The 115,490-nt window shown below is 38.2% G+C and overlaps 4 protein-coding genes, 1 non-coding gene and 3 pseudogenes across 5 annotated transcripts; 3 read left to right on the forward strand and 5 right to left on the reverse strand.

Moving 5' to 3' along the window:
- Positions 1-298: 298 nt before the first annotated feature.
- LOC114685285 lies at positions 299-1,538 on the reverse strand (annotated as a pseudogene).
- A 10,165-nt stretch (positions 1,539-11,703) lies between these two features.
- On the reverse strand, positions 11,704-12,648 carry LOC114685280 (olfactory receptor 478-like). The gene has a single exon (XM_028859862.1). The coding sequence runs from the start codon at positions 12,646-12,648 to the stop codon at positions 11,704-11,706; it is 945 nt and encodes a 314-aa protein (XP_028715695.1).
- Positions 12,649-30,477: 17,829 nt separating this feature from the next.
- On the forward strand, positions 30,478-31,462 carry LOC114685276 (annotated as a pseudogene).
- Positions 31,463-43,064: 11,602 nt separating this feature from the next.
- On the forward strand, positions 43,065-45,743 carry LOC114685277 (annotated as a pseudogene).
- Positions 45,744-46,717: 974 nt separating this feature from the next.
- On the reverse strand, positions 46,718-47,650 carry LOC114685283 (olfactory receptor 477). Its single transcript, XM_028859866.1, has one exon. It carries the CDS (start codon positions 47,648-47,650, stop codon positions 46,718-46,720), a length of 933 nt encoding a protein of 310 aa, XP_028715699.1.
- A 5,143-nt stretch (positions 47,651-52,793) lies between these two features.
- LOC114685278 (olfactory receptor 473) lies at positions 52,794-69,488 on the reverse strand. Its single transcript, XM_028859860.1, has 2 exons — positions 69,396-69,488; positions 52,794-53,744 (listed from the first exon to the last, which is right to left on the reverse strand). The coding sequence occupies exons 1-2, from the start codon at positions 69,486-69,488 to the stop codon at positions 52,794-52,796; spliced, it is 1,044 nt and encodes a 347-aa protein (XP_028715693.1).
- A 10,796-nt stretch (positions 69,489-80,284) lies between these two features.
- Positions 80,285-97,417, reverse strand: LOC114685279 (olfactory receptor 473-like). Its single transcript, XM_028859861.1, has 2 exons — positions 97,283-97,417; positions 80,285-81,235 (listed from the first exon to the last, which is right to left on the reverse strand). The coding sequence occupies exons 1-2, from the start codon at positions 97,415-97,417 to the stop codon at positions 80,285-80,287; spliced, it is 1,086 nt and encodes a 361-aa protein (XP_028715694.1).
- LOC114685287 lies at positions 87,728-87,834 on the forward strand. The gene has a single exon (XR_003733451.1). It is a non-coding gene; the product is annotated as a U6 spliceosomal RNA (small nuclear RNA).
- Positions 97,418-115,490: the final 18,073 nt, after the last annotated feature.

Genomic DNA, 115,490 nt, shown 5'->3' on the forward strand with positions numbered 1-115,490 from the left:
GAGGCAGAGACAGAAGGACTCACTGGTCAACCAGCCTAGCCTACTTGGCAAGTTCTAGGCCACTGAGATACACCATTTGAAAAATTCAAGGTAGATGATGTCTTGAGAAATGACAGTTGAGATGGTCCTCCGGCCTTGAGATATATGTAAACCCATATGCACATACACGGCACACATATGTGCTTTTGTATACATAAACACAACACACACACAAGTGAGGCTAATAGACATTATATATTTATAATATATGTCTCCCAAATAGTTGTTTAGTAATTTTTGGATTCATATTGAATTTTATTCAAAATGAGGAATGTGTTCTTGCCATCAATTTCCTCATGGCCTCTTTAACTCCTTGTTCCTCAGACTGAAGATCAAGGGATTCAACATGGGGATCACCACTGTGTAGAACACAGACACCACTTTAATTTGGTTGGGTGAATGGCTTGACTCTGGTATGACATAAACAAATGTAACTGTCCCATAAAACAAAGTGACTGCAGTGAGGTGGGAGGTGCAGGTGGAGAAGGCCTTGCGCCTGCCGTCAGTAGAGCACATTTTGAGGATAGAGTGAAGGATGTAGAGGTATGAAACAATGATGATGAACAGGGTGATGACTATGATGGAGCCTGCTGAGATGGCAGGAGACATTTCAGCAATGTAAACATGAGTACAAGAAAGCTCCACCAGTGGTGGGAGGTCACAGAAGAAATGGTTGACTTTATTTGGTCCACAGAAAGTCAGGCTCAATAAACAGCTGGTGCATGATGAAGAATTCACACATCCACCCACATAGGAAATAACCAATAAGATGAAGCAGACCCTGGGAGACATGAGAGTGGAGTAGAGCAGGGGTGAGCAGATGGCCACATAGCGATCATAGGCCATGGCAGCCAGCAGGAAGCACTCAGCAGTTCCAAAGACCACATCAGAGCCAAGCTGGACTATGCAGCCAGCCACAGGGATGGTGATTCTCTCTCTCAGGAAACTCACAGTCATCAGTCATGACAGGTGTGACTGAGCTGGAGTACCCAATGTCCACAAAGGCCAAGTGGCTGAGGAAGAGGTACATGGGGGTGTGAAGCTGAGGGCTTCTTCTTCTTCTTCTTCTTCTTCTTCTTCTTCTTCTTCTTCTTCTTCTTCTTCTTCTTCTTCTTCTTCTTCTTCTTCTTCTATTTCTCCTCCTCCTCCTCCTCCTCCTCCTCCTCCTCCTCTCTTCCTCCTCCTCCTTCTTCTTTTCGAGACAGGTTTTCTCTGTGTAGCTTTGTGCCTTTCCTGGAACTCACTTGGTAGTCCAGGCTGGTCTTGAACTCACAGAGATTCGCCTGCCTCTGTCTCCCGAGTGCTGGGATTAAAGGCGTGCACCACCAACGCCCGGCATGAGGGCTTCTTCTGATCAACAGGATTATGCTGGCATTGCCCAGTACAGTGGTGAGGTAGACCCCAAGGAACAATACAAAGAAGATTGAACAAAGGGCGGGGTTCTCAGTTAGCCCCAAAATAATGAACTCTGTTACCATTGTGTGGTTTCCAGTTTCCATCTTTTGTGAGCTGATTCCTACTGAAATAAAAACCAGTGGCTATCAGAATACATTAAATGGCCTCATGATTGGTACACTCCACTCCACATTTAGCCCATTAAAAATAAATGTGGATCTCAGTTTGGTCTCATGCTTATTCTTCCCCAAGTGTTCTGAAATCAATGCATGGTGTCAGAATACTAATCACCGTTTATCTTAAGGCCACAGATACAAACTGAATAGTGACTCAGATCAGAACACAGGATTCATACACCGATCAAGTCAGGAGTCTGAATGAATGCATAGAACACTGATGTTCTGAGATCCCAAATAGTTCAGTGAATGCATAGAACACTGATGTTCTGAGACCCCAAATAGTTGAAATGATGGCCTATGTTGGTGTTTACAGTATCTAATTCAACTCTATTTCTCAGTCCCTTAGGGTCCACCCTTCCCAGTCTTTTTGTAATTATTTGCACTGTGGACAGTGAATGCCAATCTGTTGTGAAAGTTAATGTGTAACATGTGTGTGATTTCAAAATTAAATTAGAATACTCATGGACAACTCTCTCTTCTTTCCACGATGGCACATTTCACATATTACATCTACAATATAGTGGCACATCTTCCAAGTCTGGCTTCAAATGTGAGAATAGGGAATGTATGGTAGGTACATGCAGTGGAAGTGAGACAGAGCTATTCTGTGTTAGCTCACAATAAGTTCCCAAGGCTAATTTATTGGGACAGCTTAACATCATCTTGTTAATATGATTATAGATTATTATAAATAGAAGTTTCACATAGAGATTAATCCTGAGAAAGTATGACAAACAATATTATCTAAGGTCATTATTTGTACTGTTAGAACTGTGCAGAATGAACAAAGGAATGTATTCTGTAATGTTACGTTATGGTTTCTTATGAACTGTTAGCAGAGTATTAGATGCTTATGTTAGCCACATGGGGGCATGAGATAGTTTCATATGAAAGGGATGTGAAGTGAATGAGGAGTTTAATTAGGAGATTCAAGAGACCAATAAAATGATCACAGACTATTATTATAGGAAATTCTGTTAACAGGAAATATCCTAATCTATTTCCTGTGAATTCTTGAATTGCCAATTTAGGTAATAAAAATATGAAGTATAGTCAATATCTATAATCATGAGTAACTGTAAATTAAATCTCTAAGGTGATCAGTGCATAGTCCACTTTGGATTTTAAATTAGCACAGTCATTTTGGAAAAACAGTATGAGATTCCCATTGCACTAATGGTAGAATTTGCATATGACGCAATAACTATACTTCTGGGTATGTGTCCACAGAAATTGTTATGCTGGAGCAGGATATGTGATATTATATCTGTGCCTCTATGTTTCTCTTAACAGTACCCAATGTAGCCAAGATATGGAAGTAATTTAAGTATCCATTCATTAATGAATGCACTTCTATGAGTCTAATCCCTACCATTTGGATTCAAGCAGTGCAGTGTTAGCTAAAAGTACAAACAATAAAATGGCTCCTAATGACTTATTGCTATATCTGGATCAGCACATCACTCACCCTCATCAGAGAAGCTTCTTCTTGCAGTAAATGGCAATTAGCACAGATATCACCTATGGGACAATATACAGAGAATAAGACTTCAGAGTTCTCAGCTCTAAATGGGACATCTATATCACGCTTCTTACTCAAGGTACACGGAGCTATGCAGAAGAGGGCACAGAAAGATTATAAGAGCCAGAGGCAGTGGATGACTTCAAGGAAGCAATGTTTTTTAGATTCAAGGGGTCAGATGCACTTATGAACTTACAGCGATTGTGACAGCACTCCTAAGACCTTAAGAGCTAAAGCCAGACAAAAACCCCACCATGGAGGAGGGTAGGTGGGTGCAAAGTTCCACCACTAGCTGAGCAGCTATTGGAATTTGATTACTTCTGGGAGAAGGGAAGTCAGGTTTCTTCAATGGAGTGACACCTGGTATATTGATCACACTCCAAGACAGGCATCACACCCAGGAAAAAATGGCCAACACAAACTGGAGTGGATTGGTTTAAGAAAAAGAATAAAGAGAGAGGGAGGAAGCAGAGTCAGAGAGGCAGACACACACAGGGGGACAGAGAAAGACAGAAAGAGAGGCAGACACACACAGAGAGACAGAGAGAGAGGGAGAGAGGGGGGAGAGAGAGACAGAAAGACAGACACACACCAGAGAGACAGAGTAGACACACACACACACACACACACACACACAAGCATACATACACACACACACGCACACAGACAGAGACAGAGACAGAGAGAGACAGGGAGACAAAGAGAGACAGAGAGAGAGAGGATAATTGGTTGAGTAGGGAGGTGGGAATCTGGGAAAAGTTGGAGGCAAAGTGAATATGATAAAAATACATTGTGCAAAATTCTCAAAGAATAAATAAAACATTATCTATTAAAAGAAGTAGAGGTGATGTTCTGGCTTGAAATTGACCAGTTCAGAAGAAGCCTTGAGGCCTCCACTTGGGACATTTATATATCAATATAAAAGAAAGATTGAATGTTACCTGCTGGTCAAATATTACCAGAACAACCTCCAGGAATCATTTTCCTATAGCAGGGCTTTCTTATGTAGGACTTGGGACCATTTGTGATGTAAGTACCATAAGTACCTCACCACTAGACACACTCATCTTCATTAGTATATACCATTTGAAAATCCAGTGGGAGAAAATCCAATGAGACTAGAAAATAGGGTGTGTCTGTGTTTTCATATACAATGTGCTGTCTGCGATATTCCATAAAATCCCAAGGGCTTCATTCTCTTCATTATTAACAGACAGTATTACAACTGCAAAGATCCAATTGGTTGTGTAACTTGATTTGGATAATTGTAATTAGCATGGGCTAGGCTGTGGTCATTGATGACATCTCAGAGAAGTAGGTGCTTGGAACTACTGTCCTGAGCATCACTGTGTGGTTTGTAGTTATGCCTTCAAGTGCTCCAGGTAGAGCGGTGATATTTGTCTCTCTGTGAAAGTGATCTGTGTTTTAATGCAGTATTAACATTTTCATATGTGTGCTATCACTCCAAACACCGGGCCCCTCATTAGACAGCAATGCAGTTATCAAAGACACTTCTTTCCAAAGCTAGCATTATGTCTAAGCTAATGCTCCCTTTTAGAGGAACCAAAAGTTCCTTCCTTGTTCCCAAGTTCCATGTGATGTTCAATATGTGATGTTATTTTTGCATTGTTCTGAACAATTTTAATTACAAATGTTTTTGAGATAATTCCATAAATATGTTAATTTCCTTCATGCTTTAAAGTAATTCATATAAAGTTTCTTAACAGCTCTTTATTCAGCGCTACTATTCTCAATGCTTTATTGTATCACTCTTTCTTTTAAATATAGACCAAGAAATAGCATAAATTCTAAATAAATATCTCTTTAAGCAAAGCCAACATTATTTGATATAAAAATATATAAGTTATTAGACACAAATTCTTTTTATCTGATCCCCTAATTTTTTACTTTCTATAGTTAGTATACAAAGTAATGGGTTTCATTATGCATTTTCACACATATGCATCATGAATCATTATATGTTGCTCAGTTCATCCTCCACCTCTGCTGTCCTCCCCCACATCCCTTTGTCTTTTTCTTTTGTGGTTTCTCATCTCCCAATAATCCCTTCCTCTGCTTTCATGTCATATGCATTCCAAGACCACCTTTCCTCTCTCTCTCTCTTTTCCTTCCTTCCTTCCTTCCTTCCTTCCTTCCTTCCTTCCTTCCTTCCTTCCTTCCTTCCTTCCTTCCTTCCTCCCTCCCTCCCTCCCTCCCTCCCTCCCTCCCTCCCTCCTTTCCTCCTTCTTTCTTTCTTCTTTCTTTCTTTCTTTCTTTCTTTCTTTCTTTCTTTCTTTCTTTCTTTCTTTCTTTCTTTTTTCTTTCTACCATTCATTCATTTATGTATTCAGTATTTCTCTTCTGGGTGCCCTTCATAATTCTGGACTTTATTTTGACAGTAGAGATGGGAAAGAAAACACAGTGACATCTGAAGGAACTCAGGAAATCAGCAAAGAGTAAATACATAACATTTCTTTTTGAGTATATAAAGGGCTTGAGTCATTTAAGATGCTCATATAACCAGTGTTCATTTTATGTATGCTGAAATAGAGTAACATCTGGGCTGAGACTTCCCACTGATAAAGTTTTGTTTTGACACACAAGCATAAATTGATTGATTTCAAACAGATCACAGAAGGCAGTCAAATCTAGCAAAATCTTAACACTGTGAGTCTTAGAATTCTCAAACAATACAATTGGCACACCTCTGTCCATGTTCTTTCTATAAGATGATTTTCATTTTTTCAATTTTCCTCAGAATGGAGAGTTTGGTAAAGCTCACTAGTATATGAAAAAAATGAATGAGATTAATTTCTTTCTTTTTTAAACATATTTTTATTGGTCCTTTGGGAATTTCACATCACGTACCCCAATCCTACTCATTTCCCAGTCCCTCCATATCTGCCCCTCACCCTTATAGCATCCACCAGAAGAAAATTTTAAAATATGAATTAAAAAAACAAAATAAAAACAAACAAACCAGTTTGCTCCACATCTTTCCCACATCTCTACCACCTCTGCATTCATCTTAGTGCCATTGGGCACTGCAGTGTGTCATGTAGTATACCCTTTTGTCCACTCAGCTGTACTTGAAATGTCATTGCAATGAGCTTGGTGGTCTGGTTCAAGCCTCTGGCTTCTGGTACACTATCAATACTGGACCCTCATGGATACTCCTCTCAGATATCCTGCTGTCAGGAGATCCTTTGGCTATGGTTCCTCAGGACCAGTTCTTCACACATGCTGGCAGGGCATAGATGGGGTAGATGTGTGGGCCAACTCAGAACCCTGGATATGGGTCTGGGTGATAGCTGATTTGGTCAGTTTGGGCCACTGGGACTAACCCTCTCAGGTGAGGAGTGGAGCCAGATCTCCTATGCCCATGCCTGGGACCAGTTCTAACACATCTGTGGTGAGGGGTGGCACCAGCTCCCTGAAGAGGGTGGGCCAGCTCTTCTGCTGCAGTGGCCAGTAAAGGCCAGCGGCAGCTTCCCCAAGGCCAGCAAAAGGCAGTTCTGGCTCAGCACAGCCTTGAAATTTAACTCCCCTGGTTCCTATGGACCCTGTGGTAACATGAGCCTTGGAGATCAACACAGACCCCAGCTATATTGACAGGACCTCGGACCTAGACATGGCCCTCGGCAGCATCTCAGGCCTGGATGTCACTGTAACAGGCTTTCTTGAGACTTAGTATTAGTTATGAATTCTGGCCTTATCTTATGCTTTCCCACTAGCTCTTATAACTTAAATTAACTTGTTTCTCTTCATCTATATTTTGCCTCAGTGCTTTTTACCTTTTCTTTCTTTCTTTCTTTCTTTCTTTCTTTCTTTCTTTCTTTCTTTCTTCTTTCTTTCTTTCTTTCTTTCTTTCTTTCTTTCTATTACTTTCCTACTGTCTTCATGTCTGGCTGGCTGACGGCTGCCTAGCTGCTGGCCCTGGGCATCTCGCTTTCTTTCTCCCTTATTCTCTTCTCTCTCTTGAGCCTAGATTTCTCCTCCCACTTATTATCTCTCCCTGCCAGCCCTGCCTATCCTTCTGCTGTCTAGCTATTGGCCATTCAGCTTCTTTAGACCAATCAGATGCCTTAGGTAGGCAAGGTGAAACAAATGTAACTCATCTTACATAATTAAACAAATACAGCACAAACAAATGTAACTCATCTTTACATAATTAAACAAATACAGCACAAACAAATGTAACACATCTTTACATAAATATTCCACAACATATCACCATAGCTTCATTGGCAGTGTAGACCATCCAGATAATATGGCCCTGGCAGGAGCATGCCCTTAGACACCAGCATGGCCATGGGTGGTGACCCAGACTCAGACCCCAGGTATTCATGTGACCTTTGGTGACAACATGGGCCATGGATGGCAACAGAGACCTGGACTGCAGTTAGCACCACATACCCAGACATGGCCCTCAGCAGCAGCCTGGCTCTGATGTCAGCAAGACTCCAGGTAGCAGCAGAGCCACTCAGATGAGTGTGGCACAGCTGCAGCATGGCTCTTGGACACTAACATGGCCTAAGGTGGCAGGCCAGACCCCAGGCATCTGCTAGCCTTTGGTGGTAATAGAGTAATGGACATCAACACAGAACCTGGCTGCAGTAGGGCCATGGACCCAGACATGATCCTCAGCTGCAGCGTGGGCGCCAGAAGTCACCATAGCACTGAGGCCTCTCAGATTGGTAAGGCCCCTGCAGTGGCACAGCTCTTGGACACCAACATGGCCAGAGGTGGCAGCCCAGACTCCAGGCACCTATGTGGTCTTTGGTGGGAACATGGACCACAAATGTTAGCATAGACCCCAGCTGGGGTAGGAGCACATGCCCAGCATGGCCCTTAGCAGCAGAGTGACAAGGAAATCCTCATAGAGAAAGTGTTATTTTAAGTCAAAAACTGAGAGAAATCTGTTGGTGTGGAAAGTGGATAGGAAATGGAACTTCATTTTGATAATTTTAAGAAATAACGTGTGTGTATTGGAAAGACATTATTGTACTGTTAAGCAAGCATTTACTTAACTATAATTATGGAAACAATATCCAACCATAACTACACTTCAATTTCAGGCAGTGTAAAAGGTGTTCCCTCTTAGTCAGTGCATATCACAGCCATCCTATATTACCTGAACACCAACTGTGTGATTATTTCTATAACACCTTGAAGGATGATCATGCAGATTTAATGGGGGTGTAAGTTACTACAGCCAATTTGGAAAAAGGTACGGAGGTTTCTCAAATAAAAAAAAGAATTACTATAAGATTTACCATTTCTACTCTTGAGTATATATTCCCACCAAAATTGAAGTTGCTATTTTGAAGAGATATCTGTGTTTCCATGTTCATTTCAATGTTGCATCCAACAGCCATGATGGTAGAACAATCTAAGTATCCACCAGGGAGACAACAAAGATTGTGTGAAAACTTTCAGAAGTCCCATTCATGCTCTTGTAAATCATATCATTTTCTTCTCTTTACGTATGGATAATAATCCATTGTATTCACCTGCCACATTATCTTCTGTTGTCTCACTGATGGACACTTAGGTTGGCTATTATGAACAATGCTGAAATTAACATGGGAACACAGATATCTCTTTAAAATAGCAACTTCAACATGTCAGCTTGTGATACCAAAGCTCCAACATGCCATCATAATTTGGCTGTGCTGTCACACCACTCTACCATGACATTGTAGTGCTCTAATGGGATACCACAATGGCACATTTTGTCTTCATAGCTTTTTTCTTCAAAAAGATTGATTTTATTGTTATTTATATGTATGTTTCTGTGCCTATGTACATGTCTGCTGGTGCATACAGAAGCCAGAAGACAGATTTGCTATCCCAGATCTGGAGTTACACGTAGTTGTGAGATGCACAACATTGGTGCTAGGAGCAGAACTACAGTCCTTTGCAAGAGTTGTAGGCAAGCTTAGCTGCTAAACCATCTCTCTAGTCCCATCTTCACAATTATGCATGTGATACCATGTGATATGATAATGACAATAGAATCTTGCCTTACAACATCACAGCTCCACTGTGACATCATAATGTTACATTGTGACATTAAAATGATCAATTTAACATAACAGCTATCAATAGTGATATATTGTGGCCTCGTAAGTCCATTGTGAAATGAAATGCTCCACTCTGCATCACAATGTTCCACTGTGCGATTGTAATGCTCCATGAGACACCACAATCCTTTACTGTGCTGTGACAATGTCCTATTTTCACATCAAAGTTGTGCCGCTACAAAGATGGACTGCGGTTTTGCACCCCCTCACCATTTCATTGTTATACCACCCTATGATAATGCTGTAAGAGATACTACAATTTTCATTGTGCTATGAAAATATTCTATTTTTATGTAACAAGTCTCAATTATGACATCTCTGTGTACACTATGGCTTCTCACGTATGTTATGGCATCTCCTTGCTCCATAAGTGGCTAAGAAACAGCTAAAAACAATTCAACATCATTAGCAACATCAGGGAAATGAAGATTTAATCCACTTTGAAAGTCCATCTTATCTTGGTCTACTGGGTTACTATCTAGAAGAGAAATGAAAACAAATACTGGGTAGAATATGGAGAAAGGGGAACCATTATTCACTGTTTGTGGGAGGGCAACTGGTGTAGCCATTACAGAAATCAGCTCGGAGCTTTCTCAAAAAGCTAAAACCAGAACTTCCATACTACCTAACAATAACAACTCCTAGCACATACCCCAAGGACTCTGTGTCCTATGACAGAGATCCATACACATCTATGTTTATTGCTATTTTATTCACTATACCTAGGAAATAGAATAGACCCAGATATCCATCAATAGATGAATGGATATGAAAATCACACACACACACACACAATGGAATTTTATAGGGTGAAATGTGATCAAAATACATTGCTATAAAAAGGATTTAAGTTAAAAATAGTAAAAAGTTTGCAGAAAATAAAAGAAGTTGGAAAATACATTGAGTTAGATAAACCAGAATAGAACACAAAGAATATGTTTTTGATATTGGCTCTGGGAATGACTTTTTTTCTGCTTTGACACCAAAAACTCAAATAACAAATCAAATATAAACATTAAACTAAAAATCTTTTACACATTAAAGAAAACAACACAGAAAAAGGAAAGGCGGTGTAAAGATTTGGAGAAAATATTTGGTAACTGATATATGATTACACTTAACATCTGAATAGGTAAGGAAATAACAGAATTCAGTAGCAAGAAAAGAAATAATTTGATTTGAAATCTGCAGAGAACTGAATCGACAGTTCTCTATGGAAGACATACAAATGGCAATGAGAGTTCAGAAAATGTTAATCAGTGTCCACAGTCATGAGGAACAGTGAAGCCAATCACAAGCTATTGTTAAAGCCTACAGTGGAATTCCTAAGGGGAAGGGGCTGTGAACACTTTGAGGCTCCCTGGGACTCATTATCATCTGCCTCCCCCTGCCCCACTTGCCTGGAAACTCTTCCTCACTCCCAGGAGCTGCTTCAGACTGCAGCACTCAGTGAGAACATGCTCTTGTTGTTCACTTTCTCATACTTTCTTTTCCTGTCCAAAGAGGCGTTGGAAAAGGGAGCAGGAATTTGATCAATGGTGCTGTTTTGTACTTCTTTTATAAGTGTGAAAGTGGACATTGATTTTGACACACCAAAGAAGTGACAAATGACAACAAGTGTTGGTGAGAGAAGGCAGGGAAAACAAAGCCCCTGTACACTGTTCTGTACACACAATAGGTACTGTCATTATGTGAACTGTACGGAAGTTTTAAAAAGCAAAAGTAGAACATTCAAGTGTCCTAGAAATGTGACATAGCAATTCCTTTTATGGGTATACATCCAAATGAAATTAAGTTAGCCACTCATGAGGTTATCTCATTTACCACATCAGCTTTATTCAAGACAGTTAAAATGTAGAAGCAACGTAAGTAACTGTAAGTGATAAATGTATAAAGAAATTAGAGCATAAACACACACACACACACACACACACACACACAAGCTTATTCAGTCTCAATAGAATTTCTTTTTACCTGCAGCAATATGGATGTAATTTGAGTTGCTTGTGCTATTGAAAATAATCCATATGCAGAAAGAAAAACCATTTCAGAGTCTCAGTTACATGTGAAATTTTTTAAAGTTCAAACTCACAGAAAGATCACACTGTTGGTCATCAGGCAGGAGATGTAGACAATGGGATACACAGGCCAAAGAGGACAAAGCTGTAACTATATAAAATGAATGTTTGGCTACCTATTGAACAGCAAAAGATAATCATATTTTATTGTATGCCATAAATTTGCTTGAAGAGTAGGTTGCAAATATTTCTAACACAAAAAGAAGTGAGATGATGGATGTGTTAATTTCTGTGACTTGATATTTCTTAAGGGGAAGAGAAAAGCACACTGCAGGCAGAGTTACTCCATGTGAAGCAGTCTTGAGGCAGTGAAGAATGTTGGCATATTTAAGGCTTCAAAGGAAAAAAAGATTTAATCCTAGAGTTTGTGTGTATTATTACATCCCAAAGAATAACAGATGTCTCTAAGAAAATATTTTCCTGCTTATCTGTCTCTTCACAGCACCCTTAATCTCGTTATTCCTGAGGCTGTAGATGAGGGGGTTCAACATGGGGATCACCACCATGTAGAACACAGACACCACCTTGTTTTGATCTGTGGAGTAGCTGGACTTGGGCATCACATAGATGAATGTGATGGTGCCATAGAACAGAGTGACTGCAGTGAGGTGGGAGGTGCAGGTGGAGAAGGCCTTGTGGCGGCCCTCAGTGGAGCGCATCTTCAGGATGGTGATGAGGATGTAGATGTAGGAAATAGCTATGACAAACACTGTCACCACAATGATGGAGCCAGCTGTGAATGAGGGAACAACTGCAGAGACACTGACATCAGAACAGGACAGTTCTACCAATGGAGCAAAATCACAGAAAAAGTGATTGACTCCATTGGATCCACAGAAGACTAGTGAATAGAAACATGCAGTAAAAGACCAAGTGTTAAGAAAACCACCTATGTAAGCAACTAGGAGCAACTGGACACAGACTTTTGTGGACATTTTGGTTGAATAAAGCAGTGGGTTGCAGATTGCCATGAAGCGATCATACGCCATGGCAGCCAGAATGAAGCACTCAGATGATCCAAAGAAGACAACTGAACCAAGCTGGATGGCACATCCAAAGTAGGAGATGGTATTTCTCTCCACCAGGAAGTTGACAAGCATGTTGGGTGTGACAGAAGATGAGTAGCCTATGTCAGCAAAAGCCAAGTGGCTCAGAAAAAAGTACATGGGGTGATGGAGCTGGGAAGAGACTCTGATGAGGAGGATGGTGCTGAGGTTCCCAGACAAGGTCACCAGGTAGATGCACAGGATGATGATGAAGAGGACAACTTTAAGGACTGGGTCATCTGTTAAGCCCAATAAAATGAACTCTGTCACTGCCGTGTGGTTCCCATCTTCTAGGAAAGCCATGGGACAGTGTAGCTGCTGCCAGATCCAGGCTGTGATGGAGACATTACAGGAAGGGATATATAAATAAATCATTCTCATTAGTTCATAAATGGAAGTTTTATAAACAAATACATTATTAAAACTGAAACTTATAATTTCATTTTGTACTAAGAATTGTGTCCCAATGTTTATATGTTTATGTGTAATGAATCTCTATAGTTTAAAAACTTTAGCTGAAACAATAGGAAACATGCTTCAAGCACTGTGGTTTTTTTTTTTTATAAATATGCTTTTAAATAATGCAAGGATTAAAATATGAAGTTTTTGAGCATATCTAACTATCTTGGTATAGCAAAAATGTGTGTGTCTAGGATGGGACACTGGAGCCTGACTAGCAGCTAACATTTATGCCATGCTTACTAGAGGATGGACACAGAATTACCATTTTACATCTGAGTCTATTCAAATATCCATGAAATTATTTAAGTACTTTTGTTATTACCAATTTATTGATGAGGAAGCTAAGTGGGAAAATGTCCAGTAACTTACCTAAGATTGTCTATGTAGTAATGAAATCAGAATATGAATCTCCAGGGTGAATTTAGTTTATTCTTTTTGTTGTAACTATTCCTCATGTGAAATTAATTAGTAGTTAGAATGGAGTTGGATATCTTGTAAACAGAAAGAAAATAGATTAAATTTTCAGTTCTAATGGCCAATGTATAAAAAGGTCCCTAGTTATTTGCATAGTTTCCCAATGTCTGTCAAAATATTTAAGAAAATCAACAAAACTCTACAATCTTATCGAAAGGACAATGAAGAAACAGAAAGAAATTTGAAATTAAGTCTTTTTGTAAAGTTACCATTCTAAATAATAACAATTAAGTTATTATTTTACTTGCCCATTTGAAATATCAATCTAATCATTATGCAAAATTATAGGAATATTTAGAACAGTACTGTTGATGTTGTTTATCTGCATAAAATCTTTTCCTAACATAACAATATTCTCTAATTGCAGCATGTTGACTTAATATGAGTTTCAGCATAGTGTGCTAGTGAATACATTTTGGTACTACACAATTAAAAAGTGGACTAAGGTTCATGTAGCTGGGGGCCAGGTTGACTCACCTCCCAAGATTTTTGCCTTTATATCTTAGTCATTATCCAAAGTGTCTAGTGTTTACAATGTAGGGGGATTCAATAATACACAAAGTAGGTCTTTCCAGAAGATATTTTGGTATAGGGATCTCAAATCATTTCAAAGACTAAAATTTTTTTTAACATTATGTTTGAGTGCTAAGTTTAGATGTGGTTAAACCTGTGTAGAATTCTGGAAGTATAGTCATATAAATGAGGACTATTGGTAAACTGAATTATGCCTATTTAAATAATAATTTAATTCTAGTTAATTTCAAGAAAACTTAATTTAACTCAGTCAAAGATGCTGATTGCTTGATTATGTCTACTCTATTTCTAAATGACAGTTTGTGGACACAAATTTGAAGAGTACATATACATATTGTCAAACAGCAAAGCGAAATTCATAAACCAGATTTATTCACAAAAGCCTAAATCTTACCTCAAAAAAATGAGAATCAGTTCAGATTGCAGACAGAAACCCGAAGTTAATGATTATACATGTCTAAGCTGTCTTTTATTGTTGTTTTCATTAGAAGACCTCTCTGATGAGTTTAGAGAATCAAATGTGACTTGGAACACACCAGGGATTATTATCACATTCTCTAGTGACTATTGACTAGTTTGTTTCACACAAATGCAAATAATCTTCAAGGATCCCATCAATTCTCATTCTTTTTTTTTTTTTTTTTTTTTTTTTTTTTTTTTTTGGTTTTTCGAGACAGGGTTTCTCTGTGTAGCTTTGCGCCTTTCCTGGAGCTCACTTGGTAGCCCAGGCTGGCCTCGAACTCACAGAGATCCGCCTGGCTCTGCCTCCCGAGTGCTGGGATTAAAGGCGTGCGCCACCACCGCCCGGCTCAATTCTCATTCTTATTTTTGTATAAGTACAAGTGCACTTTCGTTTGTTAATTATAAGAATATAATAATTATCTGGCACACTAATAGTTTTATGTGTATATTAGTATTTCAGATTAATGAGTACTCAGCTGCATATACAAAAGGATAACATTGGCTTTCTTTCATTTGCTATTTTTAACTTTTAAAAATAATTATTTTTATTATTTTTTGAGAATTTTATATAATATATTTTGATCATATTCACCCCAACTCCTCCCATATCAACACCTTCTTCCTTTTTTATTTTATTAAGAAATTTTCTATTCTTTTTACATACCAACCACATATCCCCCCACTTCCCTCTTCCCACCCCCCAGCTTTACTCCCAACCCATTTCCCATTCCTACCTCCTCCGAGTCAAGGTCTCCCATGGGGAGTCAGCAGAGCCTGGTACATTCAGATGAGGCAGGTAAAAGCCCCTCCCCACTGCACCAAGGCTGCACAAGGCAACACCCTCCTCCTATATGCCCATTTTAAAAAAATCCTTCAAGCCAATTTATGTTTCCCATAAAATTATGCTTGTGTGGGAATCTATCTGTGTATAGATTCTTAAAGAAAATTGGCTCTCCTCTCAGCAGCTAACAATTTCCAATAGACTTTAGCAAGAGGCAGGAATCCACATCAGTCTTCCCTGTCCATACTGGGATTTTGTCTGGCTTGAGCTTGCACAGTCACTGTGAATTTACATGTACAGTACAGAAACTGAACTATTACTGTCACCAGGATTTAAATACCCCAGGAATGACCTGAAGTTCCAACGTTGCTTCTGTTCTCCCCACTCCAGTTTTTAGGCCCAGATCTTTAAAACTGACCACACCTATCATCATTGGCCATTACTTAGGAAGCTGACTGACTGCTTAGGTATTTGCCAGGGACAAGCCCACTTGATCTTGGTCCCTACATTCCTTTAAACTGTATACACTTCACTCCATTTCTTCATTGTAATCACTGTCTTAATTGATTTTCCTATGTTTGGGATGCCTTTGTACATGACAGTTAATTAATAAATCACTTTAAATTTACTCATTTTATTTCCACCAACTAATTCCAGGTAATTGATTGTCTCACATAAGGAACACAAACAATGGTCCGGCAACCTATTGACTACAAATTTTGTTGCTCTTTGCATAATTGTTAATGTATCTTATTTTACATTTTAATATCATAGTCACCTAGAAATCAATCCATTCCTTTTTGATTTTCCAGTTAAATGAAATGTAAGTTTTTTGTTTTTTTTTTTCCCCCCCGGAGACAGGGTTTCTCTGTGTAGCTTTGGTGCCTATCCTGGATCTTACTCTGTAGACCAGGCTGGCCTCGAACTCACAGAGATCCACCTGTTTCTGCCTCCTGAGTGCTGGGATTAAAGGGAATGTAAGTTTTTAAGGTTCTTCCTTCTAGTTTCTGAATTTCATTGCTATCCATTATAATGTCTCTCTTTTCTTCTCTAATTTTATTAAGTTGAATTTTCTTACCCTATTTTGGTTACTTTGATAAAAATCTATTTTGTTTATCTTTTTGAAGAACTAATTCTTTGTTTCATTAGTTCTTTTTATTGCTTTTTAATTTCCATTTCATTAATTCCTCACTTGATCTCAATTATCTTTCATATACCAATTTTGGTTTGGCTTGTTCTTGTTTTACCAAGGCTTTAATATGCACCATCAAATTATTTGAGATAATGCTGTTATTTTTTTCTTATTTTATAAAGGAGAAAATGAAGAAATATTCCCAAATTCTTTTTATGGAGCCAATATTATCCTGATAACCAACTCAAGTAAAGACCTAACAAAAAGAGAAAATTATGGACCAGTATCTCTGATGAACACAGATACAAAAATTCTCAAAAAAAAAACCCACTTGCAAATCAAACTTAAGAACATATTAAATAGATTATCCACCTTGGTCAATTGGATAATCATTGACATGTAGGGATGTTTCAACATATGTAAATCAATAAATGTAGCCTTTTGCATAAATAAGCTAAAGGATAGAAACCACACATTAGATATAGAATAAACCTTTGATAAACTCCAACTTCTTTTCTCATTCTGTAGACTGCCATTTTGTCTTATTGACTGTGTCCTTTGCTTTACAAAAGCTTCTCAGTTTCAGGAGGTCCCATTTATTAATTATTGCTCTCAGTGTCTGTGCTACTGGTGTTATATTTAGGAAGTGGTCTCCTGTGCCAATGCGTTCAAGACTACTTCTTACTTTCTCTTCTATCAAGTTCAGTGTAACTGGATTTATGTTGAGGACTTTGATCCACTTGGACTTGGGGGGAGGAGGTGGGATCTATGGGTGGTATGTAGAGTGAGTAGAAAATTCTTAATAAAGAAAAATGGAAAAATAAAATAAAATGTAAAAAAAAGCCTCCAACTTCTTTTCATAATAAAAGTACCAGAGTGTTGTTCAAATCTTAGATGGTCTTATAATTAAAAAACCCAGAGCCAGATATCAGGGTGAAAGCTGAAAGATGAGAGAAGCAGAACAGCCAGCCACTAGCTCTTATCCCTATGAAATCCTCAGTCAAGAATGAGTTCCTGTTTCCTCACGCCTTATATATCTTTCACTGCCTAGGTGTCATTTCCTGGGATTAAAGGCATGTGTGCTTCCCAGTACTGGGCTTAAAGGTGTGTGCCACCACTGCTTGGCTCTATTTCCAGTGTGATCTTGAACTCACAGAGATTCAGACTGATCTCTGCCTCCCAAATGATAGGATTAAGGGTGTGTCCACCACTCTCTGGCCTCTGTCTAATCGGTGGCTGGCTCTATCCTCTGATCTTCAGGCAAGCTTTATTAGGGTATACAATATACAATATATCACTACATAATAAGAGAAGGTTATAACTAATCCCCCTTTAAAATAATAAAAGAAGGTTATAACTAATATAAGAAAAACTATATACAATAAGTACAACAAGTATATACAACATATAGTCAAGAATTACATTAACAATGTCTAGTCTGTTAACATTTGACAAATTCAGAGAAAATACTCCATTATCTATCCTATTTTTGTGAGTCCCAAGTGTTGTACCTAATTCTTGTTTATCCTAACCAACCAAAAATATCTTTTGATGTCTTTCAAACTTATACACTTTACACTTCTTTAGTGACTTTCTTTTCTGAATTTTAACAAGGAAAACAAAAACTATAGCTATCTAATCTTCAACTCCATCAGAGACCTGAGAAAGAAATAATATTGCATAAGTAAGCAGGAAGTGCAAACAAGCGACTTCCAAAAAAATGTGAGAAATGACAGAAACAGCTGGCTGCCTAGACAGTTACCCAAGATTTCTATGTAACGTTCAGGCATCTGTCTTTGGCCTACAGGCTAGGCATATCTGATGCACTCATCTGTGAAGCAGGATTTTCTAAAGGGCCTTTCTACCTTGTCTTGGCATGGTTCAGCAGTCCTTTCTTTTGTGTCCTGCTTGTCCATTTTGCACAGCTTATGGTCAGCAGTTGAGGTAAGGGCACTTTATTGCCCAGTGGCTAACTTGCCACAATGAAAATAAACTCTGTATGGAGTTTCTTCAATGCCCATCATCTTCTCTGAAGTATATTGGTGCTTCCAGAAGCGGACACGTCTCTTAGTCATAAAAAAGAATCTATGTTATTAAAACATCTTAAATACCATATTCTGTAGATCTCTGAAATGTTTGAAGATGTATATCTAAAATATATCTCTGTTTGACCTTGAAAACATACCTAATATGACTACAAGTTCGATTGTAATAGGTGACTAAATACTAACTTGCATTATTTATATCTTAATGAGTTGGTAATAATAACTTTCAAGGACTTTTAATTTGCATTACATTGTTAAATGAACTGTATAGGTACAATACCTTGAACAAGATTAGAAATATATGTGCAGTATTTTCTAACAAAATCAATTTCAAATTTGTGTCAATATAAATAATTTGTATTCAATATACAAAAATCCAACCCCATGTAAACTATTTAAAACTAGTAGTTGCCTTTTAAAAGTAGATTCAATAATCTACTTTTTAACCTTATCTTATCCATATCCCCCCTTTTCTCTTTTCAGAGTAGATTCAATAATCTATCCTTTATCCATCATTTCTATATCTTTTTTTCTTTTCAGAGTAGATTCAATAATCTACCTTTTGTCTTATCATATCTATATCCTCTTTTTTTTCTTTTCAGAGTAGATTCAGTAATCTACCTTTTATCTTATATCCATATCCTCTTTTTTCTTTTTCTTTTCTTTTTTTAAAACAAGAACCTAGAATCTAATCCCCTTTGTTTAGCTTTTCTCCTTATCATTATCAACTAACAACTTGTAAACAACCTTCCTAAACAATGACAACTATCCATAACCCATTGAATAACCAGGAACCACCCACCTCACCTATTGGGAATGTGGGCATCATGTTCTTAAAATTACTTCCTACTGTCTTGGGGTGAAGGCATATTTAGGAAATTCTGAAAAGAAAATTTGTGGGTTAATTTTCAAGTCCTGGGAGAGTTAGCTATATCATTTGTCCGGTATCTGTATAATGGGAAAGTGCAGGGTTTGTCTCAAGTTCTTGCTCAAGCAGTCTATGAATCTGGATCATCTTAGCCATCTCAAAATCGTTCTCATCAGTTTGTAGTCCAAAACCGATATTGGGGTGGAGTTTGTCAGCTTAGTGTTATTATCATTGTCCTGATGGAATCATCGTTGTGGGGTCCCATCATCTTTTTGGAGAGTTCTATGTTGCTGTTAGGCATTGCCATGTTTCACTACAGAAAAATCTTTTTCATGGGACATTTTTTTTGGATGATTTGTCCTTTTTCTTCAGATGTCTCATTTGTCCAGTGTTCTTCAGATTCCTTAGATTTCATTCTCCTGAAAGACAAAAACAAAACCCTTCCCTAACCCTAACTTTTGGGGGTTTTGGCAAGTTTTATCTGACCAAATGAAAAACATTAGTTAATTGTATAAGTTAATTTAAATTGAATGGTCTTGCTGGTTGATGAACTATCACCTCTTCTAATTAAGAGGTCTCTCTTGTTCAAATTGAACCTTTATCAATTTTGATGGTATTCATAGCTCGTCTTCTCTTGTAGAAACAAAAGCAAAACCTCACACCCAACATAATACATATCCTGGTTTCCATTCTGAGGTCAGCACATCTTTAAAGTATGTAGGCTGATTTAATTCTGTAGTTTTTTTCTATTATCCAATGTATCCCTGTAGCTGTTGTTCCTTTCTCATTATCATTGAGAAAATTCAAAGTTAATAAAACATTATGTAATATATTTCTGGGGATTTTTTTTACCTCTTTCTGTTTATTTAGCATAACCTTTGGAGTTTGATTTGATCTTTCTATGACTGCTTGGCCTATAGGATTGTGTGGTATACCTGTAACATGCTTTATATTGTAATAAGCAAAAAAAACTGTTTCATTTTACCAGAGACGTATGCTGGAGCATTGTCAGTTTTAATTTGTACAGGTATACCCATAATGGCCATAACTTCTAGCAAATGTGTGATTACAGAATCAGCCTTTTTGTAACTCAGAGCAGTTGTCCATTGATATCCTGAATAAGTATCAATGATGTGGTGTACATATTTCAGTTTTCAAAATTCTATAAGATATAACACATTCATCTACCAGATTTCATTCCTCTGAGTACCTTTTGGGTTATATCCTCCTGGTAGTGGAGTTTGAATATATAAAGAATAAGTAGGACATTTACTTATAACTTCTTTGACTTGTTGCCAGGTTATGGGAAAATCCTTTTTTAAACCCTTACTATTGACATGTTTTTTAAATGAAATTCTGAGGCCTCCAGCACATTTCCTATCAATAGTTTACCAATCTCATCATTACCTTGTGCTAGAGGGCCTGGCAGACAAGTATGGGATTGGATGTGAGTTCTATATAAGTGATGATTCCTATTCCTGATTATTTATTGTAACTGAATAAATAACAAAGTTAATTTTGACTAATCAGGGATAAATTCAGCAGTTTCAATATGTAAGACCACTCTTTTGCCATATTAAGTCAGTAACTGTTTTGAGAGGTTCAAAAAAAGATCCATTAATACCATCAGAATGGCAGATAACACCAGAGAATCTAAGGTTACAGGGAACACATCTCAACAAAATAAAGACAATACACTGTGAGCCTACAACTAACATCATGTTAAATAGAGAAAACTCAAATCATTTACACTAAAACCAGGCACAAGACAAGAATGTCCATTCTCTCCTCTTCTGGTTAATATAGTACCTCAAGTCTTATCCAGAGTAAAACAATTGAAAAAGAAAAAGGAGATACAAATAGGGAGGAAAAAAATCTAACTATCCCTCTTTGATGTGATTCTATGTATTAAAGGCCCTAATGACTCCACTAGAAATTCCTATAACTGATAAACAAATTTGGGAAAGTAGCAGTGTGCAAAATTAACATTAACACACAAAATCAGTATCCTTCTTTATACAAATAGGTAAACATAGCTTTCTTTATAAAAATAAAAGGATTTAAGGGAAAAATTATCATTTACAATGGCCTCAAAAATCCCCTGAAATAAATCTAGCTAAAGGAATAAATATAAACAAAATGTTGATTCCATTTTATAAATGAATATCATGAAACTTTAAGAGAGCAACAAAACTGTAAGACTCACTCAATATTGCTGGTTTTTAAACTTAAGTAGTTATCAATTTGCCTCTTAGGATTCCTTTTATTGTATTCCATAGATTTTGTTAGATTTTGGTTTTATTTCAATTCAGTTCTAGAAAATTCTAAATTTCCTTCTTGATTTCTTCAGTCACATAATGATCATTCAAAAATGTGTTGTTAAACCTCCATGACTTAATGCACGTTCTGTGGTTGATTTCTAGCTGTATTCGGTTATGGACAGACAGAATACAAGAAGTTATTTCAAGTTTCCTACACTTGAATAATTTGATTTGTGTCCTATTGATTGTATTATAGAGAAAATTCAATGGGCTGCTGAAAAGAATGTGTATTATACAGTGTCTGGAGGGAAAGTTCTGTAGATGCCTGTTAGGTTCTTTTGATCTAAAGTCAAATTAAAGCATTAAATCAAATGCTTCTCTACTTAAATTTTGTTGGGATAATCTGTCTGTTAGTAAGAATGGAATATTGAAGTCATCCACTATTATTCTGTTAAGGTTAATTTGTGTCCAAATATCCAGTACTGTTTGTTTTGTGAAATTGGATGCACTGACATAAAATGTATATCTGTTAAGAGTGGTACTGTCTTCTGGTAGATTCTTTACAGCAAAGTATACCATTTCTGTGTAGAAACAGGCTATAGAATGGAAAAAACTTTACCAGCTGTACATTTGACAGAGGCTTAGTAACTAGAATATACAATGATCACTGAACATCAAGAATATAGACAACACAATTAAAAAATAGGGCATGGAACTAAATAGAGAGTTCTCAAAAGATGAAATACAAATAAATGATAAATAATTTTAATAGTATACAACATTCTTAGCCATTGGGAAATAAAAACCAAAATTACTTTGAGATTTCATCTTACCATAGTTACAATGGCAAAGATTGAAATAAATGACCACAAATGTTGCCATGGATATAAGGAAAGGGGAACACTTACTCATTGCTGATGGGAATGCAAACTGGTTCAGCCACTATTGAAATCAGTGTGGAGGTTCCTCACAAAGCTAGAAATAGATCTATCACATGATCTAGCTATATCTTCACCCCTACGCATATGCTCAGAAGACTCTATGTCCTATCCCAGAGATACTTGTTCATCTAGTTTAATGCTACTTTATTTACAATCTTTAGAAAGTGAAAACAGCCTAGATGTCCATCAAATAATGAGAAAATGATGGAAATGAGGTACACTTTCAAAATGAAATATTATTAATCTGTTAAAAGTGAAATTATTCACAAGTAAATACATAGAACAGAGTGGATGCTAGATTTTAATCTTTAGATGTGTTTTTCAATTGGAATACCTGATAAAGGCTAAGGTGAAGAAATTAGTGAAGGGAATGGGGACATTCAAGGGTGGTATAAATACAAGAAAAGTGAAAGCAAAAGTCACTACACAGATATAAATAATAAAGATAGAGTAAAATGTAATGAAATGGAAATTAAAACAATATAAAGAATGATTAAATAAAATAGTTGATTCTTAAAAACATAAAAAAACATGGACAAAACCTTAGCCAATCTAACTAAAAATAAGAATGAAATTAGAGATAAAACGAGATACATAACATGAAGGATATCCAGATAATAATTAGGGAATAATTTGAAAACTTAATATCGTATTAGATTAAAAACTCTAGATGCTATATTACCTACTGAATTAAGCCAATATGAACAATTTGGAAATATATCTATGAAGAACAATGAAACAGCATTAATAAAAAGATCTGAGGACATGGCTCAGATGGGGAGCACACTTGTTCTGCAAAGCATAAGTATCCAAGTTTGAGTCTGTAACGCCCACATGTAATGTTAGGCAAGGATGTGCATGTCTGTAACCCTAGCATTGGGGCATAGAGACAGACAGATTCTGAAATCTTCCAGTTCAGTTACAGACTTTGCTTCAAAGCAATCAATGTACACATCAGTAGAAGAAAAATCCCATGTCATCTTCAGTCTTCCATTTATGCACACACACACACACACACACACACACACACACACACACACACACACCACTCAAATGAAAAAACCAAGGTCCGTATTGATTCAAACATGAATCCTATTAGACCATTGAAAAAATAACTGACACCAGTGCTCCTCAAACTTCCAAATGTACTCTGCCAAATTCACTTTGAGAAGTCAATGTTATATTCATAACAAAATTAGAAAAAGACACAAACAGAAAGAAACTAACAGAATCTCCCTGATGAAGGTGGACAAAACATCAATCAATAAAATCCTTACAAATCCAATTCAACTACATGTTGTGGAGTATTAAAGATGTGTTACATTTGTTTATACTGTGGAATATTTTTTTGATGATGCAAAGATGTGTTGCATTCTTTTATGCTGCATTTGTTTAACTCTGTGAAGCTGTGTTACTTTGCCTGTCTAAAACACCTGATTGGTCTAATAAAGAGCTGAACAGCCATTACGTAGGCAGGGGAAAGAATAGGTGGGGCTGGCAGGCAAAAAGAATAAATAGGAGGAGAAATTTAGGGAGAAATGATCAAGGAGCAAGAAAAGGAGGACAGCAGAGGCCAGCCACCCAGCTGCACAGCAACTCACAGAGTAAGAAGTAAAGAAAGGTATATAGAATAGAGAAAGATAAAAGCCCAGAGGCAAAAGATAGATAGGACCATTTCAGTTAAGAAAATCTGGGCAGAAATATGCCAAGCTAAAGCCAGGCATTCATAAGAAAGAGTAAGCCTTCGTGTGATTTATTTGGGAGCTGGGTGGTGGGCCACCAAAAAGGAATAAAGTAAAAAAATAAAAACCAACTACAACTACATATAAGAAAGATCATTCACAATGACCAAGTGAACCAATTTGAGATATACATGGATGGTTTGACAGGCAAATCAATAACCAACACATCACATGAATGGACTCATGGACAAAAGAAATCACATAAATGTACTACTAGCTGAAGAAAAGGCCTGACAAACTTCAGTTTCACTTCCTTATAAAAGTCTTAAAGTAACTAGGGATCAAAGGAATATATACCAATACAATAAAGGTTGCATAGGACAAAGCCATAGCCAACATTATACTAAGTGGGGAAAGACTCAAAATATTTCCACTGAAATCAGAAATTAGAAGAGGTTTACTCCAGTATTATTCAGGCTGTCTTTGAAGCCTTAGCTTGTACAGTTGCACAGGATAAAGAAATAGAATAAAGACAGAAGAGGAAGAAGTAAACACATCACTATTTGCAGACAATGTGATCAGATATGACAGACAGCAAAAACAGAACCAGAAAACTTTTAGAACTTGTAAGCACCTTTTTCCAGGAGCAGCACACAAAATTAACATATAAAAGTACATTTTATTCTTTTGAATGTATTAATATTTTTAAATTTTATTGTGGCCCTCATAATTCCTTATAGAAACATTAGAAATATGGATACAGAGAGAGACAAAAGGAAGGCAGGAGACTAGGAGAAGGGAGAATAGAGGAAGCGGAGAGACTAGCAGGAAGGAGAAAGGGGAAATAAAAGGAGGGAATGGCATAGGGTGGATCTTGTCAAAATGTATGATAAGCTTGAAAAACTATACCTCTATGAAACTCATTGCTATGTCTAATGAATATACAATAAAAGGGAAAAATCTTGTAAGAGTCCTAAATTATTGTTATGTACACCTGAGCATCAACCACTGTGTCTGTTAGCAGTGATGTTTTGGTGCCCAGTGGAGGCCACCTCAAGTACTCTTTCCTAATAGATTGCCTCCTTTTGCTGTGGGCTTCCTTCTGAAGGACTGCACTTTCTGTCTCTGTTATTATATATCATGCAAACTGGAGTTTCTTGGATGAAGTGTGATTTGTTCTGAACCAAAAAAAGCAAAAGCAAAAAAAAAAAAGACAATGATTAAACACTTGTGACAGTTTATAGCTTCTTAGCAAGTATCAAAGAAACTGTCTAGATAGAAAAGGGGATTTTCAAAAAGAAGAAATATAGAGACTAGCAAGGGAAATGGAGAATTTAAGACAGAGCATCAATTGGCTCACCAACAGTATTAATACCATAACAGAAGATATTGGGGATCACAAAGTAAAGACTGTGAAGATGCTGAGGGGAAAGCATGTGAGACAGGTAAAGGGGAGCTCTGCTGGGCACTAAGGATAGAGTGCCGTGACTGGAGACTAGGGTGGGCTTTCTCTTCAGCAAAGTCACTCCCATGAGAAACAATCACAGTGATCACACTGTATGGTGTTTCTTTATGCATGATCCTTTTGCTTCCCCAGGCAATTACTTCTCATGGCACCTCAGTCCATGTCCTGTGAATAGGATGGAAGAGACTTGGCAAATTTTCAGAATTTTAAAGTTAGAGCAAATGGTATCATGTAAGAAGCAAACTATGCCCGTGGGAATTACATACATTTCAAGCTACACTTTCACTAGATTAAATTTAAATTACTTCTATTGTTATTCAGAAGAACCACAGAAATATAACTGAAAACTCCCCATGGTGTTGAAGATGAAAAGCAATTTTTTATGGGCATCACATCGTATGATGCTGAGTACAACTCTGCTTGCATCTAGAAGCAAGAATCTCAAGATGATGGTTCCCTGTGGCCTCAGGACTCTCATTAAAAAGTTCATTGTAGTGAGCTCCATCAACAACAAATGAACACAGAACTGCCCTTTATGGAGTCTAAATTCATAAGGGATTCATTGCCTGCATCTGAAAGGGGATGTACTTGAAACTTACTCCGAGTTATGATATATAAAACTACAAGACCTGCTAAAAGTCGCACCGATGTTGTGAGACTAAATTTTCCTTGCAGCTTACTTACTTCATTATTTTTAAAGAATGGAAAGTGAGTCTTCTTTGTTACAAGGTGGCATTTTTAGAGCAGTTTTGCTCTTAAAGAATATTGTTCTAATGATCAAGTGCTTGTGGGGGTTTATAATCTGTTAGGAAGTACCAAAGAAATTATATGCACAGACAAGCTGGAAGTTAACAATACTACTAATTCTTTATTTTTGGTAGAGCAGAAAACCATGTGTAGAAAGTTTTGATGATGTGAAATAAACAGGAGTATAAATATCAAAGCAAAAGAAAGAGGTATGTATAAAGGGGATTAGGTCTGGGTAAAAGAAAGATGTTAATAGATCCAGTATTACAGGTATCTTTTTCCTCAGTGGCTGTCAGAGTCATTGGTAAGAATGGAAATAACATTAAATAGTTATATCCCCAGTCAGCTACACCTGGATAACATGAGGATATCAGAAGCTACCACTGACATATACAAGAACCATCGTAACCAGATCAATTAATCAAAACTATCAACTAAAGTCACTGAGAAACATTTTCAAGCTACATATAACCTGGTATGGATTAGAAAGTTTCCTAAAACTTGTGTGTGGAGTGTGTGTAAGGGCAGTGGGGGTGTAGCACTTTGATAATCTCTTCTAGCAATTCTAAAATGCCTGAAGGAAGATCATTTATAGCTTGAGTGAGAATTGATACTACAGCAAATACAGAAATCTCTCAAATAAGAAATAATGATAGCATCTTTCTCCTGGATGCTCAGTTACACAGTTGGAATTTTAAGAGTCATCTGATTGCTTTTATTGTCACACATTCATTAATTTAATTAAGCAAGCATTTACAAAGCACCTCTCCTCATGACTTCATATTCACGACATGATTTTTAAAATCCGTTAAGAGGGCAGCAAACTATTTCAGTGCACACTTAAATACAGGCAAATGGATCAAATAATGTAATTGAGGAGGAATTAAAAAGTGAACTGAATTAGCACATGTGGAGGACTTCCATATTTTTCTATAGAAATTAAAAAAACAGTACTCAAAAACCGCATTCACTCAATTTAGGCTGAAAGTTGGGGCACATGAAAGTTAACACAAACCTCTGTCTTTTGAGGAATCATTCTTGGGGAAAAGTTCTCATCACCATAAAAGTTATATTAATCCAAAAGTGGAAAACAAAAAAGACTACCAGCCAGGACGACTTACTAAGGCTTCTAAAAGTAAGTGGTATTCGAATTGTCTTGTCAAAAAAGTTGTTTTTGTTTGTTTTGTTTTTGCAAAAAGGGGCAAAGCAGACATGCATTTTAATTCAGAAAAAAAGTGTGTAAAGCAGAAGAGTCAAGAAAGAATGCGCTGCGTTTTAGAAATAGTGCATGTTACTCTTATGTGGCTGACAACAAATGAAGATGGATTGGTGAGACCTCAAACTCATGCTAGAGCATGTGTATTTGGGGAGAAGGCTTTGTAGGCAGCGAGGCAAGTAAATCATTCTCCGTTTTCTCAATACCTTTCTATAATGTGCCATCCAGATAGACATACCAACTGTATCACCTTTGACAAATCAAACACCCCTCTGAACTGTAGTTTCCTCATCACAAACAAGGTAAATGTAGTAGCTATTCTTAGAGCACTTTTTAAGACATATGAGGTATTAACTAAAACATTAGGAATTGGAAGTTATTAGCACCACCTCTCTTGTAAGCAATGAGGATCAAAAAAGCAACTATAATGAAGACACAGAATGGGCACAAATATAACACTTAAAAAGCTATAAATACGTACACCACAGGAGTGGGAAGAGGAGGCCCCTGTATTCATTCTGTGTGATAGACACTGGGGAATAGCAGACCAGAGGGGTTCACATAGAGACCAAAATGTCAGCAGAGTTCTGAGCCCTGTAATTATTTAAGGCACTTACCAGGATGAAAGGTGTGAAAGAAAAAACCTTTTGTTCATTACTTGAAAGGATTGTGACACTAAAGATGTACAAGAAGAAGTTACAATATGATTGTTTGTTTTTGAAACAGTGTTTTGTTTAGTCCAGCCAAAGCTGCCCTTGAACTTCTGATTGGCCTGTCTCCTCCCAAATGCTAGGATTACAAGCATGTGCACCCAAAACCCAGCAAACAGCATTTTTATAAGCACTCAAACAGGGGCATCATATAGAGTAAACTGTAGCTCAATCAGCAAGAACAGAAAAAAAAATTTTCCTTTAGAAGTAAATTAACCAGGAAACCTTCAGAGAAAGAGTCTATGTGGGATGAACTTGAAGGCCACCTCTAACAGTCTGAGTAAAAGCTGCATACGTAGACCTGTTGCTCTGTGTATTGACTGTTCCCAACGCCACTGATGTTCTCTTCACTAGTTCTCACATGTTCCATGCAGTTTGCCATTCTACTCTGCATCTTAGAATGTCACCTCCTCAGAGAGGGCTTCCCTGATAGATTAAATAGCCGCATGCACTGCCATATCACAGAACTCCACAATGTATTTCTTATTCAATTTTAAGCGTCTGGAACATCATGGGCATTTAATTAATATATGTTGAGTGAATTAATGACCTTTATAGATACATAAACATTCTGCACCTAAATCTAAATGCCAACCCCACCACAGATTTGTGAGGATTCTATGAGATAGTACTATCTGACCCCAACACATTTGTGACATATTGTAAGTATGAAATTTGTGCCCATTTTCTGGCTTGGATGCTATTATTTTCTGCACCATAAATACACAATGCAAATAGGAAATAGCAACTCTTCAAATAAGAATATAGTTTTGTCTCTCATCATTTTAATTTAATCTTTGTGAATCTTACTGAATAATTTCTAGCTAGCATCTTTCTCTGTTTCTCTTCTATGTCTTCATTTTCTACCTAACTTTCTTATAGTTTTTGCCCTTCACCTTTAATAGTAGCTGGCAACAAATGAATAGTAGCTGAGGTTAAAAAGAAAAATTCTGTATAAAATCTTCCTGGTAATTTCCTGTCATGTTTTCTTCATAGATTACACCCCAAAGGAACAGACAAGACAGAAATATGACTGTGAGAGATTGGTGTGAGAAACTTCAGTTGGATCTTTTCATGCCTGCACTGCAAAGAGAAATGTTTAACCTCACCAGCTAGAAAAGGTGCTGGGGGTTCTGCAAAAAATCCAAAATCTCATCAGACCACTGTGATAAAAATTTGCAAATCTGGAATGAGACTGTGTCTTTCAGATCACGTTAACTCCAAGGGAGTTCATTGCATCATCTATGCAGTGGACAGAGCTTTGGCTCCAAATGATTTCATTGTATCATGTTTGCATTGGACAAGAGCTTTGATGAGGCCTTAACTTCTTTAGGAATTTAAAAATTATGCTATGCTTAAAAGTACTAATATAAATTTTATTATTTATGTGGATATTGCTATTTCTCTATCTTCAATTACTATACTAAGATAGGAATGTGGAAGTTATACATGCTAAATGTATTTATTCATCTGATCTGGTCACAGATATAAAAATCATTCCTGGAATCACTGGGTGGAGGAGAATACAAATAGTAACAGGACCAGGACCACACTGAAAAAAGTGTAAGTTTCTTCAGAATTTCTCACTGGTCTCTGCAGAATTTTGAAAAATCATGTCAATTTGAAAGCAAGTTATTCAGTTACTGTGTGCATTTCATTACTAGGTTAGTAAATAATGTGGAGGGCCAGGGCATCATCTGATGAAGAACATATTTGGAAACTGTGGCATATCAACATCAAGCAACTGAGACATTTATATTCTCTGTTTTCTTCAGTGTAGATCCCAAATGAAGAAAAATGTTAAGGAATGCTTTGTGAGTAGATTTCAAGAAGACATTTAGAGCGACTCTTTGAGTTTCATGCAGATTCTGATACTAGAGTCCTTTCAAACCTCAACTATTAGGCTCCTAGCTTGACTTCAGGGAGGTCCACATTTGTGCATACATATATACATACATTCATTTCCTTTTTAAAATTTTTTTGTGCATGTGCTTATATGTGGTGTGGTGTAGCGTGTGTGTGTGTGTGTGTGTGTGTGTGTGTGTGTGTGTGTGTGTGTACATATGTCATGCTACATGTCTGATGGTCATTTTTCTCCTTCCAACATGTGGGTACTTGAGACTGACTCATGTCATCAAACTTAGCTACAAGTACCTTTATCTGATGATTTATTTCACTGTCCTCACTTCCCTTTGTACAGGTTCTTCCATTAAATTGTTTCATACTAACTCTGGTAGTCTTGATTAAGTAACAGATGGCATCAGTGCAGAAGCTCCTCACAATCATCTCAGCGTCTTGATCTCAAGCACATATTCACCTCTGGAGAAAAAAAAAATCATTGCCACCTGGAGAATGGGCAATCACACCACAGTGACCATGTTCCTTCTATGGGGATTTTCTAGCTTCCCAGAACTGCAGAATCTGCTCTTTGTTGTGATTCTCCTCTCCCATGTGACCATCCTCCTAGCAAATGCATCCATCATGGTGGCCATCAAGCTCAACCACAACCTTCACACCCCCATGTACTTTCTCCTTTTTGCCCTGTCCTTTTCAGAAACCTGCACCACTATGGTGATCCTACCGCGAATGTTAGTGGATTTGTTATCAAAGAACAAGACCATTTCTCTCCCTGAGTGTGCCACACAGATGTTTTTCTTCTTTGGACTGGCTGCCAACAATTGTTTCATCATGGCTGCCATGTCCTATGACCGTTACACTGCCATCCACAGCCCACTGCACTATCATATCCTTATGACCTCAAAGTCTGTGTTCAGCTTGTGATGGCTACTTGTGTGGTTGGGTTCCTCTGTTCTTTCGGCATCACCTTCACCATATTCAGCTTGTCTTTCTGTGATTCCAATAATATCCAGCACTTTTTCTGTGACATTTCACCCTTGGTCCATCTTGCTTGTGACTACACTGTTCATCATGCAATGATTATCTTTATGCTCTCTACATTTGTTCTGGTGGGCAGCTTTGTTTTAATCATGATTTCCTATGTCTTCATAGTATCCCTAGTTGTAAGAATGCCTTCTGCACAGGGGAGGTATAAGGCCTTCTCAACGTGCTCCTCCCACCTCACAGTTGTGTCTATGCACTATGGCTTTGCTTGCTTTGTCTACTTGATACCCAAGAACAGTGACTCTTTCCGTGAGGACATGCTGATGGCTGTCACATATACAGTACTGACTCCTCTGCTCAACCCCATTGTTTATAGCTTAAGAAACAAAGAAATGCAGACAGCCCTGAGGAAGGTACTACATAGTGCCAACAAAATTTTGCCTTGCCTGCCAAGTAAAAAGGCCCTGAACACTTAAGAACAACTATTGAGCAGTGACAGCAAAAGTGAGAATTTGGATATTTCCACAAAAAGACCATTATTTGGTGTACAAAGCAATTAAAGTATTATCTAACTGCCTAAAGTGTCCTGGTCTCACCACTTTCCTATAGCAAATAGATCATGGTTTTAAAACATGTATACATTTAATAGACATATCAGAATGCTTTGGAACACTATTATCATGACTGTAGTTGCTTTGGTGGAAAAGAATTATTATATATATTTTTGTTTTTTTTTGATATATTTTTTTAAATTTTATTTTACAATACCATTCAGTTCTACATATCAGCCACGGGTTCCCCTATTCTCCCCCTTCCCACCCCCTCCCCTTACCCCCAGCCTACCCCCATTCCCACCTCCTCCAGGCAAATTCTCCCCTGAGGACTGCGATCAACCTGGTAGACTCAGTCTAGGCAGGTCCAGTCCCTTCCTCCCAGACTGAGCCAAGCATCCCTGCATAAGCTCCAGGTTTCAAACAGCCAATTCATGCAATGAGCACAGGACTTGGTCTCACTGCCTAGTTGCCAAGAGTTATTATATTAATGAGAAAAAAGAAAAGAAAAGAATCTAGTCCCCATGACTTATTATGTGCCATTTTTTCATATGACATGGATGGCGGTCTATATTACAGATTGGTTATGCAGTCCAAATGGATTTATAAAATTGACAGATGTCTTTTTCCAGCTCAAACATAGAGCAGAGAATCATCTTTAGCTGATTTGTGCACACAGCACATTCCATACTTGTGTTAATGCAGATATGTATGTTACCTTTACAAGTTTGCATGTTTCCAGGACAAAAGGACCAGACACAATGAAGATAATGCAAATATCCCAGGTGATACAGCCTAACAGAATGCCTTTATTGCTGTTTCCTAAAAAATCTGCTTCCAGGACAACTTCAAAGTGGTTAGCTAAGGTGGCCTAGCCTCACACACTACTCCAGCCAGGACTTCAGATAAGCCCTACACTTTGTCATCACAACAAATGAAACAGCTGCCTCTCCCAGGTCTTGACCATTATTCAAATTTTCTCAGGGTCCTTTAGAGATGACTTTGCACCCTAGAAAGCAGGAAATAATTTTAACAATATGATGCCCACATTCCCAAGAGGTGGGGTCAGTGGTTTTTTTGTCATTTGGTGGGTTATGGATGTTTGTTGTCATTTAAAGGGATTAGTTGCAAGTTGTTATTGGTCATGGTCAGGGAGAAACTAAACAATAGAGGTTGGATTAAGGGATTTCTTTCATTCTTCCTTCCTTTCTTTTTCCTTCCTCTATCCTTCTTTCTCTCTTATATAGTGAAAATAAAAGGGGGGATATAGAAATGATAGGATATAAGAGTAAATTACTGAATCTACTTTTAAACTAAAAAGCAACTACTAGTCTCAAATATTTTACATTGGTATGGATTTTTTATAATGATACAAATTTAAGGTTATTTTTGTTAGAACATACTGTATAGATGTTTCTACTCTTGTTTAAGGTATTGTACCTATGTAGTTCATTTCAAAATTTAATGTAAAGTTCTTGTCCTTGAAAGATACTATTACAAACTGTTTTGGATAATTAAGAAATGCAGGTTAGTAGTTAGTCACCTTTAACAATCAAACCTATAGTCATGTTAGGTATGTTTTCAAGGTTAAACAAAGATATATTTTAGATAGATTAGCGATCTTCAAACACTTCAGAGATCTACAGAATATGGCATTAAAATGTTTTAATAACATAAGTTTTTTTCCTGAGAGTGAGATGTATCTGCTCCTGGCAGCACCAATCTACTTCAAAGAAGATGATGGGCATGAAAAACTTTCATATGGAATTTGCTTCAAATGTGACAAAGCCAGCTACTGGGGAAGCAAATTCCCTTGCCATGGTTGCTGACAGTATGCTGTCCAAATGAGACAAGCAGGACACAAAGGAAGTCACCTGATGATTTTTTTTTTTCCGAGACAGGGTTTCTCTGTGTAGCTTTGCGCCTTTCCTGGAGCTCACTTGGTAGCCCAGGCTGGCCTTGAACTCACAGAGATCCACCTGGCTCTGCCTCCTAAGTGCTGGGATTAAAGGTGTGTGCCACCACCGCCCGGTGTACCTGATGAATTTTGCCAAGACAAAGTAGGCCAGTCCTTCAAAATACTTTCTTCACAGAAAAGTCTGTCAGATGTTCTAGGTCTAAGGGCTAATCTCCAAACTATGTAAAGAACATAAGAAACCAGACATCAACAAACTAAAAAATCCAATTAAAAATGAGGTACAGATTTAAACAGAGAATTTACAATAGAGCAATATCAAACAGTCAAGAAGCACTTAAAGAAATGTTCAATATCCTTAGTTGTTAGGGAAATGCAAATCGAAATGACTCTGAGATTCCATCATACACCTTTCCGAATGGCCAAGATTAAAAACACAAGGGACAGCTCATGCTGGAGAGGATGTGGAGCAAGGGGAACACTCCTCCATTGCTGGTGGGAGTGAAAACTTGTACAATCACTTTGATAATCTATATGACTGTTTCTCAAAAAATTAGAAATCGATCTGCCTCAAGATTCATTGATAGCACTCTTGGGCATATACCCAAAGGATTCTCCATCACACCACAAGAACACTTGCTAACCTATGTTTGTAGCAGCTTTATTCATAATAGCCACACACTGAAACAACCTAGATATCGTTCAACTGAAACATGGAAAAAAATGTGGTACATTTACACAATGGAGTGTCATGAAATTTGCAGGCAAATGGATGTAACTTGAAAAAACATCATTCTGAGTGAGGTAACCCAGACTCAGAAAAACAAAATGTTATGTACTAACATATAAGTGAATATTAGCTGTAAAGTAAGGCATAACCATGTTACAATTCACAGACCCAGAGAATAGGAGTAATAAACAGGGTTCAAGGTCGGGGGGATGCATGAATCATCTTGAGAAAGGGAAATAGAATAGATACCATGGGTGGATGGCTAGGGTGGGATCAGGTTGGAGGAAGATGGAGGGAAAGATTATTTGGAGAGACAGCTGGAATTGGGGGGCACTTTGGGCATGAGCTAGAAACCCAGAGCAATGGAAACTCCTAGGAATCTAAAAGGGTAACTCTAGCCAAGATTCCTAGCAATGGGAGATACTGAGCCTGAACTGGCCATCTCCTGTAATTAGGAAAGACTTCCAGTGGAGGGACTGGGACACCAACTCAGTCACTAAACCTTCAGCCTACAATTTGTCCTGCCTATAAGGTAAAGGTGGCACAAAACTTGGGGGAGTGGCCAGCCAATGACTGGTCTGCCTTGAGACCCACACCACAAGAGGGAGCCCACCCTGGCACTGCCCAGAGGTCCAGGACCCAGAGACTGGATAGTCTAGAGATCTAGGATAGAACCAAATAAGACTGACAAAAAAAAGTCAATGAAATGATTCCTAATGATATTCTGCTATACCCATAGATTTGTGCATACTGACTGTGGAGGGCTGTTGGTGAAGTTCTCAGGTTGGTGAGAAATATGCTAGTTAGACAACCTAGCATAGTAATCAAACATGGAATGTTTGTATATTTTACCTCATATAAATTTGCATTAAAATGCAGACTATAAAGCAGATAGAAATAATGAATTGTTGTTATTAATTTGTAAACAGAAATAATAATAGGGAAATTTACTGATATCTACAATTTCCGTCGTGAACACATACCTAAAAGATTATATATATATAAAATTTGGTTTTATCTTAGGTCTCTTGTCTATTTAGTCTTTGGTTCTTGATCACGCAAGTAGTATTGGGTATGGGTTCCATCTTGCAGAGTGGGCCTTAAGTAAAATCAGACATTGGTTACTCCCATAAGCTTCGTGCTAACATTTCCCTAAGATATTTTGCAGGCAGGACAGCATTATAGACCAAAGGGTTTGTGACTGGGTTGGTGATTACACTTCTCTTTTGGTAGCCTGCAGAGCTTCCCATACCAAAGACATTAGGATGTAGGGGTGAAGGTTCTATGTAGGTACCAGCTCAACCTCTCTGTGTTCAATGAATTGCATGTTATTTTCTGCAAAGATCCTTGCTATCAGTTTGTGGAGAGTAACCTATTGTCTTGGCAACACCTGGGTTGTTTGGGGATTTCCATGAGACTCCTTTGTCCAACAACTCAATTGGATGTAACCCAGTCCCAGTACTGACAAGAGATTGCCAGTTGGGACTCAGTCTCACCTATTATTTAGAGACTTCATTAGGATCACCTCATGATATTTTAGGAAGATTCCACTGCATTAGATTTCCATACCATCCCTAAAATGAGACACTTCCATCTGTCTCTTCTGCTGTATTCTCTCCCTCAACTGTAGCTTAAGAGTTTTTCTGCCTTGCCCACAGTCAGGACAAATCTTTGTCACCCGCCAGTCCCACAGCCGCTCAAACCCAACCAAGTAAACACAGACACTTATATTGCTTTCAAACTGTATGGCCGTGGCAGGCTTCTTGCTAACTGTTCCTTTATCTTAAATTAACCATTTCCTTTTATCTTAAATTAACCATTTCCATAAATCTATTCCTTAAAGTAATCCATTTCTACAAATCTATACCTCGCCACGTGGCTGGTGGCTTATCAGCGTCTTCACATGCTGCTGGTCATGGCGGTGGCTGCAGCATCTCTGGTCATTGCGGCGGCTGCAGCGTCTCCTTCTGCCTTTCTGTCCTTTTATTTCTCCTCTCTGTTAGTCCCGCCTATCTTTCCTGCCTAGCCACGGCCGATCAGGTTTTATTTATTGACCAATCAGAACAACTTGACATACAGACCATCCCCCAGCACAGCCAAGTGCAGACCATCTCAAACACCTGCACTCAGGCCCATGGTCCTAATCATCCTCTATACGGACCTGCTGGGTAACGCCACAAAGAACCCAAGAAGGGCTCCCACAGGACATACAAATCATCCCACAGCACTCAACCCCCTTTCCCCTCCCACTCCCCACCTGATCCTCCATTCTAGTATCCCTTTGCCAAAGTTCACCCATAAAATCTATTATATTTTCCCCTCCTAGGGAGATCTATGTGTCCCACTAGTCCCTTCCTCTATACCTAATCTCTCTGGGTCTACAGTTTGTAGCTTGGCATTTACTTAATGGCGCACAAGTGCGCGCGCGCGTGTGTGTGTGTGTGTGTGTGTGTGTGTGTGTGTGTGTGTATACATACCCTATTTATCCTTCTGTGTCTGGGTTATCTCATTAAGGATGACTTTCTCTAGTTCCATCCACTTGCCTGAAAACTTCATGGTGTCTTTTTTTAAAAAAAATTTTAACAGCTGAGTAATACTCCACTGTATATTACCACATTTTCTTTATCCATTCTTCTGATGAGGGATTTCTAGGCTTTTTACAATTTCTGACTATTATGAATAGAGCAGTGTCTAGTTAGGATTTCTATTGCTGTGAAGAGACACCATGACCATGGCAACTCATAACAATTTCAGAGCTTTAGTCCATTATCACCATGGTGGGACATGGAGGTGTGCAGACAGACATGGTACTGCAAAAGGAGATAAGAATTCTACACAGGCAACAGGAACTGAACTGCCATATTAGGCATGACTTGAATATATGTGAGACTTCAAAGCCCACCTCCACAGTGACACACTTCCTCCAACAAGGCCACACTTCCTCCAACAAGGCCACACCTCCTAAGAGGGCCATTCTTTATGGGCCAAGCATTCAAACACAGGAGTCTATAGGACCATAACCTATTCAAACCATCATAAGCAGTGATCAACTTGCTTGAGCAAATGTCCTTGTGGTAGGCTGCTGGGGATGTATTTCTGTATGTTGTGAATGTGTTGCTCTGATTGATTGATAAATAAAATGCTGATTGGCCGGTAGCCAAGCAGGAAGTATAGTATAAGTGGTATAAAGAGAGAGGAGAATTCTGGGAAGTGGAAGGCTGTCAGGAGATGCTGCCAGTCACTGCCACCATGAGAAACAAGATGTAAAGTACTGGTAAGCACAAGCCACATGGCAACTTATAGATTAATAGGAATGGGTTGATTTAAGATATAAGAACTCGATAGCAAGAAGCCTGCCATGGCCATACAGTTTATATGTAATATAAGTCTCTGTGTGTTTACTTGTGTCTGAGTGGCTGCAGGGGCTGGGTGGACACAGGAAAACTTCAACTACAGTAGGATGAAGTGAAGTGTCCTTTGGTGCTTTGGGTATATGCCTAAGAGTGCTACTGATGCATCTTGTGGTAAATCTATTCCCATCTTTTTGAGGAATCACCACATTGATTTTCATAGTGGTTGTACAAGTTTCCACTCCTACCAGCAGTAAATGAGAATCTCCCTTGCTCCACATTCTCCCAAGTATGAGCTGTCACCTGTGTTATTGACAGGTGTAAGATGGAATCTTAAAGTAGTTTTGATTTGCATTCTCTGATGGCTAAGGATGTTGAACATTTCTTTACGTGTTTCTCAGCCATTTGAGATTGCTCTACTGAGAATTCTGCTTAGATCTCACCCCATTTTAAAATTCAATAATTTTTTTTAATATCTAGTTTCTTAAGTTCTTTATATATTTTGGATACTAGTTCTCTACTAAATGTAGAGTTGGTAAAAACTTTCCTTATTCTGTTGGCTGCCTATTTGCTCAAATTATGGTGTTTTTTTTTACCATGATTTTTAGTTTCATGAGGTTCCGGTTACTAATTGTTGATATAAGTGCCCATGTTATTGATGTTCTGTTCAGAAACTCTTCTGTGTCAATGAGTTTGATGATATTCCTTGCTCTCTCTTCTATCAGGTTCAGTGTATCTGGTTTTATGTTGAGGTCTTTGATACACTTGCACTTGAGTTTTGTATAGGGTGATAAGTATGGATCTGTTAATATTCTTCCACATATAGACATCCAGTACAATCAAGGGGAACATAAAAGGGCTTTGTGGCATGATTAGATTTTCATAGATGTTCACTTGTGGAGTCAACACTCCATACACCTGTAGAGAGGCTAAATATTCATTTCAGCTTTTAAACATCAACTATCATTAGTAATCACACACAAGAGTGAACAGGGAAGTCAGTGCATCTCTTATTTCTTCTGAGTATTATTATCAGTGGATATGGTATAATTGTTTAAATGCAGTAAGACATGGAGTAGTGCATTGTGTACCGCCATGCAGGAAAATCTAAGAAGTAAATATACTAACACTCTCAGTGTAATTGTTGCAGTGTGGCATAATACTCATTATTATGCTTTAAAAATGTCAAAATAATTCATTACAAAAATTGTGAATCAATATGTTAATAGTTGGTGACAGTGGATTTTCTGTTTCAGAAAGATCTGTTACAAGAGTTGCTTCATGAGAGAGCAGTCATGTCAACCATTTTCTCCATGTGTATTTTCTCTTTCCCAAATTTCTTCTAGGTGAATTCTCAGGTTATAGCCTTACTTGATGAGAACTTTTTCTGGACATCTACATAGGACCTAAGACTCTTGAGCCTTGGTGGGTTTTCAGAAATATAAAGACTGGTACTAAATAAGAAGTAAAATGCCACTTGAAGACTCACCCATTTTCAAACATGCTTCAACAAGTTGAATTTCAATCATTTTCCTTTTTGTAGATTGACAAGAACAAAGTAAAAAAATGAAATTAAAAAATATCTGTGGACATCAGAAAGAGTTCTAGGTCTACAGGGGATTGTTCTCCTGATGGGGACATAAAGCTCTAAGTGATGCAAGGGGTAATGGTCTCAGGTGGCCTTGTGGATCTCCTTAGGGGTGCACCAAACTTAGCTCTACCCATAGGATCTGGAAAGTCATTGCCCTGTTGTCTTAAGAGAACTCAACTTCAGGTAGAAGTGAACTCACCACAGGCATGCACAGGGGAAACTGTCTTAAATTTTTTCCTTAAATAACATTGCGGAAAGGACTGAAGAAAATTGCATGACGTGTAAGCTCTACATACAGCTCCCCTACTTATTTTAAAATGATTAGATGTTATCCTTTTTTGGTATGAGGTGGGAATTTAATTTTCATTTCTATCTGCCATGAATATTTATTTTTAACATCTACTTATGGTGATATTTTAATTGTACAGAAATGTGATTTTATTTGTATGTTAATAAATAAAGTTGCCTGGGGGTCAGAGCTAATAGCAAGTCATAGCAGAAGCTGGGCGGTGGTGGTGCACGCCTTTAATTCCAGCACTTGGGAGGCAGAGCTAGGCAGATCTCTGTGTGTTCAAGGATACAGCCAGCATGGAGACACATGCCTTTAATCTCTGTACCAATCATAGAAGACCCGGAGGTCTGTATAGATGGGCAGTGATGATGAGGTCATGTGGTTGGGTTTACAACCAATGAGAAGGTAGAATATAAAGTCAATAAAAAGGACAAACACACAGGAAGTAGGTCTCTTGGCTGAAGAGAACAGCAGCAGCAGTGAAGGGTAAGGTTTTTAGCTCTTAGCTCTGACCTCTTGGGCTTTCATCTCTGCATTGGCTCTGTGTTTCTTATTTAACAAGACAGTTAAATCTACATCTACTAACTACCAAATCCTTGTGAAGGTTAATAGGAAGAATATGATAAGGATAATAAGGGTACCACTGGGCTGGAAATGTGTGATATATTTTCAAATACATATAAAATATATGATGTATAAAATTCATATGTATATATGTGTATTTGAAAATATATTTCTATATATTTATAAATAAAATGGTTCTTGTATTTCCACTGTTTCACCTGTGGTTAAAATTCACTATACACCACTGGCAGCTGTCTTCTTCCTGTGTTTCTCATTATTTATCATTTTGCTACTCATTCCTTGGACCATTTGATATCATCACTATGTGATTATAATTTATAAGCTCAACAAGCATTCTTATAGTGGAATTAAGGGAAAATCTGTACATGAAACCTGGAAATCCAACTCTAGATAAAAAATGTGAAACAAAATCCATGGAACCCCCCCCCCCCCCCCCCCCGGAGCTGAGGATGGAGCCCAGCGCTCTGCCACTGAGCTAAATCCCCAACCCCTCTTTGTTTGTTTTGTTTTGTTTTGTTTGGGTTTCTTTGTGTAGTTTTGGTGCTTGTCCTGGATCTTACTCTGTAGACCAGGCTGGCCTTGAACTCACAGAGATACGCCTGGCTCTGCCTCCTCAGTGCTGGGATTAAAGGCATGTGCCACCACTGCCTGGTGGATATCTCTCTCTCTCTCTCTCTCTCTCTCTCTCTCTCTCTCTCTCTCTCTCTCTCTCTCTCTCTCTCATATTTTCTACCACCTGCAACTCAATAAAACCTAGCCTCAATTTTTCTGGACAGTTAAAATATCAGTAACTGCTGTGCATCTGAGTTGAAGTCAAATTAGGTTTGAAGAAAGGTAAGTACACTTTCCCAAAGATTGGTAACAAATAGCCAATATATTTTACCACTGAAAGTCACCCAACAATTACTAGGAATTAGTTGTACCTGCCAGGTAAGTTCTGCAGTACATTCTGGTGGGCAACACACTCTTCACCTGACCAAGATTTTAAATGCCTCTAGAAAGTTCAGTGGTTAACAGCACCCTTGAGTTTTCAAATGGTGAAGGACAAAGTAACTTCAAATCAAGAATAAGGATAAAATCCCTGTAGATATCCTTGCTGATTCAAAGAAATATGTCAAACTAACTTCTTCAGGTCTCATTGCAAGAGTGGGGTCTGGAAAAACTGGGGTCTATCTAGGGTTTCAGAGGATGAAAATAAATTGTTTCCCTTTCAAATGCAGAATTGGAATGGCGCAGACTGTGTGAAAAACATCTCTCAGATTTAAAGAATGATTTTTAATTTTTTTTTGTGTGTATCTGTGCACTTGAGTACAGGTGCTGGTGGAGGCCAGAAGGAGTCAGATCTCCTGGAGCTGGAGCTACCGGTAGTTGTGAGTCACCTGACCTGGGTGCTGGGTTCACTCCAGTCCTTTACAAAAGCAGTAAGTGCTCTTATCTTCCAAGTCACCTCTCCATCACCAATCCTCTCAGCTTTCTGAATGCTTTCCTCAGCTCACTAGACCACTCCCATTCTTGGGAGTTCTTTTTTGTGTTCTTTCCCTAGTATTTATTAATCTACTTACATTAAGGTGACTGAAAAGGGAACTGCTGTGTAGGAGAATATTTTTTAGACACATTTTAAAATTCACATGTATAGTATTAGAAAAAAATTAAAGTCAGAGCTGCATGAATATGAGGTTTTTATTCTTAGACAAAGTATTTCTTTTCTATTCTGGCTATATATTTCTGATGATACCTCTCCCCTGAGCATAGGAACCTGTGCTATCCAAACCCATATCTGCAGCTCAGCCTCACAAGCACTGTTTCCCTGACACTCGGGGCTTTCCAACTCTTTCTCTGACCTCCATATCTTCCATAGAAGATATGACTTTTTCCTTCATTTCTCCTTCTTCTGGCAATTTCAGAGTATTTTAGCTTGCTGGTCCTGTTGACCTCAGGGAGGAGTTACAAAATGATAAACTCCTCTTCTGCCCTGAAACTTGTAGGAACTGACCATGTACAATGTCATAATAAAATCATGTGTCAATGCAGAAAAATTCATTCACTCAATCACAGTGGTTAGTAGGCTTCTTGAATAGACAATATTTGAATTGTATTGGAAGAAAAGGCTGTGGTTTAAGAGCCAAAAATGAATGAGGAGAGGGGAGAGTAGTGCAAGTCAGAGCAGCAATGTATTAAAGAGCGAGGACAGAACATGACAGGCTTGGTGGACATCAGGATGGTCCCCCATAGAGGGAAGGTTGTTGTGAGAAGATTATGGGGACTGGTAGAACTTGAGTGTTACTCTATGGCATTTGTATTTACAGGGACAGCTTCTCCGTTCAGAGGCACATCATCTGTGTGTGAATACCAGATCCATCTTTAACAAACTATACTACCTTCCAAATTTAAGCTATTGTACTCTTACCTCAAGCGTGAGCACAATACTATTATTCTCAGATGGCATTCAAGAAGGCATAACCCAATTACACCAAGTACATGATATTCTTTGAATATGAGCAGCTCTTTCCCATGATGAGGATCTTTACTGTTTTTTTTTTTTTTTTTTAAATATCTGACATACCTTCCCCCAGACCTTTAAAAGACGAGCAGCTAACCATATTCCATCACAACACTGAAAGGAATTCCTGATTCCACAGTAGAAGGTAGTATATTCTTCTATCACTTTGTGTTATTTAAATGGATTGTATCTTTCTCTATCATAGGCAGGGCAACTCATCTAAATGTCATTCCATGGCATCTTTCTCACCAAACACAGGTCTGACAAGTCATACATATTAAACCATTGGTAGAATCAATGCACCGAGTTTTGATAGTTTTGGATGTACCCTGTGCCTTGGTTTCAATTTCTGTGATATAGGAATTGAAATATCACATACAATTGTTGGGGAAGTTGAATGAGGAAATTCTGTCTGGCATACAGTCTGACTACCTCATTTCTAGGGATAAGAAAATTCTGGTTATTGGGGTGCCTCATTTATATTTTATTTCTGGAATTTCAAGATATAACAAAGATGCTATTTAGTTAAAATAATTTCCTTTTATACTATTTCTTTCCTTTTTTCTTTCATAAAGTTGCCCAAGATGACCATGAATTCTCAGGCTGAAGAAATTCCCCTGCCTCAGATTTCTGAGTAATGGGGATTACAGTTACATGTCAGTATGTTCCACTTAAAGGTGTATTGTCATTTGTGATCTTTAAACTTTGTGGATTTTTTCAGAAGACCACCCAGTGAACCCCTTTCTTTTCCTAACCCCATGTTCCACAACCATGTCTTCACATTGCCTTTCTTTTCTCCCCTAAAAATTGCCTGTAATTAAACCCCATGTTGTATTCTAGTTACTTTTATATAGTCACTTCATATAGTGTGACTATTTCAATAACTAATGAGAACAGGGGAAAATGGCCTGAAGAACATGAGTTAATTCTTACCACATCTACATTTTAAAGCAACCTTCTTCACAAGAACTATATATAGTCATAAATATATATTGGAAGCTTTCTTTAAAACTCAAAAAATGGACCAGGACTTCATGATCATATTACAAATATGCCACCAGAAAGAAACTAATGCTTTATAACCCATTAATATACCTGTTTCAGAGATAGTTATCCAAAGCCTCCCAGCCTCATTTTATTGCTATAGAGAAGAATCTTGTGTTTATTTCAACATGGTAAGTTTATTTACCAGATCTACTCATTGGTACAGCTTCATCCACACAGCTGCTGTGTTCTTGCAGCACAGGGAATACAAGGTGATTTTGAGAGAATGTCTGTAAGTCTGCAGATAATTTTCCTGCTGTGCCTGCACGGCACTGCATGGCAATTGGGCCCGAAACCTGGTGAGGGAAGTTGGGATGAACACAGCACACACCAGTCAAGTTGCAAGCATCAGGGCTCGCTTTATTCTTTCTTCCCTATCTTATATATCCTTTCAGGAGGAAACAAACAAAATTGTTTATCAAGCGCCCAGGGTCAAGGAACGGTCAGCATGCCCCAGGAAGCCACAGCTGCCAAACCACAAGATATACCAAACAGCAAAACATCCGCAGAACAGCCTGACCTCAGCGCACTCAGAACAGGGGAGGTGGGGGCAATCTTAGAGGGGTCAGAGCCATTCTGATCCCAACATTTTCCTACACCTCATTTGATTGTACAGTCAATACTGCAAAGCCCTATGTTTGGACCAATATGGACTAGATCATACACACACATTTTACAGATGTTACTGTTGCACTTGGTGGGTGAGAAAAGAACATGAGCACCCTTTAAGGACTTTCTTCTCTTGTGAAGTTTTCTCTGACAAGGAGAAAAAAGGCAAGGTGAGGTAGAGTAGAGGGGACTGTGAAAATGTTTAAAATTATACATAATTTACAAATTCATCATTTAGAATCTCTCTTCCTGTTATATTTGCTTCTGACATTGAATTCAGCCACAGGTATTTATGTCACCCGTTACAGGCTCTCTCATTAGTACCTTTTTGACCACTGAACAGGGACCCTTGTTTGAAGGCCATCTGATATCAGAGCACTTTGGCATTCACCTCAGTCTTGATCTAAAGCACATATTAACCTCTGGGGCAAAATGCTACCACCAGGAGGTTGGGCAATCACACCACAGTGACCACATTCCTTCTGTGGGGATTTTCCAGCTTCCCAGAACTGCAGAATCTACTCTTCATTGTGATTCTCCTCTCCCATGTGACCATCCTCCTAGCAAATGCATCCATCATGGTGGCCATCAAGCTCAAGCACAACCTTCACACTCCCATGTACTTTTTCCTCTTTGCTCTGTCCTTTTAAGAAACTTGCGTCGGGCGGTGGTGGTGCACGCCTTTAATCCCAGCACTCGGGAGGCAGAGGCAGGCGGATCTCTGTGAGTTCAAGGCCAGCCTGGACTACCAAGTGAGTTCCAGGAAAAGGCGCAAAGCTACACAGAGAAACCCTGCTTCGAAAAACAAAACAAAACAAAACAATAAAAAAAAAAAGAAAAGAAAAGAAACCTGCACCACTATGGTGATCCTACCACGAATGTTAGTGGACTTGCTATCAGAGAGCAAGGCTATATCTCTCCCTGAGTGTGCCACACAGATGTTTTTCTTCTTTGGATTGGCTGCCAACAACTGTTTCATCTTGTCTGCCATGTCTTATGACCATTACACTGCCATCCACAATTCCCTGCCTTATCCCATTTTTATGACTAGAAAGATCTGCCTTCAGCTCATCATGGCCTCTGCTGTGCTTGGCTTCTCAGTTTCTCTGTGCATTGTCATCATAATATTCAACTTGTCCTTTTGTAACTCCAAAGTCATTCAGCACTTTTTTTGTGACATTGCACCTGTGCCTGCCCTTGCCTGTAACTGCACTTTTCTTCAGAAAATGATTCTCCTTGCATCCACCATCTTTGTGTTGGTGGGCCGCTTTATTTTGATCATGGTTTCTTATGTCTTCATCGTGACAGTAGTTGTAAAGATGCCCTCTGCCAAGGGAAGGTATAAGACCTTTTCAACTTGCTCCTCCCATTTCACTGTGGTGTTCATAGATTATGGGTTTGCTTGCTTTGTCTATCTGAGGCCCAAGAATGGTGACACATTCAGGGATGACACACTGCTAGCAGTGACATACACCGTTCTGACGCCTCTGCTCAACCCCATCATTTACAGTCTAAGGAACAAAGACATGTAGACAGCTCTGAGGGAAATACTGGGTCATGTAATTAAGGGCTTCCCTCAAATGGTAAATAAAAGAGCTCAGAACATCTGAAAAGTCAATATGACTTTGTTAAATAAATGTGGAAAGGTGGAGTACTTTCAACAAAAATCACGACAGTGCATAAAACAATTGAAGTGTTGTTCAGTTGCATGATGGGTTTTATTCTCATACTTTTCTCACTACAAAACTAGTAATTAACCCTGAAAACGAACATATAAGTAACATTACACAGACTGAGCAATTTTGATTTATATATGTAGGAATATTTATGTATGTAAAAGCAATTTATTTTTTAAAAAAGAGGCTATGCACTTGAAAGAGAACAAGGAAGAGTATATGGAAGGGTTCAGAGGAAGGATGGGGTAGGGGAAATGACATAATTATATTATAATTGCAAAATAAAAGAAACAATTAAAAACTAGATGGGATTTTAAAATATCAGGATACTACTGTATATTTAAATGTACATATATAGAGAGACAGCATATAGTAGGCATAACAAAACTTGTTTCAAAAAATCGTTTCATAACATTTGCCTTTGTACAAGAAAAAAATGTTATAATGAACAGTAAAAAATAGAGAAAGAGAAAGAGACAGAGACAGAGACAGAAAGAAGGGAAGTAGGAATAAAGTTACAATGGAAACAACATAGCACACCCACATGTTTAGAGTTGACCTGGAGAAATGACCACGATGAAGAAAAATAGCAAAGAATTTTAAAAATAGGGGAAGCAGGTTGTAAATTTTAAAAAATATAAAAAACTGATGAGAGGGGCTTAAAATGCCAAGCATTAATTATTGTTTGCTACATAAAGTAGACAACTAATCATATCTTGATATATGCAGAGTTCCATAACAGTAATAATTATTGCTGTATTATTATAACTTGACAGATTTCAAGGTGTCTCCTTACTATAGAAGTGTAGAAAGGTGAGAGTTGTTGCAAAGGATTTCAATTTACACAACCAGTTGATCAGCAGATGGTAGGCACTCATAGAGGCATGCACAAGTCAAATCCTTACATTCTATGGATATACTCTGATGGTGGCCTTTCTCAGGGCCTCCTTTACATCTCTGTTCCTCAGACTGTAGATGAGGGGGTTAAGCATGGGGATCACCACTGTGTAGAACACAGACACTATTTTGTTTTGTTCATTAGAGTAATTGGACTTGGGCATCACATAAATGAAGGTGATGGTCCCATAGTAGAGAGTGACTGCAGTGAGGTGGGATGTGCAGGTGGAGAAGGCCTTTTGGCGGCCGTCAGTGGAGCGCATCTTCAGGATGGTGATGAGGATGTAGGTGTAGGAAATAGCTATGACAAACACTGTGATCACAATAATAGATCCAGCAGAGATAGAGGGGATAATTCCAATAATGGAAACATCTGAGCAAGACAGTTTCAACACAGCAGGGAAGTCACAGAAAAAGTGATCTATCTGATTTGATCCACAGAAGGACAAACTCAACAGACAACTAGTAAACATCCATGAATTCACACATCCCCCTATGTAGGAAACCCCAACTAAGAGGAAACAGATCCTGGGGGACATATGTGTGGCGTAGAGCAGGGGTGAGCAGATGGCCACATAGCGGTCATAAGCCATGACAGCTAAGAGGAAGCACTCAGCTGTCCCAAATGTCACTGCAATGCAGAATTGGGCTTCGCAGGCAGCCACAGAGAGTACCGTTCCATATCCAAGGAATCCTGTAAGCATTATAGGTGTGATAGTCGTGGAAAACCCAATGTCCACAAAAGCCAGATGGCTAAGGAACAGATACATGGGAGTTTGGAGCTGGGGGCAGATTCTTATTAAAGTGATAATGCTGAAATTGCCTACTAAAGTAACAGCATATATTCCTAGAAATATCATAAAGAGGATGACACGTAGTGTGGAATTCTCTGTTAACCCCAAAAGAATGAATTCTGTCACGGTGGTGTGGTTTTGAGTCTCCATCTCCAGTGTGAAATGTCCCTGTTGAAGGAAATAAGAAATTCATTTCCTTAGGTTTTTTTTTTAAATACTTACTATAATTTTCTTCTACTATTCCACAGATTCAATAGTAATCCCTTCCTTTAACCAAGTTATAAATATCTGTGGTTTGCAGAATTGAGGATTTTGTTCCTACCTCTTTGAATAAAATGGGACTAGTTAAGCCTCACCCTGCTATTTCAGTTTTCTTCTTCTTTTTATGTAATACTTATACAAAGTATCCTCAAACCTTGACTTCAGAGATCCTTCCCTCAAGGTCGAGGTCTATAATTTCAATGATTTCTTGAGAGTTTCCTCATGTACCAATCAATTAGAAATCCTATAAACACTTCAAAGTTTGTCATTCCACACTCTTCTTCAACCCCTCCACCAATATTTTTATATGTATTTATTTTCATGCATATGATTATTGTGCTTGCATGCATGTTGGTACACTAGATGCTTGCCTTGTGCCCATGGAGATCAGAAGAGGGAACTGGATTTCCTGGAAATAGAGTTATGGACAGTTGTGAGCCATCATGTGGGTGCTGGGCATTAAATTAAATTCAGGTCCACTGCAAGAACAGCTGGTGCTCTTAACCCATCTCTCCAAGCCCCCCACCCTGGTCAGCTCATTCATTCACAATCTCATGTCTGCAACTTGTCAGACCTCCCAGCCATCTTCCTCATATTGCACTCCATCTAGTTAAATCCTATTGCTTTTGTCTATAATTTATTTCCATTTTTTCTTTCTTCAGCTCTTTTTTCCATCCTCTATGTACCCACTTGCCTTAAGATTCTGGTCATTTTTATTCTGCATTCTGTCTGCTTATTTACCTTCACATTCATTTCTTCTTGCACTTTATAGTAATACAACATAATGACTTCTTTCTAATAAAAAGCAGATAATGCCAAAATCTAATTCTTCTGATGCTTTTTTTTTCAGATTTTCATGGTGATCTATAAGCTCATTGGCACAACACTCAGTATCCTATCTGACCTCTCCCTGCATTTCACTGTTTCTCAGTATCTTCTCATGCAGTTCTCACACTAATGCAGATGCCTGTCATTATCCTAGGTGTTTAGCCTCAGCCTTCAAGATTATTTCCTTTACAAAGCCTTCTAGGTCTCATAAGGATGGATCTGATTCACTTTATTTGGAGACATATGCTTCTACAGATGTCTGAAATTCCACTGTATACATTGCACCATGGTTTATGATTTGCTTACCTTTCTTTCTCCTTAATTAAAACATATTACCATTAATAACTTTTCCCTTTGTCTTAAAAATACCCAGTGTTTAGGCAGAAAATATGCTAAAATTTTTGGATGAGTATATATATATATATATATATATATATATATATATATATATGTGTGTGTGTGTGTGTGTGTGTGTGTGTGTGTGTGTGTATAAGGGAGAGAGAGAGAGAGAGAGAAAGAGAGAGAGAGAGAGAGAGAGAGAGAGAGAGAGAGAGAGAGAGAGAGGGAGAGAGAGAGATCTTTTTCAGACAAGGTCTTACTATGCATAGACTAGCCCTAGCTCATCTCAAACTTGTGATAATATGATAATCCTGCTTCAACATGAGATTACAGGCATGCATTCTGCCTTGTTTACATATATTTAAATAATCCCATGCTTAGTTATTTTTTTAAGGCAGCAATTTCAAAACAGTGTATTTTGTGCTTCATGGTAAGTTCACCATTAAGATTTACAATAGTGAAAATACTAAGCAAATTGTTCCCTATTGCTCATTGATGGGTTGTGTTGATAGTTGCATTTTGACTGAAGGTGTTAATATTTTTCATCTCTCCAAGCATGGTATAATATTCTCATAAGCATAATCATCTCCTTACAATATTATCATTTCTGAAGGAGTTAAACAATTATAAGATATAATGCCTTCAGTATTAAATGTCCTCTAAATGTATTAATTCTTTTAAGTTTTTTCAATTTCCTCAGAGTAAATAAACATATAATCCATCTGTTGGTGCATCTAATCACCTGACTTGGTGAATGGGGAGGTTCAGTGAATCAACAGCCAAGGACCTACAACTTATTCACGATTGTCCCCTGTCTCTTCTTTACTGGGTCTTCCTGTTTAAGTTACCAATATAACAGGTAGATTATTTCCTTTGATGTTAGCCCTATCATTAGGTGTTTTTCTTTTAACCTTATCAATTGTTCACCCTATGTTTAATGGTACGAATCTTCAACTTTCTGTATAAAACCATTGAGATGTTTGAAGCTGTCACACCTCTGTTGCTTTCCATTTTCTAAAAGAAAGCACCCACAGTTCCTTTTTCTATCATACCTGCAGCATGGTTTCCAGCTCCATGGAAGTCTTCTTCAGACTGAACATACTCAGGGCTGAAGAACAGACCAAGCACCCAGCCTTCCTGCTCTTTGCCTTTTGACTCAAGCAGAGTTCAAAGTGGCAACCTTGATCTCATTCTGACTCACACTAGTCATTCTGCACTGACTGCAGAGTTGTAGGTGGAAGAAGAGAAGGCAGAAACACAGGTCATCTATATTAAATTACACATGACACTTAAACTCTTTGGTACTCAACATATTTTTAAACTTGAACAATTGGAGAATTGACCCTAAAGTGCAGCTTTGTTTTGCGATTAAAGGAAGTGATATCTGTGAAATACCAGAGGACCTGGTCACATATAGGGGTTAAACATCTCTTTATTTAATAAAATGAAATGAAGTTTGGATAGTTTTACAATGATTTAGTGTTTTGATGACTGTAGTTCTGCTTTTAAAATGTCAGGTAGATTTACCATAAATTGAAAAGCAAGACAAGAGGTGCAGTGCTTATGTGTCCTCAGTTCTGAATTCTGCTCTTTAAATGTATAATACATAGACTAATTTTTTGCTTCTCTTTTCCTCTCCATTGGACACTTAATATCTAGAATTATCCACAGGATTTCATGTTTATCAGCCTAGATCGGGGATGCTGACCACTCAAATATCTTCTCCCTCAGAGGATCAGTCACTGTGGAGGGGAAATAGAGGGAATAGGGCAGTGAACCTTACCTAGTTAAAATCAGGCTGTTGCTTCTGATTTCCTCTCCTTGTCTCAGTTCCTGAAGTCCAGTAACAATAATGGTTGCCACACACCATCGATGCAGCACCCACATGCCTTAGGAATACTGCTCTATGCATGCCAGAAATCCACTGCACAGTGCCTCTTGGTGAGGTCATGGCTACCACAGTTGTCAAGAGCTCAAAAGTGCTTGATAATTTTCAATTTATTCTTGTTTTTTAAAAATCCATCCTAATAAAGTCCATCAATCTTTCATTTACCATTCAGAGTTAATATTGACACTGAAATCACTGAAATTCCAAGAGGATTTTATGAAGTAGATGTACTTTATTTTTAGAGAGAGTTGGTTTCTGGACACTGCAATGTGAACCATTAATGCAATCACTGGTCAAGGATCATAGCCACACACATGCATAAAATATAAGGTTGAGTGTCTTTGTGTGCATTTCAAGAGAGGGGAAGAAAGGCTGTAATTGAACGAGGTAAACCTTCAGGGATTATTGCTGATTGCCTGTTAAGAGAAAGGTATATGTGTTTCTTGGAAAGTAATAGCTTATGGAACCAGGTGATTCATTAAGTCCTGGCTTATTCTCCCCAGGTGACACCCACATGCCATAGCATCCAATGGAATTCTTTTGTTACTTGTTTACAGAAAGAGATAGCACGTGGCCTCCCAGAACAATATTTGACCTTGAAAGTAATAATTTGTCTGGTTAGTTTGGGGTATTGTGATAATATTACTCTCCATTTACAATAAACTTTGAATCAAATTTAAAAGGAGTCTTGAGGTAGCAGGCTAGAATAGTAGTAAATTAAATTGGTACTTGGGTTCATTGCCCATTTTGCTGGAGAAATAGAAAAATCACTCTAGAGCTTTGTAGATATAAAACTGACATTTAGAAAAAGGTGTTTGGACTTCTTCCTCACTGTTGCTTAGTGGAAAACTTAAGAATCTCCCCTGAGACATCTGAGTATCCATGGTTCACTAAGTCATGAATCAATAAAGCCTTTTGCACTCAGAAAAGATGATGACCCCAGTTTTACCCTCACTTAAGATTTCTTCCCTACCCAGAATCTTTTCTGATTCTGTAATTTAAGGATTTTTTAAAATCACTTCTTTAGGGAAAACATTGACATTTTTGTAGGAATTACACTGAATCTGAAATGTGCTCTACAGAATATGGCTATTTTAACAGTTTGAATTCGTCCAGCTCATGTATAGCAATGCCTGTCTCTGCATTAGTTATTAATCTCACATTCTTTCATTAATGCCTTACAGTTTTCAGTACAGAGACTGTTTACATCCTTCGCTAATTCTGTGATAGTTTTTATGTCTGGAAATGTGGAAGTCACAAAACTAAACTTTCATGATCCCATGGAGTCAAAATGCACCTCTGATGTTCCCATAGACTATTAGAGGTATTTATCAAAAGATAAGTGCCATTGTGGCAGAGTGCATGTTAAGTGCATGATAGTCTGTGCCAAGAGTCACTGAATCCACACTCCTCTGTAAAAACTGTTCTGTTTCTGCAAGGCTCACTCTTCTCATCTGTAAACAAGGCTCCCTTTTCTGATTTATAATGACCTAACTCATAGATTATTGGGAAATTAAATGTAGAAGCCACATGATTTTAGAGACCACCAACTCCTTAGATATGAATGACCTCAATTATTCTTCATGAGTATATGTGCAGTCTACTTTCTGTCTTTCCCCAGGAAATTTTCCACAAAACAAAACAATGGTGCTACTTACTTACGTTATTGTGAGAAATAGGTAAATTCATATATGCAACTAAAATTTATCTTGACAGACAGAAGGCACAAATTATTGTTTGTTACATAAATAACACAAGGCAAAGATGTTGACATCATGCAGAAGTTGTATAGTAGCAATGGTTATTCCTATCACTTTACTGACTTCAAGTGGCCCCACAAATGATATATGAGTGTATAAAGGTAAGAGTTTGTGCAGAGAAACAGGATTTAATATTAAACAATCAGTTAAGCACCATGTGATAGATACTAAGTGTGACATGGCTAAAGGTATTAATCCATTTCTTAAATTTGAAGTTCTATGAATATACTCTGACTGTTGCCTTCCTCAGAGCATCTTTCACATCTCTGTTCCTCAGACTATAGATGAGGGGGTTAAGCATAGGGATCACCACTGTGTAGAATACAGACAGCACCTTGTTCTGTTCAGTAGAGTAATTGGACTTGGGCATTACATAAATGAAGGTGATGGTACCATAGTAGAGAGTGACTGCAGTTAGGTGGGATGTGCAGGTGGAGAAGGCCTTTTGGCGGCCCTCAGTGGAGCGCATCTTCAGGATAGTGATGAGGATGTAGATGTAGGAGACAGCAATGACAAGCACTGTCACCACAATAATGGAGCCAGAAGAGATAGAGGGGATGATTCCAATAACAGAGACATCTGAACAGGACAGTTTCAGCAAAGGGGAGAAGTCACAGAAAAAGTGATCTATCTGATTTGGTCCACAGAAGGACAGATTTAACAAACAGCCAGTAAATGTCCAACCATTCATGCAGCCACCAACATAGGAAGCTCCCAGCAGTAGAAAACAGAGTCTGGGGGACATAAGCATGGAGTAGAGGAGAGGTGAACAGATTGCTACATAGCGATCATAGGCCATGGCAGCCAGTAGGAAGCACTCAGCTGATCCAAGTGACACTGTAATACAGAGCTGGGCTTCACAGGCAGCTACGGGTAGGGCCAGCCCATGTCCAAGGAGTTCCATCAGCATTATAACTGAGACTGAAGTTGAATATACAATGTCTACAAAAGCCAGATGGCTGAGGAATAGGTACATGGGTGTGTGCAACTGGGAAGAAATTCTTATCAACGTGATGATGCTGATATTTCCTACTATAGTGACAATGTACACTCCTAGAAATATCACAAAAAAGACTATGCACAGTGTAGGATCCTCTGTTAGTCCCAAAATGATTATCTCTGTCACAATGGTGTGGTTTCCAGCCTCGTTCTTTTGTATGATTTGTTCCTGTTGAGGAAAATGGAAAAAAATGTTTTTAAAATGTCCTGATTTTTCACAATGCTTATTTTTTTTATTATCCTCATATTTGTTCTTGGTTATCATCTGTGCCTCACATGTAAATACTGCCTTCTTTGGAATTCTTGTTTTGTATTTTTCGTTGAGTAAGATGAAAATGATGAACCTCATTTTCTGTCATTCATTATTTTTGCATGTACTATTCCTTAAATGTCACTACTCAACACTTCACTGTTAGGATCTCTCTTCACAGGTCCAGGTTCTTAATTTCAATATCTATTTATTTTCATGATGCTCATTGTTTATTTGAAATCTCACCAATACCTCTCACAATGGGTTCCCATGCCAAAATAATCCTTTTCTTCAACCACTCCACCTATATTTCATATCTGAGTGCTGATACTATCCAGTGTCTCCTGTCTGCAACTTGGGAAGCTTCCTTGCCTTTTTCTTATTGTACCACATATAATAAAAAGTAATTATAGACCATTTATTTCCCAATTTTATCACTTTGTTAACTGAAAAATTATAGCTGTCACCTCAAAGGTCATAGAACTAGTTTTTTCTCTAGTCAATTGAGTGATCATGGCTCAGGAACATGGAGTCAGCTTGCCACAACTACCATTATCCTATGTGATAACAGTTTTTATAAGGCTTTTGTAGTTACAGGACAAAAGAAAGCCCTAACTCAAGTCACTTTACAACTATATTTGTGGAATTATCAGGTAAGTAGGTTATAGCAATAGTGGGGAAATCTCTGTTATAGGTCTCATATCCTGACTGATTACACCCTTAGCTTTGGTGTTGGTAGAGCCTGGAAGCCTAAGGATACATTCCAAAACACTTCATATAATAGTCACAAGTTGAGCAATGAATGGTTATTTATAAATGAGAATAAAATAGCCCAAGAATATTAAATGTAAGTTTTTTTCTAGTTCACCTCCTCATCTCTTGTTTGTTACCTCTGCTGTCAAGGCTCTGGTCATTCTTTTTTTGTATTTTGTTACATTTGCCTCACTTCTTTCATTATTTTTCTTCTATGTTTCACAATAATATAAAATGGTGACCTCTTATTCATTAAATTCTTTGAGTAACTTCTCAAATCTTCATGATATAACATAACCTCATTAAAACAATGCACATCACATATATCCTTGAATATGATCTTGTCTCTCAGGGTATTTTTGCCCACTACTGACACTAAATCAGTTGTTTATCATTTTAGGTGATTTATCCTCATCTTACAACATTATTTTCTCTTCCAAGCCTTCTCTGACTCCTAGGATAGATCAAATTATCTTTCTTTGTGGTGTAGATGTCTCCACTCCCAGTGAGAACACTGCCCTTTTGTTGATGGCCTTTTGGTCCCTCCTTCTTAAACAGCACAGTTGCATCAATAATGGTTTTATGCTTCCCTTACAAATATCCAGTGCTTGGGCATAAAATTGAATGTAAAATTGGTGAATGCATGCATGAACAGTGAACTGAATATGCTCTGAATATGAAGATTAAAATATAATTCATGTCTCCTGTCATAAAAGAAAAAGAAAAACAGGCTTCAGAAAGAGAAAGAGCCAATGAACTTTCACTTCATGTAAAGTGCTGCCTTGGTACTACAAATGATGGCTCTTTAGTTCTGATTTTTACAAACCTATATAGCAACAATGGGGAAAAACTTGAAAATTCAAAATAAGCATCATACATATCAACAATAAGAAATTTGGTACATGTATAAGTATTCTCTTTCATTAATATATATTAGTTTGCATATATATACATATTATATATAATACACATGCATGTACATACATAGTCACATGCACAGTGTCTTGCTGTCTTTGAACTTCAGTCTTCCTACTTCAGCTTTGTAAAAGCTATGTATACAATTATAAGTATGTGTCACTATGTCCAAATTAGGTACATTTTAATAGTGCTGTATTTAGTTAAAGTTGCAATATAAGAATTTGGTTTACATTGTGAATATTTACCCACATAATTTTTGAGATACACATAAGCTCTGAAGGAATAGAACTTAATTGATTATCATTTTTTTCAGATATTTGTCCTGTACAATTGTTAACTGCCACACCTAGGAATCTCAGAAATACCTCATTTACCATGATACTAAATATCATAATTTTCCAATTCTTACTTGGTTTTCTTAGGGCAGTAATCCAAAACAATTAATTATCGTTTGGGATCCAAGGTAGGTTTATCTAATTAATTTTTAGTAACAAAAAACATTAAGCCAAATTATTCCCTATAGTTCATTGATTTGTGGCTTCCTTTGTTGATTGAAGAGTTTAGGGTACTACATATCCCTGATTAATATTTGGGATGTGAAATAGTTCATAGAACCTATACCATCTTCTTTGGCTTGATACTGAGAACTTTGTAGTTTACATTCTGTCACTTCTCTAAATTTATCTCCCTATAATATATACTCTCTTCTAATTGTATACTTTTCAAGAGTCATGTTAGAAGATGCTGTGATTGTCTCCTCATACTTATTAAATATAATATGCATAGTATACAACTTTCTGCTAACAATGTTTGTGCAGCTCTTAGGTATTTAAACATTTACTACAACAGTAATATCAGTATTAACTATCTTTCAAATATATCAGTTTCTTAATGTTTCCAGTTGTTTTTCCTTTAGTAAAAATAAACATTTAGTTTTTCTGATGGCGAGCCTGCATTCTTTCAATATGTTAATTATGAAGGGCAATGGCTCCATAGTTGACTATCTGTAGCCCATTCAAGAATATCTTCTATCTTTTCTCTGATGGTTTTGGATTGTATTCAAATGACACTAGCAACAGACAGATTACTTCCTCGATGTCAGCTCTACTATTAAAAAATGTTTTTATTGCATTAATTGTTAATATTGCAATGGTACAAACTATTTTATACATAAAATTATTAAAATACTTAAATAAAGCTATCATGCCTCCACTGCTTTCTTTATTATAAAATTAATGTTCACAATTTCTTAGAAAGTTCATTCTAACTCTACCAAGCTTACATGATCCTTTAAAATTGTTCTTTGCAGACTCTGAAAATACTTTGGTCTGAAGAACAAGGCTATGCTCAGAATAGCATTTATACTCTGTGCTTCCTGCCTTGATCTCAGTTCAATAGTGGCAATCCTGCTTTCATTATGACAGTATTAGGAGTCACTCTGTGCTTGCTGCAGATTACTGTGGAACAGGACTTGACATACAAGGCATTTTGTCAGCATGGTTAACCTGCACATGGCAATCTCTTTGGCTCTCATTTTTGTGTTTGTTCAGTGATGCTATTTGTCCATATACTGCAGCTTTGTTTTGAAATTAAAAGAAATGGTATCCATAAACCTACAGAAGTATTTTGTCACATAGCTGTGCTAATAATTTCTTTCCCCCTTTTATTGAAAATAGATTTTTTTCTCATACAATATATTCTGATTATAGTTTCCCCTTCCTCTATCCTCCCAGTTTCTCCCGACCTCTCTTCCAATCTGGATCTACTTGTATTCTGTTTCTCATTAGAAAACAAACAGGTTTCTAAGGGAATATAAAATAAAATAAAATAATATAATATAATATAATATAATATAATATAATACAAGAGATAAGTCAAGACAAAAATCTAACACATTGGAATTAGACAAAAACAAACAGAAGGAAAAGAACCCAAGAAAAGAATCAGTGACCCACTAATTTGAATACTCAGGAATCTCATAAAAACACTATACTTGAAGCTATAGTATATATGCAGAGGAGGTGGTGCAGACCAATACAGGCCCGGTGCATGTGGAGACTCAGTCTCTGTGAATTCATATGAACTTTGGTCATGCTGATTTAGATGGTCACACTTTCTTGGTGTCCTCCATCCCCTCTGGCTCTTACATCTTTTTGCTTCCTTTTTTGCAGGGTTCCCTGAATCCTGAAGGAAGAGATTTGCTGGAATTAAATAAAAATGAAATGGTAGTTTCAGTTGTTCCATGTTTTGAAGAGCATAACTTTCCTTTCCACATGCCAGGTCTTCCTATGACACATCTACAAGTAAGTACAATCTCTGACACCTGCCCATGTCTGGACTAGGACATTTTTACATGTACTATGCTGACCACTACTTTCCTTTCTCTTCTTCCCTATACACACTTAAGTTCCTGACCTCTAGACTGGCATTTATTCTTGTCACCATAGACCAGGGGCTCTCACCACTCTAATATCCTCTCTCATTACTGGATCAGTCACTTGAGATGGTAAATATAGAATATAAGACTAGGAACATAATCCAATCCTAGTATGAGGCTTTTCCTCCAGATTTCTTTTTTCATATTCTCAGCTCTCAAGGTTAGCAGTGGTTCTGGCTGTGTTAGACCCATATTTTCTTGGGTACCCAGGTCCAACTAGTATAACTATATCAGGAAAACCACGCGCTTCTTTTGCTCACCTTCTTAAACCAGTGAAAATCCATCTTGAATAAACCCATGTCTATTGCACTTACCATTTAGAAATAGAGTTTTGATACTGAATTCCAGTAGGGACTTTAGGAAGATGTGTTCCATTTACTTTTATAAATAGTTGGAGGATGAATACAATGTGAACTATTGAATACACTCACTGGCCAAGGATACACATGCAGTGAGGATAATGATGGATGTCTGACCATGATGGGAGAGAAAAGAGGCTCCCAGCAACGGTAGTGAACCCTTGGGGATATTCCTGCCTGTCCCTTTGAGAGGTGGGGCTCTAGGATTTTTTTTGTACAGAAATGATTTCTGGAACCAGGTGACTCATTAAGGCCTGGCTGGCTCTCTCTAGGGAGCATCTACATGCTATGGTGTTCTTTGGAATTCTTCATTGTTTATCGAAAGCCAGTGAAATGATTTGCGTTCTCCCAGAAGAATACAGGACATTCATAAAAATTACTTATTTTATTAGTTGATGCTAGCTAGTGTGGGGATGTAAGAGGACTTCTCAGTTAAACTTTAAATCAAATTGAAAATCTCTGTTCAAAATGAACGGTAAAATAGTATATAATGAACATTGTTTATTTTCCTGAAAAAATATTAAGATGATGATAGAATTCTGTATATAAGATTAATTATTTTTTTTAGGTATCTTGAGCCTATTTCTTCCCACCCCTCAATGCAACAACATATGAATGCCTTCGGAGGCAGCTGAGTATCCACATGGCAGGCAATAAGCTGAGTGCATTAAATATTTAACTCAATTCATCTAAATACTCTGTATTCCTTTGTATTTAAAGCATTTAATGTAGGCATACATCATTTCTACAAATCTTTGACAAATACCAGAATGCAGAGCATCTAAAAGTGAGTTATTGTGCTACACATAGCTATCATTGTCTGTCCTCTTATTCTACACCATGCACTTATTTTATGCCTCTTCTAGGATCATTTGTTCACATGTAAATTCTTCAACACAAAGCCATCAAAGTATTTTTCTTCTCCTACGGATGAAATTAAGGCCTCACTGTGGATCTTGAAATGACCCTGTAAGAAGCTCCAACTTCTGTCAAGTACAATATAAGACCTACTGCCTGCATGAGTAAAGGTACTTGTGACCATAGAGGCAGACCTAAAGACTTTAGTTTCATCTCAATAATTAACTAAAACTATGATATGATACATTTTAAGCATCTCCCACCATACATTGTCAGTTCTGATTGCCCAAAGACTTCTCAGTCTTCCATATAGGAGCATTCCCATGAACCCTAAGGAAATGTAACAGACTCATCATCTTTGCAGAGTTCAACCTCCGTGTGTGTGTGTGTGTGTGTGTGTGTGTGTGTGTGTGTGTGTATGCATACATGCATATAACATATGTATTAAAGTAAGCATCCATTCTTATGCTAGCCCTATAGACCATGCTACTGGAGTCAGACAGTCACCCAGAAAATGCAAGGTCCCATGTTCACTAGAACCCTGGTATCAAGTTGATTGACACAGACCACATTGTGGATCCAAAAATTGTTAGTGAAATAGTTACAAATTCACTAAGGATGGATGGTGACCCGAAAGTCCTATATTGCACTACAAAAGAAAACTAACTTAAAAATTTCCATTGATACAATTCCAAATGAAAGAAAGTAAATTTCTAAAGATAAATGTGAAAAAAAATATTTTAGGACAAAGTTTTAGGTATAGCACAAGAACCATAAACTATAAAGAATTAAAAGAGAAAATATTTCTGGTTACTCTGAGTTTGTGCATTTTTAAAAGATAAAGACATGTTATAAATAATCAAACCTTTTTCTTCCTGTCTACAACTATTTCCCCTCTTCAGCTGGTACTGAAATTCACATGAATTTTATTTAGATTTAACACAAAAACATTTACAAATTTTCCTCATTTTTATCATAATTTCAATGACTATATATTAAATTTGTTACACAAAATTACATTTTATATATCTTACTAATTTTTAAAGATTTATTTTATTATTTTATCATTATATTATGCCTACATATATGGGAGTATGTGCACATGAATTCAGATGTCTGGGAAAGCTCAGAAGAGGGCATCAGATCCCTTGGTGGTTGAGTAACTGGCAGTTATGAGCCAGTGAATTTGGATACTGGGAATTGAACTTGGGTTCTCTGGAAAAACAATACAAACATTTATCCACTCCACCCCACTTTTATATTAAATTTAAGCCAGGATACAAAGTAACCAGTTCCACTATGACATTTTTGTACACATATATCATTATACTTTTGGCCTTCATCACCCAACTACTTATTCTATCCCTGATGCCCCTCTCGTTGGTCCCTAATCATCTTCCAAAGAGTCCCCATTATGCTATCATGTCATATGCATTCTGTCTCCCTCTCTTCCTCCCTCCATGTCTCTCTTCTCTTAAGCCTTTTACCCTCTCTCGTTTTACCCCACTCTGCTTTCACATCCTACACACATATATGTATACATGCATGCATACATACACCTATATAAAATTAATTCTAGATTCAGTATATGAAATAAATGTGATATTTGTGTTTTAGGAGACTGAGTAAACTTTCTTATATAGTTATGTCCTATTGCATCCATACTACATTTCATTCTTCATGACTAAAAAGTAAATTCCAGGACATGTGCCTGTGTGTGTGTGTGTGTGTGTGTGTGTGTGTGTGTGTGTGTGTGTGTTTGTATGCCTGTGTACTATATTTAAGTGTTCATTCTTATGTTTATCAACACCATGGTTTATGCCATAGCCTAGCTATTGTGATTTGTGACATGGTAAAGATGGATGTGTATTTTCTTAGCATATTGATTTAGATTACTCTCCATGTATACCAGGAGTTGTACAGATGGGTCATGTTAGAGCTCTACTCTTGAGTTTTTAAGAAACCACCACATTGTTTTCCATAGTGATTAGCCCAGTTTACTTCCTTCCAGGGGTAAGTATTCTTCTTCCCTCAGTTCCTATATCAGCATCCATTGTAATTTGCTCTCTTCATGATGGCCATTCAAACCAGGATAAGATGGATTTTCAAAACAGTTGTAGTATGCATTTCCCAGACAGCTCAGCATGCTGGATACTTTTTCAAATATTTGTGGACCAGGTGTATTTCTTCTTTTGTGAACTGTAAATTGAGTTTTTTAGCTGTTCTACTGATTGGACAGTTTGTTTTTTTCAGTGTTTAATTTATATAATTCCTTATGGAGTCCAAATAGAAATCCCCTATCTGATATACAGTTGGCAAATAATGTTTCCCATTCTGAATGCCATCTCTTCACTCTGATGATTATTTCCTCTGCTCTGTGGTAGTTTTAGTTCAAGCAATCCCTTTGTCACTTCTGGGGATTATCTTCTGTGCTACCATTGTTCTTTTCATAGAGTCCTTCATATGTCTGTATCTAGAAGTGCTTCACTCCTGTGGTCCTCCAGCAGTTGCAGGTTTCAGGTCTTATGTTTGGTTTTTGAATCATTTTAAATTGATTTTTGTACAGGGTGAAAATAGGGTTACATTCTTCCTTGTGTGGAAAACCAATTTATCCAGCATGATTTGTTGAAAGAAGATTGCTTTTGCCAGTCTATTTTCTGAGGCCTTTGTCAAAACTGAATGGTATTAGCTGTGTACATTTGTTTCTGTATTCTCCATTTTATCACATTGGTCTATAAGTCTGTTTCTGTGCCAGCACAATACTGGTACTATGACCTTGTCATATAATTTAAAATCAAGTACAGTGATACCACCCAGATTTCTCTTTCTGCTAAGGATTATTTAGGCTTTTGTTCATCTTCTTAATCTTTAGCATTGTTTTTCCTATATCTGAAAAATATCTTGGGGAATTATGTTGACTCTGTAGATCACCTTTAGCAACATAAGCTGATTTTGCAGTATTAATTCTGTTGATCTTCAAGTGTCTTCTTTAATTATGTCAGTGTTTTAACATTTTCATTATGTAGGTCTTTGAATACTTTAATTAGGTTTGTTTTGGAGTGTTTTTTCTCATGATTGGTATATAGAAAGGCTACTGAAGTTTCTGTGTTGATTTTGTACCCTAGCACATTTCTGAGACTATGTATTTTAAATATGCATATATTGGAGTAGGTGATTCAAACATTTTCTAAGATAATCAAGTTAATTATCTATCCTTTTAAATATTTTCTCAGTTCCTAATCATGAACACTTTTTTGTTTTGTTTTGTTTTTTTGAAATAGGGTTTCTCTGTGTAGCTTTGCACCTTTCCTGGGACTCTCTCTGTAGCCAGGCTGGCCTCGAACTCACAGAGATCTACCTGCCTCTGCCTCCCGAGTGCTGGGATTAAAGGCGTGCACCACCACCACCACCACCACCACCACCACCACCACTACCACCACCACCACCACCAGGCACCATGAACACTTTTTTTTTAAAACTGATAGACAGTGTTGTGTTTAGTGAGTGTTTTTAACACAAATTCCCATTTTTAAGAAAGAAAAGATATATTTTGACTCTCAGTTTGACAGTACAGTCTTCTTTCAGGAAATTATGGCAGCAGGTCACATTGTTTCCAGTCACTCAAACAAGAAAAGATCAATGCTGATGCACACTTTTTCCATTTTGCTAGAAAATTCACATGGCCTGTCCTAAATCTCTGAATCACATCAGGGAACAGCAATCTCACACAGGCACTTCAACTATGAAAGTGTCAAAGAGAAACACCAAACTCATATAAAACTAGACAAATTATGATTTTGTATTTCTTCAGGGTTCATTCATATTATAGAAATTAGTTTGCTGCTTTATTGTGGATCTATGTTGCTTAAAGGATTTTTCTGTTGGTTTCTCAGACCAGTCTAAACTCATCAAGATTTTAAACATAATTGAGGACTTACACTTTTGAAAGTTTAAGGATCAAGAACAGAGAGGGAGAACAAGGAAGAGGAGACCATGGTAAATGAAGACCACATGAGAAAAGGAAGAAACAAAGTGCTAGAGAGGCCCACAGAAATCCACAAAGATACCCCCACAATAGACTTCTGGCAATGGTTGAGAGACAGCTGGAACTGACCTACTCTGGTGATAGGACGGCCAAATACCCTAATAGTTGTGCTAGAAACCCCATCCAACGACTGAGGGATCTGGATGCAGAGATCCACGGCTAGGCCCCAGGTAGAGCTCCGGGAGTCTAATTAGTGAGAAAGAGGAGGGTTTATATGAGTGAGAATTGTTGAAACCAAGGTTGGATAAAGCACAGGGACAAATAGCCAAACGAATGGAAACACATGAACTATGAACCAAAGGCTGAGGGGTCCCCAACTGGATCAGGCCCTTTGAATAGGTCAGTGCCTTGCCCATCCATCAACAAAGATGCTTCCTTCTGCAGTAGAAAGGAACAAAGCCAGAGACCCACAATGGAACAAAGTACAGAGAATGAGAGACCTTGGAACATTTGGTCCTAAATGGTATGTCTCCATCAATCTTTCCCCAGGGCTCAGGAAACCCTGTGGAAGAGGAGGCAGAAAGAATGTAAGATCCAGTGGGTCTGGAGGACACCAAGGAAAGAACGTGGTCTAAACACAGCAAGACTGACATATATATGAACTCCCAGAGAGTGTGGCAGCATGCACAGCCCCTGTGCAGGTCTAAGCAAGATGGGGTCCTGGTGCAGAGAGAAGTGGTCATAAATCCCCATCCTCTCCTAACTCAGAAGCTGTATCTAATTACTGCTCAGAAAGGAAAAAGTAGTTTTTCTCCAATGGAGTCTGGCACATGCCGGTAGGATTTGCTAAAGTAGACAGAAGCAGGAAGATCCCCAGTTGGAGGCCAGCCTGGAAGGCTTGCTGAGGAGAAGCTATGGCCTAGGCAGGATTGGACCACAAATGGCAGCAGCAGGACTAGGGAGGCGGCTATTGCTTCTCATCATGTTGGTGGCGATGGCGACACTGCTCCCGGAAAGTGTTTAATGCTGCCTGTTCAGAGAACAATTGCCAGGACCATCGTGTTACAAGAAAGCATTGGCAAAGGATCCCCTGAAGATGTCTTCACCCCGAGACAGCAAGAAGTAATTTGAAGAAAATTATGCCCACATTCCCAAGAGTTTATTGAATCGATTTACCTATGGATAATTACCTGAGATTTACAGGAAGGAAGAAACCTGTGATGAAATTCACTTACCAGTAACTCCTGAGGCATACCTAAAATGAATTCTTGAGGACACTGATATTTCCTTTGCTGCTACAAAATAACTTGCCTAGCACTTGCCCCCAGCTTTTGCTTTGGAAAACAGAGCTGCTCACCTGGCCTGCAATCTCTGACATTCTATGCCAGCTCAGTAGTACTTTATACACTCAGTCTTTTATGGTGGACCCACTCAGTAAACTCGGTATAAAGATCCATGGTGGTGATGGAGAAACTTATGGTTTATTATTTCATGATTAAAAGTTTCCCTCTGTTTTGTTTTCTTCATTTCAATTCAGGTATGATAGATATTAACAGCATATTTCTACCAAGCCTATGAAATCCATTTTGACAAATGAAACAGATATCTCTAAAGCCAAACCCTCACATCATGAAAACAAAAATGTGGTGTGTTATCCTCACCCTTTGCAACTAAAAAGTTTACTTTGTACAATACTATGTGGAGAAAATGCAAGAATAGTCTGGAAAGCAACTTTATTCAGCTATTCTTTCCTATTCTACTTGTGTGTCTATTTACCTTCCATGACCAAGGAAAGCTTTTGATAAGCACATAGTATTGTGTCCCAGTTACAGGAGGATTAATATTGGGAAGACAGTGTGATAAAGTAGGAAGTGTGTATGAGGTGATGTTGAGTGTAATATGAATCTTCTTATGTCAATAAGTGTGTAAGTGTGTGTTGACAGTCTATCAGTGGCTGCTGTCTAACACACATGCACATACTGAGATTTTTTGTGAAGAACTGTTTCTTTATATTTGCTTATACAGTTTGTTTATATTTTCCTTTTATTGATTTTACATTTTTACTGTGAGCATATGGTATTGAATAATCATAGGAAACACAAAATGAAGCCATGCTCCATGAAGTAACAATGGGCATTCAGAAAAATTTACATGTGTCCTCTTAGAAGCCAAAGGCTGTCTTCTCTCATTGCATTAACCTGTATTTAGCAATACACATTCATATGTCATTAGCAAATATTCTCATACCCAGAAAAAGAAACGAAATATAATTTACTCTAATAAATCTCATTACTGTGCAATATGATTAAAATATGACAATAGAAAATCATGAACACTTTTAAAGTCCTTTATTTTAGTGTTTCTTTTCCTTTATTTTTCTAACCTGAAGGGTTAACCTCTGATCATTGGTACAGTTGTGAGAACAATTACTGTAAGATCTATAAACTTCCAAAAGTATAGCATTTGTCTAGATAATTTTTCCTGAATACCCTTAGTAGTTAATAGGTATGGTTTGGAAAATTATTCAAGAAATTTGCCCCAAAGTGCTAGAGAATGGGTTGGGAAGTAGCTCAGTGAATGGATTCCTGGTGGTGGAAGTAGAGGGATATGAATGGGAAGTCCCAGCCCCTGTGTAAGTTCAGGATCAGCTGTGCACATGGATAGCCCCAGCACTTGTTAGGGTGAACCAAGACAGGAGGATCCCAGGGCCAGAAACCTCAGCTAAACAGAAGCTTCAGATTTTGTGCCTGTACAATCATGTAACCCCAGCACCAGAAGCAGAAAGCAGTATAACATTTGATCTCACTGGGTTGCTAGCATAGTCAAAACTACAAGCTTCCAGTTCAACAAGAGGCCCTTCCTCAGGAAAATAAAGTTGAGAATGATAGAGAAGATACCCAACATCTTCCTCTGGCCTCTTCATACACATGCACAGGCACAAGCACCCACACACTCATGTATGTGCAATACATACAGAGACACACACAATACAAACCACAGATGCACATGAGCACACACACACACACACACACACACACACACACACACACACACAGAGGATTAATTAATAAATGAAAGCCAGAATGAAACAGGTACAAAAACAGACACGAAGAGCCATGGATTAGAATAGAGGACCCAGAAATAAATCTATACAGCTCAGCATAAGTTTTAATAAAGGAATCAAAAGCATACATTAGAGAAAAGACAGGCTCTTTAATAAGTGGTGCTGGCCTAATTGGATTTCCACATAATGAAGAATGAAGCTAGATCCATATCTCTTACCCCCACTAAAGTCAATTCATAATGGATCAAAAACCTTAATGTAAACCTAAAACTACAAAATGGTTAGAAGAAAACATAAGCAAGACATTTTAAGATATAGGCATAGGATATAAGGGCAACCTGTGCTGTAACATCTGTCACTCCAGAGCTCACCAAGGTTGATTCTACTGATCTGTCTAGCTAACAGGTGTTGCCTTCCTCCCTCACCAGTCCATGTTCATGCCTCCAAAGCTGTTCAGTGAGAGGATGACCTCCCCAACAGAGCATTGTTTAGTCAAGGATACATGTGTAGCTGCACTCCCCTGCTAGATCCTTCAAAAGCAAGTCCTCCAGATAAAGACATAGGAATCTCAATAATTGACCAATAGGATTAAGGGAAATCTAAAGCTTCTGCTTAACAGAGGAATTGACATCAGAGCCAAGAGATAGCCCACATAAATTAAAAAAAAAAAGAAAAAAAATCAATAATGTGGTAAATGCATGTTAGAAAGTGAATTTTATCCAGAATTTATAGAGAACTGTAAAATTTAAATACTGAAAATAAAATGTATTGCCAGGCAGTGGAAGTGTATCCTAAATTAGCTGGGCAGAGGTGGCACACGCCTTTAATCCCAGCACTTGGGAGGCAGAGGCAGGCAGATCTCTGTGAGTTTGAGGCCAGCCTGGTCTACAAATCGAGTTCCAGCAAAGGTGCAAAGCTACACAGAGAAACCCTGTCTTGAAAAAAACTTAAAAAAAAATCTGTGGACATCAGAAAGAGTTCTAGGTCTACAGAGGACTGTTCTCCTGCTGGGGACAGAAAGCTCTAAGTGATGCAAGGGGTAATGGTCTCAGGTGGCCTTGTGTATCTCATTAGGGGTGCACCAAACTTAGCTCCAGCCACAGGATCTGGAAAGTCACTGCCCTGTTGTCATAAGAGAACTCAGCTTCAGGTAGAAGTGAACTCATCACAGGCATACACAGGGGAAACAGTCTTAAAATTTTTCCTTAAATAACATTGCAGAAAGGACTGAAGAAAACTGCATGACATGTAAGTTCTACACACATTTCTCCTCTTTATTTTAAAAAGATTAGATGTTTTCCTTCTTTGGTATGAGGTGGGAATTTAATTTTCATTTCTATCTGCCATGAATATTTATTTTTAACACCTACTAATTACCAAATCCTTGTAAGGGTTAATAGGGAGAATATGCTAAGGATAATAACGGTACCACTGGGCTGGAAATGTGTGATATATTTTCAAATACATATAAAATATATGATGTATAAAATTCATATATATATGTGTGTATTTGAAAATATATTTATAAATAAAATGGTTCTTCTATTTCCATTGTTTCACCTGTGGTTAAATTTCACTATACACCACTGGCAGCTGTCTTATTCCTGTGCTTCTCATTATTTGTCATTTTGCTACTCATTCCTTGGACCATCTGATATCATCACTATGTGATTATGATTTCTAAGCTCAACAAGCATTCTTATGGTGGAATTGAGGGAAAATCTGTACATGAAACCTGGAAATCCAACTCTAGATAAAAATTATAAAACAAAATCCACGGATCTCTCTCTCATTTTTTTCTATTTGTTTTGGGGTTTGTTGTTTCTTTTGTTTGTTTTTTGGTTTTTTGGGGGGGTTTCTTTGTGTAAATTTAGTGCCTGTCCTGGATCTTACTCTGTAGATCAGGCTGGCCTCGAACTCACAGAGATCCGCCTGGTTCTGCATCCAGACTGCTGGGATTAAAGGCGTGTGCCACCACAACCTGGCGGATCTTTATTTTTAATATTTTCTACCACCTACAACTCAATAAAACCTAGTCTCAATTTTTCTGGACAGTTAAAATATCAGTAACTGCCATGCATCTGAGTTGAAGTCAAATTAGGTTAGAAGAAAGGTAAGTACACTTTCCCAAAGATTGGTAACAAATAGTCAATATATTTTAGCACTGAAAGTCACCAACAGGTAGGAACTAGTTGTACCTGCCAGGAAAGTTCTGCAGTACCTTCTGGTGGGCAATATCCTTCCTCTTCACCTGACCAAGATTTTAAATGCCTCTAGGAAGTTCAGTGGTTTTCAAATGGTGAAGGACAAAGTAACTTCAGATCAAGAATAAGGATAAAATCCCTGTAGATCTCCTTGCTGTTTCAAAGAAATATGTCAAACTAACTTCTCCAGGTCTCATTGCAAGAGTGGGATCTGGAAAAACTGAGGTCTAGGGTTTCAGGGGATGAAAATAAATTGTTTTCCTTTCAACTGCAGAATTGGTATGGCCCAGACTCTGTGAAAAAATAAACATCTCTCAGGTTTAAAGAATGATTTTTAATTTTTTTGTGTGTATCTGTGCACATGAGTACAGGTGCTGGTGGAGGCCAGAAGGAGTCAGATCTCCTGGAGCTGGAGCTACAGGTGGTTGTGAGTCACCTGACCTGGGTGCTGGGTTCACTCCAGTCCTTTACAAAAGCAGTAAGTGCTCTTATCTTCTGAGTCACCTCTCCATCCCCAATCCTCTCAGCTTTCTGAGTGTTTTTCAGCAAAGAAATAAAAATTAGATGGAATTGTCAGTAATTTACTCTAAACCTCTAAATCACAATAATTCTGGAATTGTATTGAAAAAGAGTGGGGACAGAGGACAGTTCTGTCTCCTGATTTTAAGGGGAATTGTTTAGAGATTTTATCCATTTATGATAGTGTTGGCTGCAGTTTGTCATATATAGCCTTTATTGTTGAGGTTTGTTCCCTCCAGTCCTCTTCTGTCTGGAACTTTTTTCATGAAAGTATGCTGGCTGTTTTTCAAAGGCTTTTTTTTTTCCCCGTCTATTGAATTGATAACATGATTTTTGTCCTTAAGCTTATTTATATGATTTATTACATTTATTTCTTTTCTGGAGAAATAAATGCTTTTGCCTTTGCATATGTGAGTGGTGGTCTTTTGTGGGGTTATCTGTGAACCCTAACAAAAATAAATGTCTGTTACTACCTGGGGCCATGCTGACATCAGGGTCAGGTTGTTGCTGAGGGTCATGTTTGAGTAGGTGGTCCTACTGCAGCCCGGGTCTGTGTTGACATTCATGGCCCATGTTGTCACCAAAGGTCACATGGATCTCTATGACTCCATGACAGAGATGAGTATCCCTGAGAGTCCAGTATTGATGGTGCTCCAGAAGATAGAGGCCTTGTACTAGATCAACAACTTATTGCAATGAACATTTCCAAGTAAAGTAGAGTGGACAAAAGGGTATACTATATGATGTGCCATAACTTTCAATGTTACTAAGATGAATGAAGAGGTGTTGGAGAGGTGGGAAAGATGGTGGAGCAAAGTGGGTTTTTTTTTGTTTGCTTGTTTTGTTTTTAATTCATATTTTTAAAATTTTCTTCTGAGTAGACTCTATGGAGGGTAAGGGGCAGATATGGTGGGACTGGGATTGAGGTGTATAGTGTGAAATTCCCAAAGAATCAATAATATATGTTAATTTAACATATATATGATAGATTATTTTGTTTCTCAATAAAAACTGTATAACAATATCAGAAAAAAGACACCAGAAATATTTAAAAAATTTTTCTTTGAACTGTAGTTATTAGCATGTGTCAACCATTAGAAATGTATATATCCTAGCATTTTCACTTTACATTTTAATATGCTTTTTAATACATGATACATACCCAGACATTCACACATGCACTCACCCACATACTCTATAGTTCCTTTTGAAACAAGATTGCACTAGGTATTCCAGGTTGTCGTAAAAGTCCTGATCTCCCTGCTTCAGCTACCCAGCTGGTGGGATTACAGGCATGAGCCACCAGGCTTGACTTAGATATATTTTTAAAACTGGTGTTTTTGTTTGGCTTGCATTGTAAGAATTGGTTTATATTATAACTGAAGACATAATTTTGAGGTCTGTCTGAAAACACACTGATTGGATAGGCAATAATTAAAAATAATTATTCTTGGACAATAACCTTCCACAACTCTTAGCTGTCAGAAGCAGAAATCCTAGAACTTGAATCAAGCATCGTGGGCCATAGCATGACAAAATATGATAAATATAAGTATAATTGATAATCCCATTCTTGTTACTTTCCTTAAAGTTTTAATTTGAAAGAATTATGTTCTGTGTTCAAAATATGTTTATCTCCATGGTTTGCAGCAATGAAAACTACATCAAATTGTTTCCTAATGCTCATTGACTTAATGAGTTTTTGTTGACTTCTCATTTCTTTTTGATGGAGGATTATTTCCCATGTTCCTGAGAAATCATCACAGTAAAATATGTAATACTTCTCAAACCCTTTAGCATGATACTTACAAAGTTTCTTAGGCCCCTTCAATTACTTTTCTAAATGCCTCTCCCTACAGCATATCCTTTTAAAAAATATTTTATATGACTCAAGAATCATATTAACAGAAGTCTACACTTTTTACTCATGTTTACTAGTTATAAAGTTTATAGAAATACAAACTTCTGCTAACAATACTATTGCAATTTCTTGAGGATTCAAATTCTTACTAAAACAGTAATACCAATATTATATGTTCTTCAATGGACCAACTGATTAAATATTTTCAAATTTCTTCCCTTAGAGTAAATGTTGAGTCTCTCCACTGGTGGGACTCAGCTCTTTGACTGAGCCCATGTTGAAGTGCAGAGAAGCAATAGTGGAATGCCAGCAGCTCGGTCAAGAATGTCTTCTGCCTGTTCTTTGATGATCACCAGTGAGTATGAGTTACTGTAGTAACAGGTATCTCACTAGTTTTGATGTTATCTCTATCATTAAGATTATGCTTTCAGACACTGAAAACAGCTTATGTTGGAGAGGATATGGAGCAAGGGGAACTCTCCTCCACTGTTGGTAGGAATGCAAACTTGTACAGCCACTTTGGAAATCAGTATGGCAGTTTCTCAGAAAGTTGAGAATAAGTCTTCCTCAAGACCCAGCTATACCATTCTTGGGCATATACCCAAGGAGTGCTCAATCTTACCACAAGGACGCATGCTCAACTATGTTCATATCAGCATTATTCACAATAGCAAGAACCTGGAAACAACCTAGATGCCCCTCAACTGAAGAATAGATAAAGAAAATGTGGCACATATACACAACAGAGTACTACTCAGCAGTAAAAAACAATGATATCATGAAATTTGCAGGCAAATGGACAGAACTAGAAAATATCATCCTGAGTGAGGTAACCCAGACTCAGAAGGATAAACACAGCATGTATTCACTCATAAGTGGATACTAGATGTAAGGGAAGGGAAGGCCAGACTGCAGCCCACAGCTCCAGAGAGGTTAGCTAACAGGGAAAGACCCTAGAAGGGACACATGTATGGCCCAGCAAAGGAGAAGTGGATGAGATCTACATGAGTGGGAGTGGGGGTTGGTGGTGGAGGGTGAGGAGTGGGGGATAAGAACATAGGGAAATGGGAGGGTCAAGCAGGAATAGGGACAGAGTGGGAGGTCAGGGAGGGAGATACCATAATAGATGAGATCATTATGGGACTAGGAAGAGGCAGGGTGCTGGGGAGGCTCTCAGGAATCCACAAGGATGACCCCACCTGGGAGTGCTAGCAGTGGTCTAGAGGGGGTCTGGATTGGTCTAGTGAATACCCTAACTGTCAACAAAGAACCTTTGTCCAGTGACTGGTGGAGGCAGATGCAGAGATCCAAGGCCAGTCGCCAGGCTGAGCTCCGGGAATCTAATCAATGAGAGAGAGGAGGGATCCTGTATGTGGGGGGACATCAAGATCATGATGGGAAGACATACAGAGATGAGCAGCCACACTGGAGGAAGACCATGAACTGTAGACTGGTGGCTGTAGAGCCTCCATGGGATTGGACTAGGCCCTGTGGATACGGAAGATGGTTGTTTGGCTGTGTTTGGGGGAACCCAGATGGGGGATCAGGATCTGTCCCTGGTGCATGGGCAGGCTTTAGGGAGCCCAGTGCCTGTGGTGTGATGACTTGCGAAGCCTTAGTGCAGTGGGAAGGGGCTTGGATCTGCCTAGGCTTAGTTTGCCGGGCTTTGCTGACCCCCCCATGGGAGACCTTGATTTGAGAGTTGTGGGGATGTATGATGGCTTGGGAGGGAGGGCTGGGAGGTGGGAGGAGGGAGGAGATGGGATCTGTGGGTGGTTTGTAGAGTGAGTAGAAAATTTCTTAATGAAGAAAAAAAAATTGTGTTTTCAGGACTGGAGAGAGAGATGGCTGGGCAGTTAACAGCACCAGCTACTCTTCCAGAGTACCTGGCTTCAATCCCTAGCACCTACATGCTGACTCAGAACTGTCTGTTACTCCAGTCCCAGGAGATTTGACACCCTCTTCTGGCCTGTACTGGCACTGTGTTTAACTATCTTATACAGAAATAATTGAAACCATGAACAGTGCTATTACACTTCCGATGCCTTCCTTTTTCTAAAATTCAGAATCCATCATTCTTTGGTCACTCCACTGCAATGGACTATTGAGACATATTGAAATCCCTTCTGAGACTCAGAAAATAGTTAAGTCTGAAGAATAAGCATTGCTTGCACTGTTTGTCTTTTGTCTCTCTCACAGCTCAGGGTGGCCACCTCACTTTCATTATGATGCCATTTAGAGGAGGTCTGTGCTGACTGTAGTGTTGCAGAACAGAGCTGAACAAAGACAATGCTTTGTTTTGCATTTTCCAGCTCTGCTGACTCACACTTGATAGCTAATCTTTTTGAATCTCAGTTTCTGTATTTATACAATGGGATTGTGTGTCCATTGAAGTTTTGTTGTGAGATTAATAAAGATGATATATGCAAATGACAGATGTATTTGGTCACACTTTAAGGTTAGGAAACATTTTTAATTAAATGAAAATTAAATACTGGCAGATTTCAATAACTCCATGATTTGAAAAGAATCATAATGTTACAACATGTCAAGAGACCTTATCATAAGTCCACAGTAAGCAAGTATAGTCTCTAACACCACCTCAACACCTGACTAAGCCATCAGTATGTGTAATACATTGACTTATTTTTAATTTTCCCTTTGTCCTCACTGGATAATTAAGGTTCAGAGCTTTCTACTAGCTTCAGGCTTCTGAGCTTGAGTCAGAGACTCTTAACTGCTCAAATACTCTTTCTCTCAAAGCATCAGTCACCTACGATGTAAATAAGAACAGAAGTGAGAGCCTTTCCCAAACAAATACCTGCCCTTTATTCTGATGACATTTTTATAATCTCAGCTCCTCAAACTCAGCAATGGTTTTGGCTGCCACAAACCATCTCCACACTCCTAGTTACCCTGGGCAGACTGGCTTATTTGGACAGGTGCCATTGCAGTGCCTCTCGTGTGGATGGCAAGCTTTCTACAGGGTAAGTGCTAAAATGAACAAAATTAGTTTGTAAATTTATTTCTTCTTGAACAAATGAAAAGTCATCTTAACCCAAATCCCATTTACTTACCATTTAAGAACAGAGCACTTACATGGAATTATGATGGGATTTTATAAATAGGTTTATTCCGTTTACTTTTATAAATATCTGGAAGCTATGTATTCTATAGGATGAATAATTGAATGTCCCCACTGACCAAGGAATTTAATCCCTACACATAGTAAAGGTGAGGTTGGGTGCCTGTGTGCACTATACAAGAGAAAAGAGGTTCTTGTCAAATATGATAAGGTCTTGGGGACCACTGTTGTTTATCCCTTTGAGAAAAAAGTTCTTGAGTTTGTTGTACAGAAATGTCCTATGTCTTTAAGGTCTGATTGTCCTCCCCCACGGGACATACATAGACTGTGATGTGCTTTCCAACACTCATCCCTTGCATACTGAAAGTGAAGATGTTTGTTTCCCAGTTGAATATCCAATGTACAGAACAAATAGCTTACATGCTTCAGTAGAGTTAGTACACTAGAATGTACTTCCTGATACACTTTCAAATTGAAAACGAGTGTTAGATTTGGTGGACAGAGCAGGAAGTAATGGAATGATTATTTCCACTTGTTCTTCATTTTACTGAAGAGGAATAAAATTATTTCAGAACTCAGTAAATTAGTAGGAGGAAGTGAGCCTTCTTTAGGTGTCTTGGATCTCTTTCTTCCCACACCATAGTAAAGCAACTGAATCTATTCTGAGGCATCTAAGCACTAGCATTCCACTGAGACAGTAAACAAGAACAAAGCATAGGAAATGTTTGAATCATTTGCCCTAGATGCCACCTGCATTAAATGTCTTGAGGGTTCACATTGTCCATCATCATTTCTACATCTCTTTGGACTAGCTCCAGAAGTCAAGGATCTGAATGTGTTTCATTTTATTGTACAAAATAATTGTCTGGCTACACAATTATGTTCTTCAACATAAATCCATCAGAATATTTTTCTTCACTTACAGGCTGACCCACTAAAATAGGTCTTACTGTGGATCTTTATATGGCTCTTTAAATCAGATCCAGCCAACTCAATTGCATTCAAAAACAATATTGAGAGATACACATATTTTAACCATAGGGATCTTGGCCTTATTTCCTGAGCAATTTGAGTCCTGTTTCTTTTTGTTTGTTTGTTTTGAGTTTTTGTTTTTCGAGACAGGGTTTCTCTGTGTAGTTTTGGGGCCTGTCCTGTATCTCACTCTGTAGACCAGGCTGGCCTCGAACTCACAGAGATCTACCTGGCTCTGCCTCCCAAGTGCTGGGATTAAAGGCGTGTGCCACCACTGCCCAGCTTGAGTCCTGTTTCTTAAAGAAAACACTATTCTACAATCCTGACTGAGAAAAGTGTCCCCTCTTATGGCCTATTGCACCTCCTTGTTCTTATTTGTATTGTATGTGTAAATGAACAAGCACTTCTGGAAACATGTGAATTCTATATAGCATTTTAATTACTTTGGGTGAGACAATGTCTTAATTGTTTCCAGACCAGCATGATATCTGGCATTTAATAAATGTTGAGATTCTTTCCAACAGTTGTGTCTTCAACAAAACTGGCAAAAATAGCCCTTGGATTTCTGTATCCCTCATCTGTGCAAGGTGATTAACTGGAGAAGGAAACTTGACTTATTCACAGAGGTTTTCTTTATGGCTGTAGCTTTGTTCTTCATGAACAGGAGAGGGAATGCCATCTTAACATTCAGAGGACAGTTGCATGGTTTTCAGTTCCACTGTGAGACAGGTCCTTTCCATAGATTACTTAATTGTCTACTTTTTGGTATGCATTTAAAGTAAATAAATATTAATATATGAGAAGTTTAATGGCTGGTAAAACATTGTCATAATTTTCACTTAGATCTCTTAGTTTTCATTTGTTCTGTATTTTCCTCTGACAAATATTGTACTCTAAAGTTTTGCTTAGTAAACCATAAATATATTCATTTGTGTTTGTTTCTAAAAAATATCTCCAAACCCTGATGTCTCCAGCCCTATTGTCCTGAGGAATGGGGTTCTAACTTTTGCTTTAAAAGGTAATAAACACTAAACTGAGCCTGCGCTCTGGGATTCCCATGTGAAAGCCATTTTCACCTTAATTTTCGAGAAGTCATGATGATGTAATGATGTGTCAGTCAAAATATGTACTTTCTACAAGAAAAGTGTGCAGTGTAACCTGTAACATCATCTCTAGTTTTTTGTGGGGGGAGATTTTTAAATCCTAATTTCTTTATAGACACAGAACTGTGACTATTGTGGAAGCACTAATCAAAATACTTTGGTCAAGCCTGGCGGTGGTGGCACACGCCTTTAATCCTAGCACTTGGGAGAGAGAGCCCGGCGGATCTCTGTGAGTTCGAGGTCAGCCTGGGCTACAGAGTGAGTTCCAGGAAAGGCGCAAAGCTACACAGAGAAACCCTGTCTCAAAAAACTAAACTTTGGTCAAAATGGTCTTCTAAATTGTTACATATACCATTATGTCAACAATCTGGCTTTGATGTGTATTTAAACATGGCTAGAAAGCTAGCCAAACTTGTACAAGTAGTATAGAGACTTTATTTCCAGCTGGGTGGTAGTGGGACATACCTTTAATACCAGCACTTGGGAGGCAGAAGTAGGTGGATCTCTGAGTTCCACATCAGTCTGGTCTACAGAGTGAGTTCCAGGACAGCCAGGGCTACACGTAAAGAAACCCTTTATCAAAAAAAAAGATCTTTGTTTTCTCCTCAATGGGAATCAAATTAGTTTTCCCAGTTCTAACCTGGTTATGGAGTGAATTAAATTGACCTTCTTTACAAAGCCATTTGTCCCCAAAGATTGATGTACTAACTGAGGTCTTATTACCATGGACAAATCTTGTCACAACAGTGCTCACATTAAATTTATCATGGTATGATATAGGTCAGGTGTGTGGAAAACAGAACCAGAGGAATTAAATCAACACCTGTGTTGCAATGAGCATAGAATCAGAGGGAATGGCTATTCACTTCTCTGGAGAAACTGCTTGATTTCTCCAACGCTTTATTTTCTCATATGTAAATTTAGTATAATTTAAAATGCCAGCCTCATAGATTCATTATAAAAACTAAATGCAAAGCCAAAGACTATTAGTGACTGTCTCTCAATTTTAGTATCGATCTCACATCTCTGTTCTTTCATGAATTTATGGTTGATCAACATTCATTTTCCTATGTTCAGACAATTTTTTTTTGCAAAATTAAAATTAATGATGCCACTTTATTTGGTTTCTGTCAGGATAAATAAGTTCATATATAATTTATTTATAACAGGGGTTTAAAATGCCAAGCATTAATTATTGTTTGCTACATAAAGTAGACAAATAAACATATGTTGATATATGCAGAGTTCCATAATATTAAGAATTATTGCTGTATTATTATAACTTGACAGATTTCAAGGTGTCTTCTTACTATAGAAGTATAGAAAGGTGAGAGTTGTTGCAAAGGAATAGGATTTCAACTTACACAACCAGTTGATCAGCAGATGGTAGGCACTTATAGAGGCATTCACAAAATCCTTACACCCTATGGATATACTCTGATGGTGGCCTTTCTCAGGGCCTCCTTTACATCTCTGTTCCTCAGACTGTAGATGAGGGGGTTAAGCATGGGGATCACCACTGTGTAGAACACAGACACTATTTTGTTTTGTTCAGTAGAGTAATTGAGGTCTTCTTCAGACTGAACATACTCAGGGCTGAAAACAGACCAAGCACCCAGCCTTCCTGCTCTTTGCCTTTTGACTCAAACAGAGTTCAAAGTGGCAACCTTGATCTCATTCTGACTCACACTAGTCATTCTGCACTGACTGCAGAGTTGTAGGTGGAAGCAGAGAAGGCAGAAACACAGGTCATCTATATTAAATTACACATGACACTTAAACTCTTTGGTACTCAACATATTTTTTAACTTGAACAATGAAAGAACTGACCTAAAGTGCAGCTTTGTTGTGAGATTAAAGGAAGTAATATCTGTGAAATACCAAAGGACCTGGTCACATATAGGGGTTAAGCATCTCTTTATTTATTTATGAAATGAAGTTTGGATAGTTTTATAATGATTTAGTGTTTTGATGACTGTAGTTCTGCTTTTAAAATGTCAGGTAGATTTACCATAAATCCAAAAACAAGACAAGAGGTGCAGTACTTATGTGTCCCCAGTTCTGAATTCTGCTCTTTAAATGTACAATACATAGACTAATTTTTTGCTTCTCTTTTCCTCTCCATTGGACACTTAATATCTAGAATTATCCACAGGATTTCATGTTTATCAGCCTAGATCGGGGATGCTGACCACTCAAATATCTTCTCCCTCAGAGGATCAGTCACTGTGGAGGGGAAATAGAGGGGATAGGACAGTGAACATTACCTAGTTGAAATCAGGCTGTTGCTTCTGATTTCCTCTCCTTATCTCAGTTCCTGAAGTCCAGTAACAATAATGGTTGCCACACACCATCGATGCAGCACCCACATGCCTTAGGAATACTGCTCTATGCATGCCAGAAATCCACTGCACAGTGCCTCTTGGTGAGGTCATGGCTACCACAGTTGTCAAGAGCTCAAAAGTGCTTGATAATTTTCAATTTATTCTTGTTTTTTTAAAAATCCATCCTAATAAAGTCCATCAATCTTTCATTTACCATTCAGAGTTAATATTGACACTGAAATCACTGAAAATCCAAGAGGATTTTATGAAGTAGATGTACTTTATTTTTAGAGAGAGTTGGTTTCTGGACACTGCAATATGAACCATTAATGCAATCACTGGTCAAGGATCATAGCCACACACATGCAGAAAATATAAGGTTGAGTGTCTTTGTGTGCATTTCAAGAGAGGGGAAGAAAGGCTGTAATCGAACGAGGTAAACCTTCAGGGATTATTGCTGATTGCCTCTTAAGAGAAAGCTATATGTGTTTCTTGGAAAGAAATAGCTTATGGAACCAGGTGATTCATTAATGTCCCTAGGTGACACCCACATGCCATAGCATCCAATGGAATTCTTTTGTTACTTGTTTACAGAAAGAGATAGCACGTGGCCTCCCAGAACAATATTTGACCTTGAAAGTAATAATTTGTCTGGTTAGTTTGGGGTATTGTGATAATATTACTCTCCATTTACAATAAACTTTGAATCAAATTTAAAAGGAGTCTTGAGGTAGCAGGCTAGAATAGTAGTAAATTAAATTGGTACTTGGGTTCATTGCCCATTTTGCTGGAGAAATAGAAAAATCATTCTAGAGCTTTGTAGATATAAAACTGACATTTAGAAAAAGGTGTTTGGACTTCTTCCTCACTGTTGCTTAGTAGAAAAACTTAAGAATCTCCCCTGAGACATCTGAGTATCCATGGTTCATTAAGTCATAAATCAATAAAGCCTTTTGCACTCAGAAAAGATGATGACCCCAGTTTTACCCCTCACTTAAGATTTCTTCCCCTACCCAGAATCTTTTCTGACTCTGTAACTTAAGGATTTTTTAAAATCACTTCTTTAGGGAAACCATTGACATTTTTGTAGGAGTTACACTAAATCTGAAGTGTGCTCTACAGAATATGGCTATTTTAACAGTTTGAATTCGTCCAGCTCATGTATACCAATGTCTGTCTCTGCATCAGTTATTAATCTCACATTCTTTCATTAATGCCTTATAGTTTTCAGTACAGAGACTGTTTACATCCTTCATTGATTCTGTGATAGTTTTTATGTCTGGAAATGTGGAAGTCACAAAACTAAAGTTTCATGATCCCATGGAGTCAAAACGCACCTCTGATGTTCCCATAGACTATTAGAGGTATTTATCAAAAGATAAGTGCCATTGTGGCAGACTGCATGTTAGTGCATGATAGCCAGTGCCAAGAGTCTCTGAATCCACACTCCTCTGTAAAAACTGTTCTGTTTCTCCAAGACTCACTCTTCTCATCTGTAAACAAGGCTCCCTTTTCTGATTTATAATGCCCTAACTCATAGATTATTGGGAAATTAAATGTAGAAGCCACATGATTTTAGAGACCAACTCCTTAGATATGAATGACCTCAATTATTCTTCATGAGTGTATGGGCAGTCTACTTTCTGTCTTTCCCCAGGATATTTTCCACAAAACAAAACAATGGTGCTACTTGCTTAGGTTATTGTGAGGAATAGGTAAATTCATATATGCAACTAAAATTTATCTTGACAGACAGAGGGCACAAATTATTGTTTGTTACATAAATACAACAAGCAAGGCAAAAATTTTGACATCATGCAGAAGTTGTATAGTAGCAATGGCTATTCCTATCACTTTACTGACTTCAAGTGGCCCCACAAATGATATATGAGTATATAAAGGTAAGAGTTTGTGCAGAGAAACAGGATTTAATATTAAACAATCAGTTAAGCACCATGTGATAGATACTAAGTGTGACATGGCTAAAGGTATTAATCCATTTCTTAAATTTGAAGTTCTATGAATATACTCTGACAGTTGCCTTCCTCAGAGCATCCTTCACATCTCTGTTCCTCAGACTGTAGATGAGGGGGTTAAGCATAGGGATCACCACTGTGTAGAATACAGACAGCACCTTGTTCTGTTCAGTAGAGTAATTGGACTTGGGCATCACATAAATGAAGGTGATGGTCCCATAGTAGACAGTGACTGCAATGAGGTGGGATGTGCAGGTGGAGAAGGCCTTTTGGCGGCCCTCAGTGGAGCGCATCTTCAGGATGGTGATGAGGATGTAGATGTAGGAGACAGCAATGACAAGCAGTGTCACCACAAGAACGGAGCCAGAAGAGATAGAGGGGATGATTCCAATAACAGAGACATCTGAACAGGACAGTTTCAGCAAAGGGGAGAAGTCACAGAAAAAGTGATCTATCTGATTTGGTCCACAGAAGGACAGATTTAACAAACAGCCAGTAAATGTCCAACCATTCATGCAGCCACCAACATAGGCAGCTCCCAGCAGTAGAAAACAGAGTCTGGGGGACATGAGCATGGAGTAGAGGAGAGGTGAACAGATTGCTACATAGCGATCATAGGCCATGGCAGCCAGTAGGAAGCACTCAGCTGATCCAAGTGACACTATAATACAGAGCTGGGCTTCACAGGCAGCTATGGGTAGGGCCAACCCATGTCCAAGGAGTTCCATCAGCATTATAACTGAGACTGAAGTTGAATATACAATGTCTACAAAAGCCAGATGGCTGAGGAATAGGTACATGGGTGTGTGCAACTGGGAAGAAATTCTTATCAACGTGATGATGCTGATATTTCCTACTATAGTGACAATGTACACTCCTAGAAATATCACAAAAAAGACTATGCACAGTGTAGGATCCTCTGTTAGTCCCAAAATGATTATCTCTGTCACAATGGTGTGGTTTCCAGCCTCGTTCTTTTGTGTGAATTGTTCCTGTTGAGGAAAATGGAAAAAAATGTTTTTAAAATGTCCTGATTTTTCACACTGCTGATTTTTTATTATCCTCATATTTATTCTTGCTTATCATCTCTGCCTCACATGTAAATACTGCCTTCTTTGGAATTCTTGTTTTGTATTTTTTTTCTGAATAAATGAGAATGACGAACCTCATTTTCTGTCATTCATTATTTTTGCATGTACTATTTCTTAAACGTCACTACTCAACACTTAACTGTTAGGATCTCTCTTCACAGGTCCAGGTTCTTAATTTCAATATCTATTTATTTTCATGATGCTCATTGTGTATTTGAAATCTCATCAATACCTCTCACAATGGGTTCCCATACCCAAATAATCCTTTTCTTCAACCACTCCACCTATATTTCATATCTGAGTGCTTATACTATCCAGCATCTCCTGTCTGCAACTTGGGAAGCTTCTTTGCCTTTTTCTTATTGTACCACATATAATAAAAAGTAATTATAGACCATTTATTTCCCAATTTTATCACTTTGTTAACTCAAAAATATAGCTATCACCTCAAAGGTCATAGAACTAGTTTTTTCTCTAGTCAACTGAGTGATCATGGCTCAGGAACATGGAGTCAGCTTGCCACAACTACCATTATCCTATGTGATAACAGTTTTATAAGGCTTTTGTAGTTACAGGACAAAAGAAAGCCCTAACTCAAGTCACTTTACAACTATATTTGTGGAATTATCAGGTAAGTAAATTATAGCAATAGTGGGGAAATCTCTGTTATAGGTCTCATATCCTGACTGATTACACCCTTAGCTTTGGTGTTGGTAGAGCCTGGAAGCCTAAGGATACATTCCAAAACACTTCATATAATAGTCACAAGTTGAGCAATGAATGGTTATTTATAAATGAGAATAAAATAGCCCAAGAATATTAAATGTAAGTTTTTTTTTTCCAGTTCACCTCCTCATCTCTTGTTTGTTACCTCTGCTGTCAAGGCTCTGGTCATTCTTTTTTTGTATTTTGTTACATTTGCCTCACTTCTTTCATTATTTTTCTTCTATGTTTCACAATAATATAAAATGGTAACCTCTTATTCATTAAATTCTTTGAGTAACTTCTCAAATCTTCATGATATAACATAACCTCATTAAAACAATGCACATCACATATATCCTTGAATATGATCTTTTCTCTCTGGGTTTTTTGCCCACTACTGACACCAAACCAGCTGTTTATCATTTTCAGGTGATTTATCCTCATCTCACAACATCATTTTCTCTTCAAAGCCTACTCTGACTCCTAGAATAGATCAAATTATCTTATTTTTGTCCTGTATATGTCTCCACTCCCAGTGAGGACACTGCCCTTTTGTTCATGGTCCCTCCTTCTTAAACAGCACAGTTGCATCAGTAATGGTTTTACGCTTCTCTTACAAATATCCAGTGCTTGGGCATAAAATTGAATGTAAAAGTGAGGAATGCATGCATGAACAGTGAACTGAATAGGCTCTGAATATCAAGATTAAAATATAATTAATGTCTCTTGCCATAAAAGAAAAAGAAAAACAGGCTTCAGAAAGAGAAAGAGCCAATGAACTTTCACCTCATGGAAAGTGCTGCCTTGGTACTACAAATGATGGCTCTTTAGTTCTGATTTTTACAAACCTATATAGCAACAATGGGGAAAAACTTGAAAATTCAAAATAAGCATCATACACATCAACAATAAGAAATTTGGTACATGTATAAGTATTCTCTTTCCATTAATATATATTAGTTTGCATATATATATTACACATGCATGTACATACATATGCACATGCACAGTGTCTTGCTGTCTTTGAACTTCAGTCTTCCTACCTCAGCTTTGTAAAAGCTATGTATACAACTACAAGTATGTGTCACTATGTCCAAATTAGGTACATTTTAATAGTGCTGTATTTAGTTAAAGTTGCAATATAAGAATTTGGTTTACATTGTGAATATTTACCCACATAATTTTTGAGATACACATAAGCTCTGAAGGAATAGAACATAACTTAATTGATTATCATTTTTTTCAGATATTTATCCTGTACAATTGTTAACTGCCACACCTAGGAATCTCAGAAATACCTCATTTACCATGATACTAACATGAAAAATATGACAAAATATCATAATTTTCCAATTCTTACTTGGTTTTCTTAGGGCAGTAATCCAAAACAATTAATTATTGTTTGGGATCCAAGGTAGGTTTATCTACTTAAATTTTAGTAACAAAAAACATTAAGCCAAATTATTCCCTATAGTTCATTGATTTGTGGCTTCCTTTGTTGATTGAAGAGTTTAGGGTACTACATATCCCTGATTAATATTTGGGATGTGAAATAGTTCATAGAACCTATACCATGTTCTTTGGCTTGATACTCAGAACTTTGTTGTTTACATTCTGTCATTTCTCTAAATTTATCTCCCAATAACATATACTCTCTTCTAATTGTATACTTTTCAAGAGTCATGTTAGAGAATGCTGTGATTGTCCCCTCATTCTTATTAAATATAATACGCATAGTATACAACTTTCTGCTAACAATGTTTGTGCAGCTCTTAGGTATTTAAACATTTACTACAACAGTAATATCAGTATTAACTATCTTTCAAATATATCAGTTCCTTAATGTTTCCAGTTGTTTTTCCTTTAGTGAAAATAAACATTTAGATTCTCTGTTGGTGAGCCTGCATTCTTTCATGTTATGTTAACTATGAAGGGCAATGGCTCCATAGTTGACTATCTGTAGCTCATTCAAGAATATCTTCTATCTTTTCTCTGATGGTTTTGGATTGTATTCAAATGACACTAGCAACAGACAGATTACTTCCTCGATGTCAGCTCTACTATTAAAAATGTTTTTTATTGCATTAATTGTTAATATTGCAATGGTCAAACTATTTTATACATAAAATTATTAAAATACTTAAATAAAGCTGTCATGCCTCCACTGTTTTCTTTATTATAAAATTAATGTTCATAATTTCTTAAAAAGTTCATTCTAACTCTACCAAGCTTACATGATCCTTTAAAATTGTTCTTTGCAGACTCTGAAAATACTTTGGTCTGAAGAACAAGGCTATGCTCAGAATAGAATTTATACTCTGTGCTTCCTGCCTTGATCTCAGTTCAATAGTGGCAATCCTGCTTTCATTATGACAGTGTTAAGAGTCACTCTGTGCTGGCTGCAGATTACTGTGGAACAGGCCTTGACATAAAAAGCATTTTGTCAGCAGGGTTAACCTGCACATGGCAATCTCTTTGGCTCTCATTTTTGTGTTTGTTCAGTGATGCCATTTGTCCATATACTGCAGCTTTGTTTTGAAATTAAATGAAATGGTATCCATAAACCTGCAGAAGTATTTTGTCACATAGCTGTGCTAATAATTTCTTTCCCCCTTTTATTGAAAATAGATTTTTTCTCATATAATATATTCTGATTATAGTTTCCCTTTCCTCTATTCCTCCCAGTTTCTCCCCACCTCTCCTCCCATTTGGATCTACTCGTATTCTGTCTCTCATTAGAAAAAAACAGGTGTCTAAGGGAATATGAAATAATATAATATAATGTAATACAAGAGATAAGACAAGACAAAAAACTCACACATAGGAATTGGACAAAAACAAAGAGAAGGAAAAGAGCCCAAGAGAAGAATCAGTGACCCACTCATTTGAACACTCAGGAATCTCATTAAAACACTAAACTTGAAGCTATAGTATATATGCAGAGGAGCTGGTACAGACTCATACAGGCCCGGTGCATGTAGCCACAGTCTCTGAATTCATATGAACTTTGGTCATGCTGATTTAGTGGGTCTCACTTTCTTGGTGTCCACCATCCCCTCTGGCTCTTACATCTTTTTGCTTTCTTTTTTGCAGGGTTCCCTGAACCCTGAAGGAAGAGATTTGCTGGAATTAAATAAAAGTCAAATATGGTAGTTTCAAATGTTCCAGGTTTTGAAGAGCATAACTTTCCTTTCTACATGCCATACTTCCTATGACACATCTCCAAGTAAGTACAATCTCTGACACCTGCCCATGTCTGGACTAGGACATTTTTACATGTACTATGCTGACCACTACTTTCCTTTCTCTTCTTCCCTATACACACTTAAGTTCCTGACCTCTAGACTGGCATTTATTCTTGTCACCATAGACCAGGGGCTCTCACCACTCTAATATCCTCTCTCATTACTGGATCAGTCACTTGAGATGGTAAATAAAGAACATAAGACTAGGAACCTAATCCAATCCTAGTATGAGACTTTTCCTCCAGATTTCTTTTTTCATATTCTCAGCTCTCAAGGTTAGCAGTGGTTCTGGCTGTGTTAGACCCATATTTTCTTGGGTACCCAGGTCCAACAAGTATAACTATATCAGGAAAACCACGGGCTTCTTTTGCTCACCTTCTTATACCAATGAAAATCCATTTTAAATAAACCCATGACTATTGCACTTACCATTTAGAAATAGAGTTTTGATACTGAATTCCAGTAGGGACTTTAGGAAGATGTGTTCCATTTACTTTTTATAAATAGTTGGAAGATGAATACAATGTGAACTATTGAATACACTCACTGGCCAAGGATACATATGCAGTGGGGATTATGATGGATGTCTGACCATGATGGGAGAGAAAAGAGGCTCCCAGCAACGGTAGTGAACCGTTGGGGATATTCCTGCCTGTCCCTTTGAGAGGTGGGGCTCTAGGATGTTTTTTTTCTACAGAAATGATTTCTGGAACCAGGTGACTCATTAAGGCCTGGCTGGCTCTCTCTAGGGGGCATCTACATGCTATGGTGTTCTTTGGAATTCTTTATTGTTTACCGAAAGCCAGTGAAATGATTTGTGTTCTCCCAGAAGAATACAGGACATTCATAAAAAATTACTTATTTTATTAGTTGATGCTAGCTAGTGTGGGGATGTAAGAGGACTTCTCAGTTAAACTTTAAATCAAATTGAAAATCTCTGTTCAAAATGAAAGGTAAAATAGTATATAATGAACATTGTTCATTTTCCTGAAGAAATGTTAAGATGATGATAGAATTCTGTATATAAGATTCACTATTTTTTAGGTATCTTGAGCCTATTTGTTCCCACCCCTCAATGTAACAATATAGGAAGGCCTTCTGAGGCAGCTGAGTATCCACAGGCAATAAGCTGAGTGCATTCAATATTTAACTCAATTCATCTAAATACTCTGTATTCCTTTTTGTTTTAAGCATTTAATGTAGGCATACATCATTTCTAAAAGTCTTTGACAAATACCAGAATGCAGAGCATCTAAAAGTGATTTATTGTGCTACACATAGCTATCTTTGTCTATCCTCTTATTCTGCACCATGCACTTATTTTATACCTCTTCTAGGATCATTTGTTCACATGTACATTCTTCAACACAAAGCCATCAAAGTATTTTTCTTTTCCTACAGATGAAATTAAGGCCTCACTGTGGATCTTGAAATGACCCTGTAAGGCAGCTCCAACTTCTGTCAAGTACAATATAAGACCTACTGCCTGCATGAGTAAAGATACTTGTGACCATAAAGGCAGACCTAAAGACCTTAGTTTCATCTCAACAATTCACTAAAACTATGATATGATACATTTTAAGCATCTCCCACCATACATTGTCAGTTCTGATTGCCCAAAGACTTCTCAGTCTTCCACTTAGGAGCATTCCCATGGACCCTAAGGAAATGTAACAGACTCATCATCTCTGCGGAGTCCAACCTCCGTGTGTGTGTGTGTGTGTGTGTGTGTGTGTGTGTGTGTGTGTGTGTGCATACATGCATACAGCATGTATATTAAAATAAGCATGCATTCTTATTCACTCATGTTGTCCTCCAGCATTTGCAGGTTTCAGGTCTTATGTTTGGGTCTTTGAATCATTTTAACTTGATTTTTGTACAGGGTGAAAATAGGGCTACCTTCTTCTTTTGTGGAAATCCAATTTATCCAGCATGATTTGTTGAAAGGAGATTGCTTTTGACAGTCTATTTTTTGAGGCTTTTGTCAAAATTGAATGGTAATAGCTGTGCACATTTGTTTCTGTATTCTCCATTTTATCACAACGGTCTATAAGTCTGTTTCTGTGCCAGCACAATACTGGTACTATGACCTTGTCATATAATTTAAAATCAAGTACAGTGATACCACCCAGATTTCTCTTTCTGCTCAGGATTATGTAGGCTTTTGTTCATCTTCTTAATCTTTAGCATTGTTTTTCCTATATCTGAAAAATATCTTGGGGAATTATGTTGACTCTCTAGATTACTTTTAGAAACATAAGCTAATTTTGCAGTATTAATTCTGTTGATCTTCAAGTGTCTTCTTTTAATTATGTCAGTGTTTTAACATTTCTTTATGTAGGTCTTTGAATACTTTAATTAGGTTTGTTTTGGAGTGTTTTTTTCTCTTTTTCCTAAGTTCTTTATCCATTAGCTCATGCTTGATATATAGAAAGGCTACTGAGTGCTCGCTTCGGCAGCACATATACTAAAATTGGAACGATACAGAGAAGATTAGCATGGCCCCTGCGCAAGGATGACACGCAAATTCGTGAAGCGTTCCATATTTTTAAACCTAAAAGAAATGGACATTTTTCTGGATAGGTACCACATACCTAAGTTAAATCAAGACCAGTTAAACTATTTAAATATCCCAATAACCCCTAAGGAAATGGAAACAGTCATTAAAAGTCTCCCAACCAAAAAAAGCCCAGGACCAGATGGTTTCAGCCCAGAATTCTACCAGATCTTCAAAGAAGAGTTAATACCAATACTCTCTAAATTGTTCCACATAATAGAAACAGAAGGAACATTACCAAACTCCTTCTATGAGGCTACAATTACCCTGATTCCTATACCAAACAAGGATGCAACAAAGAAAGAGATTTACAGACCGATCTCCCTCATGAACATTGATGCAAAAATACTCAATAAAATACTGGCAAACAGACTCCAAGAACACATCAGAACAATTATCCACCATGATCAAGTAGGCTTCATCCCAGGGATGCAAAGGTGGTTCAACTTACAAAAGTCCATCAATGTAATACACCATATAAACAAACTCAAAGAGAAAAAAAAAAACACATGATCATCTCACTAGATGCAGAAAAGGCATTTGACAAAATCCAACACCTCTTCATGATAAAGGTCTTGGAACGATCAGGAATACAGGGAACATACCTAAACATAATAAAGCAATAATAAAATAATTTACAGCAAGCCAACAGCCAACATCAAATTAAATGGAGAGAAACTCAAAGCAATTCCACTAAAATCAGGAAGGAGGCAAGGCTGTCCACTCTCCCCATACTTATTCAATATAGTACTTGAAGTTCTAGCCAGAGCAATAAGACAACATAAGGAGATTAAGGGGATACAAATTGGAAAGGAAGAAGTCAAGCTTTCCCTATTTGCAGATGACATGATCGTATACTTGAGTGACCCCAAAGATTCCACCCAGGAACTGATAAAGCTTATAAACACCTTCAGCAATACAGCAGGATACAAGATCAACTCAAAAAAATCAGTAATCCCTCCTATATACAATGGACAAAGAAGATGAGAAGGCAATTAGAGATACATCACCCTTTACAATAGCCACAAATGACATAAAATACCTTGGGGTAACACTAACCAAGCAAGTGAAGGACCTATATGACAAGAACTTTAAGTCCCTGAAAAAAGAAATTGAAGAAGATGTCAGAAAATGGAAAGATCTCCCATGCTCATGGATGGGCAGGGTTAACATAGTAAAAATGGCAATCTTACCAAAAGCAATCTACAGATTCAATGCAATCCCCATCAAAATACCAACACAATTCTTCACAAACCTGGAAAGAATAATACTCAACTTCATATGGAAAAACAAAAAACCCAGGATAGGCAAAAGAATCCTGTAAAAAAAAACAACCTCGGGAGGCAACACAATCCCTGACTTCAAGCTCTACTATAGAGCTACAGTAATAAAAACAGCTCGGTATTGGCATAAAAACTGACATGTGGACCAATGGAATCGAATTGAAGACCCTGTCATTAACCCACACACCTATGAACATATAATTTTTGACAAAGAAGCCAAAAGTGTAGAATGGAGAAAAGAAAGCATCTTCAACAAATGGTGCTGGCATAACTGGATATCAACGTGTAGAAGGCTGCAAATAGATCCATATCTGTCACAGTGCACAAAACTTAAGTCCAAGTGGATCAAGGACCTCAACATAAATCCAGCTACTCTGACCCTGCTAGAAGAGAAAGTAGGAAGTAGTCTTGAACACATTGGCATAGGAGATCACTTTCTAAATATAACACCAGTAGTACAGACACTGAAACAAACAATCAATCAATGGGACCTCTTGAAACTGAGAACCTTTTGTAGAGCAAAGGATACGGTCAACAAGGCAAAGCGACAGCCTACAGAATGGGAAAAGATCTTCACCAACCCCACAGGTGACAGAGGACTGATATCCAGAATATATAAGGAACTCAAGAAATTAGACATCAAAACGACCAACAGTCCAATTGAGACATGGGCTTTAGAACTAAACAGAGAATTCTCAACAGAGGAAACTCAAATGGCTGAAAGACATTTAAGGAATTGCTCAACATCCCTAATCATCAGGGAAATGCAAATCAAAACAACTCTGAGACACCACCTTATGCCTGTCAGAATGGCTAAGATCAAAAACACTGAAGACACTTTATGCTGGAGAGGATGTGGAACTAGAGGAACTCTCCTCCACTGCTGGTGGAAATGCAAGCTTGTACAACCACTTTGGAAATCAATATGGCTCTTTCTTAGAAAACTGGGAATCAATTTCCCCCAAGATCCAGCTATACCACTCCTGGGCATATACCCAAGAAATGCTCAATCATACCACAAGAGCACTTGTTTGTAATAGCCAAAACCTGGAAACAACCTAGATGCCCTTCAACTGAAGAATGGATAAATAAATTGTGGCACATATACACAATGGAATACTACTCAGCAGAGAAAAACAATGACATCATGAGGTTTGCAGGCAAATGGATAGATCTAGAAAAAATCATCCTGAGTGAGGTAACCCAGACTCAGAAAGACAAATATGGTATGTACTCACTCATAGGAAGATGCTAGATGTGGAACAAGGATGACTGGACTGCTACTCACATCACCAGTGAGGCTACCTGGAAAACGGGACCCCAAGAAAGAGATGGAGAAATGGATGAGATCTACATGAACAGCCTGGACATGAGTGGGAGCAATGAAGGGCGAGGGTCGAGGGAAAGAGAGCAGGAGATCTTAGGTGGATCAAGAACAGAGAGGGAGAACAAGGAATAGGAGACCATGGTAAATGAAGACCACATGAGAAAAGGAAGAAAAAAAAGAGCTAAAGAGGCCCACAGAAATCCACAAAGATACCCCCACAAAAGACTGCTGGCAATGGTGGAGAGACAGCTGGGACTGACCTACTCTGGTGATGGGATGGCCAAACACCCTAATAGTTGTGCCATGAACCCCATCCAAGGACTGAGGAATCTGGATGCAGACATCCACAGCTAGGCCCCTGGTGGAGTGCTGGGAGTCTAATTAGTGAGAAAGAGGAGGGTTTATATGAGCGAGAATTGTTGAGACCAAGGTTGGATAAAGCACAGGGACAAATAACCAAATGAATGGAAACACATGAACTATGAACCAAAGACTGAGGGGCCCCCAACTGGATCAGGCCCTCTGAATAGGTAAGACAGTCAATCGGCTTGATGTGTTTGGGAGGCATCTAGGCAGTGGTACCAGGTCCTGGGCTCATTGCATGAGTTAGCTGTTTGAAACCTGTGACTTATACAGTGACTCTTGGCTCAATCTGGGAGGAGGGGACTGGACCTGCCTGGACTGAGTCTATCAGGTCGATCCCAGTCCTCAGGGGAGACCTTGATCTGGAGGAGTTGGGAATGGGAGGTGGGCTTGGGGGGAAGGGAGGGGGGCAGGAAGGCAGACAACAAGGGAATCTGTGGCTATTATGTAGAACTGAATAGTATTGTAAAATAAATAAATAAAAAAATATGATAAAAAAAGAAAGGCTACTGAATTTTCTGTGTTGATTTTGTATCTTAGCTCATTTCTGAGGCTATGTATTTTAAATATACATATGTTGGAGTAGGTGATTCAAACATTTTATAACAAGTTTGAATCAAGTTAATTATCTATCCTTTTAAATATTTTCTCAGTTCCTAATCATGAACACTTTTGAAGACCTTTACTTTAGTGTTTCTTTTTATTTATTTTTTCTAACCTTAAGGGTTAACCTCTAATTACTGGTACAGTTGTGAGAACAATTACTATAAGGTCTATAAACTTCCAAAAGTATAGCATTTGTCTAGATAATATTTCCTGAATACCCTTAGCAGTTAATAGGTATGGTTTGGAAAATTATTCAAGAAATTTGCCGCAAAGTGCTAGAGAATGGATTGGGAAGTAGCTCAGTGGATGGATTCCTTGTGGTGGAAGTAGAGGGATATGAATTGGAAGTTGCAGCCTCTGTGTAAGGTCAGGATCAGCTGTGCACATGGATAGCCCCAGCACTTGTTAGGGTGAACTAAGACAGGAGGATCCCAGGGCCAGAAACATCAGCCAAAGCAGAGCTTCAGGTTTAGTGGCTGTACAAAAACAGACATGAAGAGCCATGGATTAGAATAGAGACTCAGTTATAAATCTATACAGCTCAGCATAACTTTTAATAAAGATATCAAAAGCATACATTAGAGAAAAGACAGGCTCTTTAGCAAGTAGTGCTGGCCTAATTGGATTTCCACATAATGAAGAATGAAGCTAGATCCATATCTCTTACCCCCACTAAAGTGAATTCATAATGGATCAAAAACCTTAATGTAAATCTGAAACTTCATATGGTGATATTTTATTTGTAATGAAATGTGATTTTATTTGTATTGTAAATAAAGTGCCTGGGGATTAGAGCTAATAGTAAGCAATAGCATAAGCTGGGCAGGAGTGGCATACACCTTTAATCCTGATCACATGACAGGTAGATCTCTTTGTGTTCAAGGATACAGCCAGCATGGAGACACATGTCTTTAATCTCAATACCAATCATAGAGACCTAGAGGTCTGTATAGACAGGCAGTGATGAGGAGGTCATGTGGTTGAGTTTACAACCAGTAAGAAGGCAGAACAGAAAGTCAAGAAAAAGACAGACACACAGGAAGTAGGCCTCTTTCTGAGGGGGAAGGACGGCAGCAGCAGGAAGGGTAAGAAGGCGGTTTTAATCTCAGCTCTTAGCTACTGCTCTGACCTCTTGGGCTTTTAAGTCTGTATTTGGCTCTGTGTTTCTAATTTAATAAGACTCTTACATCTACATCTTCAAAATGGTTAGAAGAAAACATAAGCAAGACATTTTAAGATATAGGCATAGGATATAAGGGCAACCTGTGCTGTAACATCTGTCACTCCAGAGCTCACCAAGGTTGATTCTACTGATCTGTCTAGCTAACAGGTGTTGCCTTCCTCCCTCACCAGTCCATGTTCATGCCTCCAAAGCTGTTCAGTGAGAGGATGACCTCCCCAACAGAGCATTGTTTAGTCAAGGATACATGTGTAGCTGCACTCCCCTGCTAGATCCTTCAAAAGCAAGTCCTCCAGATAAAGACATAGGAATCTCAATAATTGACCAATAGGATTAAGGGAAATCTAAAGCTTCTGCTTAGCAGAGGAATTGACATCAGAGCCAAGAGATAGCCCACATAACTAAAAAAAGAATCAATAGTGTGGTAACTGCATGTTAGAGAGTGAATTTTATCCAGAATTTATAGAGAACTGTAAAATTTAAATACTAAAAGTAAAATGTATTGCCAGATAGTGGAAGTGTATCCTTTTAATCCCAGTACTCAGGAGATCTCTGTAAATTCAAGGCCAGCCTGTTCTACAGAGATAGCTTCAGGACAGTCAAGAACACACAAAGAAATCCTGTCTCAAAAGGCAATAAATTGTGGGAGCCCACAACTGACTCAATTTCCCAGTTTGAATCTGAAATCTATTCTGAGTCAATAGAGTTCAAGCTTGCTTGCTCCAGGGCTGTAAGAAAGTCCTGATTAGTCCCCAGAGTCTCCTTGAAGGGCTGTGAGAATGTCCTGATTAACCCATGGAAAGGAACATACTATCTAGCTAGACACAGGCTGCTCATGCCAGCCAGAGGTACATCATATTACCTACCATCTCCCTTGGGTATACACTCAAAACCTTTATATTAATATAATGGGGGCCTTTGGGGTCCAGCCCCAAGATCCCTTTCAGAGTTTAGGTCAGATGATGCACTGTAGTGAAGGTAATTTAGGATATTTCTAATCTGAGGGTTTACAGAAAAAAAAGCTCACATGTGTGTGCTGTTCCAGTCATGTCTCTTCTATTATTCTAATTTTCTTGTCCTAATTGTATATCATTTCTTAGCTCCAATTCTCTGTTTTAATCCTCCTTCTTCTCCTAATCTATCCTAAAAATTCTATGTTTTTAGGAGGCTTGAAGCAACAAAAAATTTACAAGAGTTACCTCTCATTGGTCAAAAGCACATCCCTAAGGTAAGCAACAAGGAGCTGAGCCACTACCTTGGCAACACAAGGTTTCAAGGTTTAAAGAGTAAGACTGATCAGAGCCCAGTGGTGTAGTGCCTGGTTAAATAAACTTGAGACATAGGTCCTTTATAGGCTAGACTTGGCAAGTAAGAGTTGGTATGTATAGCGTGAATCTTAAAAAGTTCTTATTAATAAAAACAAACCTGAGGCCAATTATTGGGGTGAATACTGGAAGATCAGAGAAACAGAACAAGCCACAGTTACCTACCTCACCAATTCCTTAGCTGATCCTTTTTCCTCAGACCGGAAGCTTCAGAGTCCTCATCCAGAATGAAACTCAGCTGAACTGTGCTGCTCAAAGCCTAAAAGCTTAACCAGCCAAATGCTTCTAGTTTCTGGTCCTCATGCCTTATATACCTTTCTGCTTTCTACCACCACTCCCTGGGATTAAAGGCTTGCTCTCTGGGATTAAAGGTATGAATCACCATGCTTGGCTGTATCCTTGAACACATGGATTTCTGCCTCTGGAATGCTAGGATTAAAGGCATGTGCTACCACTGCCTATCCTCTACATTCAATATTGTGGCTATTCTGTCTCTGACCCCAGATAAGTTTATTAGCGTGCACAATATTTTGGGGAACACAATACCACCACAGGCATGACTTTTTTAGGTTGTTTGTGTTAATAACCTTGGTTGGACACCTGCACTATCACTCTAGCTTGTCATAAGTCTTCTGAAGGACTTTGAACCAAACAAGGTGAAACACCTGCAATTTTGCTCATGAATAAAATCTGTGAAAGTTCTGCCTGTAATCTCTCCCAAGGACACTTCATTTGGAGTGTTTGCCCTGTCAGTAAGCCAAGGATGGAGAACAGACCTCTAAGTGTCTAACAGTCACATAGATTAAACAGGTCTAGTTATGAAGCATATTTTAGTATGTTTCTATTAATCAAAAATTATACAGCTAAATCATCTTTCTGACCATCCACAAATATGTGTCTGTCAGGGACAAGGACAGAATCTCTAGTTAGTGGAAAAATACAGACCCCCCAATAAGACAGGGAACTAGATCAGCTTACAGTCAGGTTGCCTAGCAACAGGACATTGAGTCAGAGCCCTTGACCCTGTCACCCTGTAAACATCCTATACAAACATCCTGTTAGCTTGCCCCCACCTTATGCAGATGACAGCTTCTTGCTCCCCCTACCCTGCGGAACTATATAAACCTTTCTGGAAGAGAAATAAAGGACACCTTGATCAGAATCTAGACTTGGTGTCTTTTCCTTTGTATCTCCTGTCCCTACATTCCCTCCTTAGGGTGGTCGAGAACCCATTGAAGCCCTGCAGGCAGGGCATGTGTCCATAAGATTAAGATATAATTGTGAGATTACATGTACAATTACGTGAAAATGTATGATAAATGGGGTGATGTCATGGCTGTTCTGCACAAGTCAAATTGCAGATAACAGCAACCAGTTTTTCAGAGCCCATGGCCCTGCAAGCCCTGCAGGCCCTGCCAGACAGGGTTCTTCCATCAGATAAAATTTCATCTGATGGGCTAGCATCTGAATTATCAATTACTATAAGCTGTAATTGTGTCATGGCCCATAGTAGCTCATGACAACTACAATTGCTCTTGACATTAACATACTGGAAAGACACTTGGATATCCATGTTAATGCTGTACTAATCTCAATAGTGAGGCCATAGTGTGGTGATATTTTATTTGTGCTGAAATGTGATGACATTTTATTTGTATGTTAATAAATAAAGTTTGCCTGGAGATCAGAGAAAATAGCAAGCCATTAACACAAAAGTCAGGCAGTGATAGCACACACCCTTAATTTGATCACTTGGCAGACAGGGTCTCTGTGTATTCAAGGTCATACTAGGGAAGAAAGTCAAACATGGCAACATGTGCCTTTAATCCCAGTACCAATCATAGGGATCTCGAGGTCTGTACAGACAGGCAGTGACAAGGAAGTGAAGTAGCTAGGTTAAGAGCCAATGAGAGGGCAGAAAAGCAAGGCAACAAAGGTGCAGGTTAACAGGAAGTAGCTCCCTTTTGGAAGCTACAGAGCTGATAAGGTAAGGTGGTTGGTGGCTCTCACTATTTCCCTGGTTTCTAAGGCTTTCACCCTTATATTTGTCTCCATGTTTAATAAAACCACTTTAGAAATTCATCTACACAGGAGAACTAACCAAGATGTTTATCAGTGTTAGGATCCTGCCCTCATTTCTGCACATGCATAGCCCAGGGTCTTGCATCTTACAACATCAAGGGGCACTGGTGACTACGTATGCATGGTATGGTCATGCAATTTGCACCTTAAAAACTCCACCCTCTCTCTTTGCTCTCTCTCTGCTCCCTGCTCTGCTCTGCTCCTGTTATCTTTCTCTCTCTCCAGGCCTGGCTCTTCTCTCTCCTATCCCCTCCCTCCTTCCAATAAAGCTCTCTGTAACTCTGGTAATTGTGGCTGTGGCTCATGACTTCTCAACTGGTAAGCAGCACCACCAGCAGTGCTGATTATCATCCTTTCAATTAGCAGTTGAACATGACAAAGAGAAATTGGAATATAATATAATATAATTAATATAATATAATTAATATAATATATAATATAATATAATATAATATAATATAATATAATATAATATAATATAATATAATATAAACAGTTGAACCTTGTTCAGCCATTAAGAAATTTTAACATCCACAAGAAATGGATAGAACTAGAATTCATTAAGAAAAATTTTATATTTTCACTCTCATATAGGACCTAGATTTAAAATTCTCTGCATGTGTAATGAATCTAGAAAGGGGATCATGGAAAGAGAAGATGAAAGAGGAAATGTAGTTCATGGCCCAGGCTGGCTGAAGACTCCACAGGTCCTCCCTGTGGAGGCCCTACCCTACTGCAAGGGTAGGGTGGGTAGACACCATTAGGAGGAGCAAATATATAGGTGGAGAAATGAGAGAGAAAGAGAGGCAGACCTGTTCATGTGCTATGGAAAGAGACAGACCTGGAAAAGTAAATGTGGTGGGGAACAGACTGATGAGGGTGGCCTGCTTGCCACCCAGGACCACAATGACATCTGAGCTCAGGCTGCTGTCAAGGGCCATGTCTGGGTCTATGGTCTTACCTCAGCTGAAGTCTGTATTGACATCCATGGCTCATGTTGCCACCAAAGTCCACACAAATGCCCAGCATCTGAGCTTCTACTTGTGGCCATGTTGGTGTCCAAGGGCCATGCTGCTGAGGCCCCTCTGAGTTGAGTGGCCTAGACTGTCACTAGGAGCCATGACAACATCTACTCCTGACCTGCTGCCAAGGATCTTGTCTAGATCAGTGACCCTACACCAGCCAGGGTCTGTGTTGATATCTGTAGCTTCAGTTACCACAAGTGGATGCCTGTGGTATGGACAGGTACCTGAGTCCATATTGGTGCCTAAGAACCATGTTGCTGCCTGGCTGATTTGGGTGGGCTGTGCTGCCACCTAGGGCCATGGTGATATCCATGACTGAGCTGTTGCTGAGGGCCATGTCTGGGTCTATGTCCCTATCATATCCAGGGTCTATGTTGATCTCCATAGCTTCAATTACCACTGAAGGCTGTGGAGATGCCAGGGTCTGGTCAGCCACCTGAGACCATGTTGGTGTCCTAGGGCCATGCTGCCACTAGAGCCATACTGATCTGGGTGCCAGTGCTGCTAATGGGGCTGCGGTAACATCCAGATCCAAGCTGCTGCCAAATCAATGCCTGTATCTTGGATCCTGCTACAGCTAGGGTCTGTGTTGATCTCTGTGGCCCATGTTACCATAGGGGTCCATAGGAACCATGCATGTTGAAATCTGAGAGCTGTGCTGAGCTGGTACCTCCTTTTCCTGGCCCTGGGAGAGCTGGGCCTGGCCCTCACTGGCCAGTGCAGCAAAAGAGCTGGCCCTGCCCCTCATGAGACAACTGGTCCCACACACAGGAGAGATGGTCCGACCCCTCACTGCTGGTGTGGAAGACCTGTAGCCTGGTGGCATGGATGTAGAAGAGCTGGCTTTGTCCCTCACCTGAGGGGGCAGTCCCAGTGGCCTAGACTGAACAAATCAGTTACTACCCAGTTCCACATACGCATGTGTGTGAAAATGCATAATGAAACCCATTGCTTTGTATGCTAACTATAAAAAGTAAAAAATGAGGGCATCGGGTAAAACAGAATTTGTGTCTAATAATGTAAATTGTATGTCAAATAATATTGGCTTTGTTTAGAGAGATATTTATTTTGAATTCATGCTGTGAAACATTTTGACTTATATTTCTATTTCTTGGTCTACATTTAAAAGAAACGATGATGTAGTGAAGCATTGGGAACAGTATAGCTGAATAGTTATAAAAATTTTTATATGAATCACTTTAAAGCATGAAGGAAATTAACATATTCATGGCATTATCTCAAAAACATTCATAATTAAAATAGTTCAGAACAATCTAAAAATAACATCACACATTGGACATATGAAATTTAGGAACAAGGAAGGAACTTTTGGTTCATCTAAAATGGAGCATTAGCTTAGACATAATGCTGGCTTTGGAAAGAAGTGTCTTTAATAACTGCTTTGCTGTTAAACTTAGGAGCCCAGTGTTTGGAGTAAAAACATACATACAAAAACATTAATACTGAATTAGAATGTAGAATATTGTCACAGAGAGGCAAATATTGCATTTCTACATTTAGCACTTGAAGGCATAACTACAATTACACAATGATGATCATGACAGTAGTTCCAAGCACCTGCTTCTCAGAGATGTCACTGATGATCACAGTCTAGCCCATGCTAATTACAGTTATCCAAAACCAATTGGATCATTGCAGTTGTAATACTGTTTGTTAATAATGAAGAGAATGAAGCCCTTGGGATTTTATGGAATATCACAGCCAGCACAATATATATGAAAACACAGACACACCCAATTTTCTCACCTCATTGGATTTTCCTCACAGTATTTTCAATGGTATGCTAATAAAAATGAGTGTGTCTAGTGGTCAGATACTTATGGTCTTACTTCAAAAATGGTCTCGAGTCCTACATAAGGAAGCCCTGCTATGGGAAAATGATTCCTAGAGCTTGTTCTGGTAATATTTGATGATCAGGTAACATTCAATCTTTCTTTTATATTGATACATAAATGTCCCAAGTGGACAGACTCCAACACCAATTGGAGGAAGAGGTGAGTGGCTAGCCTCCTGGCTGGACAACCCTACTCTCTTGGCCCAAGGCTCTGGGACACATTCTGAGCTCCTCTTCCATGCATCACAGCCCAGCAGACAGTCAGCAGTCCTACCATCCCTCATGGAACCAGAGGCCACCAGAGGCACAGACTCCACCAACACTGATTGGAGAAAGAACCCCAGCAGCTGATCAGCAAACTTACCATCCCCAGGACATCAAAGGCCACTGGAGTCACATTATCTGCACTAATTGGAGAAAGAGCAGCCAAGAGACACAGGCACCACCTGCACCAACTGGAGGAAGAATCATCATCTGTACCTACAGTTACCTCAACCCAATTGCATAGGCTGAAGTGTAAGAATACATTCAACAACATAAAGAGCAATACAGCAACACCAGAACCGAATCATTCTACAACAGCAAGTCCTGAACATCCCAACATAGAAGAAGCAGAAGAAAATGACCTTCATAAAATAACTTTGTGAAGATGATAGATGCCATTAAAGAGAAAAAGAAAAAATGCCTTAAAGAAATGGAGGAAAAGACAAACAAAAAATTATAAGACATCAATAAATCACTTAAAGAAAGCCAAGAAAAAAAAAACAATCTAACAGGTGAAGGAAACAGTTCAAGACTTGAAAATTGAAAGAGAGGCTATAAAGGAAACACAAACCAAGGAAATTCTTGAAATGGAAAATTGGGGTAAATGAACTGAAAGTACAGATACAAGCATAACCAACAGAACACAAGAGATAGAAGAGAGAATCTCAGGCATTGAAGATACATTAGAGGAAATAGATTGGTCAAAGAAAATGTTAAATTGAACAAATTCTTAACACAAAACATCCAGGAAATCTTGGGCACAATGAAAAAAACCAACCTTAAGAATAATGATAGAAGAAGGAGAAGAATTCCAGCTCAAAGGCACAGAAAATATATTCAACAAAATCATAGAAGAAAACTTTCCTAGCCTAAAGAAGGACATGCCCATAAAGGTACAAGGAGAATACAGAAAAAAAATGGAATAACCTCCTGTGTTTTATCAGATCACCATGGCTTAAAGTTAGATTTCAACAGCAACAAAAATTAAAGAAAGCCTACAATCTCATGGAAATATGAATAATGTTCAACTGAATCACCAATGGGTCAAGGAAGAAATAAAGAAATTAAAGCCTCCCAAAATTCAAAGAAAGTGAATGCACAACATACCCAAACTTATGAGACACTATGAAAGCACTGCTAAGAGGAAAATTCACAGCACTAAATGCCCACATAAAAAAGTTGTTCTACAATTTCTAACCTCATACTAGCAACTTAACAGCACACCTGAAAGCTCTAGAACAAAAGGAAGCAAACTCACTCATGAGGAATAAACACCAGGAAATAATCAAATTGAGGACTGAAATCAATAAAATAGAAACAAGAAGAAAAATAAAAAGAATAAATGAAATGAAGAGTTGGTTCTTATGAGAAAATCAATAAGACAGACAAACCTTTATCCAAACTAACCACAAGGCAGAGAACACCCAAATTAACAAAATCAGAAATGAAAAGGGAGACATAGTAATAGACAATGAGGAAATCCAGAGAATCATCAGGTCATACTTCAAAAACCTGTACTCCACAAAAATTGGAAAATCTAAAAGAAATGGACAATTTTTGGATAGGTACAACATACCAAAATTAAATCAAGACCAGATATACAGTTTAAACAGATCCATAACCCCTAAGGAAATAGAAACAATCTTTAAAAGTCTCCCAAGGGAAAAAAATGTTGAGGACCAGATGATTTCAGTGCAGAATTCCACCAGAATATCAAAGAAGAAAATTCTCAATAGAAGAACTTCAAATGGCTGAAAGATATTTAAGGAATTGTTAAGTATTCTTAGTAACCAGGGAAATTCAAATCAAAATGACTCTGAGATACCATCTTACACCTGTCAGAATGACTAAGATAAAAAACACTGATAACAGCTTATGTTGGAGAGGATATGGAGTAAGGGGAGCACTCTTCAATTGTTGGTGGGAGTACAAACTTTACAGCTACTTTGGAAATCTGTATGGCAACTTCTCAGAAAATTGAGAATCAGTCTTCCTCAAGAACCAGCTACACCAATCTTGGGCATATACCCAAGGAAAGCTCAATCATACCACAATGACACTTGCTTAACTATATTCATAGCAGCATTATTTGTAATAGCCGGAACCTGGAAACAATCTAGATGCCCCTCAACCAAAGAATGGATAAAGAAAATGTGGTACATATACACAATGGAGTACTACTCAGCAGCAAAACAAAACAAAAAAACAGTGACATTATGAAATTTGCAGGCAAATGGATGGAACTAGAAAATATCTTCTTGAGTGATGTAACACAGACTGAGAAGGACAAACATGGTATGTACTCTCTCATAAGTGGAGACTAGATGTAAAGCAAAGATCTATAGACTACAACCCAATGCTCCAGAGAAACTAGCTAACAAGGAGGACCCTAAGAGGGATGTATGGATTGCCCTGGGATGGGGAAATAGATGAAATCTCCTTGAGTAAACTGGGGATAAGTGGAGTAATGGAGGGTAGGGGATGGGGGATTAGAACATAAGGAAATGAGATGGTTGAGCTGGAACAGGGACAGAGTGGGAGAGCAATGAAAGAGATAGATAAATAGATAGATAGATAGATAGATAGATAGATAGATAGATAGATCATATGGATAGCTAGAAACTGGGTGCTAGGGGAGTCCCAGGAATCCACAAGGATTACTCCAGCTTAGACTATTAGCAATAGTGGAGAGGGTGCCTGAACTGGCTTACCCCAGAAATCAGATTAATGAATACCCTAACTAATCATAGAGCCTTCATCCAGTAACTAATGGAAGCAGATGCAGAGATCCACAGCCAGGCACTAGGTGAAGCTCCAGGAGTCCAGTCAAAGAGAGGGAAGAGGGCTTCTATGAGCAAGGGGCATCAAAAGTTCATGATGGGGAAACCTACAGAGACAACCAAACCAAACTAGTGGGAATTCATGAACTTTGGACCAATAGCTGTGGAGTCTACATGGAAGTGGACTAGACCCTCTAAATAAGCCAGACAGTTGTGTAGCTTGATCTGCTTGAGGGTTCCCCAGCAATGAGATTGGGATCCATCCCTGGTACATGAGCTGGCTTTTGGGAGCCCGCTACCAATGGTGGGACACCTTACACAACCTTGATGCAGGAGGAAGGGCTTGGACCTGCCCCTACTGAATGGACCAGGCTCTGCTGACTCCTTATTGGAGGTTTTACCTTGTTGGAAGAGAGAATGGGAGGTGGGTTAGGGAAGGACGCTGGAGGGGCAAGAGGAGGGAAGAGAGAGGGATCTGTGGTTGGTATCTAAAATGAATAAAAAAAATCCTTAAAAAAGAAGTGTACAGGCACCTAATGACTGAACCAAAAAAAGGTCTCCTTGCCACATAATAATCAAAACACTAAACATACAGAATAAAAAAAGAATATTAAGAGCTGCAAAGGAAAAAGGGCCAAGTAATATATAAAGGCAGACCTATCAGAATTATACCCAAATTCTCATTGGAAACTGAAAGTCAGAAGGTCCTGGACAGATGTTTTGTAGGCACTAAGAGACCAAGGAAGCCAGCCCAGACTTCTATACCCAGCAAAACTTTCAGTCACAATAGATGGAGAAAACAAGATATTCCATGAAAAAAAATTTAAACAATACCTATCCACAAAACCAGCCCTATAGAAAGTACGAGAAGGGAAACTCCAACACAAGGAAGTTAGCTTCACCCACAAAAACACAGACAATAGATAATCCACACCAGTAAACCACAAAGAAGGGAAACACACACACACACACACACACACACACACACACACACACACACATACACACATACACACAATGACCAACACCACAAAACCATAATATAACAGGAATTAAGAATCACTGGTCATTAATATCTCTTAATATCAATGGACTCAATTCACCTATAAAAAGACAAAAGATAACAAAATGGGTATGAAAACAGGATCTATCCTTCTGTTGCATGCAAGAAACACACCTCAACTTCAAAGACAGACATTATCTCAGAGGCCAAGCCTTGGGAAAAGATTTTTTTTCCAATAAAATGAACTTAAGAAGCAAGCTGGTGTAGCTATCCTAATATTTAACAAAATAAACTTCAAACTAAAATTAATAAGAAGAGATTGAGAATCACATTTCATATTTATCACAGGGAAAAAAAAGCCATCAAGATGAATTCTCAATCATGAATACTATGCCCCAAATACAAGGGCAACCACATTTGTAAAAGAAACATTAATGAAGCTTAAATCATACATCAAACCCCACACAAGGACAGGTCTGCCAGACAGAAACTTAACAGAGAAATAAGGGAAATAACAGATGTTATGACTTAAATGGGCTTAACAGACATCTATTTAACTTTACACCCAAACACAAAAGACTACACATTCTTCTCAGCACCTCATGAAACTTTCTCCAAAATTGACCACATAATCTGTCACAAAGCAAATCTCAACAGATACAAAGAATTGGAATAAATCCTTGTATCTTACCATGGTTTAAAATTAGAAGTTAACAACAACACAAATTACAGAAAGTCTGCAAACTCATGGAAACTGAACAATGCTCATCTGAATCTCTGCTTGGTCAAGGAAGAAATTAAGAAAGAAATTAAAGTCTTCCTAGAATTCAATGAAAATGACAGCACAACATACCCAAACTTATGGGACACCATAAAAGCAATGCTAAGAGGAAAGTTCATAGCACTAAATACCCACATAAAGAATTTACATGAATAATTTAGAGAGATCTCATACCAGAGGCTTAAAGCACACATGAAAGTGCTGGAACAAAAAGAATCAAACTCACCCAGGAGGAGAAGGAGATAGGAACTAATCAAATTGAGGGCTGAAATCAATAAAATAGATGCAAAGAAAACAATACAAAGAATCAATGAAACAAAGAGTTGGTTCTTTGAGAAATCAACAAGATAAACCCTTATTCAAACTAAGCTTAAGGCTAGATGGTTTCTGTAGATGAATTTCTAAACAGTCTTATTAAATAAGAATCACAGAGCCAAATTCAGGGGTGAAAGCCATAGAGATCAGAGAAATAGGAATAGCTACCAGGTAACCTTAGCTCACCACACCACCATAGCTTCCCAAGAGCTCTTGCTTCTTCCTGTCTAATCTGTGCCTTTATTGCCTTGCTATTCTGCTTTATCATTGGCTCTTATCCCAACCACCTCACTTCCTTGTCACTGCCTGTCTGTACAGACCTCCAGGTCCTTATGGTTGGTACTGGGATTAAAGGCATGTGTCACCATGCTTGTCTATGTCCTTGAACACACAGAGACTCTGCCTGCCATGTGATCAGATTAAGGGCATGTGCTGCCGCCACCTGACTTTTGTTTATGGCTAACTATCTATGTTCTCTGATCTTCAGGCTAACCTTATTTATTAACATACAAATAAAATATCACCACAGGTTTCAGCTCAGAATTCTACCAGAACTTCAAAGAAGAGCTAATACCAATATTCCTCAAATTCATCTGCACAATAGAAACAGAAGGAACATTGACAAACACTTTTTATGAGGCTACAATTAGCCTGATACCCAAACAACACAAAGACACAACAACAACAAAAAAGAACTACAGACCAATATCCCTCCTTCAGGAACATTGATACATGCAAAAATACTCAATAAACTACTAGAAAACTGAATCTAAGAACACATAAAAATAATCATCCACCATAATCAAGTAGACTTCATCCCAGAGATGCAAGAATGGTTCAACACACAAAAATCTGTCAATGTATTCCACCATATGAACAAATGGAAAGAAAAAAAAAAGATCATTTCATTAGATGCTGAAAAAGACATTGACAAAATACAACACCCCTTCATGATAAAGGTCTTAGACAGATTAGGGATAAGAGGAACATTCCTAAAGATAATAAAGGCAGTATACATCAAGTCAACAGCCAACATCCAACTAAATGGAGAGAAACTCAAAGCGATTCTACTAAAATCTGGAACAAGACAAGGCTGTTCATTCTCCACATATATTTTCATTATAGTACTCAAAGTTCTAGCTAGAGCAGTAAGAAAACAAAAGGAGATCAAGGGGATACAAATTAGAAAGGAAGAAGTAAAACTGCTGTGGATATCACTCACTCTGTGTAAATAAAATGCTGATTGGCCAGTAGCCAGGCAGAAAGTATAGATGGGACAAACAGAGAGGAGAATTCTAGGAAGTGGAAGGCTAAGGCACAGAGACGCTGCCAGCTGCCACCATGAAAAGTGAGATGTGCCCAGCTCCCATCCAGCCCAGAGCTCCAATCTGGACCAGAGACCCCCCACCCCAGGAGACCCAACAATCTACATGCCCTGCCCCCCACACCCATCTGCCCGAGACCTCCCTCACTTCCTGAGAATTGGAGACCAGCCCCCAGCTCCCATATGCCCCAGAGCTCCAATCCAGACCAGAGACTCCCCCCCCCAGTGGACCCTACAATCTACACGCCCTGCCCCCACACCCATCCACCTGAAGAGCCCCCCCCCACTTCCTGAGAATTGGAGACCAGTCCCCGGCTCCCATCGGGCCAGAGCTCCCATCCAGACCAGAGGAGAGTGTCTGGGTCATACCCAGGGAGGCCTGCCCTAGGACCCATCCCTGGGCATCAGCATTTCCTGAGGAAGACCTGCACAACTTGGCTCCAGTTTCTGGTCACTGGGTGGGGCCCCTGTGGGAAGGTTCCCCTTCTCTAAGACCACCCCCAGGCCCTGCAATCGACATGACCTGCCCCCACACCCATCCACCAAGACCCTCGCCACTTCCTGAGACTTGGTGACCAGCCCCCAGCTCCATCTTGCCAGAGAGGTCCCATCTGACCCAGAGAGCTCCTACCTGGCTCAGAGAGCTCTCATCAGGCCCAGAGAAGTCCCACCTAGCCAGAGAAAGAGAGAGCTCTCATTGGACAAAGAGCTATCATTAGACCAAGAGTAAACTCAGGAGACAGGGAATCTGCCAGCCCTGATTAGACCAAGAGTGGCTTTCTGAGAAACAGAATCCACCACCTCTCATTGGACCAAGAGAGGCTTTCTGATACACTGAATCTGTCAGCTCGGTGCTGATAAGATCAAGAATGAATCCACGAGGAGATGAGCAGATGTCAAGGCAGAAGTACATACAACAAATTAAAGAGCAATACAGCATCACCAGAACCTAGCTCTCCTCCAACAGTAAGACCTGAACATCACAAAATGGAAGAAGCAGAAGAAAGCAACCTTAAGAAAAACAGCATGAAGATGCTAGAGGCTTTTAAAGAAGAAATCAAAAATGAAATGGAGGAAAAGACAAACAAAAAAGTGGAGGAAATCAATAAAGAACATGAAAAGTCAAACAAAGAATGGGAAGCATGCTATAAAAAAACTAGAGGAAAAGACAAATAAAGCAGAAGAAAACAATAAATCCCTGAAAGAAAACCATGAAAAAGCAATGAAACAGATGAGGGAAACAGTCCAAGACCTGAAAAGAGAAATAGAAAAAATGAAGAAGACACAAACAGAGGGAATGCTGGAAATAGAAAATCTGAGTAAACGAAGAGGAAATACAGATGCAAGCATAACCAACAGAATACAAGAGATGGAAGAGAGGATCTCTGGTGTAGAGAATACAATAGAGGAAATGGATTTGTCAGTCAAAGAAAATACCAATGACAAAAAAATTATAACACAAAATGTCCAAGAAATCTGGGACACCATGAAAAGACCAAATCTACAAATAATAGGGATAGAGGAAGAAGAAGAATACCAACACAAAGGCACAGAAAGTATTTTCAACAAGATCATAGAAGAAAACTTTTCCAACTTAAAGAAGGAAATGCCTATGAAGATACAAGAAGTCTATAGAACACCAAACAGACTGGACCCCCCCAAAAGTCCCCTTGCCACATAATAATTAAACAACTTAATGTACAGAATAAAGACAGAATATTATGAGCAGCAAAGGAAAAAGGCCAAGTGACTTATAAAGGCAAACCCATCAGAATAACACTCGATTTCTGAATGGAGACTTTAAAAGCCAGAAGGACCTGGACAGATGTAATGCAGACACTAAGAGACCATGGATGCCAGCCTAGACTAATATACCCAGCAAAACTTTCAATCATCATATATGGAGTGAACAAAACATGCCAAGACAAAGTCAGATTTAAACAATAGTTATCCACAAACCCAGCCCTACAGAAAGGACTAGAAGGAAAATTCCAACCTAAGGAAGTCAGATACACCCTCAAAAATACAGGGAATAGATAACACCACAGCAGTAAACCCCAAAGAGGAGAAGTACACACACACTACCACCAAAAAATAACAGGAATGAACAATCACTGGTCATTAATATCCCTTAACATCAATGGACTTAATCACCTATAAAAAGACACAGGCTAACAGAATGGATATGAAAGCAGGACCCATCATTCTGCTGCATACAAGAAACACACCTCAAATTCAAATATAGACACTACCTAAGAATAAAAGACTGGGAAAAGACTTTCCAATCAAACGCTGTTAGTAGGAGTACAAAATTGTACAGGACTCTGGAAATTGGTATGGTAACTTATTAGAAAATTGGGAATTAACCTACCTCAAGACCCAGCAATACCACTGTTGGGCATATACCCAAAAGATGCTCAGCCATACCACAAGGGTACATGCTCAGTTATGTTCATAGCAGCATTATTTGTAATAGCCAGAACCTGGAAACAACCTAGATGCCTTTCAACCAAAGAATGGATAAAGAAAATGTCAAACATTTACACAATGACATCATGAAATTTGCAGGCAAATGGATGGAACTAGAAAAAAATCATCCTGAGTGAGGTAATCCAGATCCAGAAAGACAAACACAGTATGCTCTCACTCATAAGTGGATATTAGATGCAAAGCAAAGGATAAACAGGCTACAATCCACAACTCCAGAGAAGCTAGGTAAAATGGAAGACCTTAAGAAGGACAGGCATGGATTGTCCCAGGAAGGGGAAATCTTCTGGGTAAACTGGGAGGTGCTAGAGTGGATGGCATAGGGGATGGGAACATGAGGGATCAAGATTGCCACCTTGGGGGAGGAACAGAGAGGCAGAGCAGTAAAAGATATTGTGACATAGGGATCCATTATGGGGTTAGGGAGAAATCTGTTGTTGGGGAAAACCCCAGGAACCCACAAGGATGACCCCAGCTAAGACTCCTAGCAATAGTAGGATGCCTGAACTAGCCTTCCCCTATAATCAAATTGATGACTACCATAATTGTCATCATAGAACTTACATCCAGTAACAGATGCAAGCAGATGCAGAGTCCCACAGCCGAGCACTAGATAGAGCTCCTGGAGTCCAGTAGAAGAGAGGGAGGAAGGATGATAGGAGCAAGGGAGGTCAAGATCATGATGGGGAAAACCACAGAGACAGCTGACCTGAGCGAGTGAGAGCTCACAGACACTAGACTGATAGCTGGAGAACCTGCATGGGACTGAACTAGGCCCTCTGAATCTAGGTGACTGTTGTATAGATTTATCTGTTTTTGGAGCCCCCGCAAGTGTGACCAGGACTTATCCCAGGTACATGAACTGGCTTTTTAGAGCCTATTTCCTAAGTTGGGAAACGTTGCTCAGCCTTGCTGCAGGAGTTAGGGGCTTGGTCCTGCCCCAACTTGGTATGCCAGCCTGTGTTGACTCCCCAAGGGAGGCCTTACCCCATATGAGGAGGGGATGGGGGTGGGAGAGGTGTGGGGAGAGCCAGAGAAGGGGAGGGAGGGGAATTGGGGTTGGTATGTAAAATGGAAAAAATTTCAATAAATACAAAATTGTTTCATTTTTCTAGAGGCATATGCTGAAACTTGTCAGTCTTAATTTGTACAGGTATCCACATAATGGCCATGACTTCTAATAAATATGTATTTATGTAATTAGCCTTTTCTGAACTTTAAGCAGCTGCCTATTGAAATCCTGAATAAGTATTTATGATATGGTACACATTCTTCAATTTTGCAAACTCTGCAAATGAAACATATCAATTTGCCAAATTTTATTTATTTGAGTACCTTTAGGGTTACTACCTGCATATAATGAGTTTGGTTATACAAAGAACAAGTAGAACTTTACCTTATAATTTCCTTGGCTCGTTGCCAAGTTATAGAAAAACCTTTCTTAAAAGCTTTGCATTAACATAATGTTTCTTAAGAAACATTGAAACTTTTAGCACATTTCCTACCAATAGCTATCAATTTTATTATTACCTTGTGCTAGAGGGCCTGTTAGATTCATATGTCATCTGATATGTGTTATATACAAGGGATAATTTCTATTTCTAATTATTTATTGTAATTGAATCAATAAAGTTAATTCTGATTCATCTGGGATAATTTCAGCAATTTTGATATGTAAAATAATTTTTTATGCATATTGAGATTCAGTAACTACATTAGGAAGTTCTGGAAAATCTAATAACACCAGGACAATAACATGTAATTCTGATTCTTGAACTGAGCTTTTAAACACTTCACTTATTTTTCCTGACTATAATCCTCCCTTCCTGATTTATTTCTATCAGTATAGAACATGGAGCTCTAGAAATTGGTATTCATTTTACTATATGAGGGAGGATCTAATTAGTTCTTTTTATAAACTGCAGCCTCTTGCTTTTGGGATTTTTGTTGCTCATCTCTTCAAGAAATAATGCAAGCTCTTTGCCAATGTTCATTTTCTGCCATAATGAGGTAATTTCAGCATTAGTAAAAAGGTACCACAATTTCAGCTGGGTCTACCCTGTTAACTGGTAAAGTCTCATTTCCCTTTCAGAATCAATTTAGGAAAATTTTCTACATAGGCCTTTAATTTTTAATTCTGTTTGTATGCTAAAATATCCATTCTAAGATATTATCTTCTCTTTGCATAAGAATTCCTGTGGAAGAATGTGTAGAAGGTAAAATAATCGGAATATAATCATGCTCCAGATCTAAGCAATCCACATATGCATCCTGTAATTTCTTTTCTACCAGAGTCAATTCTCTCAGCCTCAGATGATAATTTTCTTGGACTATTTAAGTTCTTATCACCTTGTAATGTTTGAAATAAATTACTTACGTCTTGAGTAGTTAATCCAATTGTGGGCCAGAGTCAGTTAATATCTCCCAGCAATTTTTGAAAATCATTAAGAGTTTGTAATTGATCTCTCTTGATTTGTACTTTCTTTGGTTAGATTTCTGTAAAACTATCCTATATCCTAGGAAATTCATAGACTATCCTTTTTGCATTTTTTCAGGATCTGTTTATAATCCCCAACAAGGCAAAATTCTACTTACTTCATCAAACATCTTTTCTAAGGTATATGTATCTGAATCAGCCATAAGATATCATACATATAATAGTAAATTATAGATTGAGGAAACTGTTTACAAATTATTTCTAGTAACTATTCTACAAAATATTGAAACAAAGTGGGACTGTTTAACATCCTAATTGAAGAACTTTCCAATGGTACCTTTCAATATGCTGGTCATTAATAAAAGTAGGCACTGTGAATGGAAATTTTTCTCTATCTTGTTTTTTAAAGGTATATTATAAAAGCAGTGTTTAAATACATCACTGTAATAGACTACCCTTTAGGTCATAAGGAAGGCAAGGGAATTTCAGGTTTTAAAGAACCTATTGGCTGGATCACCATATTTATAGCTTATAGATCTGTTACCATTCTCCATTTTCTGTATTTCTTTTTAATGACAAATATAGGAATATTCCAAGGACTGGTTGATTTTTCAATATGTTGAACATTTAGCTGCTCCTGTACCAGCTGTTCCAGTGCCTGTAATTTTCTGATGTCAAAGGCTATTGATTTATTTAGCCTGACTTAAAAGAGTCTTATTAATAAAATCACACCTGAGGCCAGTTATTGGGGTGGATGCTGGAAGATCAGAGAAGCAGAACAAGCCACTGCTACCTCACCTCGCCAGTTCCTCAGCTGATCCTGTTTCCTCAGACTGGGAGCTTCTGAGTCCTCATCCAGAGTGAATCTCAGCTGAACTGCTTCTCGAAAGCCTGAATGCTTAACCAGCCAAATGCTTAACCAGCCAAATGCTTCCAGTTTCTGATCTCCATGCCTTATATATCTTTATGTTTTTGTCATCACTCCCTGGGATTAAAGGCTCACTTCTTGGGATTAAAGGCATGTGTCACCATGCCTGGCTGTTTCCAATGTGGCCTTAAACTCACAGAGATCCAGGGGGATTTCTACCTCTGGAATGCTGGGATTAAAGGTGTGTGCTACACTGCCTATCCTCTATGTTTAATATTGTGGCTGTTCTATTCTCTGACCCCAGAAAAGTTTATTAGGATGCACAATATTTTGGGGAACACAATATCGCCACAGATTTATTCACACAGGTTTGTTAATCGTTTTAAAGGTAGGGCTTCGGTACCCTTGAAAGACCAACAGCTTCTTTGTCCCACTTATGTACAACCTGAAGAGTCTGTGATTCTTCTTGGTAATATCTTTAAAATTTCTCTCAGAAGCATTATTTATTTTATGGTTTGTTTCTGAGATTGGAGAAATGCTAATCTGTGTTTTCCACTGCTGTAACAAATCATGCCCAATGAATTTATTGCTGTGTTAGCCATATATGGTTTTAATTTTCCTATTTGTCCTTCGGGCCCCATACATTTGACCCACCTTTTACTTTGTTTTACCTGATATAAAGTTCCAATCCTAAAAGCTGAATATTTATGTCCTGAAGAGGCCAATCTGGATGCCAAGATTTTGGTGAAATTATTGTTACATCTCTATCTATGTCTAGTAATCCTTGAATTACAATGTCATTTATTTGTATTTTTAGTTTTGGTCTTTGATCATTTATAGAAGTTTGCCAAAATATCTGTTGAATTGTCTCTCCTGATTTTTGTTTTGTTTTGTTTTAGCAACTGAAGCTGTTCTGTACTTGATCACATCTGGAACGGTATGATTTTTAATAACAGGTATCAAGTCTTTTAATTGCTTTGTGAATGAGTTTTTCCAATGCCGACAGGGAATGACTGAATTGCATTTGATATTGGTGACTGTTGGAGGCCCCCTAAGGTATTTCCAAAGGGCAAAGAGTTACTATACCTGTCCCTGGTTGATCTTCATTCATTGGTTCAATGCTGGCCTTTGCCACACCTTCTGCATACTCCATAAGGCTGGGCCATCTGCTTGGATTATCCCTACAAAAAACATTGTTTCTAAGAATGCCTTGCTTATAGTTCATTTTCAGATGACCTTGTTTACCCCAATTAAAACATCTGACATTTTGTTTTTCTTAAAATTTTTAGAAATTACTTCTAACAAGGTAGCATCCTAAGTGTGAGATTAAATATCAGCTTTATTTCTAATCCATTCATCTGTTGGTGCTGATCTTTATTTTAAAGGCCTAACACCATTTTGCATTCTGAATTAGCATTTTCAAATGTTGAAGATTCTGTGGCAGACTAGCCACCACTATTATGACCCAGGGTACTCTTGAGTAGGGAGAAGTGAGAAATTTGTAGATAAAAGTATATATAGAGAGACAGTTAGAAAACATAGGACAGCTTGGGAGGGCCTGGATCCTAATCCACAGGCTCCTTCTGTCTCTACTAAAAGACCTTTTAAAGGAATGCCAAGGGGTGGAGCAAAAGACCTCCCCCAGCACAGCCAGGTGTAGACCATTCCAAATACCTGGTGACCTTGCCCATGTTCAAGCCATCCCCTAATGCAGCTCTGCTGTGTAAAGCAAGCTCAGATCTCACTAGAAAACCTTTGTGGGCTTCCACAAGATTCAATTAATATTTGTCTGACTTCTGGATCTGGTATCATTCTATTTACAGATGAAATCAATCTTTGTAAAAAATCAGGGAAGGCTTCTTTTGGGCCTTGTATAATTTTAGTAAATGACTCAGACCTCTTTTCTGATTCTTCAACCTTGTCCAAACATTCAAAGCTGCTAAACAACATAAAGCCAAAATGTGATCACCACATTCACACTTTCTTTGCAATTCATCATATTGGCATTCACCCAGAAACTGGTACTTGTTGATATCAATACCTCTAGGACTATTGCATTTTTCTATGACACTAGCTTCCTCTTTCCACCATGTTCTCCTTTGTAACTGAGGGCCAATTTTCAATATTGCTGTTTCTAAATATTTCCAGTCTTAGGGGATAATCCTATTCTGAGTTGCCCATGAATTTAATACCTGTTTCACACAGAGTGAATTCATATCATTTGAAATGACCACTTTTTAAACCCTCTTCAAATCTAATATTTCTATAGGATTATATTTAACATTTGCATACCCTTTGGGGTGCCCATTGTCTGCTGCTTGTTCTTGTATAGTAACTGGATAAACTAAGGTTGGTTTTCTAATATCCTTGGGGCCACTCTCTTCAGTCTCATCATGTAATGATATGGTAGACGCTTGTTTAAATTCCTCTGTCTGTGTCTGAATATTTTCCTTACTTTCATTAGTAGGTCTTTTTAAGGCTTATATCTTATCAGTGAAATTTTCATATTTGGTACAGTTATCAAACCCCCTTTTTAAGGATAAAATAAAATTTACCAAACTGATGATAATTATAATTGGCATTATGTCAATCCCAGCCAAGTATGTGATCCCTTCCTTTATTTTTTCATTTTCAAGCCATCCATTGTTGCACTATACAGAGTCGTAACACTCTGCCTTTTGATATTTTCCATTCTTAATATGGGAAAGATTTTTCTTTTTTAATATTGCTTAACTCTTTCCTCAAATATTTCCTTGGTGTCTGATCAAATCTGCTAACTTTTCAGTTTGTCCACAGCAGCAGTGGCTGCAATGGTGGTGTCTGAGACTGGGGTGGGCAGTGGCTGGTGGCTACTGTAAATACTATGACTACAGAGTGTCCCATGGGCATGAAGAGGCAGAAGCCACTGTGGGTTAGAGTGATCTCATGCCATGTGCTGGATGCCTATTGTTATTTCTATCTAAGTTGTTCTATTCCCAATAAAGACTCAGGAGTCAGATATTGATGTGAAAACCTGATAAATCAAAGAAATAAGAGAGGAACAGCCAGCTGACCTTCCATTTTTTTTTTTTTTTTACTGGAGACCCAGCAAGCATGTCTGTCCCTACTTCCCAGATCCCTTCTTCTAAAAAAAGAAGACTTTTTTAAGTCCCTTCCCATTCCTTCCTGTGCATCTATCTATCTATCTCCCTGGGTCCTCCATACTCTTTATGGCTATTTCTTTTCAACTAGTTGCTGCTTTTGTGCCCGATCCATGGTCAATTTTATTAACAGTCTCAGAGATTCATAGTGCAATCAAATGTCTTGCAACAATGGATTTTGTTTCTTGATCCATTCAGTTAACCTGTGTCTTTTAATCAGAGAGTTGAGGACATTAATATTTAAAGTTGCTGGACGATGGTGGTGTACTCCTTTAATCCCAGCACTTGAGAGGCAGAGGCAGGTGGATCTTTGTGAGTTCAAGGCCAGCCTGGTCTACAGAGTGAGATCCAGGAAAGGTGCAAAGCTACACAGCAAACCATGTCTTGAAAAACAAACAAACAAACAAACAAAACTTTAAAGTTAATGTTGAAAGGTGTGTTTTATTTGAAGTCATTTTCGGTTTTTCTCTTTATGTTTTAAGCTGTATTTTGTGTTTCAGTAAGTATAGATTTATTCGTTTTATTTCTGGAGTGTCTTCCTTTCCTCAGTCCAAAGGGCTAGTTTGTTGGAAAGGAACAGTTTTAGCCTATTTCTATCACATAACATTATTTTTCTCCTTCAACTATCAGAGAAGTAGTGGAACAGCCACCAGTGACTTCCTACCTCTTTCATTCCTCTGACCAAAAAGGTTGAGATCATGTATACACCATATCTTATGACTTCTTGTCTCCTCTCTGTATATATCTCCAGACTTCTTTGGTTACTAGTTGCTAGCTCTGTCCTCTGACTCCAAGCAATTTGGAGAGAACACAAGCAAAATATCAGAAAATATTTCTCTTTTTGTCTAAATAAAAAGTAAAGGTTTTAACTTACATAGAGAAACTATATACAATAAGTACAATAACTATATACAAATATATAAGGCAATAATTACATTAGCAATATCTAGTCCATTAACATTTGTCAAATTCAGAGAAAATACTTCATTATATATCCTGATATCTGACTCCTGGTTTTTATTAATAAAGTTAATTAGATTTACACAGCACACATATGTCCAGAAAGATCTTTTCTGTGCACTTAATATTTACTTATTTTGTGTAAATTTTACATAAAACATTAAGATTGTTGAATCTAGGTATTAGTTATTGCAGGAGTAATTAGAGAAAATGTTTCTGATGGTCATAATTGCTGTGGGATGGT

The sequence above is a fragment of the Peromyscus leucopus genome, chromosome 1 (assembly GCF_004664715.2).
Source record: "Peromyscus leucopus breed LL Stock chromosome 1, UCI_PerLeu_2.1, whole genome shotgun sequence".
In the NCBI taxonomy this organism is placed as follows: Eukaryota; Metazoa; Chordata; class Mammalia; order Rodentia; family Cricetidae; genus Peromyscus; species Peromyscus leucopus.

Excerpts from the sequence above, each read along its gene's own strand:
- LOC114685280 (XM_028859862.1), bottom strand. The coding sequence starts at position 12,648 with ATGGCTTTCCTAGAAGATGGGAACCACACGGCAGTGACAGAGTTCATT.
- LOC114685283 (XM_028859866.1), bottom strand. The coding sequence starts at position 47,650 with ATGGAGACTCAAAACCACACCACCGTGACAGAATTCATTCTTTTGGGG.
- LOC114685278 (XM_028859860.1), bottom strand. The coding sequence starts at position 69,488 with ATGAATGTCAACACAGACCCGGGCTGCAGTAGGACCACCTACTCAAAC. Across the intron at positions 53,745-69,395 it reads TGATGTCAGCATGGCCCCAG|GAACAAATCATACAAAAGAA; the intron begins GTAGTAACAGAC and ends TTTCCTCAACAG.
- LOC114685279 (XM_028859861.1), bottom strand. The coding sequence starts at position 97,417 with ATGGAGATCAACATAGACCCTGGATATGATAGGGACATAGACCCAGAC. Across the intron at positions 81,236-97,282 it reads ATCAGCCAGGCAGCAACATG|GAACAATTCACACAAAAGAA; the intron begins GTTCTTAGGCAC and ends TTTCCTCAACAG.